At 36.6% G+C, this 144,179-nt stretch overlaps 8 protein-coding genes and 3 pseudogenes across 8 annotated transcripts; 1 reads left to right on the top strand and 10 right to left on the bottom strand.

The window, feature by feature from the left end:
- Positions 1-15,528: 15,528 nt before the first annotated feature.
- On the bottom strand, positions 15,529-17,273 carry LOC128172000 (uncharacterized). Its single transcript, XM_052837774.1, has 5 exons — positions 17,241-17,273; positions 16,876-17,054; positions 16,649-16,655; positions 16,528-16,558; positions 15,529-16,484 (listed from the first exon to the last, which is right to left on the bottom strand). Exons 1-5 carry the CDS (start codon positions 17,271-17,273, stop codon positions 16,003-16,005), a joined length of 732 nt encoding a protein of 243 aa, XP_052693734.1. The 3' UTR covers positions 15,529-16,002.
- Positions 17,274-27,476: 10,203 nt separating this feature from the next.
- LOC128172001 (uncharacterized) lies at positions 27,477-35,482 on the bottom strand (annotated as a pseudogene).
- A 29,803-nt stretch (positions 35,483-65,285) lies between these two features.
- On the bottom strand, positions 65,286-70,624 carry LOC128171352 (myb-like protein X; annotated as a pseudogene).
- A 5,519-nt stretch (positions 70,625-76,143) lies between these two features.
- Positions 76,144-76,602, bottom strand: LOC128172002 (uncharacterized protein F54H12.2-like). The gene has a single exon (XM_052837775.1). It carries the CDS (start codon positions 76,600-76,602, stop codon positions 76,144-76,146), a length of 459 nt encoding a protein of 152 aa, XP_052693735.1.
- Positions 76,603-77,587: 985 nt separating this feature from the next.
- On the bottom strand, positions 77,588-78,265 carry LOC128172003 (uncharacterized). The gene has a single exon (XM_052837776.1). The coding sequence runs from the start codon at positions 78,263-78,265 to the stop codon at positions 77,588-77,590; it is 678 nt and encodes a 225-aa protein (XP_052693736.1).
- Positions 78,266-94,376: 16,111 nt separating this feature from the next.
- Positions 94,377-95,297, bottom strand: LOC128172006 (uncharacterized). The gene has a single exon (XM_052837778.1). The coding sequence runs from the start codon at positions 95,295-95,297 to the stop codon at positions 94,377-94,379; it is 921 nt and encodes a 306-aa protein (XP_052693738.1).
- An 8,615-nt stretch (positions 95,298-103,912) lies between these two features.
- LOC128172007 (trichohyalin-like) lies at positions 103,913-106,522 on the bottom strand (annotated as a pseudogene).
- A 2,718-nt stretch (positions 106,523-109,240) lies between these two features.
- LOC128172937 (myb-like protein X) lies at positions 109,241-111,398 on the bottom strand. The gene has a single exon (XM_052838672.1). The coding sequence runs from the start codon at positions 111,072-111,074 to the stop codon at positions 109,302-109,304; it is 1,773 nt and encodes a 590-aa protein (XP_052694632.1). The 5' UTR covers positions 111,075-111,398; the 3' UTR covers positions 109,241-109,301.
- Positions 111,399-117,006: 5,608 nt separating this feature from the next.
- LOC128172008 (uncharacterized protein F54H12.2-like) lies at positions 117,007-117,996 on the bottom strand. Its single transcript, XM_052837780.1, has one exon. It carries the CDS (start codon positions 117,994-117,996, stop codon positions 117,007-117,009), a length of 990 nt encoding a protein of 329 aa, XP_052693740.1.
- Positions 117,997-126,289: 8,293 nt separating this feature from the next.
- LOC128172009 (uncharacterized) lies at positions 126,290-127,426 on the bottom strand. Its single transcript, XM_052837781.1, has one exon. The coding sequence runs from the start codon at positions 127,424-127,426 to the stop codon at positions 126,290-126,292; it is 1,137 nt and encodes a 378-aa protein (XP_052693741.1).
- Positions 127,427-128,438: 1,012 nt separating this feature from the next.
- LOC128173512 (zinc finger CCHC domain-containing protein 3-like) lies at positions 128,439-129,793 on the top strand. Its single transcript, XM_052839212.1, has one exon. It carries the CDS (start codon positions 128,760-128,762, stop codon positions 129,612-129,614), a length of 855 nt encoding a protein of 284 aa, XP_052695172.1. The 5' UTR covers positions 128,439-128,759; the 3' UTR covers positions 129,615-129,793.
- Positions 129,794-144,179: the final 14,386 nt, after the last annotated feature.

The raw sequence follows: 144,179 nt of genomic DNA on the forward strand, positions 1-144,179 counted from the left end.
TAGGCTATGGCATCATATAGAAGATTTTTTGGTATAGATGACAAATTTATCCCTTAAAGATATGTATAGATTTGAGATTTTGTAAGTTACTGCTACAAACTATATACAAGTATCCACATTAAAAAGTTAAGATACTGATCAATTATAATCTTATGAGTTTTTAATGATGAGAAAAATAAAACGAAATGTTCAATTGGCACTGAAAGATCGTGCTAGAAATTATTTGGTCACTCCAACGGAAAATCCTGCTGGGTCTCGCATGCTTTGACTAGATTTACCAGATCTGTCAAGAATTGGGAAAACACCACCGTGTGGTTGCCGTTGGTAAATTTGTAACTGCTCATGTGTGTTATGTTTATTGCGCCCGGATCCTTGGCAGCTATAAAGAGATTGGCTTCCAGTTCGCATATTAAAACACCAGCCACTCTGCATTGACGAGCATCAAGTGATATTTGAGACAACAGCTCCAGTCTGAATATCAAATAATCAATAGGGATGGTGAAGTGTTGAAATATGCGAAATTCGGGCATAATATATTACTTACAGGCTTTCCAGGAACTGGAAAGTCTTCTTGTATTGAAGAAATCGTGGAACATCTCTCAGAAACCAAGAAAGTTGCTTTAACAAGCACAACAGGACTTTCGGCGTCATTGTTGCGTGCGTTTAACAGGTAATATTAGATAAAAAATAAATAAAGAATTTACATTTCACACATATGTAGATCTGCAGATCTGAATTGCGGCAGGGGTAGGGGTGAATTTAAAACCAATATGAATAATTGGCAATCATACATTAAAATAAATGACATATATATTATTTAAAATGTCAAAATATCTATATTATTTTATAATGCAGATCTGCTGTCACAATACATAAATTATGTGGCCTAAAAGATGGAAGGTTTGAGATCAATGTAGTGCTCGACCCGCTACTGAACTCCGAAAGCTTTGAGAAGTATATAAGAAACATATGTCGGCGTGATGTCCTAGTCATTGGAAAGTTAATAAAGTTATAAATCATTTCTTTTCAATTATTATAAATTTCTCTATACCCCAGTGGCAGTAGAGAAGCGATCGAAAATAATATGGCGACCAAATTCTTTTATGAATTCATGTCAGTTTTAAGTTACAAGATATGCAAAAGCAATGTACATAATATATAAAACATTTTGCAAAAGTTCATAGCTGTGACGTTTTAAAGTTAAAGTACTCAATACGTTTTCTTCTCGAGTTTATACTCAGGTTAAAAATTTCTCGAGTTTATCCTCGAGTTAACCCGAGTTTAAGTTACTTCGATTGGGTAACCTGAGTTAACTCGAGTTACCCGATCGAATTAGCTCAAAGATATCTGTAACGAGATACTACACCACAAAAGTGCGGTGGCGACACATGTGCCTTTAGGTGTTAAAGCTGAACACCGCTCGTAAATAGGCACTGTCCGCCATATTTCTCTTTAATCACTGCTGTCCCTACAACCCTTATATAAGGGACAGACCTCTGAACAGTTCAAAGTACTTCGCTGTAGAGGTCTCACCTGTGTGGACGAACATTTTGTCTCGCCGTGTTACTCGGTCGCGATGAAATTATCACATTTTACGCACCTTTTTGAAGCCAGGAGAATACTAACATCAAATAAATTGGTCAATGCATTATTTACGAACAGAAAATGAACATAAGATAAGAAAAAAATGCATAAAATCTAAAGACCACGAAAGGAATACATGTCGGCCACGAGGTTCAGGTGTGCAATCGGGTGTAACGAAATCGAAGGTTTTATATACCAGGTATCTGTGTGACGGTGCCTATTTACGAGCGGTGTTCAGCTTTAATATGAATACTTTATTTTTATAGACACAAAAGGCTAGGTCATTTCAAAGGCATTTTTTTCTAATGAATGTGAAGTATGGAGACAAAAACAAAGTTTCATCATTTTCTACTTTTAGAGACAAGGATTACTAAAGTAGATGAGAAAGATCGCAGTATGTGAAGATCAGAATACATCATTCAAGGTAACAAGGCTTTCGTACCGAGATTCATCTTCAAGAGATTTTTTCATAGAATCGTAATCTTTGCCTTTGACTACCGTGGAGATGAAATGTTTGAAGTCATCAGCGACTCTAGCCGTGCAGTACAACTTTGAAAATGAAAAACATAAAGTTATTCCACGTCCACATGGAAACCACAAGGAAGGAAAAGTATTTCAGAGAACCTTTGAGTCTGTGAAAAATAAAATAAGAAATGAACTTGACAAAAAATCAAAACCAACAGAAATAGGGCACACTATTTTATCACAGCAGGGAGGGATTCATGAAATAACTACGCCGGGGCAACACGTGAAAAACAGACAAGCAAGTTAATTTAAGTATGCAATGAAGGAGGAAAAAATAATGATCCACTCCTTAACATTATGGTAGTCAGTAAGGAACAGTTACTGGACAAAGACTCGGCGTTTGTGAGAGACATGTCTGCGTCACCTGAATATTCTTTGTTCGTGGCCACTAAACAACAATTTATTGTTATAGAACGTTTCGGCATAAATTCCGAACATTTGTCAGTACTTGGAGTTGATGCAAAATATAAAGTTGGAGAATAATTTCTCACGTTAACAACATACAGACATTTAATGCTTGAAAAGACCAATCGTGTTTTCATTGGACCATCTTTGATTCACAAAGGAAACATTTTGATTCATACTTCACATTGCCGTTAAACATGATAAGGAATAATCTGAAAATTCAGGGAGTGCTAGTTTATGGCAGTGATGGAGAAAAATCTTGCAGATGCATTTGACTCTTGTTTTACAACTTCAAAACACCTTTTTGCGATATACATTTTAAGGAGAACATAAAAAAGAAACTCAGTGGCCTGAAAATAAAAAGACACATAGGTAAAGAATACATATATGATATATTTGGAAAACAGATTCAATCAGAAAAGGTACCGGTTGTTGTGGACTGTTCCAACACAGAGGAATTCGTCGTAAAATCTAAACTGAAAAAAATTGTTAACAAGTTGCTTTAAGCATGGAAATAATTCATTGACGAAACCATTTGTTGCGTTTCTCTACCTTTTAATGGTTTCTGTTGTATGTTTTGTTTCATGTACAAACCCTTTTATTCTTGTTGCAAGAGTGCTGAAGTACAAATCTCTTGGCGCCATGCCAAGGTTGGGAAATGCAAGGAAAATGTCTTTATTTTCTTCAGAGAGGTAACCAGGCAGGCGTCCAATCATCTTTAGGTTTAGTTGTACAAAATGTATACTTTAGGGCTGATGTCTAGTATGACAGTGAAAACATATGATTGCTGACCTAAAGAAAAAGAAATCGCACAATACTGAAATAAAAATCTTTTAGTTTTCTAGAGTATAACAGAGGGATACCTTCGCAAATTGTCACGCTTTCATTTTCGTCCTTTGTCGATTTTGAATTACTTTATTTGTAATCCCAAAAAAATTGTGACTGATGTCTGGCCATTTGAAAACAGAGTTCTAAGAATACCATAATCCCTACAATCTACACATTTTTCCATATCTAATGGTATACCAGTGGACTTCCGAAGATTTTCCTCATTTTTTCAACTAATTTCGAGTCCAAAATTTTCTTCGCGTCAACTTTTTAAATCTAGGTTGGCCAATTTCATATCTCCATAGAAAGGTTTGAGGTAAAACAAAGTATTTATTTCATTATCCAAAACAAATTGCTAAGCAACACTTTCAACCTTAATTTCTGTGTTTAGCTCACCTGAGCCAAAGTCTCAAGTGAGCTTTTCTGATCACAATTTGTCCGTTGTCTGTCGCCGTCGTTGTTAACTTATCACATTTTCATCTTCTTCTCAAGAACAACTGGACAGATTTCAACCAAATTTGGCACAAAGCACTACTAGGTTTTCTCTTTCTCCGAGAACGAATTCTTTATTTGCCATGTAAGTGGCCTTTAAATTCTCATCGCCTTCCTAATGAGCAGGTTCTTCTTAAACCCTTGCCAGTTTGATGTGCAGATAGATCTCTGATGTAGGTCTTTCTATCGGGGAAGGATCGGTTGCATTGCCTGCACCTTCTGTGCTTTCTTTTCGCCGTCGTGAAATTTTTGGCGATCGTTTACCTCCCGCTTGTTTTGTGAGACGTGGTCGCATTTCCGGCATTTTATCCCCTTTCCTTTATTTTACAAACAATACTAAACAGTATAAATTCACACAAGGAATGTCAGATGAAACACACGCATATAATTCACAGTGCAATTTTTTTTAAACTTACCGTTTTTTCTTTGAAGGGCTGCTTCGTTCCATTACATTTATTTTCATTTCTTTTAGCATTTGTTTTATATGCAAACGCTTTTTGACATTTTGGGCATGTAAATGACTTTTTTCATGTTTTGCGGCTATATGCACATTCATTCCTCCGTATAAAGAACTTTGTGCAATTGAGGCATTTAAAATTTGATGACTGGTCCACACTGGGTTGAATATCAATCTCTTTTTTCTATAATTTAAACAATATGAGTGTTATTAGTGATAATTTAAAGAAAAAACATCATTCAGACTCTCACCCCGGATCTCGTTCCGCACATGACTGGGGAGATTATTCTGCCGCGCCATCTTGTTTTCTGCACAGAAAAAAAATAATGCTGAAAGCTTGTATTAGTAATTTGCAAATAATATTAATTGTTCTGTATGTTATGTGAAGAAACCATAACCTGCGGATTGTTCTGTTTCTGGATCAATATCTCCATAACCACCAGTTCCTCGCTACTATAAAAGTGAAATTGTAGATAATTAAAAGAGAAGTCTAAATGTAAACAAAAAAAGAAAGAAATGTTCAAATAAAGATCTTACCTTTTCATCTCTGATTCTTTTTTACACTCGTTTATTTTCTGCTCAACGAGTGGGTGATTCTTAAGCCCATTTTTTTCAGCCCATTGTGTCACGGCCTGGATACTTTCTTTAAGTGCTTCCCTAAAAATTGCCTCTTCTGCGTAGTATAAGTAAGCTGCATACGATTACTGCAGACAGAAAAAGTGCTATGTCCATAATCACTCTCTTTTCATCCTTTTAAAATGGTTGTCTCCCTTAATCGTCAGTCATTACGCAAATGCGTCTTTTCAAGTCATTAATATAATTAGCTGAATACATGTTAACGAGGTGTTAATTTAATTTGATTTTTTTTAACAGCACTCTGTTGCAAGCGTTTATTTTATTATATTTTCTAAATAAGCCTGGCATTTAACACTCAAGATTTCCCGAACTTGATCCCATTAAAATCTCGATTTGGACAGGATTATTTTAAGGGTCTTATCTCCCACCTGTCAATTAAAATCACCTGTTCGGACAGGATCTTTAAAGTTTGGATCATTTCAAGATCAGACAGGATTCGCTCAAAATGCTACCCCTTATACTATTTCATATGTACAACCTTATCCTGAAATGCGAAAAGGATGGCACCTGCCAGATCGAAGCAATTTTAGAACAAAGAAACACCCTGACGAAGTCCAACATAATCAACGTCCATGAGAAAAACACGCACTATGTTACCAATGCTGAACACGACAAAAGAAGATAATGACTCCCGACGCGAGGAAATATGTTAAGAAATACAATGAAAAAGAGCGCAAGATCTACCGTTCCTGAAAATGGGACAAAGCGTGTATTTTGAACACAAAGTTGATGAAAAATTGATTCTCAAATTAGAAATATTTTAGGTGACTTAACATATGTTGTACAATCACAGGATGGTTCTACTTGTCGAAGAAATCGTAAAAAATGGACCAACACAAGTAACACCACATGTACGTGACAGTTCTCCAATTCGTGCAACACCCCAGTCTGAAGTAAAAAAAAATGTTAGATATAATCGAATCTGTGGATTTTAAAAAAATGTGAGTCTTGTTGATCATTCTTGTTGGGGGTTTCCCTGATATGAAGACAGAGCCTCCGACAAACACATGAATAGAGTACCTTGGTAAAGACTTACAGATTGGTTGGATTGTGTTTCATATGAAAAGCATTAAATGTTTATTATATAATGATGTATATATTTATATGTATTTAGAACACATTATATACATGTTTAGGTTTAACATGTTCAAGAAAACGATTACATGCTGAACGCTAAGGAAACAAAACGCATCTTAACTTTATATGTTTAAGATGTAAACATGTTGAGATGGGTTAGTATGGAGGTAACAAGAAGCTTAAGTGTCTGTGCAAAACATGTTTAATATGTAATCGCATTCACTCAGTTATCAACTGTTTATGTAATTCGCACCACTTTCTGAGAACTAAGGAATTGGTCAGTGAGTGACCAGCCATGTTTAAAACATGATCAAGGAGTCTTCTCTTGGTTATATTTATTTATTTATTTTTAAATGTTATGCTTGTTTTGTTTTGTATACATAAAATGTAATGTAAGGGGAAACTTTATTTCTTCGGGATAATTTAATAATGTACAATTTATATTTTAAATATATGGAGATTGTGGGAAAAAATATTGTGTACAGACTCTCTAAGAGCGGTACTCTCTCATTAATCATGTTTATAGATATTAGTTGTAAAGAAAATATATGTGCAGTATCAAAGAGCAGTATTCCTCCCTGATATATATGTATATGTTGTATGCCTGGTTTTTGTTAGCTGCAATAATGTAGCCCTCTCCAGATTTTTTTTTTGGGGGGGGGGGGGGGGGGGGGGGGAGAGGGCTACAACTCCACTGGATCTCCGTAATGGTGCAAGTGCAGGGGTGATTCACATTTCTTACCTGAACTCAAACGTTGTAGATGTCTATGGCATAAATTAATCCAAAAATATCAAGTATAGTCCATATATCGATTATTTTTCGTGTATGTCAACAGCGAACGTTGAATTTGTCCGCCATGTTTACTTACCTTGACCGGTTTTATTTTTGGACAGCCAATGAGAATTCAGGAGCGGATCTTGAACTGAATATAGGAATTCCCCTATTTTAAACATAATCAACGCGGTAAATATGAATTTTCCATTATATACCATTTCCTTAAATGATGTTTTAGTGATATAACGAGTTAAGGTCGATTGTTTACAGACATTCACGTTATCAAGCCCATCAAAACTCCAAGCGTACATCCCATAAAATCACGCGAGAACTGTCATGGCTGATGAAAAAGACGACTGGTAAACATGCTGATGTGTTTTATCTGGTTTTGGTTTATATACGGTTAATTTGTTCAAAAAATCATTTTGTCTAAAGGAAGTCAAATATAAAATCAATCTTTTCAGACCGAAGTCAACCGCTTTAAAAAATTAATTTTGCACCATTATGGAGATCCTGTGGAATTGTAGCCCTCTCCAGTAAAAATCGGAGAGGGCTACATTATTGCAGCTAGGTTTGTGTATACATGTAAACAAACTCGGTCATCATCTTGACAAAAATATTCCATCTTACCAATAACCTGTCCATTTTCAAGAAGATAATTAATATTGACCAGTTACTTACATTTAAAATTGCATTTGAGATGGTATAAAATGTATCTTTTTAAAATTATTTGAAAATGAACACTGTTAATCATTACTAAAATCCAGTGACAAACAACAATTTTTGAAAACCAAGCTAGATATTATAAGAAACATGCATCATGTGCATTAAAAGTTGAGGTTTTAAAATTGACAATCTTTTGGAGGAAAAACACAGCTTTTTGATGAAATTTGCTTCCATTGTGGAGATATTCAGCCAACCTCAACCCCAGAAATAGAATCCTTGAAGAGGAAGCATGGGATTGTAAGACCCATTTGCAAAACCTGTTTGCAAATGGGCCACCCAGTTGTAACCAGAAATGCTTTAAAAAAGCAAAAAAAAAAAAACAAAATAAAAAAATAACGGAAACAAATTTGTTTTATTTTTATTTATTTTTTCCCGACACAGATTTTTCAATCTTTTATTATTTTTTCCCCTCCTCCTACCTCCTATTTTTTAAAAATATTTCGTAAATCTAAAAATTAAAAAAAAATAAAAATGCTGGCCTGATCATTGTTAGGAAAGTTTGTACGATGAGCTCAGACACTGGGCAGTTAAACATCAAGTTCCAAACGTAATGACTTCTGATCTGCTATTAATTTAAAAAAAAAACGTCATCCGTTTTTACCAAAAGGTCCACGTACTTTACTAAAAACAAAGGTAAATCACGACATTTCATATAAGTGTGGTGGGCAATATTATCATTTTGGCATTTCTTCAGCAGTAAATCAAGAACTCAATGCATATTCATTGATTGATACATTGTTGATCAATTTTGCTTGAAAAATCAAATAAACATAGATGGATTACCATTGTTTTAAAGTGAAAGTGACCAATTTTGGCCAATTTTAGGAATGTTCTCAAACCTTGAGATAAAAAAGCCATTTGTTATTGGTCTATATTACGGACTGTCAAAGCCAGACAATGTTTGTCAATATCTTGAAGATTTCATCAATGAGATTTTAGAAATATCAAGAAATGGTATTCAGTGTTCAGACAAAATATTCCAACTTGGTATTGACTCAGTGATATGTGATACTCCTGCTAGACTGTTTATCTATGTTTAAAATGAATAAAAAAAAAATAGACAAATCAGCTTAGAAAATATTTTTAACTGGTATACTGAACATATGTAAACAAATACAGGGTACGAGCCTTGTTTACATTACAAAGAATTGTAAGCTCTGTATTTTCTTATAACTGCCCTAATGACTCTCAAATTTCATTTGATCATTAAGAATGCATTTTTAAAGCATTGTAAATAATAAAATTAGAAATTGGCCAAAATCGTGACCATGCCCCTTTAATGTCTTTGTAGAAAATAAATTTCATAAAACAGTATATTTAATATACATTTCCTAAATTATTTATCTTGATCTTAGGAAAATAATGTTCGTGCCCCAAGAGGAAGTCACTTTAAAGAGGAGCCTATCTCTAGCTTGGAGCCAGCGCAGCCTATGTCAGGATCTATGGCCATTACCCTCCCCCTTTCTGAGGGCGGCTGCAGATTCAAAGAATCTTGAAAACAGGATGAAGAAGATGGACGAAAATCTAGCCACACAGCACAGACAAACTGTTAAAGAAGCATTAAAGAATGTAAGAACTTTAACACCTAGGCCAACACTAGTCTCCCCTGGGGTACTTTTTGCAGCCTTAAAGACCTATCAGGTCTTTTGATATTTTACTTTGCAGAGTGTCTTTTACATTCAATATGAATTTGGTGATAAAGTGCTCTATTTTTATTGTTGAGACTGCAAAGAGAGTGGACAGGAAACAAGAACATTTTTATTACAGTGGTGAGGATGTGATTATTATTTTAAGTATATTTCAAATAATGCTTGTTTTTGTAACAAATACAATTTTTTTAAAAACAAATTCGTGCAAAAAAATAGATTAGGATAAGTTGTTGTATCTTTTCTAAATAAAAACTAAGTAATTGTGTTTAGTTTAAAAGGGAAGTTTTTAACAGTGTCAGTGGTCATTAATTCTTGGTAATCATGTTTATGTTGGTGTACATCTGATCAAGCATATTAAACAGGCAATGATGTTCAAGGTCATCCTCAGATAGATCAGACCGTACCTACCGTTCAAGGTTACCTTCCGCTGTAGCAGGTCAAAGATACCGTTAAAGATCACCCTCTGCTACCCTAGGCCGGACCCACCGTTCAAGGTCACTCTCTGCTAGCTTAGGCCGGACCCACCGCTCAAGGTTACTCTCTGCTGTAACAGGTCGAAGCTACCGTTAAAGATCACCCTCTGCTAGATGAGGTCGGACCCACCGTTCAAGGTTACTCTCTGCTGTAACAGGTCGAAGCTACCGTTAAAGGTCACCCTCTGTTAAGATAAGGCCAATTCACCCTCGGCATTTACACCAACAACACACAAAGTATCGGATAGTGGTGACAGTAAGAAATCCACAATTTTCCTCACTTGCAATACAAAGAGAGTTACATATTAACTACAATGTAGTTAGTTATATATTACGTGCACTTCATATTAAGCAAGAATGTGAGCCAAACTATGATCTTTTTTCTCGTTACAGAAAAAACAGTGTTGAAACTCAGTCACTTCTGCCCTCCAATTTCGCTGCTGTCGGTACAACAACTGATAAAAATTCACTGGAAAACAAAGACTTTAGAATAAACATTGTAAATTATTTTTATATAAATATAAGACAAATACTCAAAAGTTTGTTTTTTTGCACTGAAGAAAACACTTTTGATATATGGTTTCGATGATGTGGAAAGCGTAAAGAAGTGTATTCAAAGGTAAAAGATAACTTATTTTTCTTCAGTTGGGGGATGGGGGAATCCATGCCTTCTTAGTTTTCATATACGACGTTTTTCCCACTTAAGATGTCCATCATATGCATGAATTGCCAAGATGAATCTTAGATGTAAAAAAAGGCGTTTGGTATGGGAATAGTATGGACCGTGGTAAAAGGCAGATATACCATTTTGTTAAACATAATCATCAGAAATATCCTTTAAATATGTTTGTTGCACATTTAATTCGCAAAGAACCTCTTTGAGAATTATACACCAGTGAAAGTAAATTGTATATCAAATAATTTTATCCACGTTAATATCGACGAATGCCCTTTCCAACTTAGAATGTTTGACATCATGAACATGTTACTGTTTATGAATCTTGAATCTTTTGTATAAAGGGTTCTACTTATTGATTGTTATTGTAAAATGAGACGAAATAATAATTAATAATAGTAATTTATTTGAACGGTACATAATAAATATTATAATTTAGATTGTGTTTGGAATTTTAGAATACAAATTTATAATCATTTGAACATCTTCACGCAGGTAGCGTCGAAAACTTTAGCATTAATTATTTATGAAATTGCGTGAAGCGTCGAAAACTTTGGCACTTAATATTTATGAGACCTAAGTTTATTCAGGTATACAAAATGGTAACAAAGGCTTTAGGCAGAATATCTAGGTAGCGGCTAGGCTAGCTTACCGTTCAACTACGTAGCCCTACGTAGCAGCTACGATATTGAACGCAGGCCAGGCGACCGTTTCACTAACGTATCGTAGATCGTAAACGTGAACGTAGCACGTAAGTGCATTTCACTAAGAGTTGCGAGTTACGATGGAAGTTGCTCTTAAGTCTACGAGCAGTCAGGGGCACTCTTAAAACGATTATCGTGCACGTAAACAAATAAAAATGGCCGCCGTGTTTATACTATACTCTGTCCCAAGATATTTTGGATTCACGTTTGGATTAATTGTTTGATATTTATAAATACCTCAGGATTCAAACGAAGTATGAAAAATTTCCAAGATTTCTCAGTCAAAACGCCCCTGTTAGCTTATCAGGTTTCAATACAATGCTAAAAAATGTTATGTCTACGGAGATTTTGTATTGCAGCAAGCCCGGATGATAACGTTGAAATATTGCGCGATGTATTCCGAGTGTATTCCGAATGGACAAAAATGTAAACATTCCCCATTATAAATCTCCGTAAGGAATCTGTTTTCGTTCCTGTGAATTTTTCCGAGTGAAAGATGATAATGTGTCAATGAAATTATCTTGGAAAATATCCCTTTCAACTATTTCAATTGCACTTCTTTCACAGGTAAGTGTATTTTTATTAAAAATCGTCCAAATGTGCAGCATAAATATCTTGGGACAGACTATAGCAGACGACGTAGTGCAGAGAAGTTTACGAAGAGAACGAGTTTTTAGAGACAGGACTAACCCCCTAGATTTCCTGAACGACTCTGAGGTGATAGAGCGTTATCGGCTGCCCAGAGAATTTCTTTTCCGTGTCATAGATCTCGTCAGAGAGGACGTTGAACCTGACACCCACAGAAGCCATGCACTGTCAGCTTGTACACAGGTGAATAAATTTACCGAAGACCGAGTCCGAATTTCCCGCGAATTACAGCCCATCGCTCGGGATCTGTAACAAGATCCACCAGTATACTGATGGACTCCTCTGCCCAGTTCGCTTTGCGAAAATTGTCGTCCATGGTGTCGTCTGTCAAAGATTGTTTACGTCTGCTTGTTGTAGAAAATACCTCCGTTGACAGAAGAGTTCCGCAAAGTTGGACGTAACTCGCAAATCGTAAGTGCTACGTTTACGATAGGTTTAGTGAAACGCTCGGATACGTGCACGTCCGGAAATCGTAAGTGTACTCGTACTTTTACGATCTACGAATTGTTAGTGAAACGGTCGCCAGGTCTGGACTATCTTTATCCCACGACTGGTCACTAGTCTGTTAAATAAGGAAACAGCGGGGAATTCGTGTACTCTTTTAAAAAGTAAGACTTAAAAGTAAGCGCTTATCTTGTGTTCAATTTTTCTTGACATGTCAATTTGTTATTTGTTTCATGTATAGATGAATAATGTATATTCCAGTACGAACTAACTTTGAAAAAGTGAATAACAAAAGATAATTTGTACGAAGAATACTCTAATTGCTTCCGCTTCTATTCTTTTTTATGTGATTAATAAAGGGGTTGATTAGATGCAAGTATATTTAACTATTCTCATTGATTTGCAGCTGTGTGGATTATTTTTTATTTATACAAAAGTTAAATTAAATTTGAACACTGTACGGGGCGAGTTAACAAAATGTTTCTTCTACGTAATAAGATAGTTTGTACGTAGGAATGAACTTTTTAATATTTTAATTTAATGTAATAAAATTATATTACGACACACGGTAAGTAAAAACATGTTCAATACATGGCCATATTTACCCCCCCCCCCCCCCCACTTCTCGATAAAATGCCTCAACTTCTGCCCCATGGCTTGGGCAGTGAATTGAACATCAGATTATTATCAACATAATAACAATGCACGACTTTTTCTCCTATGACTGATAATGCAGAATAAAATATCAAATCATTTCAATTCATATATTCGGCTATATTGACTTCGCCTACGTGGGGGTCTCGTTTTTAGCTCACCTGAGCTGAAAGCTCAAGTGAACATTTCTGTTCACTTTTAGTCCGGCGTCCGTCCGTCTATTGTAAACTTTTTACATTTTTGACTTCATCTCCAGAACCACTGGGCCAATTTTAACTAAACTTGGCACAAAGCCCCAATTGGTAAAGAGGATTCAAGTTTGTAAACATGAAGGTACATGCTATCTTTCAAGGGGAGATGATTAGGATTTATTACAAATTTGTTGATATTTTTCAAAAATTTTCTTTAAAGCAGTCGGCAAGTAAAGCTGAAACTTGCGTGGAAGCATTTTCATGTAGACAGAGTCAATTTTGTTTACAACAGTCCATATTTTCAGCTGATTTGCCGTCGGGTATCCTAGAAGCGAACCGCCTTCACCTTCGACAACATGAAATGGTATCATAGAGTATGACTTGCTGGTTTCCATTGTCAAGTCACAGGTGCCGTTACTTTAATTTCGCCTTTTCCGCCGTAAGGGGTCAATGTCATTTTTCCTTTCGGTAGTTTTGGTTTCCCAATTCTTCTGTGAGTGGTTTCATCTAGGATATCAACTGAGAATCCACTATCCACTAAGAGTTTCACTTCACAGTCATTAAGTTTTGCTTTGACGAAGGGTCCTTTCAGTGAGTTTACTTCACTCTGTGTGCGAATACCATAACAGTAGTCCGAATCGCTGTCGTTTTGTGAAAAAGGTTGTTGAATCAATAGCTTTCACCTGCATAGTTGAAGGTTTATGTATATCCTTGCTCCTACACACCAGTATTCTTACAAGCATAACATGTCTTGTCTTTTGCTGGACAATGGTTATTTCTATGCGGAAATGGTCCCCCACAATTCCAACAAGTTGTAGTTTGTTTCGGACCATACAGTTTTAGGAATCTCTGTCCTCGTGCTTTAAAATTGTCCCTTCTAGGCGGTGGCTTGTTGTGTCTTTATTAACACTGGCGGTCGACTCTCTCTCCATAGCCTGGGCTTGTGTGTCAGAAATCTCCATCGCTATTCCAAGATCCAGAATATCTTGTAGCCCTTTATCGCTTTCTCTGAGTGCACGCCGTCTTAGCTGGTTTGATTTGCAGTTTTGTATCAGCTGTGACAGAATTTCCCTATCGACATCATTAAATTCACAATTCTTTGATAGCTTGCGCAGTTCTGTCACAAATTCATCTAACGATTGACCGTCTTTTTGTTTACAGCAACGAAACGTATAAACTTCCATTTGAGTGTTCTTTCTTGGTTTAAAATAATCTGACAGTACCTTTTTTGTTGCATTATAGGTTTATTCCGTATTTCCCTTGTGTGCTTCATATATATCGTATGTTCCTTCTCCCACATAATGTAGTAACAACGCTCTCTTCCTGTTACGATCAACTTTGCTGCACCTTGGTCTGCATCATCAACAACCACGAGTTTCAAAACGATGAATAGGTTTTCCAATCGCCCAATCCAGCGATCTCACCTCGCTCAGGCGGTAGTTTTGTCTGAATCCGCATCAAATTGTGGAAATACGGGAATAGCGTTCGCCATCTTGTTATCCTCGTCGCCAAATATTATGTTTAGGGCCCGTTATATGTCAGATGTCATCCGATTAATACTCAATAAAAACACATGCTGCCATGTTCACTCAGTTTTAATTTTCACACTGCTTTACATCACATCCGGTTTCAAAAGTACCAATAATAAAGGCCCGGACATTTCCGGATTACGATATTACAACCATGACCCCCATGGGTAGGTTGGTTCCTAAATTGGGGGAGGAGGGTGTTCAAACTTTTACCAAAAAAATGTAAATGTATAGTGTACATTTTTTTTATCTTCTGATGAAAAACCATTCAGAAAGAAAAGCTGAAACTTGTGTGGAAGCATCTTCAGATTGTATAGATTCAAGTTTGTTCAAATCATGATCCCCAGGGTTAAAGGTGGGGCCACAATGGGGCGTTGAAGGTTATTTTTTTTTAGAAACCAATCAGCCAGGATAGTATCCTGGTAAAGTAGCCTCAGGTAGTGTAAATTCAAATTTGAAAATATGACACACAGGGGTAGGATGGGGGAATGCTGGTCAACCCGGCATTCGGCGCCGAGAATAGTGAATTCGGCATCCGGTAAATTCGGCACCTGGTGAACTCGACATCTGGCGAATTCGGCATTTATATATTATTCATTTATCTCTTTTTTCTAGACAAACATTTTTTTAAAAAAATGAGTTCTTATACATTGTACGACTGCACCTTTATCATGGAAATGTCTGTTTATGAAGAAGGTGAGTTTTTCAATGTAACTTATTACTTACGACCACATTTATCAACAGATTCGAAATAATTCACTAGCTACTGGCTTAACATATATTTTGAATTGAATGAATTGATGTAATTTATGTAAGAATTTACCTTTTTATGAAAATTTTATGAACATTTGCACATTTGGTTGTTATATCTGTCCAGTCTAGTTTCATCTTTGAGCGATGTTCCTCACAGTCATCAATGAGCATATCAGAGGCTCTCCCCAGCTAATTACGGAGAAAATAGGCCTAGTTAAAAGATGAATTTAGACAATTAATCCATATAACCGTATTATTGCTAAATTTTGTAAAAAATATTAACCATAATTACTATAGGCAGAAATAATTAAAGGAGACGGATTGAGTATCAGAAATGATTATTTTGTGGTTTTTAAATCATTTTCTTATCACGTCCTTAATTTCTTGCATTATAGTATGTTTACTACATTTGTTTTACCATTAAAAAGCAACTTTTTCACTTGCCACTAAAATTATTGATACTGTGTGAACTATATTGCTTGTAGTTGTATTCAATTAAATTATTTTGCAATTTTGTCTAATTTAATTCATTAAAATCCTTTGAAGAACAACGATTATTATATTCTTAGCTACATCCATCTTTTTATTCATTATGAATTTTAAACATAGGCAGAACGAACAACAACAAACAGTAAAGGCAATTTGTGATTTAAAAAACTCAGTAAAACAAATCAAGATATTTTAAATGCAGTGACAATAACAAACAAACTTTATAAGTAAAAGACATTATTACATTTCAAGATGCACGGGGGCACAGCTGTCACGATATCAACGAATCACATAATCAAAGCTGGAGGTCCATAAATGGAAGCACAGCCCTTTAACAGTTTACTCGCAGTGATCGATATTTCACAGTAGTTGTTCCACAGCTTGAAGACACGACCTTCCACCTGTAATGTCCTCTTCCTTTGGAATCTCTGCATCTTCCCTTCAGACACCATGCTGATTGCTTCCCTGTGCAGAACAAGAAGAAGATGGTTGAAGGGAACCGATCCCCTGGTGGCAACACTGGTGTAAAGGCGGTTGTGCCATCCCTCCACATCATTGTTCGTCAGGATGGACGTCATGAACACACTCCAGTGATGGATCTTGAAGACTGAAGAACGGATCCACGTCCTATACACATAGTCTATCACTGGAGCAAGAACCTCTGGTGCACGACCATCCAGAAGTAGGAAGGTCTCTACACATAGTCTATCACTGGAGCAAGAACCTCTGGTGCACGACCATCCAGAAGTAGGAAGGTCTCCCCAATGTGCTCAGGTGGGAGGAATGGCAGGGCCAGGAGTTGGCGCACGAACTTGTAGACTGAGTCTTCTTCTTGTAGGCAGTCTGTAAGAAATAAACATGTATGAGTATTTGTACCTTAAATAAAAATACTAGTACTATTTTATTCATTCATGGACAACAGCATTGCCATACCAAATTGCTAAAACCAATTGCTAACATATGATACCTAATAAATGCTATTTGTGCTGATAACAAATTTGTATCAGTATATTTTCATTTTGCAAAGAACTACTCATTTTTTATATTTGATGTATAGAAATCAAACACTTGAATGTTTACTTTATGTTGAGAAATACTGAATTATTAACTAAGTTTTACCAGCAGGAATTGCATTCAAGTGCATAAGAATTTACATTTACCTGAAGTCCGTGCTCCTGGACTTTCCTAAACACCGCCCGTGTCCAGTTGAACACTCAGCCTTGGATGGGTGTTCCAGGGAACCGTATTTTAGGGCCTTCCACAGTGCTACTTCAAAATCTGCAACAAATCTCTCCAAAGCAATGCTTTCTGGGAGTTGATGGTCAATGAACCGCAGGACCTGTAATACGCAACAAATATATATAGCCTCAATTTATAAGGTGAGTATATAATTATATTGTGAATTGTTATAAATAAATACATATTGTCATCTTTTAGAGCCATGGTGAGAACTCTGCATAGCTCTATCCAGATTGAAGAGCATCATAAATATTGGTTTCGCAAAAAGTACAATCGGAGACATTACCTGGTAGTAATCCTCCTGGCTCTTCCCTGACATAATGGCAAACATCAATGGAACCTGCTTTATGTGCTGCCCAGACTTTACAAATCCGCGGATGGATAAACGGTAAACAGTGAGATAAAGCGCTGCGATTTAATCGCATTTTCTTGTAGTGTTTTTGTGCTTTTTGTGTGAAATTTGTGGACACTACGGATATATTACAGTTTGTAGATATAGTACGTAGCTTTAGATTATTAGTTTAGACTGTGTTTATGAACATTTTATGCCATCATGTATGGAGTAAATTTTGGCGACAAAGGACGATAGATGCGTGTTGCTGGAGGCTGTATCAGAAGAAAATCCGATGGTGTAAGCTTACACAAGTTTCCTTGCGATCTTCCTGGAATTCTCCTTGAAGAAAAATTGAAACGGTCCAACCCAAGCATCTGTGCTTTGTTCTGCGCATTTTATGGAGGATTCTTACCCAGCCAAATATCGCTTGATGGAGTCGGTGGGAGTTCCTGTCAAGCGGAAAGAGCTTTAAAGAGATTGTTTTCCAACTAAACATACTAAACGATCCTGACCAGCACACCCACACATCCTATAAGCCAAAGAGAGCTTTCCACAAGAGGGAAACTCAGCGGATATATTTAGCTTTATTTTGTATTTTTATATAGAGCCCACAATTGATATATCTTTTATGTTTATTTCTTCATTATATTAATTTATAAAATAATATTTTGCTCATAAATAAAAACTATGCATAGATATCTCAATGTTGTCTTTCAAAGTCAATAAAATGAAGATTTCCTCATTCATTCATTGTGAATGCAGTCATCACATAGTTTTCTCAGTTATATTACTTGTATTTTTATAATTGTATTCTTAAAATTGTTTTTAAATAAACCTCATTTAATACAACTTTATATTAAACTTTTGCTAATAAATGTTTTCAGGAATAAAGGTGATGAAAAAGTTGAAACTAATGGTGGATAGCCAACAAATGAAAAGGAATAACTCCCAATGCTTTCAGCATCATTTAAAACATCAAGTTTAGAAGCTTACCATTCCATCATAAATCTGGTCGCTCGAAAGATGTACAAGATTTCACACTTTGGAATGGAGAGTCGGCATGTCATTTTTTTGCACTTTTATAAACATTTATTATATTTTCTTTTTTCAGGAAAAGTTAGTTGATTTATATTCATGTAAATTGCTATGTTTATTGTAGCTTAACTCTAGCTGCTCTTCATAATGAAAATTCTGAAAAGGTCCTGGCAGCCACCAGAGAAGGTATTGTGTATCCCAAGAAAAAATGGGGAATTCAATAAAGTCAAGACTCAGCGTAATTATATAACTTATCATGATATCACACATGCATATACACGTTACGATGGTAACTTATTGAGTCAGAGTAAATCAACTTATCAACTTATCATTTAAAAATTCAGATTATGTTGTTGTCCTCTATACTCTGCGAAAACCCGGGCCATGAACACCAAGACACACTGTGACATCGGAGAGGCTCCACCACTCCTTTGTGAACAATTCATACATCCAGCAAAAGAAGATGCAGCAGATTAGATGATCACATGTTACAGAAGGAATTAAGCCATGTTGAATCCCTGGTATAAACCGTCTTCTGCAGGATATGTGTGACGGATCTTTTGGACAGCGCAGGCGAGAAGTGGTACGCGAACGTGCTTCCCCAACCATCCCCAACACCATCTGGCAAGCTTTCTGTACCCGATGTACCGTTGTTACTTATTGCAGACTTGTTTGTTTTTTTAAATGATTTTTTTTCTCCTACTGAGAAATAAAGATGGTATAGTGTTACATGTATTACTGAATAGTAATAATTAGGGTGGGGCATTGGGGATCAAATTTTACAAAGGAAAATATTTTAATTATTTACAAACACTAAAAGGTTATGACACATGTTTTACTTATAAGCACGCGTTTTGGCGTATTGTAAATTCTTTAAAATTGTTTAGAAGTTGGCCCCTGGACAATTTTTGGGCCCAACAAGGGGTTCAGAGTTTGATGTAGTTTTATATCTCATAAATATACAATTGTTTATGAGAACTACAATGCTCAACAGGTGATATGACTTAATTATAAACCTAAGAATATCCAGGGTAAAAAATGGACTTTTATTTATACAGGATATACATGTATTATTCAAGATTGTCCAGATATATTGTAATTTGACTCCGTTAAGCTGGTTTTTTCATACCTATTAGTTTCAAGGCGAGCGGTGTGGCCCATGGGCCTCTTTTGTATTTATGAGAATCTAACTTTTGTCTGATCTTGCGTGCAGCGCAGATAAACATGTAAGTTGTTGCATCTTGCACGTATGCACCTCTTGTCACAATTAAAGTTGTTGCATATTTCCAAGGCCCCGTGACGCACTCGGGTTCTGCGACATGTTTCTGTATTGATATTATAGTCCACTTTCCTTGGCCCAGTTATTCGAATCGGTCAAATGACCAAATTCCGTCGTGTGCGAGGTACTTGAACATTTGTGGCAAATAGTTGGTTCCTTATTTGCAAAAATTGTATAAAATAACGTTTTGTTTCGAAAGACAAGTTCGTTTGTTATTGTATACAAGATGTACCGCCGAACTAGCACTTTATTATTTAGGATATTCATAAAAGGCACTTTCTCCATATCTTGTTGACATGTCTACTACCTCTCTTTTTAAGAGGTCTAATTCGGCACGTCTGTATAGGAATTTTTCGCACATGATGTGTCTATATATGCAAAATGCGAATATGAACTCTGTAAAACAATTAGCTACAACAAATTGTGTTATTATTATTTTCCTTGTTTATTTTTCACTTATCTATTTCATACCTGTCTGCATGGACATAAATTAACACCTGTACAGAGAAGCGCACTTGCCCCAGGCACTCGACCAGAGCAGTGTTCGTTCATGCGTACAAAGACCATTACCTGGACATCAAACTACAACGCATCGAGGGATATGGTCACTGACTTTCCTTTCTACGCGGGAGTGATGAATGGACGTACCAACACTTGACGACAAACAAGGACACTTCGACCATGTTGCAGGGATCATAAATTGACATTTAATGATGAATACACCATCAAAGTTGCCGACTTCGTGGGGTCCTATGACAGAACCAACAGAATAATGGGTGAATGTCCTTTGATCTTAGTACTTTCACCTGTCAAAAATGACATGCAGCATCAACGCTTCATTGTTTCCTTGGACAAAAATATACTCGGACTTGGTCAGGAGAGATCAGTCCTCAAATCACCATCAGTGAGGAAGAGCATACTCCCCAGCCATCCTGAAAACTTAAAGCTATACGATCACAGACTGTAGAACAACTTCTCCCGTCAGAGACTGTGTTGTCTGGTGTACTTGCTTGCTCGTTGCTTGGAACGATAACTATACTTTTACACTAGTATTGGACTTTGTAACCGAGATAACTTTCTTACCTGATTTGTAATTACTTTATATTTTGCTTCGTAACCTTATTAAACTTATTTGAACTTAGTACTCTGTTTCCTTTGTGCTGTGTTACAGAGTCAATTTGGTGCCGTGACCAGGATAAGCTGTTCTTGCTAGCAAACGGGTTCAGTCGCCGAGGACCACATCTTACGTTCTCTTTCGTAAGTACTTTATTTATGTTTTTGCCACAAGAATACCAAAATGACCGAAGAAGCTTTTTTATCTGTTGTTCAGAATATATCGGTAAATATGATTAATTTGAATCAAAATTTCGGAACAAGTCAAATCACACCTTTTGAGGGAGATCCTAAAGTTTTTAAAAGATGGATTAAGGCTGTTGAGAAACATGCATTATTAGAGAGGGTTCCAGAGGAAAAAGTAAAGCTCATTGCATTTAAAGCAAGTTCTGGGGCTGTTAATGATTTCATTGAAAAATATTTTAAAGGGAACCCTGGGGTTAGTTGGGATGCACTGAAAACTGAATTATCTCAGAGATTTGCTGACGTGACCGACGCGCAGCATGCATTTATGCTTTTAGGGCGAGTGAAACAAGAAAACAATGAAAACGTTCAAATTTATGCTGAAAGATTACTTTCTCTTGCCGAACAAGCTCGTGGTGTAACAGAAATACAACTAGTGTGGTTTTTCATTGACGGACTAAACTCAGACCGACTAAAGCTAAAAGTAATGCGCGATAATCCTACTACAATGGCAGACGCTATTGGTTTCGCGAGACAAGAATTTAATTTGCAACAAAGATTCCAATTACGAACTGGCCGAAATTATTTTGCTCCGCGAAATGATTCTAACGAGCCTATGGAAATTGATCATTATCGTGTGAGACGCGATACACAACCGTGTAATCAACAAATTAAAAGACGCAAGCCGCGGACTTTTGATATGTCTAAGGTTGTGCACAGAAAAGTTTTAGCTATTGATAAAACTCGACCTAGGGCCAGATCTGAAATTATTTGCTGGGACTGTCATAAGAGGGTTCATTATAGTTGTATATGTCCAAAAGCAGGGGAAAACGAAAATCTGGAAGAGTTAAACTAAGGGGCTCCGTCCACGATGGGACCGTTGGATGGGAGAAAATGTAAAATTAGTGCTGTAGAAAAAATCAATTTCATGTATTATCAAAATTGGGAAACAAAGGTTTAAACCTCATTTAGATGTAGGCGCCGCTGTGTCGTTTGTGATTTGTGATGTTTATAGGTCCCTCCATGACCATTTTAAGTTGTCGAAACAAAAAGTTAATTTGAAATCTGTGAATGGCGCCGATGTGAAAATTGTAGATTGTATAAATATTGAGTCTAAAATTGGTGATTTGTCACATTGTCTCATGAATTTTATGTTGTTAAAAATATTAACATTCCATTCATATTAGGGAGAGATTGGTTAAATAAAAATGTTGTCATGCGTTTTCTTGATTTGGGGAGTCAATGGGACATTCCAAAAGATAATGGCGGAATACCATTATGCAAAGTAGAATATGTAAATTGTCAAGAATGTGAATCTGACAATGACGATTACGACTTTGAAAACTTTATTAAGAATGAATCAAATTTAGTGAAACCAAATTCTGATGTTAAATCAGATGCTGTATCAGTAAGTTCAGAAAAAGATTCATTATCGATCAATGAGAGTATTGATGAAGAAAGTGATATTTCTTCCTCAGAGGATGATATTCCTCTCTTTGATCTTCAGAAGAGATTAACGGGTCAAGTTAAGAGTGACATAACGTCAGATGACAACATCGATTCTGAATATATAATATGAAACCATTCATGCGCCTTGCCCTTAAACTTATTAAATATGTGTTTACCATTTTTTTTTTACCCAGTCTACCCTTTTACCTGGAAAATGACATTTGCAAATACATTAGTAGATATGGTCATGTTATAGTTTGTTAAACCGATGGCTGCTCAATAGTCGCGCGTGACGATTTAGAGAATAAAGCCTTTGCAGTAAACAAAGACCGCGTCTAAAATATATATTGTATTTCAATGAATTTCGCGATCGTTCTTAAAGAATTGTTAAAGAGGTAAATTCAGTCATCTCAGTGTTACCCTCATTTAATATTTTTGGTTTACTAAATTGGGCTTTTCAGGTGTGTTTTGATTTTGAAGATAATAATGTTTGTTTATTGTAAAGTTAACAAGCGTTGGTCAGGTAAATAGTGGCAGAGACAATGGGGTCTTAAGAGAGAGGACAACAAGGTTTTTCCTCTGGTGACGATTAACTCGTCTGGCGATAGAGACGCTGGCAGGGACATCAATCCTTCTGCACCATTGGTGACAACTGTTAACAGTACAGGGACGGAGGAACCGGATGCAATACGTAAGCTGTACCCATTAATTATTGGGAATCCGGAAAAGAGCAAAAGTGAAAATTATATTTCATGAACTTTGAAGTATATTCACGTCACTGAACTTGAATATTGTGTACATACGTTGATTATTATTTGCTTCGGGAGATGGGAAAAATTATCGTATTATTCGTATTCAATATAGACTTTCTTTTGTGGTGATGGAACAATTTTATAACATCGTCTATTGTGTAAACGTGTAAAAACGTTCGACCCTACAGACATTCATGGTGAGAGGATTATGGACTTTTCATTCTGCAGTTGCAGAATTTATGAATTAAACTTAATTCATCTTTAGCAAGGGAGGAATGTAACACAATTAGCTACAACAAGTTGTGTTATTATTATTTTCCTTGGTTTTTTTTCACTTATCTATTTCATACCTGTCTGCATGGACATTAATTAACACCTGTACAGAGAAGCGCACTTGCCCCAGGCACTCGACCAGAGCAGTGTTCGTTCATGCGTACACAGACCATTACCTGGACATCAAACTACAACGCATCGAAGGATATGGTCACTGACTTTCCTTTCTACGCAGGAGTGATGAATGGACGTACCAACACTTGACGACAAACAAGGACACTTCGACCATGTTGCAGGGATCATAAATTGACATTTAATACTGAATACACCATCAAAGTTGCCGTGGTCACCGACTTCGTGGGGTCCTATGACAGAACCAACAGAATAATGGGTGAATGTCCTTTGATCTTAGTACTTTCACCTGTCAAACATGACATGCAGCATCAACGCTTCATTGTTTCCTTGGACAATAATATACTCGGACTTGGTCAGGAGAGATCAGTCCTCAAATCACCATCAGTAAGGAAGAGCATACTCCCCAGCCATCCTGAAACCTTAAAGCTATACGATCACAGACTGTAGAACAACTCCTCGATTGATAGCATTCTATATTTAGCCTTGGATCTGGTTCGTTTATAGCTAAATTTATGTCCTTACCTTCCACTATAGCTTGGTGTAGTTTTGTTCTGTCTCCACGAAGGGCGTGTATTCCTGACTGTTACCATATTGTGTTTTCACGTCTGTGGTTGAGGATTGTCAAATAATTCCCTGTGCCCTGTGAATTGAGGTGTTGTGATACTCTGAAGAGTTAGTATCGTGTAATGTCTTACCGAATTCTCTTTAAGAATTTTAATTCTTCTTTCATATTGTTTACACTTTCCACAAGGTCTTTAAATCCCCAGGGCTAACATGCGTTTCTGTTTAGGTATTCTGTGGTGAATTCTGACGATTTTTTTTACAGCTTCTTTGTAGATCATTAAAAGTTCTGTTCTACTATTATTCGGGGTTGCACTAATTCCTTGGTGTGTAAGATGTGGCGTAGTTATAACACGTTCGGATTTGATGCATGCGCGGATCTAGAACGGTTTCGACCCCCCCCCCTCCCGGAAAAGTTTTAAAATAATCGAAAATATGCTTTGGAACCCCCCCCCCCCCCCCCATGGAGTAGGAATTTCATGATTTTGAATATATTTTTAACCTTGGTATGATTATTTTTCAACTTAAGGTACAGTACCGATCAGACCCAACCTAACAGAAAGTAAACCCCAACTCAACTCTGGGTTTACTTTCTGGGTTTACAAGAGTCGACCCAGAGTAAACCCACACAGAGAGTAAACCCTGTCAGAAATATTACCCTGAAAGCAGACGCTAACTGTGTATTTGTAATATACAAGGGTCAGGAATTACAGGCAGTAGGATGGTAAGATAAAATACAGGTATATTCCACACTTCAGTGCGTACACTTAACCTCAAATACAATTCCAAAGTAAACCTCAAGTAAACCCCGAATGGACCCATATTTTTTTTAAAAAAGTAAACTCGGGTTTAGTTGGGGTTTACTCTGGTGTTATGTTGGGTCTGATCGGTACTGTATACTAAGCCGCCCCCCCCCCCCCCCCGCCCCGTCTTACGAATTTTATGATTTTTTTAAGAAAAAAAAAGTTCGTGTTTATTTTTGCTTCTCAAGATTTCTGATGATTAGTGTAGCTCTCATCCCCCTTTGAAAAAAATTCTAGATCCGCGCATGTGTTGCATCAGCATTTCTCCTTGAATGTCGGATAAGAACCATTCTAAATTAATCCTATATATTTGAAATAAAGCTACACGTATATATAAAGCTTCTAACGAAATCTCAACTTTTAACCAGTTTGTTAAAAATGATCTCGGCAAACACACATACACACACAATGAAAAGCTTATGCGTTTGTCAAAAAACACTTTAAATGCCATTGTAGCACCTGGTCTTTACACTAAAATGCTAATAAAATAAGTTATGTTTATGTTAAGTTTTTGTGCTGATTTCAAAATTGTTGAAAACAGAAGACACTGTCCATCTTAAACATATGAGCTTGATTAAATTTCAATAAAAAAAAAAGGAAATTGTTTTTAATGATTTAATTAATAAATGTTAAATATATACCTATATGTAAAGTTCTATTTACATTTCTGTTTAAAAACTTCAAATAATATAACATCGTATTAAATATACAAAAATAGTAAAGCAAAGATTTGGGAAAAAACGATTTTTAACTGATAGTTGCACAGTTCAGAAACAAATATTGTACACACTGTTATATTACAATGTTCATTGTACTAAAAAAATAGAAAAACATAATACTATAGATGCTTGAGCTTGCACAAAAAGGTTCTTGAGTTTCTGATAGACAACATCTATGTAGATTTTGGAAATCAAGCCTTCCAACAATCTGTTGGAACTCCCATGGGTACCAACTTTGCCCCATTGTGAGCTGATCTATTTTTGTATTCTTATGACGCAGAATTTTTTTTTTTTTTTTTTTTTTTTTATTGGGTTTTTCATTTCACAACATATGTACATATGTAACATAATACTGATTGTAACATTTTTATAAACATATTACATAGTCTTTATACTATTTCTACTTAATAGTACAGTTTTGTATATTTCATATGAAGTGAAGCTGATTTTGAGCTTATGACGCAGAATTTATTCAAAAACTTGTACGTGAAAAAAATTAATCACTCGTTTTTGCCATCATCTCAACAATCAGGTATATCGACGACATATTATCAATTAACAATTTTTATTTCCATACTTATGTCGACTCGATATATACCAGTGTACTTGAAATAAAAGATACCACAGAGTCTACGTCTTCTGTTTCATATTTAGATATTTTACTGGACATGGACATTGATGGTAACCTAACAACAAAACTTTATGATCAACGCGATAACTTCAATATTTCTATAGTCAACTTTCCTTACTTATGTAGCAATTAACCTTAATCACCTGCATATGATGTTTTTGTCTCTCAGTTGATTCGATACGCAAAGGCATGCTCTTCGTATGAACAGTTTCTAAGACTAAGCAAGCTACTGATAAACACGTTGATTAAACAGGACTATCAACAGTCTTGCTTGAGGTAAACTTTTTGTACGTTCTATGGTCATACAACAACCTTGTTAGCAAATACAATCGTCCATTGAATCGCATGCTGACTGACGTTTTTCATACTAATTGTTTGACCATAATTAATCAACTAATTGTATACGGACTTTTCCGATTTTTTCCCCCGATTACGACAAAAAGCACGCAGCGGGTGTGATCAGAGTATGCTCACTCTTCCTAGGCACCTGATCCTACCTTAATCTATTTGAACGTCCGTGTTGCTCTGCTATGATTTTATATTTCGTGTTATTGATTTTGGAGATGGTTCACGGTTTGTTATTGTTATTTTTTTTCATTTTACAAACAATAATAAAATCACTGACTAGAAATCTACACAATACCAGAAAACAACTTAACTATATATAAATTAGAAATGACACAAGTTCGTTACGCAAAATCATAGAGTTAAAATTTATACAGTCTGAATACAGTAAAGTCACAGGTATATCGCTTCTTTCATGCCTGGCACGAGCGTGTTCCATGAAATCATTCTGGAGGTACTGGAAGAAACATGTCTAGTCAATGTTATCCGGTATGTATTGCATTGATGTCGGATATATTATGCTCCCGTTTTACACTTGTCACTCTATTCACAGTTTTGTTTGTCGTAACTAGATTCAGGGAAATTGTTATTGTGGTTTGTATCACACGGGGCTCTTGCGGTTAGGACTCCTCCATTTCTGTCACGCAGGGTTAGTGTCCATCTTCCTCTTCAACGGCCATATGGATATGTGATAATTGACTCTCGTCTGCTTTCTGTTCTTGGGCCTGTAACCCCTCTTCTTAGTTGTGTAGATATTCATCGAAAAAGTCAAGATCAGAATTACAGTGGATTGTACTCTGTTCGTTTTCATTTACACTTATTTCAATAATCTTTTCTTTTAAGTCTATTCATTTTTTGCAACTGTTAATCTCTAATCGTTTTCTCGCCTCTACAGGTACTTTTGCTTTCTCTACAGTTTTCCCATGCGATATGTGCAAGTGTGAAGCAAGATGCTCCATTCTGATGAAGATACCTCGCAGCCTTCGAAAGGACATTTCCTCACTTTCGCGTCTTGTTTGTGTTTCTGGTTCTGGTGTCTATTTAGATTTCTCAAGTTGGCGAAAGAACTTACAAAGCTGGCTTTAAAGTCTCTGTTTTCAAGTCTTCTGTCTAAGGCTTCAAATCCTTCTGATGAGTCTATAGGAACAAGATAAACGTCTTCTGTATTTGAAGCTGTTGTTGCTGGACTCTTAAGACGGTCTCTTATTTCAACAAGAAGGTAGAGGACTCTTCTCTGACATCCTGTGAAACAGAATATAACTAAGTATTAAACATTTAACACTCGAGGCATCATAGGCAAAAATTCAAGTCTCATAAAAGGTCCCTTGAATTGAAAATTTGTAACACATCTAACTATACTCACTTTCTTCGGTCTTGGGAAAGGAGTCTGTTTAGGACTGATGCTGCTTTCGCTTAGAAAGAGATGGAAGTGTTGGGGTTCTGTCTACACTTAACCTGCTACAAGGCCTATTATAGCTTCTTGAATGTTTAGATCTTTTGTTAGACCTTTTTGGGCTTTCTCTTCTCAGGGTTGACCTTTTACTGCTTTGTGACATAGAGTGCCTTGACCTATTGTGATGACTGTCACTGCTTTTTGATCTTGAAAATCTTGAGCTGTTCAAAGATTAGGATTTCTGGACCTTGAAATTCTGGGCCTTTGTGTTGACCGAATTGGACTTTTGGATGTTGAGATTCGTGACCTTTGTGTTGAGCGAATTGGACTTCTTGATGTTGAGATTCGTGACCTTTGTGTTGAGCGAATTGGACTTCTGGATGTTGAGATTCGTGACCTTTGTGTTGAGCGAATTGGACTTCTGGATGTTGAGATTCGTGACCGTTGTGTTGAGCGAGCGAATTGGAATTCTTGATGTTGAAATTCTGGGCCTTTGTGTTGAGCGAATGGGACTTCTGGATTTTGAAATTCTGGGCCTTTGTGTTGAGCGAATGAGACTTCTTGATGTTGAAATTCTGGGCCTTGGTTTTAAGCGAATGGGACTTCTGGATTTTAAAATTCTGGGCCTTTGTGTTGAGCGAATTGGTGAATGATTCATGACCTGTATTGCGATATTTACGTTTTGTAACTGATATTTCATTAAAGGTGGAGCCATACAATATGAATTTTTTAAAATTGGTTAGTATATTTCTGTGTTACTCCAATAAAAACAATTCGTAATTTTGGAGGGAAATTCAACAATAGCTAAGCAAATCTGCACATGTCTATATCACTGTAAACTTTCTTTAAAAATATAGAAAACATACTAGTATACATTTCCAAGCATTAATTAAAAGGATAAATGAATGGTGGGAGTGGGGAAAGTTATTATGTTATAAGGTATATTTAACCAAAATTTAAACTAAGTTTTCCTTCTACCGCTTTTTTCCCCGTTGATACAACTCTGTGTTGCAAAATTAATATTCAACGTACCGCGCAAAAAATGGATTTCACGCCAAGGTGAATTTAAATTTTAAAATAGAATTGTTGTTTTCTTTAATGCAAATTATAATTTTAACTTTGAAGTTGATTTAAAGTGTAAAATTGTAACTTGTTAAAAATGTGCATAATTCTACATAGTTAAATAAATTATTCTGTTTTTCTCAGGACTATGAACGACTTCCTTTTGGATGAAGAAATTAGGGTGGCAGTAATCTTAAAGTATATAGTTAACCTGGAGATCATTTACTCGATAACTCATTTCCTAGTTATAATGTTTTAACAAATATGAACAGATACTCAGAAAAACAAGATGTAGACTGTTTTAAGTCTGAATGGTTTATTTCATTTACAAAGTTTATCAGTAATTCATTTTCAAATTCAGTTAACATGAAAGATCTCCAGAAATGAAAAAGAAACGAGCGAAAATAAAGAGACTGAAAAAAAACAAGACAGAAACTGAGACAAGAAAGAGAAAACGAAGAATCGGAAGAAAGAGTCTCGGAAGAAGAGAATGACGTTACAAATGATGAGGTCAGTGTCGACAATGAAGGAAAAGAAAAAGTGACGATGGAAATCGATGAGGATGTATTGATAGTTAAAAAACTTCAATCACGAAAACATGCCTTAATTATGTGAGGAACGAACTAGACTCGAAATGAGATATTACAACATCCATATAGAACTGGAGGAGTTATCCTTCCTTTTATAATTGTTTACACTATTGAAAATTTCCAAATGCACAAGTACGTACGTATTTTACAAATGTGAGGCTATAACTCCTAGTTTTATGGCATAATTTACTTGAATTTTCATTATAACTGAAATAATACACTCCTTTTAGCCGTAAAAATCATTCTTCGTAATATTTTTTATGTACAGGTTATATACATATAATTTTCTTTCGTTTGAACGTAGTGATTTAGATTGAAAATATTTTCTTTTGTGGTATTGATGAATATTCATGAGGTAGGCGGGGTTCGAAGGTGATTACTGGTAAAGTATGTTCGAGTGGTATTCATTCTGACGATTCCGGACGGCACGAAAAAGTCGCTCTAGGTATGCAGAACGAGCCTTCCATTGCCGATGTCTTTGCGGAGCTTTAGTCTCAAAAAGAAGACATTAAAAAGTATGTGAACAACAAAATATCTACTTTGAGACGGGAGATTCAAGGTGCAAATATCTCTGAAAGTTCTGAATTGAAAAAATTCAAGGGTGAAAGCGAAATATCTTGGAAGTCTAAAGGGAACAAAATCCAGTACGGTTTCAACGCAGAGGTTCAGAAGACGTTAAGTTCTATTAACTGGGCAATAGACAACGGGAAACTAGATTATGCTAAAGAATTAATACAGGAGGCAAGTCTAAAAACAAAGGACAGAAACAAACATACAAGAATAGCAGATTCGTCCTCCGGAGGGTGGGAGACTGTAAATCAATATGTTTTAAACCCTATCGCAAGTGATTCGGACGACGAAAGTAAAATCTACAAAGCTGAAGATCGTGCAATTAAGAAGAGGAAGATGTCCACCAAAACGAGGGACAACCGGGAACAGGGAAAAAGCAAGCCCCCCTCTACCGCACCAAATCCGTTCTCGGATTATGCTAATCAAGTTCCACGTATGGCTTATCCTACTCGTCTTGGGCCACAACCACCTTTTCTAAAGAAATCTACACAACAAACTAAAAATGAAATAAATATTCCAAATTGTTTTAAATTGCTAACAGTGGCAACAGAACCAAAAGGCTTTAATTTGTTAAGAATTCAAAATTTAACTTTTAATTATCACCATCCCTGTACAATTCTTAATGAAATTGGGTATACATGTATGATATTGATATTTTTTCAAAAGAAGCAGTCCTACCTCGAGTTGTACTTTCTTTGGCACTGACTGGATGAGAGCCCTGCCTCGTGTTCTCGCTATATTTGACTTTTCAGTAGGCATATTTGAAATAGATTTTTACATAGATGTGGGGACTATTTTGTTTCTTTTTTCCTAAAAAGAAAAAAAAATTACCTTACACTTGTTAAATCATAAACTGATATTTTTTTTAATTATATCTTTGTTCAAACTGTAGGTTTTTGGTAGTTTCATTACATCAGAGACTTTATTGCCTCTCAAGAGTTTTACAATTTCATTGACTAACAAGCATGATACTAAAAAAAAATATATATTCTAACCTTCATTCGTAACAGTTACTGGACTTGGCAACAAAGTGTTGGGTTCCACTGTCGTGAAATGCAGGTGATCTACAACAAAAGAAAATGTTTACTTCCATTAAACATCCTTTAGCAAAAGTGAACGTTTCAAACTTCTGATTTCACATTCCCGGTATGTATCCCGAACCCGATCATACGAATACCTATTTTGATACCAGTCACAGTTGGCACTGAAAACGCGACTTGTTAATTTGCTCATGATATTTAATGATAAGTTCAACAATCAGTTAAAAACTAAATTACATAAATATACCAAATACACATTCCTTAGTAAAATATTAATTTACGTAAACATCCCATAGTAAAAGACACGGTGATTTGATTGGTTAATGAAAATATCACGTGGTCACATTTTCTCACGATACAGTCAATTACAAATCGTTCACTATAAACTTCTCATCCTCTAGCAAATACAACAACAACATTCCATATACATCAGCCTTTAAAATATTAAATTAACATGTGTTCCTTTTTTAATGAGTTTAAAGTTATGTCTTGTTGTATATGATATTAAAATCTTACGACACAATAAAATTTACAATAACTAAAATATTTTTTATCTTTTAAGAACGCTTCGCAAAAAATGCTATCTTTTGATATCTTTACTTACTTTTTGCTGGATGTTCAGTTACCTTACAAATGATGATTAAATATGGAAAGCAAGGGTCTTTTATACGAAATCATAAAGATCTATAATTAGATTGAATTGGTGGCTCTTGATATGGAAACAACAGTTTAGATATTCCTGAATTCAAATAATGCATAGACTGTTGCTTTATCATTTTGTAAATAAATCTGTAAACCTGGCCTCAATATACGCATTACATTGGAGCAGGTGTATAGTGAGCACACGTCACACCAAAAGTACTTACGTCCTAACCTATTAAGACTAGGAAATAGTTCAGGTCAGGTCATTATGACTACCTTTGCGCAGGTGAAGGACAACTGGGCGGTATTTTTAAAAGTGATTCAAAAGGCGTTCATATGATCAATAAAGAATATTGCAGACACTTCTCGATCATTACTCAATCTATCAATTAGTGCAATGGAACCCTAAACAAGCAAGCGCTTATTGTACAAGCAAAACGTCCACCCAAGAGAATATATAAATGGGGGGGGGGTGCAAACAAAATTTATCATTAACAGAATATCATCATGGCAGAAGAATTCCTTGATTTTCTGTAAGTAAATTATTTTTTTTTTTATAAATAAGCTAAATTATTGTGAGGTGCAAAGTTTGAGAGCTTTTTTTTTAGGTTTATGACTGTTAAGTTGGTCGGACAAAAGTTACTTAATTTTTTCAATTTCTTTAAATTTACTTTTTTGATTCTAATTTTATAATTTCTTAAAACTTCTTAAAACCTTTAGCTTTACTGTTGGTGACAAAATGTTTTTTTTTAATCAACAATCAATGGCTTCTCATAGTGTTTGAGTCGATTTGCATGGATCCGAGACCTTACAACTTTGTTATCAGACCATCTACGTAATTGGTATGTGTTGTTTGGTCCCTTTGCTGTGATGTAATAGGGGCCCTCCCATGGGTTACGCAGCTTTGGTGAGAGTCCCTTGGGCACATACGTTTGGTGTAGCAGTACACTCTGGCCAACATCGAAGTCTAGTTCTCTGGTATTCTTGTCGTATTGCTCTTTTTGCTTTTGACGAGCATGTTGGATGTTTTGTTCAGCTATCTCCTGCACTACCTTGAGATGTTTCATTAGGTTTGTGACGTGAGCCTTAGCATCTTGATTCATACCATCCTTAGGTATCAGAGAAGTATCAAATGGTAAGTACATCTCTTTGCCAAATAAAATGTGGTAGGGCGCTAGGTCTGATGATTGTGTGGATGGACTCATTCGGATTGCCATTAGAATTCCAGGTAAAATGTCATGCCAATTTGTTTGGTCTTTGTTAACGTATGTACGCAAACACTGTGCAATGGTACTGTTCATCCTCTCACACGTGGCATTTGTTTGCGGATGATAAGAGCTGGTAAAATGTCTGGTGACTTGGAATATTTGGCACACAGCTGTTATCAGTTTGCTCATAAAGTTCTGTCCACGATCCGTGACAATTGTATATGGTGCACCATACCGACAAAATATTTCTTTAAAGAGCACTTAAGCAATTTCTGTAGATTCCTGCGTCCTGAGTGGGAAAGCTTCTGGCCACTTGCTAAATGAGTCCACAACCAAAAGAATGTATTTGTGACCTTCTGTTGTTTTGGTCAGTGGTCCAAGAATGTCCATATGAATTCTTGAGAATCGGTCCTCAATTGGCATAGGGGTGAGAGGTGCTGGTGCATGATGTGTTGGTTTCTTTGCAAGCTAGCATTCTCTGCAGGATTTGACGTAGTCTGCTATGTTTTGGTACATGCCTGGCCAATAATACTTGAGTTGAATAGCACGGTATGTTCGTTCAAATCCGAAGTGTGCTCCTCCAGCAAGACTGTCATGATAGGAGCGTATGACGTCCTCTCTGAGGCATCGAGGAACTGCTAGTTGTTTCAGATGGTTGTTTGGATGGCGTGCCCTTTTAGATCTTGGCTGATAGTAATGGTATAAGACGTCATCAAGAAACACATAGAAGTTCGACTCGCTAAGAAGTCGATCTCGGTTTTTCTTGTCCTCTGGAAGCTCTTTGTTTTTAAAGTAATTGTACAAAGCTTCGAAATCTGGACAACTGCTTTGAAGTTCATCAATGGAAGTTGTTATCATGGAGTGAAATTTGAGTAACTGTTATCTATTCATAAATATGCCTTTCCCTTTGTACAAGACAATAATTCACTTCAGTTATAATTGCTCAATTATTTTATTAACTCTTACCCTCACCTTTGATTTAATTGACTCACTCATGTTTTACTCTATGACATTTGTCACTCGTGCTTAAGTGCTAATTTCTATTGTTTTCAATTCTTATTTATAATGTGTTATACACCATTTTCGGGAGAGAGGAATTAGGTTTCGGATTGTTCGGGTGTAGTTTTTGGATTCCCAGAAATCACCCATACCGACCTAAAGTTCAAATAAAGTGCTTTTTACCATCTAGAGCATTTTAGTTTTATTGTCGCCCGATATATAGAAACACCTGAATTCCCCCGGTGATATATGAATGAATAATAATGAATTAGTTGAGCCCCCATCCTTTTCAAAAGACTTGTAATCTGTGCGTAAAAGCTATATTCAAAATAAGATTGAGTTAGCCAGTATGTGTTTGATAACTTCTATCATGATATCAGTCAATTTGAATACATATTTATCAAAGTTGTGTCTCAACTGTCTACAAGTGTTATCTGAAATTATGGGAGACTGTTCGACAGTTACAATAATTTTAACCGTTTTTGACTGCATACAGTTTTGCATTTTAATTTTTTACAATAACAATCATTTCTTAGACAGACAGTCAGAGTATTCCAAAAGCCAGTTGATTTTTTCCTTCTGTTCCTGACTCAAGAAATAATGCTAGAGATTTGTATTGCCACCAACCATCATGCAGAAACTTTGATTTCTAAGGGCCAAAATCTTTCATATGCCAACAGCATGGGGGCATGGACAAGGGTCACTGTTGAAGAGATTTACAGGTAATTTAGTCTACAAAACACAAATATGAGAAACAAAAGCAGCAATATTACTTATTTCCTTAAAAAAAAAATACTTACTCTAGGAAGTAAACTTTAGATGGGTTTTTTGTGCTTGTGCTTGGCTCTGTACGTTTTACTGCTTTGTATTGTACAAAAATTATCTACTGAGTATATACAGATTTAAAGAACAAAAACACATAAATTGTCAAATGATTTAATTGATATCTTGGATTTATTTTTATATGGAAATGTGAATTTGAATTTATTGTATTGATTTTCCTCCACTCGATGATTATAATTTTCACCGATAAATAGGCAATGCACTGACTAAAGAGTAACATGTATGATAGGCTGTATCACACTCTTGCCTCTTATTGTGAAGAATAAAAGTTATTAATCATAATCGCTGCTTTTGATAGTTTCATATGTTTTGGTTATTTCAATCTCAGTTTATAGTGTGTGTGGATAACATAAAAAGTACTTGTGGATTTTAGCTCACCTGAGCTGAAAGCTCAAGTGAGCTATTCTGATCACATTTTGCTGTGAGGGTGAGGGAGGTTTCTTGAGTGTTTTGGACACTGCTTTTGCATTGAGTTGGTCCTCCTCGTTGGATTTGACGTCGGAACGCGGGAGATCATCTATAACTCCAAGAACCTGTCCTTGATGATCCATGGGCAGGTACATCACCATCAAGGTAAGATTAACATCTCTCTCTCTCTCTCTCTCTGTAAACATGTGGGTTTTTTTATAACTCTTATATATACTATATTTTTATTTCTTTATTATAGAGGATCTTTCCTCGACCCCCTCCACAAATCAACCCTTTAAGAAACTACAGGTCAGAACAATTTCTATCTTTTGCTTTTGCTCTCTCTCCATATTCTCTCTCTATATTCCATCAAAATCAGTTAAGGTCACACATATTTCAGAGCTTATATGGACATAAATTTCTGATGTTTCCTCATTCTGTTAAAAACAGCATCGACAAAACCAGTGATGTTTTGATAAACAACAGTGAAAAACCAGATCAATGTTGGAAAACAGTGCGAAAAAGAAAAAAAAATTGAAACTAAAATTAGAGAGAATAGAGCAGAACCATATGAACAGGAAAAAATTGATGAAAAAGCAAAACAAATATTGGAAGAAAAGTGTGCAAAACGTGCAAAGAATGCTCAACGAATGAGAGAAAAAAGAGCAAGACAAACAGATGAAGAAAAGTGCAATGGGCGGACAAAAAATGCTCAACAAATGAGAAAAAAGAGAGCTAGACAAACAGATGAAGAAAAGCATACAAAAGATTTGAAAAATGCCCATCGAATGAGAGAGATGAGGGCCGAACAAACTCAAGAAGAAAAACGCACTGAAGGTATAAGAAATGTTCATAGAATCAGAGAGAAGAGGGCCAAACAAACAGATGAAGAAAAGCGCACAGAAGGTATAAGAAATGTTCATTGAATCAGAGAGAAGAGGGCCAAACAAACAGATGAAGAAAAACGCACTGTAGGTATAAGAAATGTTCATAGAATCAGAGAGAAAAGGTCCAAACAAACAGATGAAGAACTAGACACGATCTCGTTGCGAGCAACGAGGAGGTCTTCCGTCCGATTTTCAGAAGAGGAAATAAAATTGCCTTTGATATTCGTTAACGAAACATATCAGGAAATGCGGAGGGGGGATCTAAAGTGCGTTTGGTAAAGGATTATATACCCCTTTGGATCTTGAATTTGAAGGGGCAGCCCCTTTTTCTTGATGTCAAAAGAAAGCTCATGTCATGTCAAACACATTTTGTTCAACAAGTGTTTGGAAATCATATACTGTGCTCGAGATATCTGGAAAGATCATTTTAGGGGCTGACCCTATAACTTCTTTTAGGGATCGGTAAACAAAATAAATGATGGTGACATATTGTTAAGCACATTATTTTAGGTCATGTTTTGTTCAATTTTACTTTTCAAAACTTGTCTCCATATTGAGATATTGAAGATTGAAATTTCTGACTTCTGGCCCCTTAAAATCCCTAATTACGTTACAAAGGAGTAAACAATTGTCATTTATAGGTTTATAATGTTTTCATGAACATAATTATTTCTATGTATTACAAAATATTTCACAATTAAAAGTTATTATTAAAAGATGTCTAGCCCCTTAAAATTCCTAATTACGTAACATATGAGAAAACTTTTATTATAAATGGATACATAACTTAAAGATTAACATTTTTGCTTCTTAACATATTACAAAATATTTCTCATAAAGTGCTATGGATGAAAAACTTCAGAACCCTTTTGGCCCCTAAATGGAGGGGCCAGATCCTTTTTCTTGATGTCAAATAAAAGGTATTTTGATATCAAACATATTTTGTTCAACAAGTGTGTAGAAATTCGTTACCGTTCTTGAGCTATCTGGAAAAGAACGTTTTAGGGGCCGACCCCTTATCTCCTTATTAGGGCCACGGAACGAAATTTTGATAGTTGAATATTGTTTAGATAAGCATTCTTAGCATCTTTTCTTCTATATTGCTTTTCAAAATATTTGTCCTTTTTAGGATATAAGTGATCGATATTTTGGACTTCAGGCCCCTTAAAACCCTTAATTACGTAATGCATGAAATTTGTTTTATAATGCAAAGTAAATTACTTATAAGATGAACATTTTTGCTTCTTAAACATATTACAAAATATTTCTCAGTAAAGTGCCATGGATGAAAGATTTCAGAGACCTTTAAGTCCCTAATTTGAGGGGCCAGCCCCTTTTTCTTGATGTCAAATGAAATGTCTCTCAAAATTAAACATATTTTGTTAAACAACTGTTAAGAAATTCGTTACCGTCCTTGGGCTATCTGGAAAAGAACGTTTTAGGGGCCGACCCCTTATCTCCTTTTTGGGGCCATTGAACGAAATTTTGATGGTTGAATATTGTTTAAATAAGCATTCTAAGCATCTTTTATTCTATATTGCTTTTCAAAATATTTGTCCTTTTTTGTGATATATGTGACCGATATTTTGGACTTCTGGCCCTTTAAAATCTCTTATTACGTAACGCATGATTTTTTTTTTACAATGTTTAGTTGAATAACCGTAATATAAACATGTTTGCTTCTGAAACATATTACAAAATATTTCTTAGTAAAGTGCTATGTAAGAAAGACTTTAGAGACCTTTCGACCCCAAATTTGAGGGGCCAGCCCCTTTTTCTTGATATCAAATAAAAGGTCATTTAAATATCAACACATTTTATTCAACAAGTGTTTAGAAATTCGTTACCGTTCTCGAGATATATGGGAAAGAACGTTTTAGAGGCCGATCCCTTATCTCCTTTTAGGGGCCGTTTCACGAAATTTTGAAGATTGCATATCATTAAGTACATCATTTTGAGCATCTTTTCTTCTTTACTGCATTTCAAAATATTTTTTCTGTCTGTGATATGGGTGATCAAAATTCTGGACTTTTGGCCCCTAAAAACCCCTAATTACGCAACACTAGATAAAATTATTACATTGCTTGGATACATAACTGTAAGATAAACATATTTGTTTCTATAACCTTTCACAAAATGTCCCTCAGTAAAGGACTACAGATGGAAGACTTTAGAGCCCTTTGGTCCCCTAATTTGAGGGGCCAGCCCCTTTTTCTTGATATCAAATGAAAGGTCTTGTAAATATAAACTTTTTTTAAATTACATGGGTTAACAAAATATTTTTCAGAAAAGAGATAAACTAAGAAAACCGTGAAAAATTACGATGTTTTTTTAGTCTCAATTTTCGGGACCAGGCGAGCTTTAACGCCTTTTAAGTATAACAAATATGAATGCCAAATAGCATATCTACAATCTCTTGTCTACAATCCCTGAAAGTTTGACCTCAATATCTTTTACCGTTTAGGAGGAGATCCCTGGACAAGCCGACCCTCCGAAAATCGCTAAAACGTCATTTTCTCAAGAACGGAAATGACGTCATCAAAATAAAAAAATATATATTAAGTTCGGACTAATATCTATTAGATCTGAAAGTTTCACGAAAATCGGTTCAGCCATTTCCGAGAAATCGCCTGCACAAATTTTGTAAGAAAAAAAATAATAATAATAGGGAAAAAGAAACCGAACGAAAACAATAAGGTCTTCCGTTGGAAAACGGAAGACCTTAAAAACGCGCTGAAGGTATAAGAAATGTTCATAGAATCAGAGAGAAGCGGGCCAAACAAACAGATGAAGAAAAACGCACTGAAGGTATAAGAAATGTTCATAGAATCAGAGAGAAGCGGGCCAAACAAACAGATGAAGAAAAACGCACAGAAGGTATAAGAAATGTTCATAGAATCAGAGAGAAAAGAATGAAGTTTACAAATGAAGAAAAGAAAGCGGAAGGATTAAAAAATGCAAATAGATTAAGGGAAAAAAGAGCAAAACTTACAGACAAAGAAAAGCATACAGAAAGATTGAAAAGCATTCATCGAATGAGAGAGAAAAGAGCGAAACGAACAGATGAAGAAAAACTAAGCAAATGTGCAAAAAATCGTCAACGAACTAGAAATAAAAGAGCACAAGAAACAGATTGGAATTTACAAAAAAAGTGCATAAGAAATGCCCATAGCATGAAACAAAAAAGAAATATGCAAACAGCTGTTGAAAAAAATGTTCTAAAAGCTAAACAAAGGAAACGGATGTCAGTGTTCCGTGAACAACAAGATAAGGTCTTAACCTATAGAACTCTTTGTTTAAATGGTCCTAACCATGTGTGTGCCTCTTGATAGCGACTTATGTATGCACATATGGTAACAAAAATCACAGATAAAATATATCAAAATGCAAACAAAGACCTTTTTCATAAGTGTCTTCAAACACAACCTCATCCTGACTCGCCAATTGTTGTTTGTAAAACCTGCAAAGGATACCTACAAAGAAACAAAATGCCCCCACAATGTCAGGCGAATAACCTTCAGCTAGACAGAGCTAAATCATTTGTGTGACCTAGAGTGCCAACTTATTTCAAAACGAATACCCTTCATGAAGATAGTTAACCTTCCACGAGCTGCACAGAAGGGCATTAAAGGAGCTGTTGTCAATGTTCCTACAGATCTTTCAAAAGTGTGTGCATTTTTGCCTCGGACAATGTCAGATTCTGGAATTGTAGCTGTTAAGTTGAAAAGACAACTACACTATACTGTACATGTGAATTATCAAATAGTGCGTCCAGAGTCTCTTTACAAAGCAATAGAATACCTAAGAGAAAACAATGAACACTATTCAGATGTCAACTTAAATGAAGAATGGCAATCTATAAATACGCAAGAAGATTCTGAATTGTGGAAAAAAATAAATGTAAGCAGTGTGAGTGAAGACTTACAACCACAACCTCAGGAAGGACAACCCATTGAAAAAGAAGTGGATTCAGAGTCAGAGGAGGAAGAAGACACATCAAACCCAGCAGTACACTTTGATACATGTCTTCAAAATGCTAATGGACCATCATTAAAGTTTAGCATAGCCCCTGGAGAAGGCAAGCAACCAATTAGCTTTTTTAGGGATGAAAATGCAGAATTAATGTCTTTCCCAAGAGAATTTCCAAAGGGGAGATTTGGTTACAACACCAACAGAGACACAAAGTTATCTGTAAAGAAATGTTTCAATTCCAGACTCCTCAGTAATGATCATAGATTTGCCAAGAATACGTCATACATTTTTTATGCACAGTATATCAAAGAAGCATCACAGATACTGCAGAGCATAAACATTGCACATAGAAAGAAAAAACCAGTGTCACTTTATGGAAGGTGTGCAACTGCAAAAGATGTAACTGATAATGACTCTGTCAACAAACTCAAAACTTAGAGTTTTAAGAAACATAAGAGGATCTCCAGCTTCATGGCAGAAAATGCATAATGACAGTTTAGCAAAAATCCATCAACTTGGACCATATACTTTCTTTATGACATTTTCAGTTGCCGAATTTAGGTGGACTGAAATTGTTGTGTTATTTTATAAAATAGTTGACATGAAATGTTTCTCACCTATTTATTTGATTTATATGCACTCACTGGCAGTATATGACGTCAGAAGTGACGCTATTCTTATAATTTAATCAAAATCAATCAAAAATTGACATTTGTTTTCGAATGGAAAATATAGAGCGACTCTTTGAACAAGAACGAACTTTTTGTCACTTATAAGTATTGAAAAGATACATCTTTGGTGAAAATATTTTGTTTGTTCAAGCAGTCGCTCAATGTTTCCTTAAAGAAAAACTACCTAAAAACAAGCCGTTTTATGCTAAAAATGAGAAAATGGCGGGAAAAGGTAAACTTTATAATGTCATATTTTTAAATTGTGGGTACTAAAATCAAATGAAAATTATGAAAATCATCATATGTATATTTGTACAAATAAAACGAAGAATTACAGTAAAATGACAATGTTCATTTTAGGGGGCCATTGTAGGCTCAAACCATATATAGTCCTTTGTTTGATTTTACCTTAATTTTAAGACAATTTTAGGTCAAGGAAATAACAGCAACATTTAAAAGCATATGGTTGAAATTTTTACTTCTCAGCAACTATTGATCGTGGATGCTTGAAACTAATACACACTGTTTGTGTAGGCATATCATACGTTGTAATTCTTTTTTGTGTCACTCAGACGTCATCTTCGAGTTAAATAACGACTCTGTTTATTTTAAGCTTCAATTTTTAAACAAGAAATTTTCGTCAAAGATGACTCGGCAACTAATTATCGAAGATGCTTTAAAATTTAACGCACTATTTGATAAGCATGTCATAAGTTTAGATCTTTGTTTGCACCAATCAGACGTCAATATCCTGTTAATTGCCGACAACGTTTATTAAAGCTTAATCTTTTAAACACATTTTTGACAAAGATTTCTTGACAACTATATCTTGTGGTTGTTCAAAATCTTATCACACTAATTTTTTAGGAATGCCATACTTTGGGATTTATTTTTGTACCTATCGGAGGTCGGCTTCCTGCTAAATGACTATTTTGGCTATTTACAGCCTATAATTTTAAGGAAATTTCGTCAAAGACTTCTTAGTTTTTCTTTATCGTAGATGTTTGAAATTTTAACATATCATTTCTTTACGCATGCCATAGGTTGGGATCCATTTTTGAAACAATTCAACTTTAACTTCCTGTAAAATTACGACTTTGTTTATTTCTAGCCTAATTTTTTTTAACTAACTATTAGTTAACTAATTTTCACCAAAGATTTCTCAGCAACTATTAACAGGCTATAATTTTAAAGAAATTTCGTCATAGATTTCTAAGCTTTTCTTTATCGGATTTTTTTTAAATTTAACACACTATTTCTGTACAACTTCCTGTAAAATGACGACTTTGTTTATTTCTAGTCTAATTTTTGAAACAAATTTTCACCAGAGATTACTCATCAAGTATCTATCGCATAAGAATTAGGCATGCAATACATTCTTATCCTTTTTTTTCTTTATAGCAGAAAGTTTAAATTTTAATACAGTATTTTTTTCGGTTTGACATACGTTGGGATCTGTTGATGTACATATCAGAGGTCGGCTTCCTGTTAAATGACGACCTTGTCTACTTATTGCTTAAATATTTAAAGAATTATCTGTCAAAGATTTCTCTGGAACTGTTTACCAGAGATGCTTGAAATTTTGACACAATATATGTGTAGGAATTTCATACGTTCGGATTTATTTTTGTATCATTCGGACGTCAACTTCGTAATAAGTGACGGCTTTATATTTAAAGCCTCAAATAATGAAAAAAAAATCGCCAAAGATATCTCAGCAACTGTTTATCGCAGTAACTTAATCATTTAACTCACTATTTGATTAGGCAGTCATTAATTTTGGATCTCCTTTTGTAACAACCTGACATCAAGAACCTGTTAAATGACGAATTTGTTTATTTAAGCCTAATTTTTTTTTTTAATTTTGGCAAAAAATTTTGGCAACTATTAGTTGTGGAAACTTTAAATTTTATCACACTAATTGGTAAGGCATGTCATACGTTGGGATCTATTGTTGTACTTATCAAAGGTCAGCTTCCTGGTAAATGACTATTTTGTCTATTTACAGCCTATACTTTTAAGAAAATTTCGTCAAAGATTTCTAAGCTTTTCTTTATTGTAGTTTTTTTGAAATTTTAGCACACTATTACTGTACACGTGTAATACGTTGGGATCCATTTTTGTACGAAACCGACTTCAACTTTATATAAAATGACGAATTTGTTTATTTAAGCCTAATTTTTTTTTAATTTTGGCAAAGATTTTTGGCAACTAACAGTTGTGGAAACTTTAAATTTTATCACACTAATTGGTAAGGCATGTAATACGTTGGGATCTATTGTTGTACTTATCAAAGGTCAGCTTCCTGGTAAATGACTATTTTGTCTATTTACAGCCTATACTTTTAAGAAAATTTCGTCAAAGATTTCTAAGCTTTTCTTTATCGTAGGTTTTTGAAATTTTAGCACACTATTATTTTACACGTGTTATACGTTGGGATCCTTTTTTGTCCCAAACCGACTTCAACTTCCTGTAAAATCACGACTTTTTTATATTCTAGCTTAATTTTTGAAACAAATTTTCACCAAAGATTTCTAAGCAAGTACCTATCGCAGATGTTTAATACATTAACAGACATTATTTAATTAGGCATGCAATACATTCATATTCTCTTTAGCACCCATTGGATGTCAACTTTTAAATGACAAATTTGATTGTTTCATCTAAATTTCAAAAAAAAAATTTCGTCAAAGATTTCTAACCAACTCTCTATAGCAAATGGTAAACTTTTTACGCACTATTTGTTTAGGATTTAACGTACATTGGGATTTATTGTTGTTCCAATTAGAGGTCAGTTTTCTGATAAATGACGACTTTGTCTATTTATATCCTATATTTTAAAGAAATATTCTTCAAACATTTCTAAGCAACACTTTATCGCACGTGCTTGAAATTTTAATACACTGTTTGTGTAGATGTTTCATAAGTTGGGATCCATTTTTGTTTCAATCATGCGTCAACTTCCTGTAAAATAACAAATTTGTTTATTTTTAGCCAAATTCTTATATCAAATCTTCACCAAAGATATCTCAGCAACTGTTTCTCGCAGATGCCTAATATTTTATAAAAACTTATTGATTTGGCATGACATTTTTTATAATCTGTTTTTATTTCAGTAGTACGTAAATGACGACTATTTAACAAATTTATTGTCAAAAATTTCTTAGCATTTCTTCTTGAAATTTTAACACACTATTTATCTTGACGTACTTTGGGATCTATTGTTTTACCTATCAGAGGTCAGCTCCAGCTATATGACGACTTTTTCTATTTATAGCGTACACTGTTAAAGTAATTTTTGTCAAAAAATTCTCAGCAACTCTTTTTCGTATATGCTTGAAATTTTAACACGGTATTTGCGTAGGCATGTCATAAGTAAGGATTCATTTTTGTACCAATTGGACGTCAACTTCTTGTAAAATGACGATTTTATTGGGTTTTTTAACCTAATTTTTAAAATATAAAAATCGACAAAGATTTCTTGGCAACTATTCATTGTGGATGCTTGAAATTTTAATACACTGTTTGTGTAGACGTTTCATAAGTTGGGATCCATTTTTGTTTCAATCATGCGTCAACTTCCTGTAAAATAACGAATTTGTTTATTTTTAGAGAAATTGTATAAATCAAATCTTCTCCAAAGATATCTCAGCAACTGTTTCTCGCAGATGCCTAATATTTTATAAAAACTTATTGATTTGGCATGACCTTCTTTGGAATCTATTTTTATTTCAGTAGAACATAAATGACGACTTTAACAAATTTATTGTCAAAAATTTCTTAGCATTTCTTCTTGAAATTTTAACACACTATTAATCTAGGATTGACGTACTTTGTGATCTATTGTTTTACCTATCAGAGGTCAGCTCCAGCGATATGACGACTTTTTCTATTTATAGCCTACACTGTTAAAGTAATTTTGGTCAAAAAATTCTCATCAACTCTTTTTCGTATATGCTTGAAATTTTAACACGGTATTTGCGTAGGCATGTTATAAGTAAGGATTCATTTTTGTACCAATTGGACGTCAACTTCTTGTAAAATGACGACTTTATTGTTTTTTTAACCTAATTTTTAAAATAAAAAAAAACCAACAAAGATTTCTTGGCAACTATTCATTGTGGATGCCTGAGATTTTAACACACTACTTGTTCAGGCATGCCCTACTTTGTACCAATCAAACGCAACTTCCCAATGTCAACTTTGTTAATTTTGGATATTCTCAGTAGAGCGGAGATAATTAATAATAAGCATTGACTCGAAGATATCCGAACAAACTTATTTAGAAAATGACCGATGAAAGGTTTGTAACTTTTACGAGTTCCATTTATGTTGAAAAAGCAGCCATCATGATGACAACGAGCCTTGCATTTATTTTATCGTTGGAAATGTTAGTATAAAGTGTAGAAAAATTGTATATTTTTCAAACATCAAATAATAAAACCAGGCTAATAGTCAGTGTTATCTCAGATTACGGTTAAGAATTCAAAATGATTCTTAAGCTGCAAACATGAGACTCTGACTGACATGTCAATTCAAGGACTATACTCAGGTGACCTTAAACGCCTGTGTGCCGCTTGCATAAAGGAAGTTGGGCTGCTTGCTATTCTCTTTTGAGAAGTGGACAGGCATAGCCTACATCCACTTCTCTTCGCAAGCCCTCATATTTTGATTCTGGAAAACGTGTAAATGTCAGAACCAAAGACGGTTTACGTTTCGACTCATGTTTTGACTCCAGTTTCCCTGAATTTTCGTAACAGACCTACTATTTCTACATTTTAAACATTATTGCATACATATATCACAAAAAAATCACCACTAACCCGCTGTCAAATCATTTTCTCAACTTCTACATCCCGGGTTTAAATTGTGTGTATCACATTGTTTATCTAGGTCAGCGCAGATTAAATGTTTATGTTTCGGATAAAATTGGAAACCTATTTAAGACAATAATGTCGAAAACGTAACTGAATCAATTTAATCTTACAATGTATAAACAAATACTGAGCCAAATAATTACAAAGTGGTATGTCTTCCCTTTTTAACCATCTCTTATGGTGACAAAATTTGTCTACATCTGTTTTTAACAATAAAACGAACATTGATTAATATAGCATACAAGAAAGATTAAAATAAAGAGTGTTTATGTGACAAAGTTACTTATTTCATTGTATGCATTTTGTTAATTTGTCTTAAATGTAAAACCGTTCTATATAGCTCTGTGAATTTTAAGAAAAATACCTTTAATCTAAAGTCTTCAATCGGAGCACTATTTTCCGTTTTTTCCGACTCTAAATTTTCTACTTTTTAAACCACCTATAGCGAATGATCTCATAATTTAAAACCGGAATGTAGAAGTTGAGAAAATGATTTGACAGCGGGTTAGTGGTGTTTTGTTTGTAATATATGGATGCATTTATGTTTAAAATGTAGAAATAATGGGTCTGTTACGAAAATTCAGGGAAACTGGAGTCGAAACATGGGTCGAAGTGTAAACCGTCTTTGGTTCTGACATTTACACGTTTTCCAGAATCAAAATATGAGGGCTTGCGAAGAGAAGTGGATGTAGGCTATGCCTGTCCACTTCTCAAAAGAGAATAGGCTGCTTGCATGTTCATCTACTAAAGAAACCAATGAAAAGAAAATCATGGAAATTTACATAGCGTACGTGAACCCATTACTGTAATGTATTATTTTGTGTGTGAAAAACATCAAATTAAATTGATCAATGAATTAATTTGCAATAATGTATTGAATACATAAAACCGAATTTCTTTAGAATGAGTTAACTTATTTTTAAGTGAAATTTATTAGTATGAGTTAACTTACTTACATGTTGAATGAATATATTAAGTTGTACAAGAAATGCAAACGATGACGTAAACAGTAAAGGTGAGCGATTGGTATCATCTTGTTTATCGATTTAGTCTTTATATTGATTAAAACGCAGATAAAGAACTTGAATTTATTTACGGAGCCATTGTCCATTTTAATCGATTTATTCTTATAGTCATGTTTCAACACTGTATTGGGATTGTTCGCCATATACACCTGTGTAATTCACATTCCAACGAGGTGTGTTTACTTTATTACACCCGACACTCCGCCTGAACATGTCACGTACAAATGCGGTACAATGTTTTCTTGGTTATACACCAGTTCTGTTGAGTAAAAAAGTGAAGTGCAACAACGATGTAAAGGATATGTGACTTCGGTGTTATTAAATGAAACATATTCGATCAAATACATGTTTGTTGTCATGGTTTATCAGAGTAAATTCGAGTTAGGTATAACCTTGTTACAAGCTTTGCCATTTGAGTATATCAAAAACCTATGAATTGGCCTTTTTTATGTTACATATTCGAAACTTGTCAAAAAGAAATTCATTTTATATACGAGCAACTGTTGTATTTAAGAAAAAGTGGGAAATTCATTGGATTTTTTTCTTGTTGCTTTCATTGATTTACCTTATTAGTGAAGCTGTAACCGAGACAGCAAAAAACCACAATGATGCACAGTAGTTTAAGCTTGTGTAACAAATGTACACAAAACCCTTGAAAAATGTCTATACAAATGTAACCGTGAATTTCTCACCAAATAAACAACACACGGCCGTTGACGATTTAAATGAGTGATTTATCCTGTAATTTAAAGTCCCTATGAATACTTACAACATAATCAAAATTAATAACAATTAGACGTATTTTATCACACTTGCAAATAATATTAATATATATATATATATATATATATATATATATATATATATATATATATATATATATATATATATATCCGTCGATATAAAATATGACTTCGCATTCTTATGACCTCCAGGAATGGCAGTTTTCTTTTTTGTTTTAATGTTTCAAATGTGCTATCGAAATCTTCGTAAATAAATGTGACTCTTTCTAGATTTTTTTCTATTTTTTGTGTTTTTCTTTGGTTAAAATGCGGCCGCCAGATATGAGGACTGAAGTTAATATTTGACTGAGTAAAACCTTTAAATATTTGATTTTGTTTGGCAAAGATCAATCACATGGACACGATTCGCAATGGTACTCTGTGTCCCACGGATACTTAGAACACGTGTGTTCTCTGTATGGAAAGCTTGCTGTGTCCATAATTTTGAAGGTCTATGTCTCAAAATATGACCTGCCACATATGATACTCATATGATTCGATATGCATATGATATTCATATGTTTATCATACGATTTTCATATGAAATGCCATACATATGGATTCATATGTGGCGAAACTGGCTATGTAAAAGTCTGTTAACAATATTCAACCACAGCTTTAATAAGACATGTCAATATTGTCAGCATTTTATTGTGAAATCGTGTATTGATTTTGTCTAAATGTGTGTTATTTTATTTGTAGTTTTTTACCGTCTTCAGGGAGGTTTTGGCGCTAAAATAAAGCATAAAACAGTACAATTTAAAGTTTTGCTTTTTGTTATGTTTCAAAAGTGCTGTCGAAATCTTCGTAAACAAGAATTCTGAGAGTATTGCATAAGCAATACACGTCCCCTACCGGTTTGTAGAAATTTGTGAAAACAATGCACTGTTATGCAGAATGTCATTTCTTACCGTCTTCTGTACCCCGAATCAACAGATCAACCCGATAACGAACCCGATTGTAATTATACACAAAAAAAAACCTGATGATAAAATGCTTGAAACTATGTTATAGAACTTATTTGTATTTTAGAAACAATAAAAGGAATGGTCCATGTCATGTACGATGTTAATACTGACTACATAGTTTCCTCGTTTATTCAATACACACCAAACCCGATAACGAACCCGAACATTAAACAACTGGAAAATAAATTTTCTCGAAAATATGTCAACTAGACGCTACAAAAATGTAAAACACTTAAATAAAAAAAGGGTGGAAAACTAAAGTGGGACAGACTGACGGACGCAGAACCGGTAGGGGACTAATAAAAGATAAGACTCTCTTTTATTTCAATTCATTGCGAGTTTTTTTGGGGGGGTTAAAATGCGACTGCCGCATGTGAGGAAAAAAATTAATATTTGACAGAATAAAACCATTAAATATGTGATTTTGTTTGACAATGATCAATCATATAGACAGGATTTGCAATAGTACGCTGTGTCCCCCGGACATTTAGGACACTGATGTACTCTGTATGGGGAACTTGCTATGTCCATAATTTTGAAGGTCTATGTCTCAAAATTTTAACCCGTCCTATAAAAAAATTGGAACATTAAAGAGCTATTCATTATTAATGTTTCATTCTATTCATTTCATTCATCTACTAAAAGAAATTTGAGAGTTTTGCTTTTTGTTAAAATGTTTCAAAAGTGCTTTTGAAATTTTCGTAAATAATACGCTGGACTCTTTTTTCAATTCATTGTGGGGTTGGTTTTTTTTTGGGGGGGGGGGGTAAAAATGCGACCGTTACATATGAGGACAGAAGTTAAATTATGACAGAATTAAACCTTTAAATATGTGATTATGTTTGGCAAAAATCAATCATATAGACACAATTGACAATAGTACTCTGTGTCCCCCGGACACCCTGAACACTGATGAGCTCTATATGGAGAGCTTTCTCGATCCATAATTTTGAAGGTCTATGCTTTAAAATTTTAACCAATCTCCCACCAGAGGGTGTATTACGCTGCGCTACAACACCTCTGTTAACGTCTAAATGCCAAGAATCATGGCAAAACCCATTCTCAATTATAATATTATAAATTATAGTTTTATATATATTCAGTCTACATTTCGATGTTAAAGCCTCGCTAAATATATTGAAATAAAAAGATTTTTATTGGTAAATCACGGTAACAAACAAAGAACTATTTCTCGGAGTAATACTCCATTCCCAATGTTTTCGTGGCACTACTTTTTAGACGTTCAGAGAGGTATAAGTGGAGCGAAGCAGGAACCATAACTCTGGGTAGAGATTGAATTTTAACCTGTGCAAAAAAAAGAACATGAGAGAGTTATTCATTAATAATGTTTCAGTCTATTCACTTCATTCATCTATTCAACAAACTTTTAAACTTTAGAAAAGATGTATATTATATGTCACTCATTGAAATGTGAACTAGAAATGCAATTAGGTATTTAAACAATGCTGATGCCTGAGGAGTCAGTGACCAGAAGTGTTTCCCTTGGTGACTAAGTTAATACTGGAACAATACGTTTTAAAGCATTCAATATTTGGGCAGCTTTTTTATGTTAATATTACTTATATGAATTAACACAATATGTTTACAATTGAAACCCGTGCATTATAAATTGTTTTTGTACTATCAGATTATAAAGGAATCTATATCCTAGTTGCAAGACAGATTAATAGTTAGGTAGATTACACAGTCCTCGTCCTATGTTGTCGCACTGTATGGTGTATACCAGTAGTGTGCTGGACTCATACCTGTCCTTGTTAGGGCCCCGCAAGGATTTGCGGGTACCCTATAGTAATCACTCTGTCTGTCCGTTTGTCACGCTTCCGTCCACAACTTTTCTGTTCTTTTCTAAGATGTATATTATCTGTCACTCATTGTGAACTAGAAATGCAATTAGGTATTTAAACAATGCTGATGCCTGAGGAGTCAGTAGACCAGAAGTGTTTCCCTTGGTGACTAAGTTAATACTATTTATACTAATGTATGGTGTATACCAGTAGTGTGCTGGGCTCATACCTGGTTGTCTTACCTGTCCTTGTTAGGGCCCCGCAAGGATTTGTGGGTACCCTATAGTAATCACTCTGTCTGTCCGTTTGTCACGCTTCCGTCCACAAATTTTCTGTTCTTTTCTAATAACTTGGGAAACTTATGTGCTCTCTATGGGGGAGCTTGTTATGTCCATAAATTTTAAGGTTTTTGTCTCAAAATTTTAACCTGTGCAATAAAAAAAGAATATTAAAGAGTTATTCATTAATGTTTCATTCAGTTCAATTCATTCATCTATTCAATAAAATTTTAAACCTTAAAAAAGGAGTATATTATTTGCCACTCACAGAAATGTTAGCTAGAAATGCAATTTAGTATTTAAACAATGCTTATACCTAGGCAGTCAGAAGACCAGAACTTTTTCCCTTGGTGACTAAGTTAATACTGGAACAATGCGTTTTAAAACATTTTATAGTTAGGCAGCTTATTGTATGAATAAACACAATATGTTTACCTGTAACAATTGAGCCCCGAGCATTATAGATTGTTTTTGCACTATCAGATTACAAGGAAAATTATCTCCTAGTAACAAGACAGATTCATAGTTAGGTAGATTACACAGTCCCAGACCTATGTTGTCGCACTGTATGGTGTATACCAGTAGTGTGCTGGGCTCATACCTGGTTGCCTTACCTGTCCTCGTTCTCTACCTATACACCGAAACAAGCAATCTACGAAATCTACGTCAATGAGACCATTACTCATTTACTGTTTCTAATCAAATTCTGGTTTCTTTACCAATCTGATGATTTTGAAATTATCCAACAAACCAGTAATGGCCGAACTGAGGTCAACATCTTAGCAATTTGTTAACTTAAGAAAGTCAGAACCTGTTTCTGAATGGTCGTCTTACAAAATATTTTAATCACAGAACTAAAATCATCATTGTGGATCTGAAAACAATTACATGTATATTATAACAAAATATAATCTAGTGATAGCAATGGGTCTCCTGAGTGACTCAGGTGCCCTAATAGTACAGAGTATATCTACATAAGAATAGTGAGATAAAATGAATACTATACCGCATATATTCCCTCTTTGATCTTTCAATCAACAGTACAGACAGACACAGGGAAGCTGTAAAGTACATACTACAGACTGGTATGACATATCAATCAAAAGTCACTGTAAAGAGACTATCAACTGTTACATACTACAGACTACATTAACATGGTGATCTTGCATGAATACTTTACCACATATATTCTCTCTTTGACCTCTCAGTCAACAGCACAGTCGGACACAGAGAGCCTGTAAAGAGACCATCAACTGTAACATACTACAGACTGGTATAACCTATCAGTCAACAGTCAGACACAGAGAACCTGTAAAGAGACCATCAACTGTTACATACTACAGACTGGTATAACCTATCAGTCAACATTCACTGTAAAGAGACTATCAACTATTATACAGTTGTTGACTGGAGTCGAGGGCAACAGTTTGCGAGCCGGTCCGACAGATCAACTGTTGACCGAGACACAGTCAACAACTGTTTTGTTATACCCCTTCTAATCAATAACACGTTTTCGCGGAATGTGACGTCACCGGTCAACAGTCTTTTTTAACAGTCGATTTTAACAGTTCCAATATAACAGTTCCAGTCCAACAGTCAAAATGCTTGACTTTTTTTCGTATAGAGTTATATAGTAACTGTTTTACAGGGTATAACAATACATACTACAGACTGGTATAACCTATCGGTCAACAGTCACTGTAAAGAGACTATCAACTATTACATACTACAGACTGGTGTGACCTATCAGTCAACAGTCACTGTAAAGAGACTATCAACTATTACATACTACAGACTGGTATAACCTATCAGTCAACAGTCAGACACAGAGAACCTGTAAAGAGACCATCAACTATTACATACTACAGACTGATATTACCTATCAGTCAACAGTCACTGTAAAGAGACTATCAACTATTACATACTAAAGACTGGTATGACCTATCAGTCAACAGTCACTGTAAAGAGACTATCAACTATTACATACTACAGACTGGTATAACCTAAAGACTAAAAAATGAGACTTACCTCCTATGTCAACCCTTCGTATTTTTTACTTTCTGCAGTAAGGTTTTCCTTTTGTTATAATGTTTTAAAAGTGCTGTTGAAATCTTCGTAAATAAAACGCTGGACTCTTTTTTTCAATTCATTGTTGGTGGGTTTTTTTGGGGTTTTTTTTTTCTGGGGGGGGGGGGGTAAAAATGCGACCGTTACATATTAGGACAGAAGTTAATATTTGACAGAATTAAACCATTAAATACGTGATTTTGTTTGGCAAAGATCAATCTTATAGACACAATTCGCAATAGTACTCCCCCCGGACACTGAATACACTGATAAGCTCTATATGGAGAGCTCTCTGGATCCATAATTTTGAAGGTCTATGCCTCAAAATTTTAACCTGTGCAAAAAAAAAAGAACATGAAAGAGTTATTCATTTAAAATGTTTCAGTCTATTCACTTCATTCATCTATTCATCAAACTTTTAAACTTTAGAAAAGATGTATATTATATGTCACTCATTGAAATGTGAACTAGAAATGCAATTAGGTATTTAAACAATGCTGATGCCTGAGGAGTCAGTGACCAGAAGTGTTTCCCTTGGTGACTAAGTTAATACTGAAACAATACGTTTTAAAGCATTTAATAGTTGGGCAGCTTTTTTATGTTAATATTACTTATATGAATTAACACAATATGTTTACAATTGAAACCCGTGCATTATAGATGTTTTTGTACTATCAGATTACAAGGGAATCTATCTCCTAGTTGCAAGACAGATGCATAGTTAGGTAGATTACACAGTCCTCGTCCTATGTTGTCGCACTGTATGGTGTATACCAGTAGTGTGCTGGACTCATACCTGTCCTTGTTAGGGCCCCGCAAGGATTTGCGGGTACCTTATAGTAATCACTCTGTCTGTCCTTCTGTCTGTCCGTCTGTCACGCTTCCGTCCACAAATGTTCTGTTCTTTACTAATAACTTGGGAAACTTATGTGTACTATATGTGGAGCTTGTTATGTCCGTAAATTTGAAGGTTTTTGTCTCAAAATTTTAACCTGTGCAATAAAAAAAAGAATATTGAAGAGTTATTCATTAATAATGTTTCATTCAGTTCAATTCATTCATCTATTCAATAAAATGTTAAACCTTAAAAAAAGGAGTATATTATTTGCCACTCACAGAAATGTTAACTAGAAATGCAATTTGGTATTTAAACAATGCTTATACCTAGGCAGTCAGTAGACCAGAACTTTTCCCCTTGGTGACTAAGTTAATACTGAAACAATACGTTTTAAAGCATTTTATAGTTGGGCAGCTTGTTATATGAATTAACACAATATGTTTACTGGTAACAATTGAGCCCCGATCATTATAGATTGTTTTTGCACTATCAGATTACAAGGAAGATTATCTCCTAGTAACAAGACAGAGTCATAGTTAGGTAGATTACACAGTCCCAGTCCTATGTTGTCGCACTGTATGGTGTATACCAGTAGTGTGCTGGGCTCATACCTGGTTGTCTTACATGTCCTCGTTGTCTACCTATACACCACAACAAGCAGAATCTACGTCAATGAGACCATTACTCAGTGACTGTTTCTAATTAAATTCTGGTTTCTTTTTCAATCTGATGATTTTGAAATTATCCAACAAACCAGTAATGGCCGAACTGAGGTCAACATCTTATCAATTTGTTAACTTAAGAAAGTCAGAACCTGTTTCTGAATGATCGTCTTACAAAACATTTTAATCACAGAACTAAAATCATCATTGTGGATCTGAAAACAATTACATGTATATTATAACAAAATATAATCTAGTGATAGCAATGGGTCTCCTGAGTGACTCAGGTGCCCTAATAGAACAGAGTATATCTACATAAGAATAGTGAGATAAAATGAATACTATACCGCATATATTCCCTCTTTGATCTTTCAATCAACAGTACAGACAGACACAGGGAAGCTGTAAAGTACATACTACAGACTGGTATGACATATCAGTCAAAAGTCACTGTAAAGAGACTATCAACTATAACATACTACAGACTACATGAACATGGTGATATTGCATGAATACTTTACCGCATATATTCTCTCTTTGACCTCTCAGTCAACAGCACAGTCGGACACAGAGAACCTGAAAAGAGACCATCAACTGTTACATACTACAGACTGGTATAACCTATCAGTCAACAGTCAGACACAGAGAACCTGTAAAGAGACCATCAACTGTTACATACTACAGACTGGTATAACCTTTCAGTCAACAGTCAGACACAGGGAACCTGTAAAGAGACCATCAACTGCTACAAACTACAGACTGGTATAACTATCAGTTAACAGTCAGACACAGGGAACCTGTAAAGAGACCATCAACTGTTACATACTACAGACTGGTATAACCTATCATTCAACAGTCAGACACAGAGAACCTGTAAAGAGAACATCAACTGTTACATACTACAGACTGGTATAACCTATCAGTCAACAGTCAGACACAGAGAACCTGTAAAGAGACCATCAACTGTTACATACTACAGACTGGTATAGCCTATCAGTCAACAGTCAGACACAGGGAACCTGTAAAGAGACCATCAACTGTTACATACTACAGACTGGTATAACCTATCAGTCAACTGTCAGACACAGGGAACCTGTAAAGAGACCATCAACTGTTACATACTACAGACTGGTATAACCTTTCAGTCAACAGGCAGACACAGAAAACCTGTAAAGAGACTATCAACTGTTACATACTACAGACTGGTATAACCTATCAGTCAACTGTCAGACACAGGGAACCTGTAAAGAGACCATCAACTGTTACATACTACAGACTGGTATAACCTATCAGTCAACTGTCAGACACAGGGAACCTGTAAAGAGACCATCAACTGTTACATACTACAGACTGGTATAACCTATCAGTCAACTGTCAGACACAGGGAACCTGTAAAGAGACCATCAACTGTTACATACTACAGACTGGTATAACCTATCAGTCAACAGGCAGACACAGAAAACCTGTAAAGAGACCATCAACTGTTACATACTACAGACTGGTATAACCTATCAGTCAACTGTCAGACACAGGGAACCTGTAAAGAGACCATCAACTGTTACATACTACAGACTGGTATAACCTATCAGTCAACAGGCAGACACAGAAAACCTGTAAAGAGACTATCAACAATTACATACTACAGCCTGGTATAACCTAAAGACTAAAAAATGACACCCACCTCCTATTTCAACCCTTCTTATTTTTTCACTTTCTGCAGTAAGGTTTTCCTTTTGTTATAATGTTTCAAAAGTGCTGTTGAAATCTTCGTAAATAAAACGCTGGACTCTTTTTTTCAATTCATTGTAGGTGGGGTTTTTGTTGTTTTTTTTGGGGGGGGGGGGTGCGACCGTTACATATTCGGACAGAAGTTAATATTTGACAGAATTAAACCATTAAATACGTGATTTTGTTTGGCAAAGATCAGTCTTATAGACACAATTCGCAATAGTACTCCCCCCCCCCCCCCCCGGACACTTAAAACACTGATGAGCTCTATATGGAGAGCTTTCTGGATCCATAATTTTGAAGGTCTATGCCTCAAAATTTTAACCTGTGCAAAAAAAAAGAACATGAGAGAGTTATTCATTAATAATGTTTCAGTCTATTCACTTCATTCATCTATTCAACAAACTTTTAAACTTTAGAAAAGATGTATATTATATGTCACTCATTGAAATGTGAACTAGAAATGCAATTAGGTATTTAAACAATGCTGATGCCTGAGGAGTCAGTGACCAGAAGTGTTTCCCTTGGTGACTAAGTTAATACTGGAACAATACGTTTTAAAGCATTCAATATTTGGGCAGCTTTTTTATGTTAATATTACTTATATGAATTAACACAATATGTTTACAATTGAAACCCGTGCATTATAAATTGTTTTTGTACTATCAGATTACAAAGGAATCTATATCCTAGTTGCAAGACAGATTAATAGTTAGGTAGATTACACAGTCCTCGTCCTATGTTGTCGCACTGTATGGTGTATACCAGTAGTGTGCTGGACTCATACCTGGTTGCCTTACCTGTCCTTGTTAGGACCCCGCAAGGATTTGCGGGTACCCTATAGTAATCACTCTGTCTGTCCGTTTGTCACGCTTCCGTCCACAACTTTTCTGTTCTTTTCTAATAACTTGGGAAACGTATGTGCTCTATATGGGGGAGCTTGTTATGTCCATAAATTTTAAGGTTTTTGTCTCAAAATTTTAACCTGTGCAATAAAAAAAGAATATTAAAGAGTTATTCATTAATAATGTTTCATTCAGTTCAATTCATTCATCTATTCAATAAAAATTTTAAACCTTAAAAAAGGAGTATATTATTTGCCACTCACAGAAATGTTAGCTAGAAATGCAATTTAGTATTTAAACAATGCTTATACCTAGGCAGTCAGAAGACCAGAACTTTTTCCCTTGGTGACTAAGTTAATACTGGAACAATACGTTTTAAAACATTTTATAGTTAGGCAGCTTATTGTATGAATAAACACAATATGTTTACCTGTAACAATTGAGCCCCGAGCATTATAGATTGTTTTTGCACTATCAGATTACAAGGAAGATTATTTCCTAGTAACAAGACAGATTCATAGTTAGGTAGATTACACAGTCCCAGACCTATGTTGTCGCACTGTATGGTGTATACCAGTAGTGTGCTGGGCTCATACCTGGTTGCCTTACCTGTCCTCGTTCTCTACCTATACACCGAAACAAGCAATCTACGAAATCTACGTCAATGAGACCATTACTCATTTACTGTTTCTAATTAAATTCTGGTTTCTTTAGCAATCTGATGATTTTGAAATTATCCAACAAACAAGTAATGGCCGAACTGAGGTCAACATCTTAGCAATTTGTTAACTTAAGAAAGTCAGAACCTGTTTCTGAATGGTCGTCTTACAAAATATTTTAATCACAGAACTAAAATCATCATTGTGGATCTGAAAACAATTACATGTATATTATAACAAAATATAATCTAGTGATAGCAATGGGTCTCCTGAGTGACTCAGGTGCCCTAATAGTACAGAGTATTATTCCCTCTTTCATCTTTCAATCAACAGTACAGACAGACACAGGGAAGCTGTAAAGTACATACTACAGACTGGTATGACATATCAATCAAAAGTCACTGTAAAGAGACTATCAACTGTTACATACTACAGACTACATTAACATGGTGATCTTGCATGAATACTTTACCACATATATTCTCTCTTTGACCTCTTAGTCAACAGCACAGTCGGACACAGAGAGCCTGTAAAGAGACCATCAACTGTAACATACTACAGACTGGTATAACCTATCAGTCAACAGTCAGACACAGAGAACCTGTAAAGAGACCATCAACTGTTACATACTACAGACTGGTATAACCTATCAGTCAACATTCACTGTAAAGAGACTATCAACTATTATACAGTTGTTGACTGGAGTCGAGGGCAACAGTTTGCGAGCCGGTCCGACAGATCAACTGTTGACCGAGACACAGTCAACAACTGTTTTGTTATACCCCTTCTAATCAATAACACGTTTTCGCGGAATGTGACGTCACCGGTCAACAGTCTTTTTTAACAGTCGATTTTAACAGTTCCAATATAACAGTTCCAGTCCAACAGTCAAAATGCTTGACTTTTTTTCGTATAGAGTTATATAGTAACTGTTTTACAGGGGTATAACAATACATACTACAGACTGGTATAACCTATCGGTCAACAGTCACTGTAAAGAGACTATCAACTATTACATACTACAGACTGGTGTGACCTATCAGTCAACAGTCACTGTAAAGAGACTATCAACTATTACATACTAAAGACTGGTATGACCTATCAGTCAACAGTCAGACACAGAGAACCTGTAAAGAGACCATCAACTGTTACATACTACAGACTGGTATAACCTATCAGTCAACAGTCAGACACAGAGAACCTGTAAAGAGACCATCAACTATTACATACTACAGACTGATATTACCTATCAGTCAACAGTCACTGTAAAGAGACTATCAACTATTACATACTAAAGACTGGTATGACCTATCAGTCAACAGTCACTGTAAAGAGACTATCAACTATTACATACTACAGACTGTATAACCTAAAGACTAAAAAATGAGACTTACCTCCTATTTCAACCCTTCGTATTTTTTACTTTCTGCAGTAAGGTTTTCCTTTTGTTATAATGTTTTAAAAGTGCTGTTGAAATCTTCGTAAATAAAACGCTGGACTCTTTTTTTCAATTCATTGTTGGTGGGTTTTTTTTTGGGGGGGGGTGGTTTTGGGGGGGGGGGGTAAAAATGCGACCGTTACATATTAGGACAGAAGTTAATATTTGACAGAATTAAACCATTAAATACGTGATTTTGTTTGGCAAAGATCAATCTTATAGACACAATTCGCAATAGTACTCCCCCCGGACACTGAATACACTGATAAGCTCTATATGGAGAGCTCTCTGGGTCCATAATTTTGAAGGTCTATGCCTCAAAATTTTAACCTGTGCAAAAAAAAAAAGAACATGAAAGAGTTATTCATTTAAAATGTTTCAGTCTATTCACTTCATTCATCTATTCATCAAACTTTTAAACTTTAGAAAAGATGTATATTATATGTCACTCATTGAAATGTGAACTAGAAATGCAATTAGGTATTTAAACAATGCTGATGCCTGAGGAGTCAGTGACCAGAAGTGTTTCCCTTGGTGACTAAGTTAATACTGAAACAATACGTTTTAAAGCATTTAATAGTTGGGCAGCTTTTTTATGTTAATATTACTTATATGAATTAACACAATATGTTTACAATTGAAACCCGTGCATTATAGATGTTTTTGTACTATCAGATTACAAGGGAATCTATCTCCTAGTTGCAAGACAGATGCATAGTTAGGTAGATTACACAGTCCTCGTCCTATGTTGTCGCACTGTATGGTGTATACCAGTAGTGTGCTGGACTCATACCTGTCCTTGTTAGGGCCCCGCAAGGATTTGCGGGTACCTTATAGTAATCACTCTGTCTGTCCTTCTGTCTGTCCGTCTGTCACGCTTCCGTCCACAAATGTTCTGTTCTTTACTAATAACTTGGGAAACTTATGTGTACTATATGTGGAGCTTGTTATGTCCGTAAATTTGAAGGTTTTTGTCTCAAAATTTTAACCTGTGCAATAAAAAAAAGAATATTGAAGAGTTATTCATTAATAATGTTTCATTCAGTTCAATTCATTCATCTATTCAATAAAATGTTAAACCTTAAAAAAGGAGTATATTATTTGCCACTCACAGAAATGTTAATTAGAAATGCAATTTGGTATTTAAACAATGCTTATACCTAGGCAGTCAGTAGACCAGAACTTTTCCCCTTGGTGACTAAGTTAATACTGAAACAATACGTTTTAAAGCATTTTATAGTTGGGCAGCTTGTTATATGAATTAACACAATATGTTTACTGGTAACAATTGAGCCCCGATCATTATAGATTGTTTTTGCACTATCAGATTACAAGGAAGATTATCTCCAAGTAACAAGACAGATTCATAGTTAGGTAGATTACACAGTCCCAGTCCTATGTTGTCGCACTGTATGGTGTATACCAGTAGTGTGCTGGGCTCATACCTGGTTGTCTTACATGTCCTCGTTGTCTACCTATACACCACAACAAGCAGAATCTACGTCAATGAGACCATTACTCAGTGACTGTTTCTAATTAAATTCTGGTTTCTTTTTCAATCTGATGATTTTGAAATTATCCAACAAACCAGTAATGGCCGAACTGAGGTCAACATCTTAGCAATTTGTTAACTTAAGAAAGTCAGAACCTGTTTCTGAATGATCGTCTTACAAAACATTTTAATCACAGAACTAAAATCATCATTGTGGATCTGAAAACAATTACATGTATATTATAACAAAATATAATCTAGTGATAGCAATGGGTCTCCTGAGTGACTCAGGTGCCCTAATAGTACAGAGTATATCTACATAAGAATAGTGAGATAAAATGAATACTATACCGCATATATTCCCTCTTTGATCTTTCAATCAACAGTACAGACAGACACAGGGAAGCTGTAAAGTACATACTACAGACTGGTATGACATATCAGTCAAAAGTCACTGTAAAGAGACTATCAACTATAACATACTACAGACTACATGAACATGGTGATATTGCATGAATACTTTACCGCATATATTCTCTCTTTGACCTCTCAGTCAACAGCACAGTCGGACACAGAGAACCTGAAAAGAGACCATCAACTGTTACATACTACAGACTGGTATAACCTATCAGTCAACAGTCAGACACAGAGAACCTGTAAAGAGACCATCAACTGTTACATACTACAGACTGGTATAACCTTTCAGTCAACAGTCAGACACAGGGAACCTGTAAAGAGACCATCAACTGCTACAAACTACAGACTGGTATAACTATCAGTCAACAGTCAGACACAGGGAACCTGTAAAGAGACCATCAACTGTTACATACTACAGACTGGTATAACCTACCATTCAACAGTCAGACACAGAGAACCTGTAAAGAGAACATCAACTGTTACATACTACAGACTGGTATAACCTATCAGTCAACAGTCAGACACAGAGAACCTGTAAAGAGACCATCAACTGTTACATACTACAGACTGGTATAACCTATCAGTCAACAGTCAGACACAGGGAACCTGTAAAGAGACCATCAACTGTTACATACTACAGACTGGTATAACCTATCAGTCAACTGTCAGACACAGGGAACCTGTAAAGAGACCATCAACTGTTACATACTACAGACTGGTATAACCTATCAGTCAACAGGCAGACACAGAAAACATGTAAAGAGACTATCAACTGTTACATACTACAGACTGGTATAACCTATCAGTCAACAGTCAGACACAGGGAACCTGTACAGAGACCATCAACTGTTACATACTACAGACTGGTATAACCTATCAGTCAACTGTCAGACACAGGGAACCTGTAAAGAGACCATCAACTGTTACATACTACAGACTGGTATAACCTATCAGTCAACTGTCAGACACAGGGAACCTGTAAAGAGACCATCAACTGTTACATACTACAGACTGGTATAACCTATCAGTCAACAGGCAGACACAGAAAACCTGTAAAGAGACCATCAACTGTTACATACTACAGACTGGTATAACCTATCAGTCAACTGTCAGACACAGGGAACCTGTTAAGAGACCATCAACTGTTACATACTACAGACTGGTATAACCTATCAGTCAACAGGCAGACACAGAAAACCTGTAAAGAGACTATCAACAATTACATACTACAGCCTGGTATAACCTAAAGACTAAAAAATGACACCCACCTCCTATTTCAACCCTTCTTATTTTTTCACTTTCTGCAGTAAGGTTTTCCTTTTGTTATAATGTTTCAAAAGTGCTGTTGAAATCTTCGTAAATAAAACGCTGGACTCTTTTTTTCAATTCATTGTAGGTGGGGTTTTTGTTGTTTTTTTTTTGGGGGGGGGGGGTGCGACCGTTACATATTAGGACAGAAGTTAATATTTGACAGAATTAAACCATTAAATACGTGATTTTGTTTGGCAAAGATCAGTCTTATAGACACAATTCGCAATAGTACTCCCCCCCCCCCCCCCCCCCCGGACACTTAAAACACTGATGAGCTCTATATGGAGAGCTTTCTGGATCCATAATTTTGAAGGTCTATGCCTCAAAATTTTAACCTGTGCAAAAAAAAAGAACATGAGAGAGTTATTCATTAATAATGTTTCAGTCTATTCACTTCATTCATCTATTCAACAAACTTTTAAACTTTAGAAAAGATGTATATTATATGTCACTCATTGAAATGTGAACTAGAAATGCAATTAGGTATTTAAACAATGCTGATGCCTGAGGAGTCAGTAGACCAGAAGTGTTTCCCTTGGTGACTAAGTTAATACTGGAACAATACGTTTTAAAGCATTCAATATTTGGGCAGCTTTTTTATGTTAATATTACTTATATGAATTAACACAATATGTTTACAATTGAAACCCGTGCATTATAGATTGTTTTTGTACTATCAGATTACAAAGGAATCTATCTCCTAGTTGCAAGACAGATTCATAGTTAGGTAGATTACACAGTCCTAGTCCTATGTTGTCGCACTGTATGGTGTATACCAGTAGTGCTTGGCTCATACCTGGTTGTCTTACCTGTCCTTGTTAGGGCCCCGCAAGGATTTGCGAGTACCCTATAGTAATCACTCTGTCCGTCCTTCTGTCTGTCCGTCTGTCACGCTTCCGTCCACAAATTTTCTGTTCTTTTCTAATAACTTGGGAAACTTATGTGCTCTATATGTGGAGCTTGTTATGTCCGTAAATTTGAAGGTTTTTGTCTCAAAATTTTAACCTGTGCAATAAAAAAAGAATATTAACGAGTTATTCATTAATAATGTTTCATTCAGTTCAATTCATTCATCTATTCAATAAAATTTTAAACCTTAAAAAAGGAGTATATTATTTGCCACTCACAGAAATGTTAACTAGAAATGCAATTTGGTATTTAAACAATGCTTATACCTAGGCAGTCAGTAGACCAGAACTTTTCCCCTTGGTGACTTAGTTAATACTGAAACAATACGTTTTAAAGCATTTTATAGTTGGGCAGCTTATTATATGAATAAACACAATATGTTTACTTGTAACAATTGAGCCCCGATCATTATAGATTGTTTTTGCACTATCAGATTACAAGGAAGATTATCTCCTAGTAACAAGACATATTCATTGTTAGGTAGATTACACAGTCCAAGTCCTATGTTGTCGCACTATATGGTGTATACCAGTAGTGTGCTGGACTCATACCTGGTTGTCTTACATGTCCTCGTTGTCTACCTATACACCACAACAAGCAGAATCTACGTCAATGAGACCATTACTCAGTGACTGTTTCTAATTAAATTCTGGTTTCTTTTTCAATCTGATGATTTTGAAATTATCCAACAAACCAGTAATGGCCGAACTGAGGTCAACATCTTAGCAATTTGTTAACTTAAGAAAGTCAGAACCTGTTTCTGAATGATCGTCTTACAAAACATTTTAATCACAGAACTAAAATCATCATTGTGGATCTGAAAACAATTACATGTATATTATAACAAAATATAATCTAGTGATAGCAATGGGTCTCCTGAGTGACTCAGGTGCCCTAATAGTACAGAGTATATCTACATAAGAATAGTGAGATAAAATGAATACTATACCGCATATATTCCCTCTTTGATCTTTCAATCAACAGTACAGACAGACACAGGGAAGCTGTAGAGTATATACTACAGACTGGTATGACATATCAGTCAAAAGTCACTGTAAAGAGACTATCAACTATAACATACTACAGACTACATGAACATGGTGATATTGCATGAATACTTTACCGCATATATTCTCTCTTTGACCTCTCAGTCAACAGCACAGTCGGACACAGAGAACCTGTAAAGAGACCATCAACTGTTACATACTACAGACTGGTATAACCTATCAGTCAACAGTCAGACACAGAGAACCTGTAAAGAGACCATCAACTGTTACATACTACAGACTGGTATAACCTATCAGTCAACAGTCGGACACAGGGAACCTGTAAAGAGACCATGGACTGTTACATACTACAGACTGGTATAACCTATCAGTCAACAGTCAGACACAGGGAACCTGTAAAGAGACCATGGCTTGTTACATACTACAGACTGGTATAACCTATCATTCAACAGTCAGACACAGAGAACCTGTAAAGAGACCATCAACTGTTACATACTACAGACTGGTATAACCTATCAGTCAACAGTCAGACACAGAGAACCTGTAAAGAGACCATGGACTGTTACATACTACAGACTGGTATAACCTATCAGTCAACAGTCAGACACAGGGAACCTGTAAAGAGACTATCAACTGTTACATACTACAGACTGGTATAACCTATCAGTCAACAGTCAGACACAGAGAACCTGTAAAGAGACCATGGACTGTTACATACTACAGACTGGTATAACCTATCAGTCAACAGTCAGACACAGGGAACCTGTAAAGAGACTATCAACTGTTACATACTACAGACTGGTATAACCTATCAGTCAACAGGCAGACACAGAGAACCTGTAAAGAGACCATCAACTGTTACATACTACAGACTGGTATAACCTATCAGTCAACAGTCAGACACAGGGAACCTGTAAAGAGACCATGGACTGTTACATACTACAGACTGGTATAACCTATCAGTCAACAGTCAGACACAGGGAACCTGTAAAGAGACCATCAACTGTTACATACTACAGACTGGTATAACCTATCAGTCAACAGGCAGACACAGAAAACCTGTAAAGAGACTATCAACAATTACATACTACAGCCTGGTATAACCTAAAGACTAAAAAATGACACCCACCTCCTATTTCAACCCTTCTTATTTTTTCACTTTCTGCAGTAAGGTTTTCCTTTCGTTATAATGTTTCAAAAGTGCTGTTGAAATCTTCGTAAATAAAACGCTGGACTCCTTTTTTCAATTCATTGTAGGTGGGGGGGGGGGGGGTTTGGGGGGGGGGGGGGGGGAGGGGGTGCGACCGTTACATATTAGGACAGAAGTTAATATTTGACAGAATTAAACCATTAAATACGTGATTTTGTTTGGCAAAGATCAATCTTATAGACACAATTCGCAATAGTACTCCCCCCGGACACTTAAAACACTGATGAGCTCTATATGGAGAGCTTTCTGGATCCATAATTTTGAAGGTCTATGCCTCAAAATTTTAACCTGTGCAAAAAAAAAAGAACATGAGAGAGTTATTCATTAATAATGTTTCAGTCTCTTCACTTCATTCATCTATTCAACAAACTTTTAAACTTTAGAAAAGATGTATATTATATGTCACTCATTGAAATGTTAACTAGAAATGCAATTTGGTATTTAAACAATGCTTATACCTAGGCAGTCAGTAGACCAGAACTTTTCCCCTTGGTGACTTAGTTAATACTGGAACAATACGTTTTAAAGCATTCAATATTTGGGCAGCTTTTTTATGTTAATATTACTTATATGAATTAACACAATATGTTTACAATTGAACCCCGTGCATTTTAGATTGTTTTTGCACTATCAGATTACAAGGAAGATTATCTCCTAGTAACAAGACAGATTCATAGTTAGGTAGATTACACAGTCCCAGACCTATGTTGTCGCACTATATGGTGTATACCAGTAGTGTGCTGGACTCATACCTGGTTGTCTTACCTGTCCTTGTTTTCTACCTATACACCACAACAGGCAGAATCTATGTTAATGGGACCATTACACATTTACTGTTTCTAATTAAATTCTGGTTTCTTTTTCAATCTGATGATTTTGAAATTATTCAACAAACCAGTAATGGCCGAACTGAGGTTAACATCTTAGCAATTTGTTAACTTAAGAAAGTCAGAAACCTGTTTCTGAATGGTTTTCTTACAAAACATTTTAATCACAGAACTAAAATCATCATTATGGGTCTGAAAACAATTACATGCATACAAAATATCATCTTTAATAAATGACAGATTAAAAAGCAAAAAATGTATGTGTACGTCGTGCATGTACTAAAATTTGGTCCATAATCTACATCATAACTGTAGCTTTATGGCCATAGATATTTTTATAATGAACAACCTACAAATATAAACACATGAATTCAATGTATAAAGTATTAGCCTCATCGAGTATCTACACACTTACTCGAAGGAGAACTGCTTAATAATGTTGATTTTCGTACTCTAGGTCTCTTTGTTGGTATTACTTCTACACCCCTGACATTGCCCCATTATTGTAAAAAGAGAAAGAACTTGGTTAAAGAAATAGTTGATTTTTTTTTAACCCTGGATCCGAAAGAGAAGAGGGTGTACAAATGTATACTGTTCCACCCTTGTGTGTCGGTCAGTCTGTCCAAAAGAAACATTTCTACCTCATTTTCAAGACAACTATTAATCGCAGATGCTTGAAATTTTAGCACACTCTTTGTTTAGACATGCCAAATGGTGGGATCCAATTTTGTAGTAAGCAGATGTCAACTTCAAGTGTTATGTTTAAATTTCAATCAAATTTTAAGCAGATTTCCCAGCAACTATTCATTGCAGAACTCGCGTTGTGTTGAGGTATGCCATATGATGGAATTCATTTTTGTACCAATTGGACAAGGGTATATCTACATTTTATTGGCAAACTGTCTCCTTAATGAGGAATTCATCCATCACCTGTTGCGGCGAGACCAAGAGTTCATGTCTGAAGAGCAGGGATATACGAACACAGCCCGAGCGCTTTGATGTGGAAGACCAGCTAATCAGTGGCAGCCGAAGTTGCCTTTTAGTTAGCATACCTAATCATGATCACTGTGACCGATACATTAGAAGAAGTTAATTTAGTATGCAAATTTATAAACCATTCAAACATATAAACCATTTCTGGTTATATAAAAATAAGAAATCTTTAAATTATTGTAATATGCATGTAGAACAATTTAATAAGACCTTTGGCCATGGGTAGTTGTTACTAACAGCAAGGTGACGTAGGCCTGTCTATTTCATTGCTGGCCAGCAGTGAAAGCTCTCTGAAATCAACACGATTTGCCTGGATTTTGAGCTAAAACGACGCAATCAATGCAGATTTCACTTGATTCCAGCGTCATTTTAAACGTGTAGACGCAATAAGAGCTTCGCCCCACCGATAGTTCAAGGCCTTATTACAATGGTTCCAAGTGACTGTCTTTTAAAAGGATTTACAGTAACTTTCCCTTAAGGAATTGGTGTTTAGAAATTTCATTGCAATGACATCAATATTGATACCATTTCTAGCTTTTCTCATCTTTTACAGAAGGTGTTTAATGTCTTCATTACACAGTGAAAAAAATAGCTGATAACCTAACTAGCTGATAACCTATCTGGATGATTGGCCCAACTCCTATGACATGAGTTCGTTCATTAGAATCATACTTTAGGAGTAAATGCAATTAATGAATATTTTCAAAGCACCGTCTGAAACTCCTTTGACTCTTATTTTTGTGCAGTAAAAAGGGGCTCAGTAAAATCCTTGCTCAGGAATAAATTATCAAAGAAACCAAACCATCAATTACCTATCTTTTTTTCAGTGTTTTAAGAAATAAAATACAGTGGTAGCGGTAAAATAAATTATATAATATCCATTTCAGAAATAAAGCTGATCCAATAAAGTGAACTGAAATTTATATTCATTTACCACATGCCTTGACCTTCCAATCTGAATCCACCTTTTAGCTTGCATAATGTGTGAGCTGACTTAATTAAATAAACTAAGATGTCTTATTTTGTATTAGTTTGTAAGGTTCTCTTGTGTGTGAGTACTCTGCATATTAATGGTCCAATTTCCTCTTCTTCCATAACATTTTCAGTATCATTGTATACCTCCACTCAAGTGGGAAATACATTCTCCAAACCTGGACAGTCTGAAATTTCATTCATACCACGTGGTCTGTATTTGATTTAAAGGGGCATGGTCACGATTTTGGTCAAAATTATATAAGTAGTATAAGGCGCCTAGATAGGGGGGTCAACTGAGGTCAAATCCAAAATGACGTCTAAAATTATTGAGGTCAAATCCAAAATGGCGTCGGAATAAAGGTAAACAAAGGCAGTATAGACAGAACAAAGTCAAATTTTATTGAATTTAAAGCAAATAAGTGAACAAATGAACATATATACAGTGTTTTAAGGAGAAAAAATGTTAATAAAGATCAAATTTTTTCACTCGGAAACGAATTTTTTCACTCGGAAACGTTCATTTTCTGATTTCACTCTCGACTTTGTCTACGCCTTTGAGGGTTTGATCCGTGAAATAGATCGAGAAATAATCATTTTCGTTGAACTTCGCGGCCATGGACCATTTTTCAGTGGCTTGTTCCTTCGATCCTCCGTTCAGATAGATGTTTGGTCCCAGGAGTTTGTTGAGTTCTTTGATGTTGAGTGGTTTTTTCAGCCGAATTTCCCCGCTGATATTGTGGGTTCTTCCGTTTCTGACAAAGCAGAATTTTTTGCAATGTTCGGTGAAGAGTTCCTTGAGACTTTTGAATTTTTCTTCCGTGGCGATTTTGGGTTCGACATAGATGCTTCATGCTTCTCTTTGTTGTCCTGTGGCTGCTGCTTTCACCCATTCTTCGGCTTCGTTGAAAGTTTCTGTCATATCCTTGATGTGGGGGAGGATTTGGTCCAGTATTTCTCCGAATATTTTGACGTTTTCCTTGTTGTCTTTCTTGAGTGCGTCGACTTCTGCTTCCATGAGGGTCAATTTTTCTTTAGCTTTTTGGATTTGTTCATCAGCTTTCTGTTGAATTTCTCTGATGAAAGTTCCGGCTTCTGAGGCATCGTATAAGGGAGTGGCTTTCAATACTTCTTCTTTCATTTTCTGGCCGATTGATTCCATTTCTTTGACATGTTCTTTGTATTCTTGGAGCTCTTTTTTTATCCAGGGCTTTTTCTTTATCTTGGAGTCTTTTAGCATCGCTGTCCATCCAAGTGTACATATCGGCTTCCATGCGTTTTATCATGTCATTCTTTTGTTGGAGTTCTTTTTCTTTTTCAGCCATTTTTTTCTCCATTTCCTTGGATTTTTGTACGTAATCGATGTCGATCCAAGTTTCCATTTCCATTTCCATGCGTTTTATTATTTCTCTGTTTTCTTGGAGATTGTCCTTCAATTCCTGCAGTTCGTTTTCTTTTTCGGCCAGTTTTTCTTCCAGTGCAGTATTTTTCATTTCTGCTCTCTCTAGTTCGTTTTCTATTATCCAATTGAAGGTAGTGCAGTTTTTCGACTTTTTCTTCCAGTTTGTCTATTTCTTTATCCTGTTCGTCATTTTCTTTTTCTTGCTCTTCAATTTCTTTTTCCTGGTCTGCGACTTCTTCTTTCAAATCCTGAATTTTCCTAGTGGCTTTTTCATTTTCTTTGATGGCCTTTTGTAGTTCTTCTTTGGTGATCTGCAGTTCCTTTTCCACGTCTCTTTTCTGCTGTACTTCTGCTTCAGCCTCTTCCTTCAATTTTTCTGCTAGAATGACGTCCAATTTCAGCCTGTTGAACTCGTTTTCTGGGTAATAGTAATCCTTGAGCAGGTCTTGTATTTTGTCGTAGAGGGATTTTGTGCCCGTTCCCGGTCCAAAGGTTCCTGTCACTAAGTGAGGGTTCTTAGCCAGTCTTCTTTTTTCCTGGATGACGATCATTTTGTAGAATTCTTTGTCTTCCTGCTTTTCTCTTTTCAGTATGTCTAAGTAAGTTTCTCCGCCTTCATTTCTGGGAGGCTTTAGAAGAAATGCTGGTTTTTCTTCTTTTTCCTCGGAGAATCCAAAATTCTTGGCTGGCTCAATCTCAGTCATTTCTTTTTCTTTTGGCTCTTCTTTGATTTTCTTTTCCTCTGCCATGTTGCTGAATTTCTCTCTGATTTTTTCCACGATAAGGTTCTGAAGGATGTCCATTCAATGGTGTGAGGAACTGAAGAGAAACGCTGTGTTATATACCCTCCGTGTACGTGACTTGAGTCAATGTAGCTGCTGGGTAAACAACACCTGTGTGACCCACCAGCTCTGTGTTCGTGTCTTGAGTGAATGTAGCTGCGACGTAAACAACAGCTGTGTGACCTAGTTTATGGTAAAATACTCTGACGTAGCTGTCTAGTGACCTTGATATGAGTTCGTAAACATGTTTTGATTAATATAACTATAGCATTATTAAATACTTTTTTCATTTGGATCCTTCCCTTGAAAGCGAGAGAGATGAATGTAGACGAAAGCATTTTGTTAAATAAATCTCGTTTGTTGAGATATAAAAGAAAGCGATTGATCGATCAAAATTTAAAACTTTTAAAGAAAAAAAAAGCGGTCAAAAAAGCTGTTAAGAAAAAAGTGGTTTCTGACTTTTACAACGTTAGATTAGACAGGGGGCGACAATCTCGCAAATTTAAAGTGAAACAAAATGTATATACGGTCAGCATTCGACCTGTCCCCCAGAAATCAGATAGCGGTTTTGTGAAACGTTTATTGAGCGACATGTTGAAAGAAGTGAAAGAGCGCATGCAATGTAATCCTAACGATTATTTGAGATTGAATTTGCGCCATCCGTCTTTAGATTCTGAGATTTGGTATGAATTAACTCAATCAAAGAATTTGAACGAAGCTACTATTTTGAATAAAGTTCAGGCAGTGCAGCAATCGAAAAAAGATTTTACTATTACAGACTGATCTGCTGAATTTGAATTGTTTCACGTCAAATATCCTCAGGGAAGCGGAGGTCAAAAAGTCAGACATCTACATGCTAATAAAGAGAAGTTTAAGAAAGGAAAAAGATCTGTATTGAAAATTAAAAATGTAGGTGATCATCTCTGTCTCCCTCGAGCTATTGCTGTAGCTCGGTTACACAGTCAGCGCCCCTCGGATCCCTTGGAATTGCCCCGTTGGAAAAACAGTGGGATCGTATTAAAAGGAATGATATTCTTTCCCCCCAGCAGAAAAAAGAAGCTTTAGAGTTGATGAAAAAAGCTCATTGTGATGCTAATTTGCCCTGCGGTCCCGAGGAATGGAACAAGTTACAAGAAGTATTGTTTCCTGAATATCGATTGAAAATATTTCAATTTAAAACGGTTTCTTCTCGACTGAAATTAGAGGCTATTTACAAAGGAAAAGGAAATGGAAAATGTTTGAATGTTTTGTTGGATGAGCAACACTACGATACTATTTTGTCTATGCCTGGATTGACCGAAAACCAATATTACTGCGATTATTGCGATGTAGGTTATAGGCACATTGAAGATCATAGAGTCAAATGTCCTTACCTTTGTTCTTTTTGTTTGGGGGACACACCATGTATTTCCGATGGGAGTAGCATTTTTTGTTCCGATTGTAAGGGGTATTTTAAAAGCAAGATTTGTCATGAGAGACATTTAGAGTCTTACAGTAAAAACTGTGAAACTAGTGTATGCAGTTTAATGGATCGATGTTCTCACTGTCAAAAATGGATGAGTAAAAAGTTACTCCCTTATCACAAATGTGGGGATGGAAAATGGTGTAGGATTTGTAGAGAAATGGTCGAGAAAGATCACCAATGTTTTGTTCAAGTCAAACCTACTTTGAAAGAGAGAGGGAAAAAACTTCAAATGTACATTTATTTTGATTTTGAATGTACTCAAGAAAATGGAACTCACGTTCCTGATTTATGTGTAGCTCATCGTGTGTGTCAGCATTGTGATCATTTAAATGTAGATCAGACCTGTTCTCACTGTGAACATTTAGGCCCTCGACGCCATTTGTTTCGTGGTTCTGAAACTTTGAAACAATTCATGGAATGGCTTTTTCAGGTCCAACCTCACGCTACTCAAAAAAGTCAATCTCAGCTTTTGCACGAAAGGGCCATTGTCATAGCTCACAATTTCAAGGGATACGATGGGCAATTTATTTTGAATTATTTGGTGCATACCGCTTGCATAACTCCCTCGGTGATCATGAACGGAACTAAGATTTTATCTATGGAAGTTCTTGGTTTGAAATTTATAGATTCTTATAATTATTTGCCTTTTGCTTTATCAAAAATGCCTTCGGCTTTTGGATTTGAGGAAATGAAGAAAGGATATTTTCCCCATTTTTTTAATACGGAGCAAAATCAGAATTATGTGGGTCCCTATCCCCCCGCTTCTTATTACAATCCTGACGACATGACTTGTTCTGGACGAAAAGCGTTTTATGATTGGTATCGGCAACAAGAAGGGAAATTGTTTGATTTTCAAAAAGAATTCGTAGATTACTGTATTTCTGACGTAGACATTTTACAACGATGTTGCGCTCAATTTAGAAAGACCATACAGAGTTTGGTACAAGTCAATCCTTTTCAAGAAGCCATTACTTTTGCCAGTACTGCTAATTTAGCCTATCGAAGGGGATTCATGCTGGAAGACAGTATTGCCATCATACCGAATTTGGGATACGACCCAGCCCGACAATTTCAATGAAAGCTTGTCGATGGTTAGCTTGGATGAGTCGAGACGGGCGGGTGATTTATCATGCTAAAAATGGTGGAGAAATAAATTTAGGGCCCTATACCGTAGACGGTTACGATCCAGAATCGAATACCGTGTACGAATTTCATGGATGTTATTGGCACGGATGCCCTCAATGTCATTCTGATTTAGAGAATGAAAATCATCCTCATCGAGTCGATTGTACTTACGGGACGTTGTACGAACAGACTTTAATTAGAGAACATCATTTGAGAGAACAGGGGTATAAAGTAGTTTCTATTTGGGAACACGATTTTGATTTGGAAATGAAAAATAATTGTGAATTGCAAGAGTTTGTGGGCAATTTAAATTTTCAAGATCCTTTGAATCCTAGGGAAGCGTTGTATGGGGGGCGCACCAATGCCACGCGTTTATTTTGTACCGAGGGAGACATGAGATATGTAGACGTTTGTTCTTTATATCCTTTTGTTTTGAAACATAGACCTTTTCCCATGGGTCATCCTGAAATCATCACGGAGAATTTTGAGGAGATTTCTAATTATTTCGGGTTGATTCAATGTCAGGTTTTACCCCCTCGGGGTCTCTATCATCCCGTTTTACCCTATCGTACCGGAGGAAAATTATTGTTTCCCTTATGTCGTTCTTGTGCCCAAAAACTTTGTCAAGATTCTCAGTATCGCTGTCAGCATACAGATTCTGAACGCTGTATCACGGGAACTTGGGTGACTAGCGAACTTCAAAAAGCATTAGAATGCGGATACCAGTTAAAGAAAATTTACGAAGTATGGCATTTTCCAGAAAAAAGTCAGGATCTCTTTCGCAGTTACATTGACACGATTTTGAAAATCAAACAGGAAGCCTCTGGATATCCCCCCGATTGCGAGACCGAGGAACAACGGGTAGCTTACATCCGCGACATATTTGATCGAGAGAAATTGATGTTGAACCCTATAGAAACGAGAAAAATCCCGTGAAACGAACTATTGCTAAGTTATTTTTGAATTGTTTGTGGGGAAAATTTGCTCAGCGCCTTCAATTACCTAAAATCGAATATTTGAGAGAAGAACAATTGACGAGAATGTTACAGGGCAGCACTCTTGAAATCAAAGGAGTTGAGTTATTAAACAACTTAGAACAACCCGAACGCGATCTGATTTTAATTAATTATCTGGAAAAACAAGATTTCATCGAAGACTGCCCCTTTGGAAACGTGGTGTTAGCTGCTTTTACTACTGCTCATGCTCGTTTACATTTATACGACACCTTAGAAAAATTAGGAGATCGGGTTCTTTATTTCGATACCGACAGTATTATTTATCAACACGTAGAAGGCTTGTATAATCCTACTATAGTCAATAGTTTAGGAGGATGGACCGACGAATTGGAGGGAGGTCATATTACCAAATTCATGTCTGGTGGCCCTAAGAATTATGCATTTGAAACAGATACTGGAAAAAGCGTGCAAAAAGTCAAAGGACTTACTTTGAATCATCGAGCTTCTCAAATCGTAACCATGAAGGCTTTAGAGAAAATGATTTTTAAAGAATTGGAAGAAGTGACGGTCACTTATCCTCATAAAATCCAGAGAACCAAGAGACATGAATTATTGACCAAACATTTTACTAAGAAATATCAAATTGTATATGATAAACGGCAGATCATTGATGATTTTAAGACTCTTCCTTTTGGTTATTAAACTTGTTTGTTCAAATAAAAATATATGAAAAAATATCACCTCTTGTTTTTCTTAAGACCAGAGTCCTCTTTATATGATAAAGAAAAAAACAATGGAGTTCAAATGCAAAAAACTTTTAATTGGAAACTCAGCAAACATACAACATATTTACATGATTTTTGAAAGACATTTAATAGTGAGAAAAAACATATTTACCATTAATGATTAAAGAATCCAAAAAAAACTTTAGTCACATATATACACAGGTTGATTTTTTTTCACACGGATTTCACATATTCTTGATTTTTTCCATCACTCTGCAGACTTGGAGCAGTTTCAGAAGTTCCTCGTTGTTTCCAAGCATTTTCATTTTCAGGTAAGACTGGTAGAGTAATTGTCTTTTAGCATCTCGTAGTTTTTTCCTACTTCTTTCTTGATCGGCTAGTTCCTCTTCTCTTTTTCTTTTTTTTCCTCCCAAATGGTTGACCATTTTGCTGTAGGTTTCGCAGTTCAGCCATAATCCCGTCAATTCTTCTTTGGCTTTCCCGTAATCCGTACAAATTTTGTAAACCCCGCTTACTTTGTCTGCTTTGGCTCCCTCGATTTCCTCCAGCTCCTTTTGACTCATGTTCTCTACCAATTTGTCTGTGTCGATTTCTTCTGCCATACATTGCATCTCGATCCAGTCACCGTCCTCTTCAGTGCCAGTGAGATTATTTAATATTTCTTGGAAATCGGATGCGACCACTTCTAAGGGGGTTCTATCAGTTCCCTCCTCCATTTTCTCCACCACGAAAATTTCTGTCTCCGCCTCTTTTCCTTCTTCTTCTATTTCCTCCTCATCTGTTTCGTCTTCTTTTTCTTCTTCTTCTCTCTTTTTCTTTCTCTCTTTCTTCTCCTTCTTTCTTTTCTTCCTCCTCCTCCTCTTCTTGTTTCTCTCCTTCTTTGCTTACTACTAAATAAAGTCTCTCTGGTTCCATATTCTCTAGCTCCATCGGTATCGGGTCCGATAATACGTGAACGTGACCATCATTGGGGTCTAGATCCTTTGGTATCAGGTATCCAATAGCTCCATCCCCAAAGGTTTTGGCTCTCCCATTTTAATGCTGCGTTTTACTTTACTGTGGCACTTCCCCATGAAAATTGTGACGAATAATGATTTGAGCTCTCCTTTATATGCTCTCAATAACGAAAGTAGTTTGTTTCTTGGTACTGGACTACGTGACGTGCCACAGCCAGGTGTTTCATTCACGAGCTGAACTAGGTGACCTCTCTTGCCAAGTCTGATCGTAACTCTTACAGCATTGACCTTTGTGCGTTTTAGGCTTTTTATAGTTTTCTTTGAACCACCGTCTCACGTAACGATCTGTTTGTTTTGGTGTCCAGTGTTTAGGAAATAATTGTTTTAATACTTTACGGCCTCTTCTATGACGATGATGTAAAAAATAGACACAATATTCCCCGCACACTTTACTTGTAAAATCTTGATAACGTCTTCCATTATATATCATGTGATGACTGTTTCTTTCAATAAATTCTTCAATTTCCTTATACAAAGGGGGAAATCCATAAGAATCGAAATATTCGATCGTATCTCCGTCTAAATATAAACACACCCAATGAGCTCCCGGTTGATCTTGATCTGTGTTTATGACCATGGCTTTTTCTTTAAAATTTAAATGTTTAGGAATTATATCTAGGGCATAGACACCTGCAAAAGAAGATCCTAAATCTGCCTTTAAGACTTTTTTCAATTGATAGGTATCCATTTTTAAAAGTCAGTGCTGACTTCTCTTTGTTTGTTGATTTCTAGCAAGTTATCAAATTCAGCGTAGACTAAACAATTCAGAGTTTCTGCCGTGTTTTCTGCAAATTGAATTTCGATTCTCAAATTTCCTGTTTCAATCAGATAAAACTTGTCTAGCTGTGCCTCCTGATCTTTGGTGAAATCTATACACCACAAGGTGTAGCCGTCTTTATACTCGTCGTAAGTAATTCCTGGGGCCCAATCGGCACCGAATTTTCCCAACCCTTGATACAGACTCAAGTAAGATCTGAGATACAAGTCGTTCTCGAAATCCGGCTCATAGGGTCGGGTACTGATGGTTTCTCCGTTGATGGTGACATCCAATCTTTTGACTTTGCAGTTTTTGAAATTGAACGGGTTTTTAGTACTAGTGCCATTGGGGGCGTCATTAGGTATTAGACCCAAAACGATTCGTTTTGGCATTTGCCCTTGAAACAGATGATCGCTGATTTTGGATTGGGTTCATGTAGGAATGGTGAACGTTTTAACGTCTACCCGTCTTAGGGGATACTTGGCCGTTTCTACGTTCAACCTCTCGTTGACAGTATTGTAACGTGTTTTACCTAAACAAAATATCGGGTTCTTTTTAAGGGATATAAATATATTAATTTTACTTCTACTCTTCCTGAGTACAATGATTAAACTTGATTTACAATTGATTGGAGGCGTATTTAAATCACTTATTATTGTTTAACTGGGATACTTATCCCCGCGTGCCTTGGTAAAGGGTTCTTAATATTAATGGAAGTCAGGCGCCTCAGTCATATAGACTTACTACCTCCCGACAACCAATTAAGATTCCAATTCCAATTACCGCTGAGGAGTATTCCTTCCCCTAGTCTGTCTACTTACAACCTCACAAATTACTTCTATCAGGTTTCTATTACCTTCCAGGTCTTGCGGGTTCTTCTGAGAGCTGTGCGTTTCAGACCTACTCTGCCTTATCTGCTAGATGAGTCTGCTTATATACCCCTGGGAGAGTTTACTTCCAAGGGGGGACCAGGTCATTCCATTTCAATGGGTGTACTCTATTACGTGTACGGGTGTGCTTTATTACTTAAACTTCATGGGTGTGTTTCTCTGCTTGTCACTACCCCTATTCCGTTTCACTACCCACGCCTCTTACACCGTGCGTCCCGCACGCTAAATCAATGAGAATCAAATAATTTTTTTTTTTTTTTTTTTTATTTATTTAACATAAGGAGACATAGTTCAAAGTATAGTTCATAGTAACTAATTGTTACCATATGCATGAAACTTGGCAGCCATCAAACAATTTAAAGAACATCTACATGTGAATTTACATAGTTAAAGTAACCAACTGTTACTAGGTAAAACAAAAGAATCTTCTTCTCAGCAAAACACCATTTACATGCAAAAAGCACATTCATTAAGAAAATCACAAATCTCAGTCATTCCAGATATCTTCCTCGAAACGCTCCACTGTCTCACCATCTTTCTGAAATTTTCTGGTGACTCTTATTATTTTCTGGTGACTCTTTCCTGCCTTGAGATTTGTATCAGTCTGTGTTTCAGCGTGAGCTTTCTTGCTCTTTTTAGAACAGCATGAGCAGTGTTGGTCATCCAAGGGCGCCTTCTGCACCACCAAAGCACTGTTGCTAGGTTTCTCTCTCTCTATCTCTTCATTAGTAGGAACGTCTATGGTCACCGTTTCTGATGTCTCCGTGTTTCTTCTTTTCACCCCTGGTAAAACTGGAGACGTCTTCTTCCTGTACGTTCTACCGGCTTCTCTGTCCTTCTCCTCCTCAAACAAGAGTTCTCCTGGATCCTCCTGCCAATCCTCTTCATCTTCCACGCGTCTTGGTGGAGATTTCTCAGGTTCAGTGGACTCCAGTGTGGTAATACAATGGTCCTGACCAGGGTGCAATCGTTGCATATGTTTCACCAACACAATCTTCCTACCAAAGGCATGGTCGCAAAAATTACATTCAAATCTTCTCTTCTGAATATCTGCCATTCCACATTTTAACAGGTGTTCACTCCACTTGTCTTTAGTTGGCAGTCGAACCAGACAAATGGAACATAGGAATCCAGGTTTTCTTTGGGTAACTTTAGTCTTCGCCATTCTGTCCTACAATCTGAAATAACATAATGACATTAAACCTTGTAATCGAACTCATAGTCAGAATGCCAAGCTGGTCTTTTTCTTTGTCTACGACCAGCATATGCTAACTCTATCTCATTCAATTCTGAATTTCCTAACAGTACCACCTGAGACTCATCGTCAGAGGTGACATCATTACCCTTATCATGGTTTTCTAAATCCTTAGCATCTATAACCTGATCATGATTCTCTAAACTTTCGCTATCGCCTTCATCTCTAAGGACCTGAGTCCCGTAAGGTCTTAACCTATCAACATGTACAACAAGTGTCTTGTTATCAGTTTCTTTTCTGATTTTGAAAGTAACATCGGAGTGCTGTTTTACAATGATGTAAGGACCATACCAGAAACTCATAAGTTTAGGTGATTTCCCAACAGCTCTCTGTGGAAAGTATACTAACACCTTGTCACCCTCTTCAAACTTCTTTTTCACCACATTTTGATCATGGTATCTCTTTTGGCGCAACATAGATTGTTCTGTTATTTTTCGCGTGTTTGCATGCGCCTCTTCCAAAGTTTTCCTAAGTTCCCATACCCAGTCATGTACATTAGTGGGTTTTAGTCTGTTTGGAAGCTCATACATGATATCAATTGGGGTAGCAGTCTCTCTTCCCATCATCAACATATTCGGAGTGTAACCCGTGCTTTCATGCTGAGAGGATCGGTAAGCCATTAGAACATATGGTAATTTCTTATCCCAGTCTTGCTGGTAGTCAGAGACATAAGCGCTTAACATGGTAGCTAAAGTTTTGTTAAATCTCTCAACCATGCCGTCCGATTTCGGGTGGAACGCCGTCGTGCGGGTCTTTTTGATACCGAGTAGTTCACACATGTCTTTGAACAACCGACTCTCGTACTGCCTGCCTTGGTCACTGTGTACCATTTCAGGTACACCATATTTACAGAAAAACTGTTCCACCAGAACTTTCGCCACGGTTTGGGACTCAATATTTTTCAAAGGATACGCCTCTGTCCATTTGGTAAAATAGTCAGATACAACGATTATATATTTGTTGCCAGATTCAGTCTCTGGTAAAGGTCCCATTATGTCACTGGCCACACGTTCTAAAGGATAGCCTGTTTGGTCAATTTGCATGTGTGACTTTCCAGAAGAACGAACTTTTCTTTTCCGGCATTGTGGACATCCGGTTACATAAATTCGGACATCTGCCTGTAAACCTGGCCAATAAAACCTTTCCCGTACTCTAGCAAGAGTCTTTCTAACACCTAGATGTCCCGATGTTTTTGCATCATGACACTCTCTGAGTATTTCTTTCCTCTCCGACATTGGCACCAACACCTGGTAAATGGTTTTTCGATCACCTTCCCATCTTCTACAGAGTAGATTGTCTCTTACTTCCAGGAATTTGTACTGCGACCAAAGAGATTTGATTACGTTACTTTCATGTTTAATTTGGATGTATTCTGGGCGATCATTTAGCTCTAACCATTCTCTGACTTTCGTCAAATCAGAATCACCCTCTTGCAGACATTGCACTGTAGAACTACTATCTGGAGCAGTGTCAGGTGTTACACTTTGTACAACCTTCTCTCCATATCCACACTGGCGACACGGATATCTACTCAAACTGTCTGCATTACCATGTTTCGCACCAGGTCTATGAGTGATTTCCAAGTCATAGGTACTGAGTAATTCGATCCACCTGGCTACTTGTCCCTGAGGATCTTTGAAACTCATTAACCACTTTAAGGCGCTATGATCAGTGCGCACAATGACTTTGTGAGCATACAGGTAGTGTCGAAAATGTTTGCATGCAAAGACAAGAGCCAGCAATTCCTTTCTGGTGACGCAGTATTTTCTTTCACTTTTAGACAGTGTTCTACTTGCGTATGATATCACCTTGGTCGTACCATCTATATCCTGGGACAACACTGCACCAAGTCCCACTTGACTTGCGTCTGTGTCAAGTATAAAGGGCACTGAAAAGTTTGGGTGTGCCAAAATTGGGGCAGTTGTCAAACACTTTTTAAGATTATCAAAGGCACTCTGACAATCAGACGTCCATTTAAATTCTCTTCCTTTTTCCGTTAACCGAAATAACGGTTTTGCCAGGCTAGAGAATCCAGCTATAAATCTCCGGTAATAGCTGCATAAACCCACGAAGGATCGCACCTCACTGACCTCAATCGGTATTGGCCATTGTTCCACAACAGCTACTTTGGCCGGATCTGTTTGTACTCCGTCGCCAGATACCTTATACCCCAGAAACAGAACTTCCTTCCTGAACAAAGTGCATTTTGCAGCTTTGAGCTTTAGACCTGCCAATTGTAACTTGGTCAATACTTGTTCTAAGTTTTGAAGCGTTTCATCAAACGTTTTACCAAAGATAATAATATCATCAATATATACCAAACATACATTAAAATTAAGTCCAGCCAACACTACTTCCATTAGTCTTTCAAAAGTAGCTGGACTGTTACAGAGTCCAAATGGCATCACGGTAAATTGAAAAAGCCCACTTCTGGTCACAAATGCAGTCTTTGGTTTATCGGCCTCGTTCATTTCTACCTGCCAGTAGCCCGAGTGAAGATCTAGAGTGCAAAACCAAGACGCTCCTTCCAGTCGATCTAGGGAGTCATCAATACGCGGTAAAGGGTAGGCGTCCTTCACCGTTTTGTTGTTTAAGGACCGATAGTCAACACAGAACCTTTTTGTACCGTCCTTTTTCTCTACAAGAACTACTCCAGCAGCCCATGGACTAGATGATGGTTCTACAATGCCTTTATCAACCATATTCTGCACTTCCTTGTCAACATACTCCGCGGCATGATGTGGTAACCTTCTTGGAGGTTGCTTGGTTGGCTTTTCTCCTTCTGTATTGATATGGTGCTTTATCAACGAGGTTCTACCAAAGTCATCCTTATTCCTTGAGAAAATGCTGCTAAACTTAATAAGGATGTTTTTCACCTGTGCCGTCTGCTCCGCTGATAGCTCAGGTCTTGTCCTATCGAATAATTCTTGCAAATGCTCCGGAAGGACCTCTTCTCGTTCCACAGGCATGACGTGATTAACACTGCCTTCTGTTTCTGGCATAATGATTTCTTTTACCGGGAATGTCATTCCTACGACTGTGTTCTTAAAAATTGTCTGGGACTGGCTGGACACGTTCATCAGTCTAACTGGTATTTTCTCAGATGAATTGACTATAGATCGAGCTACCAATGCTCTTCCGCTGTCCTGAAACTTGGCACAAGGTTCAATTAACAACGGTATCTGTGGGAATTTCGGTAGGTCTAACACTTGACCCGGGCATACCATTTCGCTTTTAGGAGGAATGGATATGGTTTCACATAGGCTCACCCGAAAGCAGCCAATAATTCCTTGCATTTCTAATTCATGTTCTATCCCACGTACATACATCTCGGTCTTGCATACGTCAACCAGGCATTCATTTGTTTGTAAGAAGTCTAATCCAATAATGCCATCTGCCTTTATGTTTGCTATCACTGCCTGAGTCTCAAATTCTTGAGAACCAAGTTTAATGTCAAATACTCCTTTTCCTTGTACCGTAAGAGGCGCACCATCAGCCCCTACAATTCTCTGTGATATCGGTAAAAGGGAAGTTCTGCTGATTTTGCCTATTTCTGCATACAGTTGATCTGACAAAATAGTCAGAGTGGCTCCCGTGTCTAACAGTAAATTACACTGAGTGCCATTTACCTTTGCCTTGACAAACAACCCAGATTCATGGCTGTCTTGGTCAACTTTCATGGCCGTTGTACTGGAAACTCTCGAATCATTCCTGTTATTGGAATCTGCATTCCCTTTGACACTGGATGAATCCTTTACCTCTGGTTTTTGCATTCTTGTGCCACCTTTATTGTTTCTCAGAAAACAATCTTTGATCATGTGGCCTTTCTTTCCACAATGGTGGCATTTAAAAGGAAATCTACCTTCCTTGGCTATATTACCCGTATCTGCAGCAGCAGATGATTCTTTTACCGAGACACTAACAATTTTCTTTTCTAAATCTTTAAGAGACGCCTGTATCTCATCTCTTAATTGCCTGAGTTCCTCCCTAACAGTAGGATCTTGTGCATCAGGTGTAACTTGGTTATTGCTCGTGGTCCTGACATATCCGCCATCTCCTCTTCTTTGACGTTCTGCTCTACAGAATGCCTCAATCTCCACTGCACAGCGTATTGCTTCATTGAGTGTCTTTGGTCGAGATTGCTGAATACGTAGACGCATATCAAACTCTGTCAAAGCATCTATGAACTGATCTTTGGCGATCATCTCTGTAACTTCTCTGGGAGCAGTCGGATATGCCAGATGCGCTAGACGTCGAATACTTTCACCAAGTTCTGGTAAAGATTCATTTGGTCTTTGGCGCTTCTCTCTGAGCATTGCCCGGTAGAGTTGAGTTTGATTCGCGGGTGCAAATCTTGATTCCAAAGCTTCGCATAACTCTGCATAGGTCCTATTCACTCCTGATCTCATGTTACCGAGGACGGTCTGGGCCTGTCCTCTTAAAGAAGCTGCCAGGTACAAGCTTTGCTGCTGAGAGTTCCATGAATTGATATCGCTACAGGCCTCAAAATGCGCTTTATAATCAATCCATGATGCAGTGCCGTCATATGTTGCCGGTTTCATCACTGTTTTACCATAATCCTGAGACCGTTCATTCGAAATATTTTTAGTTGTAGTAATAGTAGGCAACGATCGGTAAACGGATTCCTGCACTGGATTCCAATTATTTGACCACGTAACCGTAGACGAATCTGATGATGACATCGCACACCGAGTACTTAGGTAAGGGTTTGGTGTCAAATATGTCTCAGTAAACACTGGTTGGCTTATGGTTCCTAAACGCGGCAGCCTGTTTTCAGTATCTGTAACCTTTGGCAGTGTACGATCATTCTCATCTTCGTACAATGTGTACCCAGGCGTTGGGTATTCAAAGTGACCAGGTGCATACCCCGTGTTCTTCGGTGTTTTGAAATTTATTTCAAAACTGTCGTCAGGGTTGCGATTGCTTTTGTAGCCTATGTCTACTCCGGAGTCCGGTATTGGCGAATGTTTGGCAAACTGTGGAGTTGATCGTAATCTTTCAATTTCTGCTCGGAGCTTTTCCCTTCTGGCATCTATGGCACTGAGGTCGGCTAACAAATCGTCTTCACTCATTCTGGTATTATATTCTAACTGGGTTACAATTTCCTATAAACGCACTTGGTTAACTTTGCACTCGGTAAACTTTGCACTTGGTAAACTTCACCAAGTAATACTCATTACCCGGAGATAAAATATAAAAACCCCAAGCCTAACAATACACGAAGTAACGCTGTACGCACACTGTACACACGCGACGCAACCGACCTTTGGATAACTATACACAAGCTCTAATATACTTTCCAAGTCACAAATACACGGTCCACTATACCCGTCAAAAATTACTTGGTAAAATATTAACCTGGTAAAACAAATCTACATAAAACAACAAAACCAAAATAAATCAACAATTTAATCAGTTCCTATCCCTTAACCAGCTGCCACCAAAATGTAACGTGTTTTACCTAAACAAAATATCGGGTTCTTTTTAAGGGATATAAATATATTAATTTTACTTCTACTCTTCCTGAGTACAATGATTAAACTTGATTTACAATTGATTGGAGGCGTATTTAAATCACTTATTATTGTTTAACTGGGATACTTATCCCCGCGTGCCTTGGTAAAGGGTTCTTAATATTAATGGAAGTCAGGCGCCTCAGTCATATAGACTTACTACCTCCCGACAACCAATTAAGATTCCAATTCCAATTACCGCTGAGGAGTATTCCTTCCCCTAGTCTGTCTACTTACAACCTCACAAATTACTTCTATCAGGTTTCTATTACCTTCCAGGTCTTGCGGGTTCTTCTGAGAGCTGTGCGTTTCAGACCTACTCTACCTTATCTGCTAGATGAGTCTGCTTATATACCCTTGGGAGAGTTTACTTCCAAGGGGGGACCAGGTCATTCCATTTCAATGGGTGTACTCTATTACGTGTACGGGTGTGCTTTATTACTTAAACTTCATGGGTGTGTTTCTCTGCTTGTCACTACCCCTATTCCGTTTCAGTATTTAACACGGCTGCAGTAGGTCTGACTTTTCTGACCCACAGTAACACGTTCAGAAGTTTTATTTTTCCTGTACTCCCTGCCAAAGTCATCATGTAAAAATCAGACTTCGTTCGATTGAGTCTCAAACGAATATCTACTCCGTTGGGAATGAATTTGTCCTGTTGAAAGATATCTAGATACAGACGATCGATTAAAGTAATCTTTTTGCTGTTCTCGATGACATTGTGGCGCTTTCTCAACCCCTCGTTTTCAGAACCGGCTGGGTAGGCCAGTGCCATATTTGCAGCAGTTATGGTGATTTTGTTACTAGCCACATCATATTGAGTTTTACCTAGAGCTGCAGCCGCTATATTACAATCATCCATTTTTCCTGCCGTGTCTTTTTCCCACAGACTGCAAGCAAACATTTGAGAGTCTAAGGTTTCGGGTCTGTAAGAAAGTATTTTCTCTAAATAGGCTTTGTAAGGATAGGTATCTGTTCCTGGGGTAATGATTTTACCATTCAGAGTGAGATCGATTTCTGAGAACAAAAAATGTATGATGTTATTCACGGGAGTGGATATTCCATTTATTCCCGTTAAATTAGTGCCATCGTCTTTCGTGAATTTACAAACTATTTGTAAATAAGTCTGTGAGAGATCTATGTATTCGTCTCCCTGTCCCTGAATATCGAATTCAATGGGGGCTGTATCGGAATCGAGGGTACTGGAAATGGGATAATATTCCATCCATTTCGATTCTTCCAAGGCTATGTTGGTGGGGGGAACCTGGAACAATTCTAAATTGTCCATCCCACACATGCATGACTCTCTGTGCATCATTTTTGAAGGGTAAAAAGTGTGTGTGCGTGACTTTTGAATTAAGGTACTCGACTGTCTAGGGTGAGGGGTCTGACTCTCTTTTTATAGGGGAATTGGTCAGTCAAAAATATCCATGAGTCTTGCTTTTTTCCCTGTTCCCACTTTTATTGTTCTTTTTCTTTTTTTAGTAGGTCCTCCCTTAGCTAGAATTGGTAATGTTTTCTCTAAAAAAATTTCTGCTTTTTGAATACCTTCTATGGCTCGGGCAACACCCGCTTCTTTTATATTTTTTCCTTTCAGGACATCTATGCCTGTTTTAGCAGCAGTCTGTATCGCTTGTTTAGTTCCTTCTTTAATGATTTTTTTAGCTCCTCTTTCAATTCCTTTTTTTATTCCTTTTTTAATTCCTCTTCTTAATAGTGATCGAGTTCCCTTTTTAATTAATTTAGGGAGTTGTTTCATTCCTCCTTTGACTAGGTCACTTACTACTCCTTCCCCTCTTTGCTTTCTTCTTCTTCTTTTTCTTGTCCCACGACCCCATTGATTTGGCATTAAGAGATTAACTTTTCGTTCAATAGCTGAGGCTAGCTTATTTTTTATCATTGGTACCACTTTATCATTAAGCACTGAACCAATGATAGGAGATCCTAAAAGGGGAAGATTTTGTCTTAGAAGACTATCGGCTAAAGGAACAGCAATATTTTTAAGTCTGTTACTACTCCTGACTCTTAAATTATGTAAAATGGTATTTTTACTGGTGTTCAGACCTTGGGTTAGGGCATCTCTGACTCCTACTCCACGTAAAAAAGCATTTTTACTGACGTTAAAACCTTGTTTTAGGGCATCAGTCACGAAACCTTGTCCCGTTTGTTTGTTTTTTTTTTCTTTCTTATCAAACCTCCTACAAAATCTCCGACGAGAGGTGCTAAGGCACTGGCCGCTACGGATCCTCCTAATTTAAGGAGAGTACCTAAGCCTCCGTGACCTTTTTGGTGTAATAATCCGCTATAAACATCCATCAAGACTGAAAAATATACTTAGTGATTTCTCTGTTTATATCATTTTGAATTAGGGTCTGTTTCTATATCTATATCTTCTTGCTACTATTCTTCTTCCTCTCCCTCGTTGAGGGAGAAATCTAGAAGAAATTCTAGAAAGTGCCATTCCTGCTACCGTGGGGGCAAGAGCACTCATTAGAGCTGGTAGCAATTGTACAAATCCTCCTTTCTGACCCCTTCTTCTTCGTCTATGTCTATAGGCCATGTTGATTGATAATGAGGTCAAATTCTAAATAACCCTCTATTTATATACTCTCAGTATCGTCTTGTACATTCATTACACCAACTAAATATCAAAATTGTCGATATAGTTAGAGTAACAATCAGAATCCACAGCTCCATGTTTAATAGGCTTTTTTAAAATGAAGTTTTATCACCGTTCTTCCACTTAAAAAAGGAAATACAGCTCCTAAAGGAGTTCTGATCTGAATTTCAATCGTGTCAAAATGTTTCTTACTCAATTTCAAATATTCTACTCTTCTGGGTTCCCACACATTTTGGTAATTATCCCAATTGGGCGGGTGAGTTGCGTGAATGGGGACTACTCTCATCAATTTTAATTGATTAGATCCTACGATCTGGGGTTCTACGATGTCGCAGTAGATGAATAATTGTTTCAGGTTTGTTGATAAGTCAAGGCTGTAACGAGGATGATAAGCCACGTTGATCCATTTGGTATGACCTAACCCTAACTCTTCATCTTTCTTTCCCTGAGCTTGATTGTACATTGTAGCTAAAGCAATAAATTTGCCAACGTCATGGTTACTTTCAAGAAAAAGAGCAGCATCATCAAATCCAAATTTATAAGCTAAGGAGATAGGAAAACGAATGGCAAAAAGGCATTCTTCACGTAATTTCCTTCCATTGATATGATACTCTAATCGGTCAAAAGTCTTGTCGTGAAACAACTGCAGATTATTGTTTTCTAGTATTCTATTTTTTCTGTTTGTTTAGCTAATTGTTTTCTTGCCTCGTCTGCAGTTAAATTTAATATCTGTTCTTTTGTCAATCTTTGTTGTGGAACACCGCCACCACACTCTAGCCACAGTTTTCTAAACGTTCGTAGCAGAGCCAGATTGATTTCATTAATCAGTTCGTCAACATTAGCATACTCTCCACTTTTAAAAAAAATTCTATGAATACTCATTTTCGCATCCTCGGGTGGGATTTTTTTATTTTTTGTCTCTTTTCTTAAAATTATTATTATAAAAAGAGTCCTTCCAGTCGGTCATAGGCAAGATATTTTTCAGATTTACAGCCGTTAATTGTTCATCTCTAAATCGCTCGGTTTTACCTTGGTCTGGATTCTCTATAAATTTTTCATATTTGTTTTCAAAGAGTACATCTACATAAGATTCCTTTTCTGAAATGTTTTCAACATTACCGGAATACTGAACTTCAGTAAGACCCACTTCCCATTCTCCATCCGTTAAATCTACTTTTTGAGGTAATAACGTTTTAAATTGGGCCAGAGTATTTTCTGGAAATGTTTTATAGGACCCATCACTGGGTAAAGTCATGAAAAAACCTTCTCCCGCATCCATGATCAATGCAAAATGAATAAAAAAATAAAATTACAAGTTTTTATATATGAACAAATTTTAATTCAAACATACCACACAAATTCAGAAAAGTTTTTTTAAACATGAGAAAGTTTTTTTAAAAATTCACTTCGTCTCCATGTCTTCATTTTTCTCTTCCATGACCCTCTCCATTTTCTGAGCGGCTTTTTCATCAATCTCGGGAAAAGGTTCTTTGACATCTATTCCTTCAGCCATGGATTGGTGTTCAATTTCTTTGGATCTCGGTTCAAAGGGAGGAAGATGATCCATGTGAAAAGGTTTTCTCATATACAGGTACTCGATGGGGTCACAACAATCCACAAAAGAGTATCCAGATCTTCTAAATTTTTTCAATTCCATTAAAGTTTTGCCCAGTCGGTTTCCCCATTTCGATTCGTACATGGTCCACATTGGCTCCTGACGGTAAAAGGCTGCTTTTATTTTGTACTTGTACTGGTTATACTGGGTTTTTCCAAAGACCAGAAAGTGTTTAGGCAATACGACTCTCTTGTACAAATAAGCCTGATCATGGGCTTCCATTAAATCATGCTACTTTAAAAAATCTTTGTAACAGGCGCTCTTGGAAGGTAGCCATTCTCCCTTGTAAGAAGCCTTCTTGTCTGTTCTTGAGTGGTAGGCACATTCAATTTTCCAACGATATTGATATCTTCGACTCATTTTGGTCAGTATGCCGATAACAGCTCAGAGTGTTCTTTATATGGGGTTTTTCAAGGTTAAATGACGTCAATAAGGGACCCCAGGTGTCAGGTGTTGTTGTTGTTGTTGTTTTTGTTATGGTAGATCATTTTTAGACTGGGACTGGGCATAATGTACCCCATGACCGAGCTAAGAATAACCATCCAGAAATCTCGATTAGTATCGTGTAAGGCTAACATTGCAATAGAGGCAATAATTAAAGTAATACAAATCAATAATTGAGCAAAAAAGATAATTTCAGCTCTAGGTATTTTTCCACAGCATAGTCTCCAATGTTCTATTTTGGAAGAATGAGATCCGATTGGGGTATCCATGAATCAAAACTGGAAGGATATCCCTTCCAGCTCACTTTGACAAGAGAAATGACTTTTTTTCCGACCCGACCCTTTTTATAGCCTAAAATTTCATCCACTTCATAGACTTCGTCTTTTTTAGTTACTTTCTGTAATTCAGATTCGTAAAAAGTGCCTTCTAATTCTTCTCCGTTAAAATCTTTTACCTTATATCTATAAGGTACAGATTCCTGGATTAAACGAGATACTTTAAATATCTCTCGAGTCCAATTCGGTAAATAACCTTTTTCAAAGGTACGTTTAGCTTTACTGATTCTCACTCGATCTCCGTCTTTAAACTTAGGTTTTTTAAGACTTATTTTCTTATCATACAATGTTTTCCACACTTCTAACACATTGGAGGAATTGACCTCAGCAGGAGCTCTCTTGATACTTCGATGGTAACTGTGATTATAAGCATATACTAAATCGGGTAAAATATCCACATAACGTCGAGTTTTTTGACGAGTGAAATACCGCCACATTCTTCCTTTGAGAGTACGTTGAAATCGTTCTACGATACTGGCTTTAGTTTCTGCATTTCGGGTAGTAAAAAAATGAATGGATTTAAAAGCACTTATAAATTCCTTGTTGGTAAATTCCCGTCCTTGATCCGATTGAATGCGAAGAGGTTGCCTGCCGTCTTGTTTAATAATTTCCTTTAATCCCCGAATCATTTCTTTCCCCGATTTCTGTTTTATGGGTACTACCCATGCATATTTAGATAAGACATCAATAGCACACAGTAAAAAAGTATAGCCGTCATTGTCTTTTTTAATTGAGAGACATCCGCTAAATCTAATTGCCATTGTTCGTCGATACCGGTCACTCTCGTTTGTCCTCTAATAAATTATATTTTTTGGGGGTTTATGCAGAGTATAAGCTTCTTGTTCTTTGAGCCATTTTCTAATTTCAGATAAAGAAATAGAATAGCCTTTGGCCCGTAATTGGCGATATAAAGACTGTACTCCACCATAACCTGTTTTAGGATCATAATAAATATCTTCTAACACAGAGTCTATATTATTTTCTTTTTTCTCTTCTTTTTTTATTTTCTTAAGACGTCCCATCTAAGAGCTTTTCTTTGTCTTCCTATACCAGAGGGTTCAGAGGGAGAAAAAACATAGTCTAAGATGTCACTTTTTTTCTTTCTTTTAGGAGTCATAAAAGTACTACTAGGGGTAATACTAAAGGCATCGTGAAATCCAGTATCATCATCATCCTCATCCTCATCATATTCTTTTAGGGGAGCAAGGGTTCTAGGGGTACTGATTTTTCCAGGTCTTTCCATAGCTTTTATAACGTTAGGATTTACCACATAATCTCTAGGGACTTTGGTTTCTTTCAAAGCTTGAGCAAATTCATTAGAACCTGGCAGTGGAGGTAACCTAGCACTAGATTTAGTTTTCATTGTATTGGTAACTAAATCTACGATATTAGAACCAGGGATGGGTTCTCCTCGATAACTAATTTCTCCATCGTCGTTCCATTGTATGACATTAGATTTTTTAAGATGATCTAAAAGAAGGCCTGCTTTTCTTTGCATTTTATTAGAAACACATCTGATTACTTGCTGATCCATTTCCCTGGTTTTAGGAACAGCAACAGCAGGGCTAGCATCATCAGGGGCAGCAGCACCATCAGCAGCAGGGGCACCATCAGCAGGGGTAGCAGCAGTGGGGGCAGGGGTAGCAGCAGCGACAGCAGCAAGAGGATTTTGTTGAATACGAGCTTGAGCTAAATAATTTCGATATCGGTGTAATTGTTGCCCATACAGAGCTGCTTTTTCTTCAGGGCTCAAATATGTTCTCGATTCAATCTGATCTAATTGTTGTCCTAACCCAATAGCAGCAGAAAATTCGGGAGGTTTAGGTAATTTACCTTTTAATTCCAATAACATACTCTCGGGAACCAATACCATTTTACGACTCATTTTGGTACAATTTGTAAAATTGTCATTAAAACTAAATTAAGAAGAGACCCTCCTTTTTGTTTCAACAACAATTGTCTTCTTTTTTTATTACTCTGAGGTTTAACTAGTTTTCTCAAGATGTGCTTCTTCTTAGAGAGTTCTTGCTTCTGAGAAGGGGACAAAGGAATGTTACCTTTTAATAGGTTATAAACAACTTCACAAATTTTGTGAATGCAATCACCACTGCAATTTTTTAAGACTTCATTTCTTAATTTTCCTGAGGTTTCAGGAGACACTAAAACTTGAAACATAGGCATGTGAGCTCTCAACCGGCATTCACAAGACGTATTCTTCTTCATATCTGAAGCCATGACGAAAAACTGATAAAAAACTTTTTTAAATGTCTTTTATAGGGAATTTTTTTTATCTATTGAAAAAGGTACTGATAGAAGGAAGATGAGCAGTAGCCATATGACGATCGTAATTTTCTTTCAATCTGAATCCAACTCCATCGTGAGGGCAAAAATATTTTAAACCTTTCAATCCTTGATTCACAGGATGAGGATCATAAACTTTCTCCCATGGTTTTTTTTAACCCCGCAAAAGGATCTTTTGCTTTCTTCTTTAATTTCAGAGAGGGTCTACGCTTAGGGGTAGAGGCAGCAGGTAAGTCAGGAGAAACAGGAGCCGTTAAAGGTGAGAAAGGAAGAATGTGATCAAATACTGAGGGTGCCGGGGAAGATCTTATGTGGGTAGAGGTCAACACATTGTCACTGGATCTAGCAGCTCCTATGGGTCCTGTCATAGCCCTATCCATTATCTGAACGGCTTTATCGTCCATGTAGGGGAGAGTAGCATCTAAATCTTCATCTTGATAAGATACATTAGGGGTTACAACGCTTGCAGGGCTTCCAGGAGTGGGGTTCTGATAAGGTAATCTAACCATCAATTGCATCTTACCCCCAGGAGTTCTAGTTATCTTATCCATGTTAGGAGGTTGAGGAGGGGCTTGACCTGTTTGATCTTGTCGATGTAAATCTACTTGCTCCTGAATCCAATCAGGTAAGTCTTTTCTCAGAGGAGGAGTTTTTACAAAATCTTTTATATTTAATTTCTGTGTTATTTTCTTCTTTGATTTACTCTTTGTTTTACTCTTTCTAGGTTGAGCAATTCTCTCTTTACTCAGATTCCATTTGAGCAAATGACGAATGATCACCCCGCCTAAAAATCCAGCACCTCCTCGTTTCAAGATCGCTTTTAATCTATTATCATCATTGACATGTTTATTAGCAATGACGCTCAAATCTTCTCGATGTTTATCGATAAAACGTTGAGTCTGCTTATCAATAGGAATAGTCCCTTTCAGCAAATTCTTAGCTCCAATGAGAAACCATTTCAATAAAGTCTTACGACTTAACTCGATGATCTCTTGTCTCTTTTCTGGATCTTTTTCTCCCTGCAAAAGTTTCAGGAGTCTCAAAATTTTCTTTTGTCCTGCCATGGTGTTCCAAGTCAAAATGATATAAATCGTACGTCACCTTTTATTTATATTTCTCTTGACATGTACACCACTAAATTCTCAAACATTTGACTTCTCAATCTCAATTCATCGGGAGTCTGTGAACTCAAATCTACTAACAAATATACGTGAGGGATGCGAGTAGCATCTAAATAAGCAGACATTAAATTAGGCATATCTATTTGTCGACTCAAAACCGTGATTTGAGATTTGTCTCTGGGATTTTTAAACAATACCATGTAATGAGTATTCAAACTAATCGTCCGGTGTTGAACGGCTCGATCAAACACATTCTGAGTAATGTAAATCACACTAGTGTTACGGTGATGAGCTTTGCGAGTAAACCAATCGACAATAGATTCGATGGCTTTCCCTCCCATCATATCATCAAAAATTAAAAGGTGACGAAGAATAAAATCACTCACTAATTCCTCGTCGTTTTCTGGTATATCGCGAATAAACTTAACTTGATCTTTTAAACTTTCGTAGGCCGGTTGCCATTCTCGATAACACCAAACAATTCTGTCTGGGGGAGGGGAGATCCAATGCTTATTTAATATTAAGTTTTTTACAAATTCTGTTTTCCCCGATTTTGAAGGACCCGCTACGACCATAGTAAATTCGTGTTTCAATTGAAAAGGAGAGAGTGAATCGTAAGAATACATGATTGGGTATGAGGGAAATGTGACTGGTGTTTCATATTATATTTCTATTGCATTGTACTAGATAGCATCTTTTCGAAAAATATGGGTGGCCCTGAAAAGGGCCGTTTGGGGCTAGATGGTAATAGCCTGCCTGTCGTGGACTACTGGATGGAGCTGCTGGCTGTCTCTAATATTCCCCCCGGAATCGGCACATCGGGCAAGGGTTGATACTTTGATAAACGCCAACGACGCATATACAGCATACTCTCATCGTGCCACAGTTTTGGCACCGAATCTGGAGATGCTCGTTCTCCCCGTAGCAGATGACGCACTCTCCCTTCTCTTCCTTCTCTGCTTTAATGGCCCAGCTTGGAATTATGGTGAGATGGCTCCGGTCGTCAATGGGGTGCCGGCCGTGCTGGTACAATTCCAGGAATATGTCCGGAGACGGAGTCCTGGATGATGGTATGACTGCAAGCGGCGGAGACCGGCCCCTGGGAGCTGGCGAGGGACGCGGGGGTGTTAAGGAAGCATATGGAATCTGAGTTACATGTAATTCCGTGAAATCACAAATCTTAGTTATTATGTACATATTCAAATATCTAAGCAACGAAACGTAGATCAAAAACAAATAAAAAATACTGTAGACAATTTTTTTCCAGAAATTAGTTGGTATTACGTAGATTTACACATTGATGACGTCATGACTAAAAGTTGAATGCCGTGTGAATTTGATCGGAAAGCATTGTAAACATATTCAAAATATAACTAATCTAAGAACTCTAATAAAGTATTGTGGTGTGATTTATTGAGAATTGAACATCAAAATACTGGGGGATATGTTAGTTTTATCAATCATTCGCTAAAAGGTATGTAAATTTGCTTTTCTTTCTCGGCCAGGCTTTCCTCTGTCGTTGTTTACGATATTAAAAACCGACTAGAACAACACTACCCCGTATATATTGAACTTGAAATTTTATACGTATCGTCAGTTTGATCAATGCTTAAATTGAAAAGTGCTGCTAAAATCCCATGTTGTGTGTTGTTTTGATGCAATTTGCCGTTTTCCGTGCAAATTATATAAAAGTTGGGAAGGTTTTATGAGAACCGGATTAATAACTTTATGATAAGGAAAAACATAGGATTCTAGCAGCGGTTTTGATTAAACAGAGATGTTGTGCTTTCATTTGGTATGTTTATTTCATTTTGGAAACCGCGGGGTAGTGTTGTTCTATCTCATTTTATGTTAAGGAATATACGTAATCTATTTATAGTTGTCACGTGATAATGCACCAGTGTGGCAGTTATGTACTACCCGATTTTACTGCACTGACATCTATTTTAAAGGACAATACTAACTTTTTGATCTTATTCAAAATAATTATTTAATTGTACGATTTTGAATAAAACAGTCAAAATAAGATGGTAAATTGCCCATATGCTTCCTTAACACCCCCGCGGAGTCCTGGGAGGCTGAGGACCAGGGAAGGTGCGCACCATGGCTGGCGGAGGAGAAGATGGCGGCGGACTGGCAATATTTGGGATAAAATCCGCAAATAGATTCCTCGCACGGCCCATGGGTAGAGAAGGACGGCTGAAAGCGGAGTCCTCGGATGGTATAGGTCCCCGTGTTCTTTCTCTCCCTGCGGGATAAGGCCCTCCTCTTCCACGTCCTACAGCTCGGGGGGGGGGGGGAGATGGCGCTCTCCTCCTGATTGGAGTTCTTCGAGGCTGAGGAGCGGGCTGGAGAGGCGGATTCGCTGGCGAAAAGGGTCCCGCTGGTCTAGGTGGCCGATTGTCCGGGCAGTCCATTGGCAGCGCGTACTGGTGGTCCTGCCTCGCCACAAAGTAAGAACGGTCACATAACAGCCTGTTGGGAGAATAGGGAGGAGGCGACGGTGTGACCCTCTTCGTCGGAGTATCTGTAGGGGAGTATGGCTCTGAAGGATCCGGACTGGCTGGGGACTCAGGCACCGCTGGGGAGGCTACTGGAATGGCGGCAATGGCTCCTGGTCTCGGGCTCCTGGCACCAAGCATGGGCGGCGGCGGTCTGGCAGGGGGCACCATCCTCCGCTGAACAGCTTCTTCCAACTCATCAAGCATGGGCGGCGGCGTCGGTCTAGCAGGGGGCACCATCCTCCGCTGAACAGCTTCTTCCAACTCATTTACCATGATGGGGTTAGGCCTGTAAAACTCTCCATCAGAGGGGTCCTGGGGGTTTGCCTCATCCTCAAATAGATGTAATGGCCTAAAACAGACCCGGTCATACTGCTGGCGGACCGGGTTCCATTGGTAGTCCCACAACTCAAGGACTTGTCTTGTAAAAAGACGAGGATAGCTATGTGTCACAGGAACGATGTTCTCCATAGTTTGAGGTTCGTGGAAGTACTAGGTAACTAGTGAAGTGCGGGGATATAGAACGCCGCTATTTACGATAAGAAGGCGGAGCTTAACAAAAGGGGCGGAGTTTCAATCAAACTAAATGACAGTTGTCTAGGAAATCAGAGTTCACAATAGTTCATGTACCTTGAAATCGACAGTTTCAGCACGCGCTGTGACTGTGACGTCATATCATTGGTTTTAACTCTTTTGTACTCAAGATACACCATAGAAAAAAAGAAATTTTGGTAAATCAATTTTTATTAATACCAACACAATAACTCAAAAATAATACAATCACATTTAACTCAGAATACAAACATATTAAATCAACTTCAATTTGTTAATCAAACGTTCAGGCAATTTTATGCGTCTTTTAATAACACAAGAAAGTTCGTAGCCATATTCCGGTGTACGCCAAAACCATTCATACAATTGATAGCTTTTTTTTAAAATCGGATCAAGGAGATGGCTCATCTCTTCAATACGCCGTTCAAATCGACTCCGGTCTGCTGCAGCGGTCATCCATTCGCTCGTCCGATCCTCGTTAGGAACTTCGTAAATTTTCAATTCAGGATCAAATCTTACTTTTTTTATTGGCTCTCTTGTTTTAACACATCCACGTCCGGGATAACGGCTTCTTCGTCCACGGGTCGAGCGTTCTCGCTGTCGTCCTCTACAATCAAACATTGAGGCATGTTCAGATTTCTCTTTAGTTTCATGTACGCAAACTCCAAAGCCGCAATTTTCATTTGATTGACCTGCCGAATTATGTAAGTACATTCTCTTCCTTTTTGGGTAAACATTTTCTTCATACAATTCCAACTCTGATATTCTTTTAAAGTCACCCCGGTTAATTTCTGCAGCAACCCTGGTTTGGCTCCCTCGGCTGTCCAATAAATCGTCGGCAATCTTCCGGGATTCGGGTTTTCCGCGATCAATATCAGTACTTTCTGAAGCCATCTCAGGTTGTCGATTTGTCTGCTCATCTCCACGATCTGTACTAACTTCTGGCGTTTCTCCCCGGTCGCCATCGCGTTCCATTTCGTCACCAACAAATACCCTTCAAAGGAAAATGAAGCAATATCAGACATCATAATTGCTCTAGTATCATTCTCTGATTTTTAAAATGATAAAAAACCCTCTATTATATACCCTCAGACAAACATGTTTACGAACTTTCTCAAGGCCACTGCACAGCTGCAGGTGTTTACGTCAAACTCACAGATGTTTTTTTTAGGTCAAACAGCTGCAGCGATTTTAACAATAACAACTTCAGTCATGTAAACAACGAGGGTATATAAGACAGGACTCTTTATTAAATAAAATCATTCTCTGAAAATGATGAACTATGATCCATCTCTCTTGACCCAGTCGCAGGACACCGTAGCCTTAGAAATGGCTGCATTAGAAAGAGGGGCATATGATCACGAGGAACCCTCATACATGAGCAAGGAAGACTTCGGAATTATTACTACCACTCAAGAAGGAATTCTGAATACCCTCCAAGTCATGAGCAATGAAATTGCTAATCATACTGAAAAAAATTCAAGAAATACAGGAAAAAAAAGCAGGAATGACTACCGTTTATAAATGCTATACCTGCGGAGAGGAAGGACACTTTTCACCGAAATGCCCTCACAAAGAAGAATACCAAAAGAAAAAAAAACTAACAGCGCCGAAGAAATCAAACCAAAATTTACCTGCTTCACTTGCGGAGAACCGGGACATTATTCTACCAACTGTCCTGAAAAAGAGAACGTAGAACCAGCACCAAATAAAACCAACGAATGCTTCAATTGCGGGGAAGAAGGACACTGGGCTAATAAATGCCCACACAAACAAAGAGGCTATTGTTACAATTGCCACGAAGAAGGACATTTTACTAAAAACTGTCCTAACGGCTCGGAAGAAAAACAGAAAAAGAAAACAGCAACACAAAAAAGAAGCGCTTGCTATACTTGCGGAGAAACAGGCCATTGGACCAAGGACTGTCCAAAAATCGAAGAAGTCATTCAAACTTCGGATATTGAAGATACTGAACCGCCGAAAAAAATCATCAAAAAAGAGAGAGAAAAAAACCAACCAAAAAACCTAAAAAAGAAGACTGGGACGAGGAAATGAAAATAGAACAAAAAATACCGGGCCGAATGAAGAGAATCAACAATCAAAACATGTTCGTGGAGGAACCCGACCTCGATTAAAAACCGAAATCCGTGAAAGAAAAGGATTATTTCTTCAATGTAAATACGTTTTTTAACTTTAACTTTAACAGTTTATCATTATTGTCTTGTTCTAATTGCATGTTTTCATTCAATAAATTCGTTTTCACTCTATACTGCCTTTGTTTACCTTTATTTCGACGCCATTTTGGATTTGACCTCAATAATTTTAGACGCCATTTTGGATTTGACCTCAGTTGACCCCCCTATCTAGGCGCCTTATACTACTTATATATCACTGTTTTTATTATTTATAATGCTTTAGGAATGCATTTCTGATAATCAAATGAAATTTGAGAGTCAATCAGAGAGAAAAAGCAAGATACGGAATCACAAGTCTTTGTCATGTAAACAAGGTTTGTGTCCTGTTTTTTGTTTACATAGGTTTAATATACCGGTAAAACCTTTTCCAAGCTGATCTTTGTATTCATTTAAACGTTCCACGAGCATCTTTTTTGTATCTCTTTGTAATGAAGAGTTCCAATAAAAAGGATTATTTAAAATCATTTTTAAAATGATTTGGGAATTTTCATTTTTTGCATTTGTAAACCTAGATGGCCTAGTGGTAAGAGAAGTGGCCGCACACTGTAAGGACTGTAGGTTCATTGAGTCGTGAGTTCAAACACCAACCACGGCTGTATACATGTATATCAATATAAATAACTTTATATCAGCAATTCAAATATATATTTTAAACAGATTATACATGTATAGGAAATTGCATGCTCTAGTATTTTGCAGAAATTCCTCGTAAGGTATCCTAATATTTTTGCAAGAAAGCTTCTAAAAGTAGTAGTACACCAATAACAAATTCATGGAAAAAGTTATATAAGATTGAGGAATGTGCCGTCTGACCTTCAGCATAACTAAACAGTTTCCAACGTTTAACACATTAATTTTAGGTCTAAAACTGAAGATTTTACTTCAACATTCAAAATGTAAACAAACGCTTTGTTTACATAGCTAGGAATTGCAAGCTCTGTAACTCGCTTTTAACTCAACGAATCACGCTATAATTATCGTTGCGTATTAAAAATGACATACAAAAGCATTGTAAACATTAATATCGTAAACATATTTTTTGACCAAAATCATGACCATGCCCCTTTAAATTAAATATTGAACGTTGCAGGAAATGTTCCTATATGCCTCTCGCTTGGTTACTATGCTCATGAGGAGGGATTTTTCATTTACTAGTATTAAATAGGAACAGAAAAAGCACAAGGTCAAGGTTGTTCACCCCACCGTCATCTACACGTGAAAACAACCATTAGAAATAATAGATTGTAGTATAATTTTGACAGGTATAAACCATGTTTTATGAAGTGTTTGAGTAACCAGTAATACAGATAAATTATTACCATTATTTACCCCCAAAAATCGGTCACAGATGTCTCAATATATCGTCTAAGCAGGCGTGTAAATAAATTTGTTCCACCTACAATAATTCACACTATCCACGTGTCTACGTTGAGAACCAATTTCAAATTCTAAAAAGTTCTTATTTTTATGCTTACAATGTGATAAGATTAAAAAGACAATGAGTGTGTTAGTAAAGACTTTGATAACATATTATTATAATTTAAATTCTCGTAACACAGCACAAAGAAAACTACTACTAAACTAGTTCTAAATGTAAATAAGTTTAATAAGGTTATAAAACAAATAATAAAGATAAAAATAATTTTTATAATGAACAGTTCAGATCTAATTTCACAGTGCTCTCCAATTACAGTTTATAAACAAGAAACTATTGGGCCGAGAAAAATTACCTACAGTATTTTTTTTTTCAAACATTCTGAAAGTTTGGTTTAAAGGGTACCAACTATATTTTTTTTTTTAGCAATATCTACAGGTGTCTTTTCTATGGATAGTTGAGGATAGTGAACATGGCCGTTAAGGCTACAATTTTTTCAGACATCACATAAATGTGCATTTATCTCAGCAACTGTTTATCGCAGATGCTTGAAATTTTAACACAGTGTTTGTTAAGGCATGCCATATCGTGGGATATATTTTTGTACCAATCGGACGCCAACTTCCTGTTAAATGACGACTTTGCTTATTTTTTAACCAAAATTTTCAAACAAATTTTCGTCAAAGATTTCTCAGCAAATATTTATTGCAGATGCTTGAAATTTTTACACAATATTTGTATAGGCCTGCCATATTGTGGGATATATTTTTGTACCAATCGGGCGTCAACTTCCTGTTAAAAGACGACTTTGTTTATTTTTAGCAAAAATTTTTCAAACAAATTTCCGTCAAAGATTTCTCAGCAACTATTTATCGCAGATGCTTGAAATTTTACCACACTATTTGTATATGCATGTCATATTGTGGGATATATTTTTGTATCAATCGGACGTCAACTTCCTGTGAAATAATGACTGTTTATTTTTAGCCAAAATTTTCAAACAAATTTTCGTCAAAGATTTCTCAGCAGCTATTTATCGCAGATGCTTGAAATTTTTACACAGTGTTTTTTAAGGAATGCCATATCGTGGGATATATTTTTGTACCAATCGGATGTCAACTTCCTGTTAATTGAGTACTTTGTTTATTTTAGCTAAAATTTTCAAACAAATTTTTGTCAAAGATTTCTCAGCAACTGTTTATCGCAGATGCTTGAAATTTTAACACACTATTTGTTTAGGCATGCCATATTGTGGGATATATTTCTGTACCAATCGGATGCCAGTTTTCTGTTAAATGTCGACTTTGCTTATTTTGCATATTCACATCAGTGCGGGGGTATCACTAGTGAGCATTGGCTCACAGATATCTTGTTGTACCAATTGGACAAGGGTATATCTACATTTTATTGGCAAACTGTCTCCTTAAGGAGGAATTCATCCATCACCTGTTGCGGCGAGACCAAGAGTTCATGTCTGAAGAGCAGGGATATACGAACACAGCCCGAGCGCTTTGATGTGGAAGTCCAGCTAATCAGTGGCAGCCGAAGTTGCCTTTTAGTTAGCATACCTTTATCATGATAACTGTGACCGATACATTAGAAGAAGTTAATTTAGTATGCAAATTCATAAACCATTCAAACATATAAACCATTTCTGGTTATATAAAAATAAGAAATCTTTAAATTATTGTAATATGCAAGTAGAACAATTTAATAAGACCTTGGGCCATGGGTAGTTGTTACTAACAGCAAGGTGACGTAGGCCTGTCTATTTCATTGCTGACCAGCAGTGAAAGCTCTCTGAAATCAACACGATTTGTCTGGATTTTGAGCTAAAACGACGCAATCAATGCATATTTCACTTGATTCCAGCGTCATTTTAAACGTGTAGACGCAATAAATAGAGAGCTTCGCCCCAATGATAGTTCAAGGCCTTATTAAAATGGTCCCAAGTGACTGTCTTTTAAAAGGATTTACAGTAACTTTCCGTTAAGGAATTAGTGTTTAGAAATTTCATTGCAATGACATCAATATTGATACCATTTCTAGTTTTTCTCATCTTTTACAGAAGGTGTTTAATGTCTTCATTACACAGTGATAAAAATAGCTGATAATCTGGATGATTGGCCCAACTCCTAAGACCTGAGTGCGTTCATTAGAATCATACTTTAGGAGTAAATGCAATTAATGAATATTTTTAAAGCACCGTCTGAAATTCCTTTGACTCTTATTTTTGTGCAGTAAAAAGGAGCTCAGTAAAATCCTTGCTCAGCAATAAATTATCAAAGAAACTGAACCATCAATTACCTATCTTTTTTTCCAGTGTTTTAAGAAATAAAATAAAATACAGTGGTAGCGGTAAAATAAATTATATAATATCCATTTCAGAAATAAAGCTGATCCAATAAGGTGAACTGAAATTTATCTTCATTTACCACATGCCTTGACCTTCTAATCTGAATCCACCTTTTTGCTTGCATAATATGTGAGCTGACTTAATTAAATAAACGGTCCATTAATGATCGAATTTCCTCTTCCTCCATAACATTTTCAGTATCATTGTATTCCTCCTCTCAAGTGGGAAATACATTCTCCAAACCTGGACAGTCTGAAATTTCATTCATACCTCGTGGTCTGTATTTAATTTAAAGGGGCATGGTCACGATTTTGGTCAAAATTATATATTACTGTTTTTATTATTTATAATGCTTTAGGAATGCATTTCTGATAATCAAATGAAATTTGAGAGTCAATCATAGAGAAAAAGCAAGATACGGGATCACAAGTCTTTGTCACGTAAACAAGGTTTGTGTCCTGTTTTTTGTTTACATAGGTTTAATATACCGGTAAAACCTTTTCCAAGCTGATCTTTGTATTCATTTAAACGTTCCACGAGCATCTTTTTTGTATCTCTTTGTAATAAAGAGTTCAAATAAAAAGTATTATTTATAATCATTTTTAAAATGATTTGGGAATTTTCATTTTTTGCATTTGTAAACCTAGATGGCCTAGTGGTAAGAGAAGTGGCCGCACACTGTAAGGACTGTAGGTACATTGAGTCGTGAGTTCAAACACCAACCCCGGCTGTATACATGTATATCAATATAAATAATTTTAAATCAGCAATTCAAATATATTTTTAAAACAGATTATACATGTATAGGAAATTGCATGCTCTAGTATTTTGCAGAAATTCCTCGTAAGGTATCCTAATATTTTTGCAAGAAAGCTTCTAAAAGTAGTAGTACACCAATAACAAATTCATGGAAAAAGTTATATAAGATTGAGGAATGTGCCGTCTGACCTTCAGCATAACTAAACAGTTTCCAACGTTTAACACATTAATTTTAGGTCTAAAACTGAAGATTTTACTTCAACATTCAAAATGTAAACAAACGCTTTGTTTACATAGCTAGGAATTGCAAGCTCTGTAACTCGCTTTTAACTCAACGAATCACGCTATAATTATCGTTGCGTATTAAAAATGACATACAAAAGCATTGTAAACATTAATATCGTAAACATATTTTTTGACCAAAATCATGACCATGCCCCTTTAAATTAAATATTGAACGTTGCAGGAAATGTTCCTATATGCCTCTCGCTTGGTTACTATGCTCATGAGGAGGGATTTTTCATTTACTAGTATTAAATAGGAACACAAAAAGCACAAGGTCAAGGTTGTTCACCCCACCGTCATCTACACGTGAAAACAACCATTAGAAATAATAGATTGTAGTATAATTTTGACAGGTATAAACCATGTTTTATGAAGTGTTTGAGTAACCAGTAATACAGATAAATTATTACCATTATTTACCCCCAAAAATCGGTCACAGATGTCTCAATATATCGTCTAAGCAGGCGTGTAAATAAATTTGTTCCACCTACAATAATTCACACTATCCACGTGTCTACGTTGAGAACCAATTTCAAATTCTAAAAAGTTCTTATTTTTATGCTTACAATGTGATAAGATTAAAAAGACAATGAGTGTGTTAGTAAAGACTTTGATAACATATTATTATAATTTAAATTCTCGTAACACAGCACAAAGAAAACTACTACTAAACTAGTTCTAAATGTAAATAAGTTTAATAAGGTTATAAAACAAATAATAAAGATAAAAATAATTTTTATAATGAACAGTTCAGATCTAATTTCACAGTGCTCTCCAATTACAGTTTATAAACAAGAAACTATTGGGCCGAGAAAAATTACCTACAGTATTTTTTTTTCAAACATTCTGAAAGTTTGGTTTAAAGGGTACCAACTATATTTTTTTTTAGCAATATCTACAGGTGTCTTTTCTATGGATAGTTGAGGATAGTGAACATGGCCGTTAAGGCTACAATTTTTTCAGACATCACATAAATGTGCAGCGGATATACGAGTCTTTAATGCCTTGACCTTTTGACGACTAAAATTCTGCAAGCGTCTTTGTCCAACCATCCTCCACTTACGTAGTAAATCTGAGGTCTGTGGGTACAACCATACTTGAGGTAGCGAATCGCATAAATGTGCAATGAAGCACTGTCTCGGCATTTATCATTAAGTGATATCACCTGTTCGATCCGAATATGCTATATCATTATTTGAATTGGTTATATAACTTAATGGGAATAAATACCGAAACGGAACTTTTTTAATATAAGTAGATAATGTCACCTATTCAAAATGGGTCATATCACCTATTTATATTGAATAAGTAATCTTGAATGGGAGATATCACTCTTTCGAATATGTGTGTTACTTATTCAAACTGGTAATATCAGTAGTATAAGACGCCTAGATAGGGGGGGGGGGTCAACTGAGTGCATTTGACAGCCGCCTACATAGGGGGTTCAAAGGTCAATAATGAGGTCAAATAATGGAGACAAGCCAGTATTGAGAGAACTATTTTATTGAATGAAAACATTAGAACAAATAAACAAATTGAACAAAGTTTTAAGGAGAAAAAAGTTTTTAAAGAACAATTTTTTTTCACTCGGAAAACGTTCATTTGAGGATTTCGCACGCGACTTTGTCTGCCCCTTTATTGGTTTCGTCCGTAAAGTAGATGGAGAAATAATCCTTTTCGTTGAACTTAGCTGCCATGGCCCAATTTTCTGTGTCTTGTTCTTTGGGCCCTCCGTTCAGATAGATGTTTGGTCCCAGAAATTTGTTCTGTTCATCGATGTTGAGTGGTTTTTTCAGTTGAATTTCCCCGCTGATGTTGTGGGTTTTTCCGTTTCTTACGAAACAGAACTGTTTGCAGTGTTCGGTGAAGAGTTCCTCAAGACTTTTGAATTTTTCTTCCGTGGCGATTTTGGGCTCAACGTAGATACTCCATGCTTCTCTTTGTTTTCCTTTGGCTGCTGCTTCCAACCATTCGTGTTGTTCGGTGAAAGTTTTTTCGGTGATATCCTTGATGTTGGGCAGTATTTCGTCCATTATATCTTCGAATATTTGAACGTTTTCCTTTTTGTCTTTCTTCAGATTCTCTAGTTCTCTTTCCATGAAGGCTAATTTTTCTTTGGCTTTTAGGGTTTGTCGTTCAGCTTCGTTTTGAGTTGCTCTGAAAAATCCGGTGTCTGTTGCGTCATAGAATGCTTGTCTAGATCTCTGCACGTCTTTCATTTTCTCCACGAGTGATTCGATATCCTTGACTTTTTCGTTGTTCTCTTGTAGTTCTTTTTCTTCCAGTTGTTTTTCCAATTCCTTTGTTTTTTGTACGAAATCGGTGTCTGGCCATTTTTCCATTTCGCTTTCCATGCGTTTTATCATGTCTTGGTTTTCTTTAAGTAGGTCTTTGGTTTCCTGTAGTTCGTGTTCTTTTTCGGTCAGTTGCATTTCCATTTCGGCCTTTTTCTCTTCTGCTCTTTCTAGTTCGTTTTCTAGCATCCATTTGAAGGTGTATAGCTTTTTGTATTCTTCCTCGGAGAAGTACATGGGGGGAGTTTTTTCTTTCAGTTTGTCGAGTTTTTGTTTCAGTTTTTCTATTTCTTTATCCTGTTCGTCAATTTCTTTTTCCTGTTCTTCGATTTCTTCATTCATTTCTTTTATTTTTTTCGTGGCCTTTTCATTTTCTTTGGTGACCTTTCGTAGTTCTTCTTTGGTGATCTGCAGTTCTCTTTCTCTTTTCTCTTGTAGTTCTTTCTCAGCCTCTCCTTAATTTTTTCTGCTAGAATGACGTCCAATTTCAGTCTGTTGAACTCGTTTTCTGGGTAGAAGGATTCTTTGATCAGATCTTGAATTTTTTTGTAGAGGGTTTTTGTACCAGTTCCGGGTCCAAAGCCTCATGTACTGAAGTTGATATGAGGCTTCTTAGCGATTCTTCTTTTTTCTTGGATGACGATTATTCTGTAGAATTCTCTGTCTTCTTCTTTTTCTCTTCTCAGCATGTCTAAATATGTTTCTCCGTCTTCATTTCTGGGAGCCTTTGCTTTTAAAAAAAATGCTGGTTTCTCTTCCGTTTCCTCGGAGAATCTAAACTTCTTGGCTGGCTCGAGCTCTGTCATTTCTTCTTTGATTTTCCTCAGCCATTTTACCAAATAATTTGCTGTTGATTTTCTCTACGATAAGATTCTGAATGATATCCATTCAATGTTGTGGCGAACTGAAGAAAAACGCTGTGTTATATATCCTCCGTGTACGTGACCTGGATCATTGCAGCTGCTGCGTAATAGCACCTGCTTGACCTGTTTACGTAAACACCTCGCAGCTGTGTAGCGACCTTGAAAAAAGTTCGTAAACGTGTGTGTGTGTTAGGGTGATGATGTCATGTTATGATTAATATAACTATAGCATTATTAAATACTTTTTTCATTTGGATCGGTCACTTCCAAGCGAGAGATGAACTTAGATGAAAGCATTTTGTTAAATAAATCTCGTTTTTTGAGATATAACAGAAAGCGATTGATCGATCAAAATTTAAAACTTTTAAAGAGAAAAAAAACCTGTCAATAAATCTGTAAAGAAAAAAGTGACTTTTACAACGTAAGATTAGACAGGGGGCGACAATCTCGCAAATTTAAAGTGAAACAAAATGTGTATACGGTTAGTTTTCGTCCTTTCCCCAAGAAATCAGATAGCGGTTTTGTGAAACGTTTATTGAGCGATATGTTGGAAGAAGTGAAACAGCGCATGCAATGTAATCCTAACGATTATTTGAGACTGTATTTGTGGCATCCGTCTTTAGATTCTGAGATTTGGTACGAATTTACTCAATCGAAGAATTTGAACGAAGCTACCATTTTGAATAAAGTTCAGGCAGTGTAACAATCGAAAAAAGATTTTACTATTACGGACGGATCTGCTGAATTTGAATTGCGCGGGTAGGTTAAGGCAACTCCGAGTTTAATGACCGTCAAAATTATGATCAATTTTAAAACTAAAACTGGCCTAGGGGGTAAAAATTCCCCACCATCAAAATGGTCGACGGGGTTCTCTTCAGGCTCCATCAGATGCAGGGCCCTAAAAGATACTCTCTCATAAGTCTGCTGTGCAGCGTTCCATTGATAGTCCCAGAGTTCGAGGACTTGGTGGGTAAACAGTCGGGGATTACTGACAGTCACTGGAAGATACGAAGACATGTTCTGGCAATCGCTGGATGTACTAGGTAACTAGTGAAGTGCGGGGATAGAGAACCCCGATATTTATGACTAGAAGGCGGAGCTTAACAAAAGGGGCGAAGTTTCAATCAAACTAATTGACAATTGTCTAGGAAATCAAAGTTCATAGTTCATGTACCTTGAAATCGACAGTTTCCGCACGCGCTGTGACGTCATATTTTTCATTTTTTAACTCTATAACATGTACACTATAGAAAAACATAAGACATTCTTTTGCAATTAATTTTTTTTATTAATACAAACACATTAAAACACATTAAAAAACAAACCAGGTTCAAGTTTTTAAACATAAAATCATTGAGGCAAGTGTATGCGTCTTTTTATAACACAAGAAAGAAAGTAACCGTATTCGGGGTACGCCGAAACCATTCATACAATTGTATGCGTCTTTTTAAAATCGGTTCGAGAAGGTAACCAATCACTTCAATACGCCGTTCAAAGCGACTCCGGTCTACCGGAGCTGTCATCCATTTGCTGGTCCGATCTTCGTTAGGAACTTCGTAAATTTTCAATTCAGATGCAAATCTTACTTTCCTGTGGTCTCTTGCTTTAACGCATCCACGTCCGGGACAACGGCCTCTTTGTTCATCGGTTGAGCGTTCTCGCTGGTGTCCTCGTGAATTAAAGGAAGTCCTGGCATGTTCAGATTTCTCTTTAGTTTCATGTAAACAGACTCCAGCGACGCAATCTTCATTTGATCGATCTGCTTGATTACGTGTACACATTCTCTTCCTTTTCGGGTAAACATTCTCTTCAGACAATTCCAAGTCTGAAATTCTTTTAGCGACACCCCCGTCAATTTCTGCAGCAAATGAAGTTTGGCTCCCTCCGCATATCAATATTTTCTTAAGAAATCTCAGACTGGAGACTCTTATGCTCATCTCCACAATCTCTTTCAAACTCAGCCGCAAACTCAGCCGTTTCTCCTCGTCTGCCAATGCATTCCATTTTGTCACTAACAAATACCATTCAAACGAATAAGAAGCTATATCAGACACCTTTGCTCTGTATCAAACTCTGATTCTTAAAATGATCAAAAAACCCTCTATTATATACCCTCGGAAAAACATGTTTACGAACTTTTTACCAAGGTCGCTACCCAGGTGCAGGTGTTTACGAGGTACTTCAAGGTCAAACAGGTGCGGGGGGATTTTGCAATAACACCACAGTCACGTAAACAACGAGGGTATATAGGACAGGACTTTTTATCAAATAAAATCATTAACTAACAAATCATGAACTACGATTCATTTCTCATGACCCAATCGCAGGATCCAATTAACTAAGAAATGGCCGCATTAGAAAGCGGGTTATACGATCACGAGCAACCCTCACTCATGAGCAAGGAAGACTTCGGAATTATTACTACCACTCAAGAAGGGATTCTGAATACCCTGCAAGTCATGAGCAATGAAATTGCTAATCATACCGACATCATCTTGAAAAAATTCAAGAAATACAGGAGAAAAAAGGAGAAATTTCAACGGTGTTTAAATGCTACACCGGAGAGGAAGGACACTTTTCACCGAAATGCCCTCACAAAAACAAAGAAGTAAGGAAAAAAACTAACAGCGACGAAGAAATAAAACCAAAATTCACCTGCTTCACCTGAGGAGAACCGGGACATTATTCTACAAACTGTCCTGAAAAGGAGAATAAAAATTCAACACCAACTAAAAGCAACAAATGTTTCAACTGCGGAGAAGAAGGTCACTGGGCTAATAAGTGTCCCAACAAACTAAGAGGATATTGCTACACATGTCACGAAGAAGGACATTTTATCAAAAACTGTCCACATGGCTCGGCAGAAAAACAAAAAAAGAAATACAAAAAAAGAAGCGCCTGCTATACCTGCGGAGAAACAGGCCATTGGACTAAAGACTGCCCGAAAATTGAAGAAGTAATTCAAACTTCGGACATAGAAGATAATGAACCGCCCAAAAAAATAATGAAAAAGGAGAAAAAAGGGAAGAAAACCAAAAAAAAAACAAAAAACTGAGACGAGGTGTGAACCGCCGAAAAAAACCATCAAAAAGGAGAGAAAAAAAACAACCAAAAAACCAAAAAAAGAAGACTGGGACGAGGAAATGAAAAATACCGGGCAGAATGAAGAGAATCAACAACGAAAACGTGTTTGTTGAGGAACCCGACCTCGATTAAAAACCGAACCGTGAAAGAAAAGGATAATTTCTTCAATGTAAATACGTTTTTTAACTTTAACTGTTTTCTTTCATCAATTCATTATTGTTTCGTTCTAATTGCATGTTTTCAATCAATAAAATCGTTCTCTCAATACTGGCTTGTCTCCATTTTTTGACCTCATTATTGACCTTTGACCCCCCCCCCCCCCCTATGTAGGTGGCTGTCAAGTGCACACAGTTGACACCCCTATCTAGGCGTCTTATACTACTGATATCACTCTTTTTGGATTGATGATATTACCTATCTGAACGGGTGACATTACCTATTTAAAAAAGTCATATTAGTAGTATAAGGCCCCTAGATAGGGGGGTCAACTGAGGTCAAATCCAAAATGGCGTCTAATATTATTTAGGTCAAATCCAAAATGGCGTCGGAATAAAGGTAAACAAAGGCAGTTTAGACAGAACAAAGTCAAATTTTATTGAATTCAAAGCAAATAAATGAACAAATGAACATATATACATTGTTAAAGGAGAAAAATGTTAATAAAGAACAATTTTTTTCACTCGGAAACGAATTTTTTTCACTCGGAACACGTTTATTTGCTGATTTCACATGATGTTTCTCCGCCTTTGAGGGCTTGATCCGTGAAGAAGATCGAGAAATAATCATTTTCGTTGAACTTCGCGGCCATGGACCATTTTTCAGTGGCTTGTTCCTTCGGTCCTCCGTTCAGATAGATGTTTGGTCCCAGGAGTTTGTTGAGTTCTTTGATGTTGAGTGGTTTTTTCAGCTGAATTTCCCCGCTGATATTGTGGGTTCTTCCGTTTCTGACGAAGCAGAATTTTTTGCAATGTTCGGTGAAGAGTGCCTTGAGACTTTTGAATTTTTCTTCCGTGGCGATTTTGGGTTCGACATAAATGCTCCATGCTTCTCTTTCTTGTCCTGTGGCTGCTGCTTTCACCCATTCTTCGGCTTCGTTGAAAGTTTCTGTCATATCCTTGATGTGGGGGAGAATTTGGTCCAGTATTTCTCCGAATATTTTGACGTTTTCTTTGTTGTCTAGCTTGAGTGCGTCGACTTCTGCTTCCATGAGGGCCAATTTTTCTTTAGCTTTTTGGATTTGTTCATCAGCTTTCTGTTGAATTTCTCTGATGAAAGTTGCGGCTTCTGAGGTATCGTATAAGGGAGTGGCTTTCTGTACTTCTTCTTTCATTTTCTGGTTGATATTTTCCATTTCTTTGACATGTTGTTTGTATTCTTGGAGCTCTTTTTCTTTTTCTGTCATTTTTTTATCCAGGACTTTTTCTTTATCTTGGATTCTTTTAGCATCGTTGTCCATCCAAGTGAACAAATCGGCTTCCATGCGAGTTATCATGTCATTCTTTTGTTGGAGTTCTTTTTCTTTTTCAGCCAGTTTTTTCTCCATTTCCTTTGATTTTTGTACGTAATCGAAGTCGATCCAAGTTTCCATTTCGCATTCCATGCGTTTCATTATTTCTCTGTTTTCTTGGAGATTGTCCTTCAATTCCTGCAGTTCGTTTTCTTTTTCAGTCAGTTTTTCTTCCAGTGCAGTATTTTTCATATCTGCTCTCTCTAGCTCGTTTTCTAGTATCCAATTGAAGGTTTTTAGTCTTTTGTACTCTTCCTCGGAGAAGTATAGGGGAGGAACTTTTTCTAGTTTGTGGATTTTTTCTTTCAGTTTTTCGACTTCTTCTTCCAGTTTGTCTATTTCTTTATCCTGTTCGTCATTTTCTTTTTCTTGCTCTTCAATTTCTTTTTCTTGCTCTCCGACTTCTTCTTTCAAATCATGAATTTTCTTAGTGGCTTTTTCATTTTCTTTGATGACCTTTTGTAGTTCTTCTTTGGTGATCTGCAGTTCCATTTCCACGTCTCTTTTCTGTTGTAGTTCTGCTTCAGCCTCTTCCTTTATTTTTTCTGCTAGAATGACGTCCAATTTCAGCCTGTTGAACTCGTTTTCTGGGTAATAGTAATCCTTGAGCAGGTCTTGTATTTTGCTGTAGAGGGATTTTGTGCCCGTTCCGGGTCCAAAGGTTCCTGTCACTAAGTGAGGGTTCTTATCCAGTCTTCTTTTTTCTTGGATGACGATCATTTTGTAGAACTCCTTGTCTTCCTGCTTTTCTCTTTTCAGTATGTCTAAGTAAGTTTCTCCGCCTTCATTTCTGGGAGGCTTTAGAAGAAATGCTGGTTTTTCTTCTTTTTCCTCGGAGGCTGAGAATCCAAACTTCTTGGCTGGCTCAATCTCAGTCATTTCTTCTTCTTTTGGTTCTTCTTTGATTTTCTTTTCCTCTGCCATGTTGCTGAATTTCTCTCTGATTTTTTCCACGATAAGGTTCTGAAGGCTTTCCATTCAATGGTGTGAGGAACTGAAGAGAAATGCTGTGTTATATACCCTCCGTGTACGTGACTTGAGTCAATGCAGCTGCTGGGTAAACAACACCTGTGTGACCTCGCTAGCTCTGTGTACGTGTCTGGAGTCAATGTAGCTGCGACGTAAACAACAGCTGTGTGACCTAGACAGCTGTGTGACCTAGTTTATGGTAAAAAATACTCTGACGTAGCTGTCTAGCGACCTTGATATGAGTTCGTAAACATGTTTTGATGAATATAACTATAGCATTATTAAATACTTTTTTCATTTGGATCCTTCCCTTGAAAGCGAGAGAGATGAATGTAGACGAAAGCATTTTGTTGAATAAATCTCGTTTGTTGAGATATAAAAGAAAGCGATTGATCGATGAAAATTTAAAACTTTTAAAGAAAAAAAAAGCGGTCAGAAAAGCTGTTAAGAAAAAAGTGGTTTCTGACTTTTACAACGTTAGATTAGACAGGGGGCGACAATCTCGCAAATTTAAAGTGAAACAAAATGTATATACGGTCAGCTTTCGACCTTTCCCCCAGAAATCGTCTTTAGATTCTGAGATTTGGTATGAATTTACTCAATCAAAGAATTTGAACGAAGCTACTATTTTGAATAAAGTTCAGGCAGTGCAGCAATCGAAAAAAGATTTTACTATTACGGACGGATCTGCTGAATTTGAATTGTTTCACGTCAAATATCCTCAGGGAAGCGGAGGTCAAAAAGTCAGACATCTACATGCTAATAAAGAGAAGTTTAAGAAAGGAAAAAGATCTGTATTGAAAATTAAAAATGTAGGTGATCATCTCTGTCTCCCTCGAGCTATCGCTGTAGCTCGGTTACACAGTCAGCGCCCCTCGGATCTTTTGGAATTGCCCCGTTGGAAAAAACAGTGGGATCGTATTAAAAGGAATGATATTCTTTCCCCCCAGCAGAAAAAAGAAGCTTTAGAGTTGATGAAAAAAGCTCATTGTGATGCTAATTTGCCCTGCGGTCCCGAGGAATGGAACAAGTTACAAGAAGTATTGCTTCCTGAATATCGATTGAAAATATTTCAATTTAAAACGGTCTCTTCTCGACTGAAATTAGAGGCTATTTACAAAGGAAAAGGAAATGGAAAATGTTTGAATGTTTTGTTGGATGATGAACACTACGATACTATTTTGTCTATGCCTGGATTGACCGAAAACAAATATAACTGCGATTATTGCGATGTAGGTTATAGTCACATTGAAGATCATAGAGTCAAATGTCCTTACCTTTGTTCTTTTTGTTTGGGGGACACCCCATGTATTTCCGATGGGAGTAGCATTGTTTGTTCTGATTGTAAGGGGTATTTTAAAAGCAAGATTTGTTATCAGAGACATTTAGAGTCTTACAGTGTAAACTGTGAAACTACTGTATGCAGTTTAATGGATCGATGTTCTCACTGTCAAAAATGGATGAGTAAAAAGTTACTCCCTTATCACAAATGTGGGGACGGAAAATGGTGTAAGATTTGTAGAGAAATGGTCGAGAAAGATCACCAATGTTTTGTTCAAGTCAAACCTACTCTGAAAGAGAGAGGGAAAAAAATTCAAATGTACATTTATTTTGATTTTGAATGTACTCAAGAAAATGGAACTCACGTCCCTAATTTATGTGTAGCTCATCGTGTGTGTCAGCATTGTGATCATTTAAAGGTAGATCAGACCTGTTCTCACTGTGAACATTTAGGCCCTCGACGCCATTTGTTTCGTGGTTCTGATACTTTGAAAGAATTCATGGAATGGCTTTTTCAGGCCCAGCCTCACGCTACTCAAAAAAGTCAATCTCAGCTTTTGCACGAAGGGGCCATTGTCATAGCTCACAATTTCAAGGGATACGATGGGCAATTTATTTTGAATTATTTGGTACATACCGCTTGCATAACTCCCTCGGTGATCATGAACGGAACTAAGATTTTATCTATGGAAGTTCTTGGTTTGAAATTTATAGATTCTTATAATTATTTGCCTTTTGCTTTATCAAAAATGCCTTCGGCTTTTGGATTTGAGGAAATGAAGAAAGGATATTTTCCCCATTTTTTTAATACGGAGCAAAATCAGAATTATGTGGGTCCCTATCCCCCCGCTTCTTATTACAATCCTGACGACATGACTTGTTCTGGACGAAAAGCGTTTTATGATTGGTATCGGCAACAAGAAGGGAAATTGTTTGATTTTCAAAAAGAATTCTTAGATTACTGTATCTCTGACGTAGACATTTTACAACGATGTTGCGCTCAATTTAGAAAGACCATACAGAGGTTGGTACAAGTCAATCCTTTTCAAGAAGCCATTACTTTTGCCAGTACTGCTAATTTAGCCTATCGAAGGGGATTCATGCCGGAATACAGTATTGCCATCATACCGAATTTGGGATACGACCCAGCCCGACAATTTTCAATGAAAGCTTGTCGATGGTTAGCTTGGATGAGTCGAGACGGGCGGGTGATTTATCATGCTAAAAATGGTGGAGAAATAAATTTAGGGCCCTATACCGTAGACGGTTACGATCCAGAATCGAATACCGTGTACGAATTTCATGGATGTTACTGGCACGGCTGCCCTCAATGTCATTCTGATTTAGAGAATGAAAAACATCCTCATCGAGTCGATTGTACTTACGGGACGTTGTACGAACAGACTTTAATTAGAGAACATCATTTGAGAGAACAGGGGTATAAAGTAGTTTCTATTTGGGAACACGATTTTGATTTGGAAATGAAAAATAATTTTGAATTGCAAGAGTTTGTGGGCAATTTAAATTTTCAAGATCCTTTGAATCCTAGGGAAGCTTTGTATGGGGGGCGCACCAATGCCACGCGTTTATTTTGTACCGAGGGAGACATGAGATATGTAGACGTTTGTTCTTTATATCCTTTTGTTTTGAAACATAGACCTTTTCCCATGGGTCATCCAGAAATCATCACGGAGAATTTTGAGGAGATTTCTAATTATTTCGGGTTGATTCAATGTCAGGTTTTACCCCCTCGGGGTCTCTATCATCCCGTTTTACCCTATCGTACCGGAGGAAAATTATTGTTTCCCTTATGTCGTACTTGTGCCCAAAAACTTTGTCAAGATTCTCAGTATCGCTGTCAGCATACAGATTCTGAACGCTGTATCACGGGAACTTGGGTGACTAGCGAACTTCAAAAAGCCTTAGAATGCGGATACCAGTTAAAGAAAATTTACGAAGTGTGGCATTTTCCAGAAAAAAGTCAGGATCTCTTTCGCAGTTACATTGACACGTTTTTGAAAATCAAACAGGAAGCCTCTGGATATCCCCCCGATTGCGAGACCGAGGAACAACGGGTAGCTTACATCCGCGACATATTTGATCGAGAGAAATTGATGTTGAACCCTATAGAAATCGAGAAAAATCCCGTGAAACGAACTATTGCCAAGTTATTTTTGAATTGTTTGTGGGGAAAATTTGCTCAGCGCCTTCAATTACCTAAAATCGAATATTTGAACGAAGAAGAACAATTGACGAGAATGTTACAGGACAGCACTCTTGATATCAAAGGAGTTGAGTTATTAAACAACTTAGAACAACCCGAACGCGATCTGATTTTGATTAATTATCTGGAAAAACAAGATTTCATCGAAGACTGCCCCTTTGGAAACGTGGTGTTAGCTGCTTTTACTACTGCTCATGCTCGTTTACATTTATACGACACCTTAGAAAAATTAGGAGATCGGGTTCTTTATTTCGATACCGACAGTATTATTTATCAACACGTAGAAGGCTTGTATAATCCTACTATAGTCAATAGTTTAGGAGGATGGACCGACGAATTGGAGGGAGGTCATATTACCAAATTCATGTCTGGTGGCCCTAAGAATTATGCGTTTGAAACAGATACTGGAAAAAGCGTGCAAAAAGTCAAAGGCCTTACTTTGAATCATCGAGCTTCTCAAATCGTAACCATGAAGGCTTTAGAGAAAATGATTTTTAAAGAATTGGATGAAGTGACGGTCACTTATCCTCATAAAATCCAGAGAACCAAGAGACATGAATTATTGACCAAACATTTTACTAAGAAATATCAAATTGTATATGATAAACGGCAGATCATTGATGATTTTAAGACTCTTCCTTTTGGTTATTAAACTTGTTTGTTCAAATAAAATATATGAAAAAATATCACCTCTTGTTTTTTCTTAGGACCAGAGTCCTCTTTATATGATAAAATAATAAACAATGAATTTCAAATGCAAAAAAACTTTTTAATTGGAAACTCAGCAAACAAACATACAACATATTTACATGATTTTGAAAGACTTTAGTAATGAGAAAAAACATATTTACCATTAATGATATAAAGAATCGAAAATAATTTTTAGTCACATATATACACAGATTGATTTTTTCACACGGATTTCACATATTCTTGATTTTTTCCATCACTCTGCAGACTTGGAGCAGTTTCAGGAGTTCCTTGTTGTTTCCTAGCATTTTCATTTTCAGGTAAGACTGGTAGAGTAATTGTCTTTTAGCATCTCGTAGTTTTTTCCTACTTCTTTCTTGATCGGCTACTTCCTCTTCTCTTTTTCTTTTCTCTCCTCCCAAATGGTTGACCATATTGCTGTAGGTTTCGCAGTTCAGCCATAATCCCGTCAATTCTTCTTTGGCTTTCCCGTAATCCGTACAAATTTTGTAAACCCCGCTTACTTTGTCTGCTTTGGCTCCCTCGATTTCTTCCAGCTCCTGTTGACTCATGTTCTCTACCATTTTGTCCGTGTCGATTTCTTCTCCCATAGTTTGCATCTCGACCCAGTCACCGTCCTCTTCAGTGGCAGTGAGATCATTTAATATTTCTTGGAAATCGGATGCGATTACTTCTAAGGGGGTTTGATCTGTTCCCTCCTCCATTTTCTCCACCACGAAAATTTCTGTCTCCGCCTCTTTTCCTTCTTCTTCTATTTCCTCCTCATCTGTTTCTTCTTCTTCTTCTTCTTCTCTCTCTTTTTCTTTCTCTCTTTCTTCTTCTTCTTTCTTTTCTTCTTCTTCTTTCTTTTCTTCCTCCTCCTCTTCTTCCTTCTCTCCTTCTTTCTCTTTTTCTTTCAATTCTAAATAAAGTCTCTCTGGTTCCATCTTCTCTACTTCCATCGGTTCAAATATTGAGGGAGGATATTCGATTTTTGGTACCAGGTATCCAACACTGCCGTCCGCTAAGGGCAACGCGATCACAGCTTTTATCTCTTCCATTTTATTGTTGCGTTTTACTTTACTGTGGCACTTCCCCATCCAAATTGTGACGAATAATGATTTGAGCTGTCTTTTTATATCCTCTCAATAACGAAAGTAGTTTGTTTCTCGGTACCGGACTACGTGACGTGTCACAGCCAGGTGTTTCATTCACTAGCTGAACTAGGGTGACCTCTCTTGCCAAGTCTGATCGTAACTCTTACAGCATTGACCTTTGTGCGTTTTAGGCTTTTTATAGTTTTCTTTGAACCATCGTCTCACGTAGCGATCTGTTTGTTTTGGTGTCCAGTGTTTAGGAAATAATTGTTTTAATACTTTACGGCCTCTTCTATGACGATGATGTAAAAAATAGACACAATATTCCCCGCACACTTTACTTGTAAAATCTTGATAACGTCTTCCATTATATATCATGTGATGACTGTTTCTTTCAATAAATTCTTCAATTTCCTTATACAAGGGGGGAAATCCATAAGAATCGAAATATTCTATCGTATCTCCGTCTAAATATAAACACACCCAATGAGCTCCCGGTTGATCTTGAGGATCTGTGTTTATGACCATGGCTTTTTCTTTAAAATTTAAATGTTTAGGAATTATATCTAGGGCATAGACACCTGCAAAAGAAGATCCTAAATCTGGCTTTAAGACTTTTTTCAATTGATAGGTATCCATTTTTTTTTTTTTAAAAGTCAGTGCTGACTTCTCTTTGTTTGTTGATTTCTAGCACGTTATCAAATTCAGCGTAGACTAAACAATTCAGAGTTTCTGCCGTGTTTTCTGCAAATTGAATTTCGATTCTCAAATTTCCTGTTTCAATCAGATGAAACTTGTCTAGCTGTGCCTCCTGATCTTTGGTGAAATCTATACACCACAAGGTGTAGCCGTCTTTATACTCGTCGAAAGTAATTCCTGGGGCCCAATCGGCACCGAATTTTCCCAGTCCTTGATACAGACTCAAGTAGGATCTGAGATACAAGTCGTTAGCGAAATCCGGCTCATAGGGTCGGGTACTGATGGTTTCTCCGTTGATGGTGACATCTAATCTTTTGACTTTGGCGTTTTTGAAATTGAACGGGTTTTTGTTGGATGTGCCATTGAAAGCGTCATTAGCTACCAGACCCAAAACGATTCGTTTTGGCATTTGCCCTTGAAACAGATGATCGCTGATTTTGGATTGGGTTCCTGTAGGAATGGTGAACGTTTTAACGTCTACCCGTCTTAGGGGATACTTGGCCGTTTCTACGTTCAACCTCTCGTTGACAGTATTTAACACGGCTGCAGTTGGTCTGACTTTTCTGACCCACAGTAACACGTTCAGAAGTTTTATTTTTCCTGAACTCCCTGCATAAGTCATCATGTGAAAATCAGATTTCGTTCGGTTAAATCTCAAACGAATATCTACTCCGTTGGGAATGAATTTGTCCTGTTGAAAGAGATCTAGATACAGACGATCGATTAAAGTAATCTTTTTGCTGTTCTCGATGACATTGCGACGCTTTCTCAACCCGTCGTTTTCAGAATCTGCTGGGTAGGACAGTGCTATATTTGCAGGAGTTATGGTGATTTTGTCATTAACGGCAGTATATTCCCTTTTACCTAGAGCTGCAGCCGCTACATTACAATCATCCATATGTCCTGCCGTGTCTTTTTCCCACAGACTGCAAGCAAACATTTGAGAGTCTAAGGTTTCGGGTCTGTAAGAAAGTCATTTCTCTAAATAGGCTTTGTAAGGATAGGTATCTGTTCCTGGGGTAACGATTTTACCATTCAGAGTGAGATCGATTTCTGAGAACAAGGAATGTATGATGTTATTTACGGGAGTGGAAGCGGAATTAGCTCCCGTTAAAGCAGCGCCATCGCTTTTGGTGAATTTACAAACTATTTGTAAATAAGTCTGTGAGAGATCTATGTATTCGTCTCCCTGTCCCTGAATATCGAATTCAATGGGAGCTGTATCGGAATCGAGGGTACTGGAAATGGGATAATATTCCATCCATTTCGATTCTTCCAAGGCTATGTTGGTGGGGGGAACCTGGAACAATTCTAAATTGTCCATCCCACACATGCATGACTCTCTGTGCATCATTTTTGAAGGGTAAAAAGTGTGTGTGCGTGACTTTTGAATTAAGCTACTCGACTGTCTAGGGTGAGGGGTCTGACTCTCTTTTTATAGGGTGGGGGCATTGGTCAGTCAAAAATATCCATGAGTCTTGCTTTTTTACCTGTTCCCACTTTTATTGTTCTTTTTCTTTTTTTAGTAGGTCCCCCCTTCGCTAGAATTGGTAATGTTTTCCCTAAATTTTGTTCTGCTTTTTGAATGCCTTGTATGGCTCGGGCAACACTCGCTTCTTTTATATTTTTTCCTTTAAGGACATCTATGCCTGTTTTAGCAGCAGTCTGTATCGCTTGTTTAGTTCCTTCTTTAATGATTTTTTTAGCGCCTCTTTGAATTCCTCTTTTTATTCCTTTTTTAATTCCTCTTTTCATTAGGGCTTGAGTCCCCTTTTTAAATAATTTAGGGAGTTGTTTCATTCCTCCTTTGACTAGGTCACTGACTACTCCTTCGCCTCTTTGTTTTCTTCTTCTTCTTCTTTTTCTTGTCCCACTACCCCATTGATTTGGCATTAGGAGATTAACTTTTCGTTCAATAGCTGAGGCTAGCTTATTTTTTATCATTGGTATCACTTTACTACTAAGCACTGAACCAATGATAGGAGATCCCATAAGGGGAAGCTTTTGTCTTAGAAGACTATCGGCTAAAGGAACAGCAATATTTTTAAGTCTATTACTACTCCTGACTCTTAAATTATGTAAAATGGTATCTTTACTGGTGTTCAGACCTTGAGTTAGGGCATCTCTGACTCCTACCCCACGCATAAAGGCATTTTTACTGATTTAGGGCATCAGTCACGAAACCTCGTCCCGTTTGTTTGTTTTTTTCTTTCTTATCAAACCTCCTACAAAATCTCCGAGGAGAGGTGCTAAGGCACTGGCCGCTACGGACCCTCCTAATTTAAGGAGAGTACCTAAGCCTCCGTGACCTTTTTGGCGTAATAATCCGCTATAAACATCCATCAAGACTGAAAAATATTCTTAGTGATTTCTCTTTTTATATCATTTTGAATTAGGGTCTGTTTCTATATCTGTATCTTCTTGCTTCTATTCTTCTTCTTCCTCTCCCTCGTTGAGGGAGTAATCTAGAAGAAATTTTAGAAAGTGCCATTCCTGCTACCGTGGGGGCAAGAGCACTCATTAGAGCTGGTATAAATTGTACAAATCCTCCTTTCTGACCCCTTCTTCTTCGTCTATGTCTAAAGGCCATGTTGATTGATAATGAGGTCAAATGGTATATAACTCTCTATTTATATACTCTCAGTATCGTCTTATACATTCAATACACCAACTAAATATCAAAATTGTCGATATCGTTAGAGTAACAATCAGAATCCACAGCTCCATGTTTAATAGGCTTTTTTAAAATGAAGTTTTACCACCGTTCTTCCACTTAAAAAAGGAAATACGGTTCCTAAAGGAGTTCTGATCTGAATTTCAATCGTGTCAAAATGTTTCTTACTCAATTTCAAATATTCTACTCTTCTGGGTTCCCACACATTTTGGTAATTATCCCAATTGGGTGGGTGAGTTGCGTAGATGGGGACTACTCTCATCAATTTTAATTGATTAGAACCTACGATCTGGGGTTCTACGACGTCACAGTAGATGAATAATTGTTTCAGGTTTACTGATAAGTCAAGGCTGTAACGAGGATGATAAGCCACGTTGATCCATTTGGTATGACCAAACCCTATCGCTTCATCTTTTTTTCCCTGAGCTTGATTGTACATTGTAGCTAAAGCAATAAATTTGCCAACGTCATGGTTACTTTCAAGAAAAAGAGCAGCATCATCAAATCCCAATTTATAAGCTAAGGAGATAGGAAAACGAATGGCAAAAAGGCATTCTTCACGTAATTTCCTTCCATTTATATGATACTCTAATCGGTCAAAAGTCTTGTCGTGAAACAACTGCAGATTATTGTTAGATAGTATTCTCTCTTCTATTTTTTCTGTTTGTTTAGCTAATTGTTTTCTTGCCTCGTCTGCACTTAAACTTAATATCTGTTCTTTTGTCAATCTTTGTTGTGGAACACCGCCACCACACTGTATCCACAGTTTTCTAAACGTTCGTAGAAGAGCCAGATTGATTTCATTAATCAGTTCGTCAACATTAGCATACTCTCCACTTTTAAAAAAAAGTCTATGAATGGTCATTTTCGTATCCTCGGGTGGGATTTTTTTATTTTCTTCTCTTTTATTAAAATTATTATTATAAAAAGAGTCCTTCCAGTCGGTCATAGGCAAGATATTTCTCAGATTTACAGCCGTTAATTGTTCATCTCTAAATCGCCCAGTTTTGCCTTGGTCTGGATTCTCTATCAAGTTTTCATATTTGTTTTCAAAGATTACATCTACATAAGATTCCTTTTCTGAAATGTTTTCAACATTACCGGAATACTGAACTTCAGTAAGACCCACTTCCCATTCACCACTCGTTAAATCTATGGTTTGAGGTAATAACGTTTTAAATTCGGCCACAGTATTTTCTGGAAATGTTTTATAGGACCCATCACTGGGTAAAGTCATGAAAAAACCTTCTCCTGCATCCATGATCAATTCAAAATGAATAAAAAAATAAAATTACAAGTTTATTTATATATGAACAAATTTTAATTCAAACATACAACACAAATTCAGAAAAAAGTTTTTTAAACATGAGAAAGTTTTTTTTTAATTCATTTCGTCTCCATGTCTTCATTTTTCTCTTCCATGACCCTCTCCATTTTCTGAGCGGCTTTTTCATCAATCTCGGGAAAATTCTTTTCTTCTTCTTTTTGGACTGCGGGTTCAAAGGGAGGAAGATGTTCAAGGGGAAAAGGTTTTCTCATATACAGGTACTCGATGGGGTCACAGCAATCCACATAAGAGTATCCAGATCTTCTAAATTTTTTCAATTCCATTAAAGTTTTGCCCAGTCGGTTTCCCCATTTCGATTCGTACATGGTCCACATTGGCTCCTGACGGTAAAAGGCTGCTTTTATTTTGTACTTGTACTGGTTATACTGGGTTTTACCAAAGACCAGAAAGTGTTTAGGCAATACGACTCTCTTGTACAAATAAGGCTGATCATGGGCTTCCATTAAATCATGCTGCTTTAAAAAATCTTTGTAACAGGCGGTCTTGGAAGGTAGCCATTCTCCCTTGTGAGAAGCCTTCTTGTCTGTTCTTGAGTGGAAGGCACATTCAATTTTCCAACGATATTGATATCTTCGAGTCATTTTGGTCAGAATGCCGATAACAGTTCAGAGTGTTCTTTATATGGGTTTTTTCAAGGTTAAATGACGTCAATAAGGGACCCCAGGTGTCAGGTGTTGTTATTGTTATGGTAGATCATGTTTAGACTTGGGAGGGCTGGGACTGGGCATAATGTACCCCATGACCGAGCTAAGAATAACCATCCAGAAATCTCGATTCGTATCGTGTAAGGCTAACATTGCAATAGAGGCAATAATTAAAGTAATACAAATCAATAATTGAGCAAAAAAGATAATTTCAGCTCTAGGTATTTTTCCACAGCATAGTTTCCAATGTTCTATTTTGGAAGAATGAGATCCGATTGGGGTATCCATGAATCAAAACTGGAAGGATATCCCTTCCAACTCACTTTGACAAGAGAAATGGATTTTTTTCCGACCCGTCCCTTTTTATATCCTAAAATTTCATCCACTTCATAGACTTCGTCTTTTTTAGTCACTTTCTGTAATTCAGATTCGTAAAAAGTGCCTTCTAATTCTTCTCCGTTAAAATCTTTTACCTTATATCTATAAGGTACAGATTCCTGGATTAAACGAGATACTTTAAATATCTCTCGAGTCCAATTCGGTAAATAACCTTTTTCAAAGGTACGTTTAGCTTTACTGATTCTCACTCGATCTCCGTCTTTAAACTTAGGTTTTTTAAGACTTATTTTCTTCTCATACAATGTTTTCCACACTTCTAACACATTGGAGGAATTGACCTCAGCAGGAGCTCTCTTGATACCTCGATGGTAACTGTGATTATAAGCATATACTAAATCGGGTAAAATATCCACATAACGTCGAGTTTTTTGACGAGTGAAATACCGCCACATTCTTCCTTTGAGAGTACGTTGAAATCGTTCTACGATACTGGCTTTAGTTTCTGCATTTCGGGTAGTAAAAAAATGAATGGATTTAAAAGCACTTAATAATTCCTTGTTGGTAAATTCCCGTCCTTGATCTGATTGAATGCGAAGAGGTTGTCTGCCGTCTTGTTTAATAATTTCCTTTAATCCCCGAATCATTTCTTTCCCCGATTTCTGTTTTATGGGTACTACCCAGGCATATTTAGATAAGACATCAATAGCACACAGTAAAAAAGTATAGCCGTCATTGTCTTTTTTTAATTGAGAGACATCCGCTAAATCTAATTGCCATTGTTCGTCGATACCGGTCACTCTCGTTTGTCCTCTTATGAATTTTCTTTTTATGGGTTTATGCAGAGTATAAGCTTCTTGTTCTTTGAGCCATTTTCTAATTTCAGATAAAGAAATAGAATAGCCTTTGCTCCGTAATTGGCGATATAATGACTGTACTCCGCCATACCCTGTTTTAGGATCATAATAAATATCTTCTAACACAGAGTCTATATTCTTTTCTTTTTTCTCTTCTTTTTTTATTTTCTTAAGACGTCCCATGAGAGATTTTTTACTTTGGACGAGCGAGGGGTGGGTTGTATTGGAGATAACTCTTGACTTATACTCCTTTTTCTAGCTCTTTGCAATCTTTCTAGGGGAGATTCATGAGGAGTATAACTAGAAGCATCTTGAAATCCAGTATCATCATCCTCGTCCTCATCATATTCTTTTAGGGGAGCAAGGGCTCTAGGGGTACTGATTTTTCCAGGTCTTTCCATAGCTTTTATAACGTTAGGATTTACCAGATAATCTCTAGGGACTTTGGTTTCTTTCAAAGCTTGAGCAAATTCATCAGAACCTGGCAGTGCAGGTAACCTAGTACTAGATTTAGTTTTCATTGTATTGGTAACTAAATCTACAATATTAGAACCAGGAATGGGTTCTCCCCGATAACTAATTTCTCCATCGTTGTTCCATTTTATGACATTAGATTTTTTAAGGTGATCTAAAAGAAGGCCTGCTTTTCTTTGCATTTTATTAGAAACACTTCTGATTACTTGCTGATCCATTTCCCTGGTTTTAGGAATAGCATCATCAGGGGCAGCAGCTCCATCAGCAGGGGCACCATCAGCGGGGGCAGCAGGGGCAGCAGCAGCAGCAGCAGCAGGGGTACGGGTAGCAGCAGCGACAGAAGCAAGAGGATTTTGTTGAATACGAGCTTGAGCTAAATAATTTTGATACCGATATAATTGTTGCCCATACAAAGCTGCTTTTTCTTCAGGGGTCAAATCTGTTCTCGATTCAATCTGATCTAATTGTTGTCCTAACCCAATAGCAGCAGAAAATTCGGGAGGTTTAGGTAATTTACCTTTTAATTCCAATAACATACTCTCGGGAACCAATACCATTTTACGACTCATTTTGGTACAATTTGTAAAATTTTCCTTAAAACTAAATTAAGAAGAGACCCTCCTTTTTGTTTCAACAACAATTGTCTTCTTTTTTTAGTACTCTGAGGTTTAACTAGTTTTCTCAAGATGTGCTTCTTAGTGGAGAGTTCTTGCTTCTGAGAAGGGGACAAAGGAATGTTACCTTTTAATAGGTTATAAACAACCTCACAAATTTTATGAATGCAATCACCACTGCAATTTTTTAAGGCTTCATTTCTTAATTTCCCTGAGGTTTCAGGAGACACTAAGACTTGAAACATAGGCATGTGAGGTCTCAACCGGCATTCACAAGACGTATTCTTCTTTTTCTTCTTCATATCTGAAGCCATGATGAAAAACTGATAAAAATCTCTTTTTTAAACGTCTTTTATAGGGAATTTTTTTATCTATTGAAAAAGGTACTGATAGAAGGAAGATGAGCAGTAGCCATATGACGATCGTAATTTTCTTTCAATCGGAATCCAACCCCATCGTGAGGGCAAAAATATTTTAAACCTTTCAACCCTTGATTCACAGGATGAGGATCATAAACTTTCTCCCATGGTTTTTTTAACCCCGCAAAAGGATCTTTTGCTTTCTTCTTCAATTTCAGAGAGGGTCTGCGCTTAGGGGTAGAGGCAGCAGGCACTTCAGGAGATACAGGTCCCGTTAAAGGGGAGAAAGGAAGAATGTGATCAAATAATGAGGGGGCCGGGGAAGATCTTGTGGGGGTAGACGTCAATATATTGTCACTGGTTCTAGCAGCTCCTATGGGTCCTGTCATAGCCCTATCCATTATCTGAACGGCTTTATCGTCCATGTAGGGGAGAGTAGCATCTAAATCTTCATCTTGATAAGATACATTAGGGGTTACAAGACTTGCAGGGCTTCCAGGGGTGGGGTTCTGATAAGGCAATCTAACCATCAATTGCATCTTACCCCCAGGAGTTCTAGTTATCTTATCCATGTTAGGGGGTTGAGGTGGGGCTTGGCCTGTTTGACCTTGTCGATGTAAATCTACTTGCTCCTGAATCCAATCAGGTAAGTCTTTTCTCAGAGGAGCGGTTTTTACAAAATCTTTTATATTTAATTTCTGTGTTATTTTCTTCTTTGATTTACTCTTTGCTTTACTCTTTCTAGGTTTAGCAATTCTCTCTTTACTCAGATTCCATTTCAACAAGTGACGAATGATCACCCCGCCTAAAAATCCAGCACCTCCTCGTTTCAAAATCGGTTTTAATCTATTATCATCATTGACATGTTTATCAGCAATGACGCTCAAATCTTCTCGATGTTTATCGATAAAACGTTGAGTTTGCTTATCGATAGGAATAGTCCCTTTCAGTAAATTCTTAGCCCCAATCAAAAACCATTTCAATAAAGTCTTACGACTTAACTCGATGATCTCTTGTCTCTTTTCTGGATCTTTTTCTCCCTGCAAAAGTTTCAGGAGTCTCAAAATTTTCTTTTGTCCTGCCATGATGTTCCAAGTCAAAATGATATAAATCGTACGTGACCTTTTATTTATATTTCTCTTGGCATATACACCACTAAATTCTCAAACATTTGACTTCTCAATCTCAATTCATCGGGAGTCTGTGGACTCAAATCTACTAACAGATATCCGTGAGGGATGCGAGTAGCATCTAAATAAGCCGACATTAAATTAGGCATATCTATTTGTCGACTCAAAACCGTGATTTGAGATTTGTCTCTGGGATTTTTAAACAACACCATGTAATGAGTATTCAAACTAATCGTCCGGTGTTGAACGGCTCGATCAAATACATTTTGAGTAATGTAAATCACACTGGTGTTACGGTGATGAGCTTTGCGAGTAAACCAATCGACAATAGATTCGATGGCTTTCCCTCCCATCATATCATCAAAAATTAAAAGGTGACGAAGACTAAAATCACTCACTAATTCCTCGTCGTTTTCTGGTATATCGCGAATAAACTTAACTTGATCTTTTAAACTTTCATAGGCCGGTTGCCATTCTCGATAACACCAAACTATTCTGTCTGGGGGAGGGGAGATCCAATGTTTATTTAATATTAAGTTTTTTACAAATTCTGTTTTCCCCGATTTTGAAGGACCAGCTACCACCATAGTAAATTCGTGTTTCAATTGAAAAGGAGAGAGTGAATCGTAAGAATACATGATTGGGTATGAGGGAAATGTGACTGGTGTTAAGTGTTTTATTTCTATTGTACTGTACTAGATAGCATCTTTTCGAAAAATATGGGTGGCCCTGAAAAGGGCCGTTTGGGGCTAGATGGAATTAGCCTGCCTGATGAATGGACTGCTGGGCTGCCTCTTCTAAAATTCTCCCCGGAATCTGCATACAGGGCAGGAGTTAATGCTTTGGTAGACTCCTACCACGCAGGTACAGCAAACTTTCATAGTTCTGCAGTTCTGGCACTGCACCTGCAAATGGCGATCATCCCCGTAGCAGATGACGCACTCTCCCATCTCTTCTTTCACCGCTTTTCTGCTCCAGCTGGGTAGGATGGTCAGGTGGTTGCGAGAGTCAATGGGGTGCCGGGTGTGCTGATAAAGTTCCAGCATGATGTCTGGCGATGGTTCCCTCGATGGTGGAAGCTCCGGAAGAGGCGGTGAGGGGGTCCTGGGAGGCGACTGGGTGACACCAGGGGGTCCGGGAAATGTCCGTACCATGGCTGGCGGAGGAGAGGGAGGCGACTCGATGTTTGGTATGAAGTCAGCAAAGAGATTTCTAGCTCTCGCAAATGGCAAAGAAGGCCGGCCAAAAACAGAATCCTCCGAAGGAATGGTGGGTCTGACATATGGCCCTCCTCTTCCTCTTCCTACGGGTCTGGGTGGGGATGGAGCTCTCCTCCTACTCATGACTCGACCGCGGCGGGACTCCGGAGCGGGCTGCAGGGCCGGATTAGCTGCTGCTAAAACTGGCATAGGTGGTCTGGGTGGTGGAACAGACGGGCAGTCCGGCAATCTAAATTGATGGTCTTGTCTGGCCACGTAGTAGGATTGGTCACACTGCATGCGGTCTGGCGAATATGCCGGTGGAGAGGGTGTGATCCTCTTAGTGGGGGTGTCTGTTGGCGAGTAGGGCCCCGAAGGATCCGGGCTGGCCGGGGACTCTGGAACCGCTGGTCGGCTCACTGGAACAGCGATGATAGCGGGTCTGGGACTGGCTGCAGTAGCTCCAAAATTGGGCGGCGGCGGTCTTGGCGGAGGAACCAATCTCTCCTGTACAAGGAGGGGCAAATCCTGAATCATCACAGGTCTAGGGGGGAAAGCCTCCCCACTCTGGACATCGTCTTGTGGGTTGTCGTCCGGCTCAAACATGTGCAAAGCACGGAAGCTTACTCTTTCATATCGCTGCTGGGCTGGGTTCCACTGATAATCCCAGAGTTCGAGGACTTGACGAGTAAATATTCTCGGAAAAGAAACGCCAACTTCTACAAAAGATGACATAGCTGGAAGTACTAGGTAACTAGTGAAGTGCGGGGATTGAGAACGCCGCTATTTACGATAAGAAGGCGGAGTTTAACAAACTAAATGACAGTTGTCTAGGAAATCAGAGTTCACAATAGTTCATGTACCTTGAAATCGACAGTTTCAGCACGCGCTGTGGCTGTGACGTCATATCATTGGTTTTAACTCTTTTGTACTCAAGATACACCATAGAAAAAAACAATTTTTTTTGGGTAAATCAATTTTTATTAATACCAACATAACTCAAAAATAATAATACAAACACATTTAACTCAGAACACAAACATATTAAATCAAATTTCTTAATCAAAAGTTCAGGCAATTTTATGCCTCTTGTTATAGCACTAAAAAGTTCGTAACCGTTGTAAGGAGTACGCCAAAACCAGGTATACAATTCATAGCGTTTTCTTAAAAGCGGATCAAGGAGATGGCTCATCTCTTCAATACGCCGTTCAAATCGAATCCGGTCTACTGCAGCGGTCATCCATTCGCTCGTCCGATCCTCGTTAGGAACTTCGTAAATTTTCAATTCAGGATCAAATCTTACTTTTTTTATTGGGTTTCTTGGGTTTCTTGTTTTAACACATCCACGTCCGGGACAATGGCTTCTTCGTCCATGGGCTGAGCGTCCTCGCTGTCGTCCTCTACAATCAAACATTGAGGCATGTCCAGATTTCTCTTTAGTTTCATGTACGCAAACTCCAAAGCCGCAATTTTCATTTGATCGATCTGCCGAATTATGTGAGTACATTCTCTTCCTTTTCGGGTAAACATTCTCTTCATACAATTCCATTCCTGATATTCTTTTAGAGTCACCCCGGTTAATTTCTGCAGCAACCCTGGTTTGGCTCCCTCCGCAAACCAATAAATCGTCGGCAATCTTCCGGGATTCGGGTTTTCCGCAACCATTATCAGTTCTTTCTGAAGCCATCTCAGGTTGTCGATTGGTTTGCTCATCTCCACGATCTGTACCAACTTCTGTCGTTTCTCCCCGTATGCCAACGCGTTCCATTTCGTCACCAACAAATACCCTTCAAAGGAAAATGAAGCAATATCAGACATCATAATTGCTCTAGTATCATACTCTTTTTAAAATGATAAAAAAAACCTCTATTATATACCCTCAGACAAACATGTTTACGAACTTTTCTCAAGGCCACTACACACCTGCAGGTGTTTACGTCAAACTCACAGATGTTTTTTTTAGGTCAAACAGCTGCAGAGATTTTAACAATAACAACTTCAGTCACGTAAACAACAAGGGTATATAAGACAGGACTTTTTATTAAATAAAATCATTCTCTAAAAAATCATGAACTATGATCCATCTCTCTTGACCCAGTCGCAGGACACCGTAGCCTTAGAAATGGCTGCATATGATCAAGAGGATCCCTCATACATGAGCAAGGAAGACTTCGGAATTATAACTACCACTCAAGAAGGAATTCTGAATACCATGCAAGTCATGAGCAATGAAATTGCTAATCATACCGACGTCATCTTGAAAAAAATTCAAAAAGGAATTCTGGATATCCTCGAAGTCATGACCAGTGAAATTAGTAATCATACCGACATCATCTCGCATAAAATTCAAGAAATACAGCAAAAAAAAGGAGGAATGACTACCGTTTATAAATGCTACACCTGCGGAGAGGAAGGACACTTTTCACCCAAATGCCCTCACAAAGAAGAATACCAAAAGAAAAAAAAAACTAACAGCGCCGAAGAAATCAAACCAAAATTTACCTGCTTCACTTGCGGAGAACCGGGACATTATTCTACCAACTGTCCTGAAAAAGAGAACGTAAAACCAGCACCAACTAAATCCAACGGATGCTTCAATTGCGGGGAAGAAGGACACTGGGCTAATAAATGCCCACACGAAAAACAGAAAAAGAAAACAGCACAAAAAAGAAGCGCTTGCTATACTTGCGGAGAAACAGGCCATTGGACCAAGGACTGCCCAAAAATCGAAGAAGTCATTCAAACTTCGGATATTGAAGATAATGAACCACCCAAGAAAATCAAAAAAGAGAGAAAAAAACCAACCAAAAAACCTAAAAAAGAAGACTGGGACGAGGAAATGAAAATCGAACAAAAAATACCGGGCCGAATGAAGAGAATCAACAATCAAAACATGTTCATTGAGGAACCCGACCTCGATTAAAAACCGAAATCCGTGAAAGAAAAGCATTATTTCTTCAATGTAAATATGTTTAATAACTTTAACTTTAACGGTTTATCATTATTTTCTTGTTCTAATTGCATGTTTTCATTCAATAAATTCGTTTTCACTTTATACTGCCTTTGTTTACCTTTATTCCGACGCCATTTTGGATTTGACCTAAATAATATTAGACGCCATTTTGGATTTGACCTCAGTTGACCCCCCTATCTAGGGGCCTTATACTACTCATATTCATTCAAAACCCGAATAGGTGATATCACTTAACAATAGCTAAAATCACATATTCGAATAGCTGTTATGACTTAATGATAATGAAGACCAAACAGCACCTCACAGCAATGGTGATAATCTTGAAATTGAATTTTACATCTATGATGAATTTCTGTAATCATCCTTAAGCAACGTTGTATGTAATTATTGTGAAGGTTGAAAAGGTACATGTATGCAATAAAATTGTTGACTAACAGACATACAGATGGACAGACATTTTGAATACAATATTTATAGACAAAAAAATATAATTAGCAAGAAAACATTTATTATAATATTTAAAAAACAATGTATTACTAAATGTATCACCAAAAAAAATATCATCACTGTTTTCCTGAACAAATATTAAATTATGCAAAATAAACTGCTGAGCGTTCAAACGTATGTAAATTTAACATAAATAAAAGCAAACACTGCTCTGAAAATATTAAAAAAACAACACTTGCTGAGTATTAAAAATGTGACTGAAAAAATAAATGTGAAGAAACCCTACATTTTTTTTTGAATGGAGAAGTAATTGCAAAAAATTTTCTGTAAATGTGACTAGATTATTGAATTTTTAAAAGTGATGTTGAATTAAGATAACATCTCTAGAAAACGAGGCAAAGACATTTGTAAGGAAAATGAATGGTACAGGATCTATTGTACAAAAAATAATAATTTGAACTTGTGATGAATGATAAATGACTGTCTAATTCATCTGTAAAACTTGTGAATTCTAGTACTGTGGTAACATTTTAAAGAGTATCATTCTTCAGAGGATGTTATAAAGCATCAGCAAAGCTGCTTACTTCGAATTATCGGTTCCAAGCACATTCAACATTAGGAAGAAATGATTAAAAAAAAACAACTCCCTGCTCTGGCGTACCAAAGCAAGAAGTGTGTGACAATACTGTCGGTTCAGAATAAGCTGAGACTACTTTCGGGCAACTCCTGGACCCTCTACATTGAGTGAACGGACTCCTAGACCATCTTCGTCAAGGACCCTCTATCATGATCTATCAATGTCTAGTCAAACATCAAACATCTGCTGGTCCAATCAGGATAGAGACCACCACCACCACCAACCTGGGATGAGAATGTACTGCGTATGCCAAAAAAGTAATCCAAAGAAGACTGACCATCGATTTATGTATTTTAAGGTAGCTCGCGGGTTTACCTGCTTGTGAGAAAACCTACCTTGAAAATGTGTCCACGTGATCCAAAGGTTTTATAGTTTTATTTCTAAAATTTATTTAAGATTCGTCTGCGCGGTAATAATGTTATCGTGTTTCAAATACAGTGTCATTAATAAAATCAAGCAACGCCTTTTCAATGAAATATATTGTAAAATGCACATTTTAACCGAGAAACGCATTACAAAACTATGCTCCAAACTTTTAAACGATTCGAAATTAATCATACTCAACACAAAAACAGAGGAGATAATTATGAATCGATTCATAAAAAAATATCAATATGAGTTCTCGGCCAATTTTTGGCAAAAAAACTTTAAAGATTTAAAAGATTTCTCAAAACCTTATATTTTCATTACGACGTTAGTCTGACGTCATCATTTCCTTAATTTTTAGAACACCAAAATTGAAATGCATTTATTGACAAGACTAGCTGTTTAACACATTTTAGAACATGTAAATGCTTATTAGACATTATTGTGAATGTTATCAAATGCAATTAATATAAGGCTGTAAAGATACAGAAAATTGCTATTTTTGTTTTTATGAAACTCTGAGTCAATCAATGCAAAAATAAAATGCCAGGCAACGACTGACATTATAAGTAAGTAATCGAATAAAACAGTTATCTCAAGCCAAAAGAAATTTAAGAATTTAATCGGTAGTACAAATAACGGAAGTTATAATTGTAAAAAAAAAGCGAAGTTAATGCATACATTCTATTGTAACGTGTGTCCAGCCGAGCGGTTGCTTTGATTTATTTGGACACGTACCCGGTGACACCCGGGATTCTGCAGAACACTTGATTATAAATGTTCCTGTTGTCTTTCAGGGTAAAAACAAACTGAATCAATATATTTACGTTGATTACTTTAATAAATTTACTTAATCAAGATATTTACGACGATTGGCACTTAATCAAATATTAATTTCACTGGGATTTACCTAAGTCCAAATCAACCACAAGTTTCCCCTTGTTATACTTAACCAATGACCCCGACCACTAGCCCAGGCTACCAAACTACCCCTTTACCAATGCCCCCAGACAATTGGCCTTACCAAGGGTTCTGGCTACTGACCTGAGGTCTCTAACCAGTTGATTTCCTCAGCTCCCGTTGACACTGGTGTACAGGCTTATTTAGCCTTTTTTGCCAAGTGTCAAAGCAACGGTAGTTGATCAACTGGCGCAACCTTTACTATAAGGCTTTTTCAGCCTTATGTAGCCTTTTATCTAATAAGGCCTATTCCGCCCTATTATGTAGCCTTTACTTACTCTATGCTCCTAGAGATCTTCTCAGTCTGGCTGCAGTGATCACACTCTCTGATTCTGCCGACTACCGCTGTTTATATAGCCTCGAGACATTCCATTTTTACTTCCAAGGGGAAACAGGCTATTACCATGGAAATACCCCGTACTACCCTATTTTCTTTAATTGGTACGACCTGGTTCGTGACACTATTTTAAAACATGACTTTAAATGGAAGAGTTCTAACGCACACTCATTCTTTATCTTTATTAAACAAAATGTGACAATGTATGTGACATCTTTAAATTTTCAGCACTTGATATTATAAATCTTTGTATAAACAGTCATAAACCGCAAATAAGCTTTTTTAAAATATTTTTTTTTATACTTCTAAATATCTCATTTGTCATTTTAAAATTAAATTATGAGTTTACTATGACGGTCAACTCCTATTGTGACGTCAGCAAACCCGCGAGCTACGTTAAACGGTTAACTTTAATATTTAATTTATATTTAATATTTAATCTACATCAGCAGACCTAGTATGAAAGCCACCAAAAAGAGACTACTTTCGGGCAACAAGATGTTACAGCCTTAAACACTTTGGATTTCTGTTGTCTATTTTAGGTCCGATTCTAGCGACGGCTATTTCCTTTTCAATAAAAAAGATTAAGAGAATCACTCAATACATTTTTATGATTTAATGTCTACATAACAAAACAGTGGGATACTTATGTTTAGATGTGTCTATTGTATACATATTTTAACTTTATTTTTAAGCGGAGCTGAAGAGTTTGATGTTCAACTGTTAACTGTCGGGTAAGCCATATTCTTACAATAACTAAGCATTAGTATTTTTCAGAATCTCTCCTAAATCTAAACAAGGCCTCTAATCTACATCAGCAGACCTAGTATGAAAGCCACCAAAAAGTGATGGATCAGACATATGCCAGGATGGAGATCAAAAGTCAAGTGCGCCGAGAATGAATGTATGAAAATTGTCCCAAGACCATATTTGGACTATTACTTCGAAAACGAAAATGAGCCATGTACATCAACAAAAAGTAAAATGTCCCAAGACCTGAAGTCACCGTACAACAATATCTAAAAGTTGTTAATGAGATATTGCCAGACTAGTACAAACATGAATGTGAAAAAGATGGCACCTAAACTAGAATTATTGGCACAAAAATATATAATAGCCATAACAAAGAATATGAAGAGATATCGCCAGACTACTACATACACTTTCAGCAGTGTTTCTACAGAAACCACATCTTCCTCAGCTGGACCAGCCTCTTCCTCCGCCTCCAACCCTTTCAGTCAGGTATATATTTAATATCACATAGTTTTAAGTTGTCAACTTAGAGCGTTGTATTTTTAATCAGTACAATGTAATTATTGCATTATTTGTTACATGATCTATATCAATAAAATTCAAAACAAGTTAAAAAAAAACACATGCTAGGGATTAAAAAAACATTCGACGTAAAGTGTTTTCCCCTTATTATTAATTACTGACTTGACTAAAGTAGAGAAAGAGGATTTTAGTTACTTATGTTTATAGGTTTAACAACTCTGCTTCTTTGAGAAAAGCCCTACTTTCGAGATTAACAGAAGACCCACTCGTTGCTTTGCAACGAGCTTTGCTCTAGTTATTTCTATACTATTCTGCTACACGATATGTGCATTGTATTTGATGTTTGAAGGAAAGACAACTTGTCATTTTGAAAACTGGGATTTACGCCGCCATTATAGCGGAAAACAGCGAGGAGTTCCAAGTCTGGTTTCCAAGAAAATGGCAGGCAAATTCAAACGAGACATTAATGTGTATTTATTGTAATATGACAAAATTCAGTGGATTTAACGGCATGTGCATATTCACAAAAGTTTGTAGTGCACATATATGCTTTTTCCCCTGCAGAATATTTTTCACAAAATGAAAATTGACGCGAAGCAGATCCGCTTCGTGGCTGCTACATTGGGAGTATATGGGACACATTCTTACCGTGACCTGAGTGTAGCCTGGTCACGGTAAGATTATTCTTTCTAGCCTTAACTATGCTGTGTATACAGATTCTAACATTTATAATCTTAGGTTTTAAATACTGTTTTCTCCCAGTGTCATTTTAAATATGTGTAGACGCAAGAAATAGATAGCTTCGCCCCATTGATAGTTCAAGGCCTTATTAAAATGGTTCCAAGTGACTGTTTTTTTTAAGGATTTACAGTAACTTTCCGTGAAGGAATTTGTGTTTAGAAATTTCATTGCAATGAGATCCATAATGATATCATTTCCAGCTTTTCTCATCTTTAACAGAAGGTGTTAAATGGCTTCATAACACAGTGAAAACACTAGCTGACAACCTATCTGGATGATTGGCCGAACTCCATTAGAATCATACTTCAGGAGTAAAAGCAATTAATGAATGTTTTCAAAGCACCGTCTTAAACTCCTTTGACTCTTATTTTCTGCAGTAAAAAGGGGCTCAGTAAAATCCTTCCTAAGGAATAAATTATCAATGAAACTGAACCATCAATTACCTATCTTTTCAGTGTTTAAAGAATAAAATAAAATACAGTGGTAGCGGTAAAATAAATTTGTTTATATCCATTTCAGATATAAAGCTGATCCAATATTGGTGAACTGAAATTTATATTCATTTACCACATGCCTTGACCTTCCAATTTGAATCCACCTTTTTGCTTGCATGATATGTGAGCTGACTTAAATAATATAGAGCTGTCTTTTTTTGTATTAGTTTGGAAAGTTCTATGGTCCAATTTCCTCTTCCTCCATAACATTTTCAGTATCATTGTATTCCTCCTCGTAAGTGGGAAATATATTCTCCAAACCTGGACAGTCTGAAGTTTCATTCATATCTCGTGGTCTGTATGTAAAGAGGCATGGTCACGATTTTGGTCAAAATTTTATATTACTGTTTTTATTATATATAATGCTTTAGGAATATATTTCTGATGATCAAATGAAATTTGAGAGTCAATCATAGAGTATAAGCAAGATACGGAATCACAAGTATGTGTCATCTAAACAAGGTTCGTGTCCTGTTTTTTGTTTACATAGGTTTAATATACCGGTAAAACATTTTCCAAGCTGATCTTTTTATTCATTTAAAGGTCAGACGACACGTTCCTCGAGCATCTTTTTGTATCTCTCGTAATAAAGAGTTGCAATAAAAATATTATTTATAATCATTTTATAAATGATTTGGAATTTTTATTTTTTGCATTTGTAAACATAGATGGCCGAGTGGTTAGAGAGGAGGCCGCACACTGTAAGTTCAATGAGTCGTGAGTTCAAGCACCATCCCCGGCTGTATACATGTATATCAGTATATAAATTTTTATATTCAAGTGTATTTTCAGAAAGATTATACATGTATAAGAAATTGCATACTCTAGTATTTTGCATTAATTCCTGGCAAGGTACCCTAATTTTTTGCAAGAAAGCTTCTCAAAGTAGTCGTAAATCAATAACAAATTCATTAAATTTTTATCTATAGTTGAGGAACGTGTTGTATGACCTTCAGCATAAATAAACAGTTTCTAGCGTTTAACACATTTATTTTAGGTCTAAAACTTACATTTTTACTTCAACATTCAAAATGTAAACAAACGCTTTGTTTACATAACTAGAAAATGCAAGCTCTGTAACTCGCTTTTAACTTAACGATTCTCGCTATAATTTTCGTTGCGTATTGAAAAAGCATTGTAAACATTAAAATCGTAAAATTAATTGTTGATCAAACTATTGAGATGTTGACGGATAAAGTGAACGTTTTGATTCACGGTTTGAATTTTGTATGCGAAAATGAATCTATGGCTAACACCTCAATTCCGCTTTGTTCATCGCCTGTTGGTGATATGAATCAATTGACCATAAAAGATCCCTTCGCTTCGATGATAGTTGGGAAGAAATTTGTATGAGTGCTATTAAAGAATGAGGCCAGAGGATCCGTTATACTGCTTATTGGGATCCAGGAGTCATACTGTCAATTGAAATCGGGGAATCTTATACACTATCCATTGGGATGAAAAATTAATCTGCGTATTCCCTTCATACAGCACATGGCACGAATCCCCTGTCCTCACATTAGAGCCGTTCATACTAATATAATATACTGTCCATAGGCACTGCGACTCAACGACTTGTTAATATATTAGGGTGTGTCTCTCGTGCAGATGTCTTTCCTAAACTTCTGTTAAAGATGAAGAGTGTAACAAACTGTATATAAGACCTGTGTCTCATTGACTTGTTAATGTCTTGAGGTGTATGCGTCTCTTTTGCAGGGCTGTCGTTCCAGAATCTCTGTTTTAGATTAAGGGTGAAAGTTCCTATTGTAACTGTTCTACATGTATATGCACACTTCGTCACAATGACTTGTTCCTGTTTTGGGGCTGGGGGGGGGGGGGGGGCTGGGGTTCTTGTTTGCAACATAACCATAACTTTTTTTCATACCCCCGCTCCGAAAAAGAAAGGGGTATATTGTTTTACCCGTGTGTGTCTGTTTGCCCGTCCCTCTGTGTTTAAGTGTGTCTTTCGACACATGTCTACGAAAGGATACAACAAAAACAGTCAACAAAAATCGATGCGAAGTTTGAAAAGAAAACTTCAAAAGAAAGATAAGGAAGAAACGGTGGAGACAAAAGAGGAATTTGCAAAGAGAAAAAGATTAGACCCAATTTGAAAAGTGAATTAAGGTGGCTCTATACACCTCTTTTTGATGACGCGGTACGCAAAAAAGTAAATCTGGAAGCATGCAATTCCGGTACTGGCTGATTTTATATTGAGTCGAATTGTATGGGGACCGCTCTTTTGAAAAAATTGTTAAATAAATAGATTTAATTTGATAATTGGAAAATTCATTACTTACAAGTAGTGTGGTATGTGACACCTTCGCGTTGTGTGGTAAAGGGCGCGCTTGATTAAGCTTAACTTGGTGTACACCGGTATAAAAATTGTTTATTGTATAACAAGTCCACTTCAGTGATGTAGTGTACATGGTGTTAGGAAGTTAAGAATGAATATGACGGAAATGGGTGCAGTTTTAACAAACAAATCTGCTATTCTGCGACATTTGATAGTTTTTTTTGTGATATGAATGCAATAAAATAAACACACATTTCAAATTTAATGGCTTTTATACAAACGACAACTATGCGACTTCTAATCCGTTACATTATTTAAAATCATTTTGCAAGTTTCCATCATAACATTCGTCCACCATATTGGTTTCAGTGCTACACCCAACAACACATGCAACTGACTCGGTGTAGAAAAGTGTACACCCGGTGTACACCTAAGCGCTACACCTTTGCACTTGATTTACAAAAGTGCCCCTTATTTATCGAAATAAACAATAAAATCAAATATAATTTTTTAAATAATTTCTTTCCCATCATCGATAAGTTACCCCGTAGCGCAGTGGGTTAGTGGGTTCACTACAAACCTGTAGGTCATGAGTTCGATTCCCGTTGAGAACAATAAATTTTTTCACCTTCCAAAATTCCTAAAACGTATTTTTTGGTTGAATACTGTGAAAGAAAATTCTAAACCGGTGAAAGTATTTCAATTATAATATACTTTAATGCACATTAATATCGACAGATGTCCTTACCACCTTAAGAGGATTGGAAGATGGCTTTGAATTTCTCTCATGTTGGGATACATAAGTCCTATTAGCTTAGTCTATTTTCCCCTTTATTTATTTGAATTAGTTTTGCATTAAAGCGAATGTATTCACTGATACAGGCATATGATGAAATATGTATGTATATATCATTCCAACATTATATTTAGGAAATTTTCTTCAACTCGGAAATGAAAAGTCCCCAAGGTGTTTGGGCATAGGGACTTAGGATCGATAATCCTTACCTGAGGAACTTTCATACCAAATAAAGTTTAAAATATTTTTTTTTGTTTACATACAATGATTTTCATTCAAATTTTTATGTCACCTTTATTACTTTATTAAAACACATTTTCTAATTACATCAAGCAACTTTTTTATATGATTTGTCAACAGAGTAAGAAAATATGAAAAATCATGTTTTGGGGAAATACTAAAAAATTGCAATAATAACATTTTTGAATGTTAAGAAATGTTATATTTTTTTATGTGTCCGAAGGAAATATTCATCATATGACAAAAAAATTCTCTCAATTTGTTAATAGCTAACTTTTTAAAAAATATTTTACAAAAACACGAAAAAACATAAAAATATTCTTTAAAAATACCTATAGTATCCTTATCATCATTTTAATATTTGATAAGTATATTTTATGTGGTCTTCTATTGAAAATTGGAATAACCTGTGGGTGTATAGAGCCACCTTAAATGAAAAGTTTTATACTTCAAACAGGTGGAACAAGATATCTGTGAGCCAATGCTCACTAGTGATACCCCCGCTCTGATGTGAATATGCAAAATAAGCAAAGTCGACATTTCACAGAAAGCTGGCATCCGATTGGTACAGAAATATATCCCACAATATAGCATGCCTAAACAAACACTGTGTAAAAGTTTCAAGCATCTCCGATAAATAGCTGCTGAGAAATCTTTGACGAAAATTTGTTTGAAAATTTTGGCAAAAAATAAACAAAGTCATTATTTAACAAGAAAGTTGACGTCCGATTGATACAAAAATATATCCCACAATATGGCATGCCAAAACAAATAGTGTGTTAAAATTTCAAGCATCTGCGATAAATAGCTGCTGAGAAATCTTTGACGAAAATTTGTTTGAAAATGTTGGCTAAAAATAAACAAAGTCGTCATTTAACAGGAAGTTGACACCCGATTGGTACAAAAATATATACCACGATATGGCATGCCTTAACAAACACTGTGTTAAAATTTCAAGCATCTGCAATAAATAGTTGCTGAGAAATCTTTGACGAAAATTTGTTTGAAAATGTTGGTTAAAAAATAAGCAAAGTCGTCATTTAACAGGAAGTTGACGTCCGATTGGTACAAAAATATATCCCACGATATGGCATGCCTTAACAAACACTGTGTTAAAATTTCAAGCATCTGCGATAAATAGTTGCTGAGATAAATGCGACAGAAATTTTTGTTACAGACGGACAGACAGACACACAAGGGTAAAACAGTATACCCCCTCTCCTTCGGAGCGGGGGTATAACAAATGGATATACAGCGAAGGGATAAACTTGAGCCAATGGACAGAATGCTTAATTTGTTTGAAAGGTCGTTGGATAAAAAGTACGCGGCTATGTTAAGGTCAGACGACAGGTTCTTCGAGCATCTTTTTTGTATTTCCTCGTAATAAAGAGTTCCAATAAAACTTATTAGTTTTATAATGATTTTAAAATGATTAAAATTTACTTGTATATGGATATATGACGAGATGGCCGAGTGGTTAGAGCCGTGGCCGCTCTGTGTCAGGAGCGCAGGTTCTAGAGGTTGTGAGTTCAAAGCCCGGCTCAACATAGTGAATTTCGCCGTGCTGTATTATTTGTTTATTTTTATATCGGCAATTAAAATGTCTTTTCAAGAAGATTATATAGGAAATTGAACTCTCTAGTATTTTGCAGAAATGCCTGGTAAGGTATCCTAATTTTTTGCAAGAAAGCATGTCAGAGTAGTAGTAAAACATTAACAAATTCCTGGAAAATGTTATATAAATTAAAACTGAGGAACGTGTATGACCTTAAGATTTTTAGAAATTCACTTGTCTGTACTCCATAAGATATGACGTCAAAGTTAACTTTGACGTCACGATCAGCATTCATTTCGATCGTTCTTGGGGAATGTATCGTAACGTACTAAGTGATATTCATTGTGCATAATGAAACCACTGACTATGTTGTAAATACTAGTGATACTAAATTCAAAATCACCGATATGGAGTATAAAAAAATCAACAATTTTAAAGCTTCGTAATAGGTAAATAACTATTCATAAACTAATGGTTATGAGACTCCCCCGCTACGTGTAATCTAATGAATGGTGATATGTATATGCATATAAAAAACGGCTTGGCGCATGTAAAAGATAAAAACAATCTTAGTATGTTTTACGTGAAATCGGGAGAGAAAATAAGTACCAATGTGAATCTTGCTGGGAGAAACCTACCGATTGACCCAATTTTGTATAAATCGAGCCTAAAAGGTAAACATGTGCCTAATTTCGATGGCGGTGCAAAATGTTTTGACAATATTTCAAATAAACGAAATATTTATATGAACCCCTAGCAAGAACTGCAAAATACATTACTTATCGAAGGATTTTTCATAAAAATATTTTTGATTTAATGTCCTTATTTACTTGCGCCGATGCGATTTTTATAGATTATGTGGTATTTACGTCGGGCTTGGTGCCACTTATCAATAGAGCTCAATTACAGTGAACACTCATCAGCGCCTTTATTCCCTTGTCCTGGAGACGTGCAGACGTATTTCTTAGGACTGAGGACCTGGGCCATCTACTGCTGACCTTTTGGTAAGCTTTAGTATAGATATATATATTCACAAATATAACATTGGCGACGAGAATAAAAATTAGTTCACTGTTTTCATTATTTACTTTAGTTACGTATTTTCCCGTACTTTCCCATTTGAGCGCTAAATTAAAAAATACAACACAAAGATCTTTTTTTTCCCTTTTGTACTTTATTAGGATTTTTCGTTTATCAAATATAGTTTGACGGTTGTTTACACAACAAGTTAAACTTATTGCTTTTTTTTCTTTTTGGATCCGTTTCCTCTTTGCCCGTTTATGTATAGGCTTATTAATTAAACAGTACAATCAAGCAATGGGCACAACAAATTTGCAATCTGCTTCGGAATTCGAAATTTCAGAATTACCAATTACCCGTTACGACGTTGAGGACATTAAAAATGTCAGAAAAATGTCCCGCAATTAGACCAAATCATTTTGGCAAAATACAAAAATATTTCAAAGAAAAAATGGGTAAAGTGGGAAAACATTTGGTTCTAAAAATCAAGATACATTTGATTTAGATCACGAAAATGAGAGAAGAGAGGGATAAGATGTGAAATTAAGTAGTCTTAGTGCAGAGCTACAGCTTGAGAGAGAGAAGAATGAAAGTAGAACATGAATTAGACGAACAACGAAAACAAAGAAAATTGTTAGATGCAATTCCAGCAGACGGAATTTACACCCCAAAACATGCACCAGTCAAACACGAATTGCAAGATAAATTACACGATTTCAGGCACAGACAAAATGATCATGCAAATAGGGGAAGAAAAACACACAGACAGTCACGACATATTTCTTCATCATCATCTTCTTACGTCTCATCTTTAAGGTCCATTTAAAAACTGTTAATGTGGACTTCCAGAAATGATTCATCGTCGCAAGCCAAATTACCATACTGACGAGTCCGAAGTTATCATATGATTGTGCATTGTATTATTGGAGTACAGGAATAAGCATCCATGTCATGTTAATATCGAACAGTCATCTAAAGTAAATAATGTCACAGTGAATACTTTTCTGTAAATTTTTTAAAGGTTGATTCTTGCCTTCAATTCATCCTCACTGAGGCTGCTCAAAGGTAATGTTTTGTTAAACATCACCAACACACATGAAGAAATTGCCATTTAAAAAAATAAATAAGCGTAACATTTATCTTCCTGTTTACAGTAGGTAATGTATTTTGAAAGTGACATTAAATAAAGAATTAAATTTGGACAGTCTAAATACTTACTGTAAAAATAGTTTATTATTTTAGCTAACAAAATTATCAATATAAGTATTTTTTTCTCGCATATAAATAAAAGCACTAAAACGTTATTCGATCAGGACAATTTTAAATTTTAATCATCGGAGAAGTACTTTTCTGTATCTGTAACGCTTCTACTATCGTTATAATAGTTTTTTTTAGATGATACAGTGGTTATAACTACAACAACACAAAGACGAACATAAACACGACATCATTTTTTTTTCTTTTAAAGATAATAAAAATAGTCAAAATTTATAGGCTTAAAGTAATCAGAATATACAATTAAACTTTCATTATTATTAATCTTATTAAAGTTAATTAACTTACTCATTGTTGTCTAAAACATGAAAAAGTTTGACTGATGTTTCTATTATGTTTTCCTCACGAACCGCATACAGTGAGTCCCAGAAATCTCAACACACGGATACAAACGTTACATACACAATTTCACAAAAACGGATAAACACACAAAATAAGCCGTGTACCGGTACACTCCCCGCCTGTATGTAACGACACGGCACTTTTTGACGACACGTAATTCGATTTTACGCATTCGTCACTCTAAAAAAAGGTTTTACTATACATTTTTAAAATAAGATTTTGAATTAAGAAAAAATATAAATATTAAGTAATACAATTAGTCAGAATAGCAAGTTAAAGGCAATCTCGTTTAGTAATTGGAATCGTAATTAGTAAATACCACTAATACAATTACTTATGATTTATTTTACTCATCATTTCTGCAATTACTTAAATGTATATACAGATTGATTATTTATTTACTCAATTTAATACTTATTTTAAGTAATCAAAATCATTTTGTTATAAGTAATTTAATTACTTGTAGTAGACTATTTACTTTTTTGCAAGTACTAAAATGTATATAAATATGTTTTTATTTACTCAATATAATTCTCATTCAAGTAATTAAATTCATTTATTTTCATTAGTTTATCTAATATGGTTTGTTATAGGTAATTTAATTACTTGTAGTAGACAAATTTATTACTCACTATTTACTTTTTTTTGCAATTACCAAAATGTATATAAATACTTGTTATTTATTTACTCAATATAATTCTCATTTCAAGTAATCAAATTCATTTATTTTAAAATATTCTCTAAATAAGTTATAGCAATACTTATCTTTATATCTAAATAATTTACTTATTTCATACCAATATGGTTTACCCATTTGTTTTTTAGCTCACCGAGACGAAGTCAAGGAGAGCTTATGCTATACCCTCGGCGTCGGCGTCGGCGGTGGCGTCGGCGTCGGCGTCGGCGTCCGGACCTGGTTAAAGTTTTTGTTGCAGGTCCTGTATCTAAGCTATTACTTGTCCTATCTTCACCAAACTTGCATGGATGATGCATCTGGACCTACTTATGGACTTGAAAGACTTGGATGCTGAATCTGGGTCCTAAATTTCAGATGCTGGAGGAGGTTAAGGTTGTTGGACCAGGTTAATGTTTTTGTTGCAGGTGCCCTTTGATAGCAATATCTTAGTTACTGCTGGTCCGTACTTCACCAAACTTGCATGGATGGTGTGCCTTATGATACTGATGCACCAGACAGGCTTGAGTGCTGAATCTGAGCTATATGTTTCGGATGCTGGAGGAGGTTAAGGTTTTTGGAGCAGGTTAAAGTTTTTGTTGCGGGTGCCCATTGATAGCAATATCTAAGTTACTACTGGTCCTAACTTCACCAAACTTGTATGGATGATGTGTCTTATGATACTGATGCACCTGACAAGCTTGAATGCTGAATCTGAGCAATAGGTTTCGGATGCTGGAAGAGGTTAAGGTTTTTAGAGCTGGTTAAAGTTTTTGTTGCAGGTGCCCTCTGATGATTATATCTTAGTTACTACTGGTCCTAACTTCACCAAACTTGTATGGATGGTGCGTCTTATGATACTGATGCACCTGACAAGCTTGAATGCTGAATCTGAGCAATAGGTTTCGGATGCTGGAGGAGGTTAAGGTTTTAAGAGCTGGTTAAATAAAGTTTTTGAAACAGGTGCCCTCTGATGATGATATCTTAGTTATTACTTGTCCTTACTTCACCAAACTTCCATGGATGGTGTGTCTTATGATACTGATGCACCTGACAGGCT

The sequence above is a fragment of the Crassostrea angulata genome, chromosome 2 (assembly GCF_025612915.1).
Source record: "Crassostrea angulata isolate pt1a10 chromosome 2, ASM2561291v2, whole genome shotgun sequence".
Taxonomy (NCBI): Eukaryota; Metazoa; Mollusca; class Bivalvia; order Ostreida; family Ostreidae; genus Magallana; species Magallana angulata.

Excerpts from the sequence above, each read along its gene's own strand:
- LOC128172003 (XM_052837776.1), bottom strand. The coding sequence starts at position 78,265 with ATGGCGAAGACTAAAGTTACCCAAAGAAAACCTGGATTCCTATGTTCC.
- LOC128172000 (XM_052837774.1), bottom strand. The coding sequence starts at position 17,273 with ATGTCAGGGAAGAGCCAGGAGGATTACTACCAG. Across the intron at positions 17,055-17,240 it reads GCCAGGAGGATTACTACCAG|GTCCTGCGGTTCATTGACCA; the intron begins GTAATGTCTCCG and ends TGCGTATTACAG. Across the intron at positions 16,485-16,527 it reads GAAGAAGACTCAGTCTACAA|CACATTGGGGAGACCTTCCT; the intron begins GTTCGTGCGCCA and ends CTCCCACCTGAG.
- LOC128172937 (XM_052838672.1), bottom strand. The coding sequence starts at position 111,074 with ATGGAAAGCCTTCAGAACCTTATCGTGGAAAAAATCAGAGAGAAATTC.
- LOC128172008 (XM_052837780.1), bottom strand. The coding sequence starts at position 117,996 with ATGTTTGCTTGCAGTCTGTGGGAAAAAGACACGGCAGGACATATGGAT.
- LOC128172009 (XM_052837781.1), bottom strand. The coding sequence starts at position 127,426 with ATGTCATCTTTTGTAGAAGTTGGCGTTTCTTTTCCGAGAATATTTACT.
- LOC128172002 (XM_052837775.1), bottom strand. The coding sequence starts at position 76,602 with ATGCCAAAACGAATCGTTTTGGGTCTAATACCTAATGACGCCCCCAAT.
- LOC128172006 (XM_052837778.1), bottom strand. The coding sequence starts at position 95,297 with ATGGAGAACATCGTTCCTGTGACACATAGCTATCCTCGTCTTTTTACA.
- LOC128173512 (XM_052839212.1), top strand. The coding sequence starts at position 128,760 with ATGAACTATGATCCATCTCTCTTGACCCAGTCGCAGGACACCGTAGCC.